This window comes from Tenrec ecaudatus, chromosome 1 (assembly GCF_050624435.1).
Source record: "Tenrec ecaudatus isolate mTenEca1 chromosome 1, mTenEca1.hap1, whole genome shotgun sequence".
NCBI classification, from domain to species: Eukaryota; Metazoa; Chordata; class Mammalia; order Afrosoricida; family Tenrecidae; genus Tenrec; species Tenrec ecaudatus.
The window spans coordinates 54,063,971-54,205,541 of NC_134530.1; the positions used below are offsets into that span (position 1 = coordinate 54,063,971).

The 141,571-nt window shown below is 54.6% G+C and overlaps 2 protein-coding genes and 1 pseudogene across 2 annotated transcripts; all 3 read right to left on the minus strand.

The window, feature by feature from the left end:
* Window positions 1-3,303: 3,303 nt before the first annotated feature.
* Window positions 3,304-4,159, minus strand: LOC142434124 (small ribosomal subunit protein uS5 pseudogene; annotated as a pseudogene).
* A 22,864-nt stretch (window positions 4,160-27,023) lies between these two features.
* MATN1 (matrilin 1) lies at window positions 27,024-36,873 on the minus strand. The gene is made up of 8 exons (XM_075538823.1): window positions 36,777-36,873; window positions 34,715-35,061; window positions 31,769-31,991; window positions 31,145-31,270; window positions 29,174-29,593; window positions 28,469-28,621; window positions 27,618-27,698; window positions 27,024-27,073 (listed from the first exon to the last, which is right to left on the minus strand). The coding sequence occupies exons 1-8, from the start codon at window positions 36,871-36,873 to the stop codon at window positions 27,024-27,026; spliced, it is 1,497 nt and encodes a 498-aa protein (XP_075394938.1).
* Window positions 36,874-47,968: 11,095 nt separating this feature from the next.
* On the minus strand, window positions 47,969-76,991 carry LAPTM5 (lysosomal protein transmembrane 5). The gene is made up of 8 exons (XM_075538834.1): window positions 76,877-76,991; window positions 58,164-58,257; window positions 57,370-57,446; window positions 55,901-56,029; window positions 54,136-54,258; window positions 51,943-52,038; window positions 50,599-50,691; window positions 47,969-49,300 (listed from the first exon to the last, which is right to left on the minus strand). The coding sequence occupies exons 1-8, from the start codon at window positions 76,961-76,963 to the stop codon at window positions 49,211-49,213; spliced, it is 789 nt and encodes a 262-aa protein (XP_075394949.1). The 5' UTR covers window positions 76,964-76,991; the 3' UTR covers window positions 47,969-49,210.
* Window positions 76,992-141,571: the final 64,580 nt, after the last annotated feature.

The following is a 141,571-nucleotide window of genomic DNA, read 5'->3' on the forward strand; positions in this document are numbered from 1 at the left end:
AAGAAATATCCTTCATAGTGTCTTGAACTAGATTCTGTTCAGACATGCTATAACACGTCAGTCCTGGTTTATGTTAGTGCAAAAATGTTGAATTCCACGCATGATTGTTTCAGAATATGCATTTTTGTAAGCTGTATGAAGACCCTGACACGACTGAGATAAGAAGAGAAAAAGAAAACAAAGAGAGAGCACGTAACTGGCATTAGCAGTGAGGAAGAGACCGTGTCATAGAAACTGCAGGGTGTAAATGGGCAAATTAATATGAGAATATCAGGAACAAGTCGATAGAAATAAATCTGAGAACAGACAAAACTGACACATTCTGATAAAAATAAAGCATAGCGAACTATTGTTTTTTTAAAAGGGCATTTCTAAAAACTGAGTAATCACATAATCATTCCAGAAGACAATTGCCCACAAAGAAGCCATTGGGCCCAGGTGGTTTTATAATGCATTTTCTCAAACATGCGAAGGAAAAGAAAACGTTCAGTTAATGAGGCTAGTAAAATCTTGACATCAAAGCACCACAGACTATAAAAGAATGGGAAATTAGAGAGCAAATTTCCACCAAGAGCATACATGCCAAAGCCTTTCATGCCATGTTACGAGATAAAATGCAGCAGGTGCATGAACAATCGACACAGAGCGGCCAAGTCGGGCTCAGCCGAGAAATGCAAGGTTAGTTTAATATTATAAAATTAGTGTGCATCATCAGATTAGTTGATTGAAAGAAAACTCCTAGGAATTCCTCAGAAGATGGAAGCAAGACAGAATGGATTCCAACTCAAAGTAAAGAAAACCAGAATCATTACACACAGACCAATAGGTGACATCATGATCAATGGAGAAAAGATCGAAGCTGTCTAAGATTTCATCTCCGTTTGCGTCCACAATCAATGCTCACGGAAGCAGCAGTCACGAGAGCAAATGATGCACTGCTTTGGGTAACCCTGCTGCACAAGACCTCTTTAAAATGTTAGAAAGCAAGGTTGGTACTTTGAGGACTTAAGGGCACCTGACCCAAGCCATGGTATCTCCCTCATATACACGTGAAAGTTGCCCGCTGAATAAGGAAAGCTGAAGAAAACTTGATGCATTTGAACTACGGCGTTTGGGAAGAATGTTGAAGGTACCATGGACGGCCCAAAGAACAAATGCTCTGTCCTGAAAGAAGGACAGCTAGAATCCTCGTAGAGGCAAAGATGATGAGACTTGTCTCATGTGCTTTGGACATGTTGCCAGGAGTGGTCAGTCCCTGGACAAAGACACGCTTGATGAAGTAGGAGGGCTGTGAAAAAGAGGAAGGTCAATGACATGCGCGGACACAGCGGCTGCAACAATGAGCTCAATCATAGGGACAACTGTGAGGCTGGGACAGGACCACGTGGTGTTTCATTCTGTCTTACATGGGGTCCCTGTGAGCTGGAGCCAACTGGACAGCACCTAACAGCGGGGTTAGCATGAAGAAACATTGCGATTTGCTTTTCTTTACATTGAGTATACTCCACGCTGAAGGCTGCAATCCATGATCTTCATCAGCAAGTGCCGCAAGTCCTCCTCACTGTCAGCAAGCAAGGTATGTCATTTGCATATGACAGGTTGTTTATAAGCCTCCCTCCAATCCTGATACTGAATTCATCTTCATATAAGCCAGTTTCTCTGATTGTGTGTTCAACATAAAGATTAAATGGTTCTGGTTGCATAGTGGTTACATATTGGGCTACTAACTACAAGGTCAGCAGTTTGAAACCCCCAGTCACTCCAGGAGAGAAAGTATATATTTTCTACTCCCATAAAGAAAGAGAAACCAACTCAGAAACCCACAAGGGCAGGTCTACTCTGTCCTGTAGGGCCACTATGAGCTAGCATCGACTTGATGGAAGTGAGTTTGGGAGTTTAAACAGATTTAGAAAGTATGGTGAGAAGATACAACCTTGACTCACACCTTTCCTGATTTTAAACCATGCAATATTCCCTTGTGCTGTTCACACAACTGTCTCTTGATCCATGTACAAGTTCCGTACGAGGACAATTCAGGATCCTGGAATTCTCATTCTTCTCAAGGGGATCTACAGTTTGTTGTGATCCACACAGTCAAACGCCTTTGCAGAGCCAAGGAAACACCATTCAGGTAGTCTCTGCCTTCAGCCAAGATCCATCTGACATCAGCAACGCTATCCCTGGTTCCATGTCCTCTTCTGAATCCAGCCGGAACCTCTGGCAGCCCCTTGTCAATGTATCCTTGTGGAATGAACTTCAGCAAAATTCCATTTGTCTTTGATAGCAATGATACTGTTGTATAAGTTGTGCATGGTGTTAGGTAGCCTTTCTTTGGAATGGGCACAAATATGATCTCTTTCAGTCAGCTGGCCGAGTAGCTCGCTTCCAAATTTCTTGGCAGATACAAGTGCTTCATCCGTTTCTTGAAACACTTCGATTGATATTTCATCAATTCCTGGAGGCCCGTTTTGGGCTAGTGCTCTGAATGCAACAGGGGCTTCGCCCTTCAGCACCGTTGGCTCTTGCTCGTCTGCTCGTATCCTGAAATGGTTGAATGTTACCTAGATCTTTCTGACACACTGACTCCTCCGCATGGTCCGTCTTCTTTTGATGCCGTGACTCTTTCAAGGTTGCAACTCGAGGCTGGCGTTTGTTCTTGAGGACATTCATTCCCAGATATGCTGAGCGTGTTCTTGCCTTGTGGTTTTCTAACTCTAGCTCTTTGCACATTTCATCACAGCACTTCACGCCACCTTCCCCTTGCTGCCCTTCACGTTTGTCTGTCCAGCTCCGTTCTTCTATCTGCCTTGGCTACTCTGTGACACCAGCGCCTAACAAGAACAACAACTCTACGATGAAGAGCAAGCCTCAGTCTCGTCTGCTCTTTCCCTTCTTCGTGTATAATGACCTTGATGTTATCCCACAGCCCATCAGGTCTTCTGTGATTCGTGTTTAACGTGTTAAATCTGCTCTGGAAATTCAAGTGGGATATACTCAAGGCTGTACTTTGGTGCTCACATCCTGTTTGAATTTTCTCCAACTTTAGCCTGAACTTACATAGGAGCAATTGATGGTCTGTTCCACGGTCAGCCCCTGGCCAGATATTAGCTGCTGATATTGAGCTTCTCTACCATCTCTTCCCACAGACTTTGACTATTTGTTTTCTGTGAAGTCTACCTGGAGAATTCCATGTGTGTAACAACCTTTTGTGTTGTTGGAACAAGGTGTTTATTTGGAATAAAGAAGTCTTTGGGGTGGGGGGGGCATGCTCAATTCACTTTATGACTTTTTGTATAAAATTGACTATGTGGTAGCCACCGCTGGAGCCTGGACCCTCTGCAGGGAGACCCTGGATGCTCAGTGAAGTCCTGGTAGGGAGACTTGGTGAACACTGTCTCTTACCAGAGGTCAGGGGTCAGATAGCTGTAGGTCTTGGAGATGGCATTAAAGGTGGGTTTGGCAAAGTTGCCCAAGGTGGCTGTGCAGCCCCTAACCGACGTGTAGCAGTCATCAATCCCTGCCCTCATCAACAGTTTCTTGGGCACAGGAGCTGAGACATGCCAGTGCCCCCGGGGGCAGGGATGAGTCGCACCAGCACAGACCCACAGCAGCCGGTCACCTTGCAGGGGACCGTGCAGGGCTTGCCGATCTTGTTGCCCCAGTAGCGGAGCCACACGGGGACAATGGACAGCTTGGCCAGGATGATGGCCCCTCGGATGGCGGTGGCGACTTCCTTGGAGCACTTGACACCCAGGCCAACGTGGCCGTTGTAGTTCCCGATGGCAACAAAGGCTTTGAACCTGGTCTGCTGGCCGGCTGGGTCTGCTTCTGCACAGGCATGATCTTCAGGACCTCGTCCTTGAGGGCCATCCCCAGGGGGAAGTCAATGATCTCAGACCTCTTGATGAGCAGGGAGAACAGAGAGATCTCCTCCAGGGATTTGATCCTCATGTCCTTGACCAGCCGGCCCAGCCTGGTGACAGGGAGCCACTCCTTGTCTTCAGCTTTGGCCCCGCGAACTCCGCGGCCTTGTCAACGGCCGCCGGCCACGGCCGCAACCAAGTCCTCGTCTTCGCAAGCCACTGCGGAAGCCTCCGCGGAAGCCGCCCCAGCTCCAGCTCGCGGGCCTAGGGTCCGCTGCACCGGCGTCATCCGCCATTGGGTGTTTTCTCAGAGAAGAAGCGCAATGAAGAACTCTTAGGGCTTTCGAAGTTCTGTCCTGTGACCTCCAGCTTCCTTTCTGTCACCAAGACCGTTTTTTTTTTTCAACTAGAGCTCCTTCCTCTTCGTTTCCAACTGTTTCATTCCAATTGTCAATAATTATCCAGGTATCCTGATTGCACATTTGATAATTTCAGACTGAAGACATTGGTAGAATTCTAAAACTTCAGCATCACTAGCTATAGGGATAGATGTATAAATTTGAGTAATAGCCATGTTGATTGGATGTCCTTGTGCTCAGACGTTAACCTATCACAGATAGCAATATACTCCAAAAAAGAGCTTCAAGTGTCCTTTTTGACAATGACTGTGATGTCATTCCTTTTGATGTGGCATTCCAGGCACACTAAACCATATGATTTATGCTGCAAAAATGACCAATACCAGTTCATTGCAGCTCACTAGCACCTACAATTTCTGTCTTTGTGTGTTCCATTTCATTTTTAATGACCTCCAGTTTTCCGAGATTCATAGTATACATTTTAAGTTCCAATTATTAATTGATGCTTGTTGCGGTCTCATCTCATTTTGAGTCATGTCCCATCAGCAAACAAAGGTTCCACGGGCTTTACTGCACACACTTTACCTGCATCTTATGGTCACCTCTACTTTGAGGAGGCAGCTCTTCCTCAGCTATATTTTGAGTGCCTTCTGAACTGAGGGGCCCCTCTTCTGGCACTGGCACTGACAATGTTCCCCTTCTATTCGTTAGGTGTCCAGGAACTGACAGTGTTCCCCTGTTATCCACGGGGGGGTTCGTTCAGTGGCTAATTCCGGAGAAGTCGAGCACCTATTCCTTCCTCAGAGTCTGCTGTTAGTCTGGAAGATCTGCTGACACCTGTTCCCTTTGAGTGTATCCCAGCTGCTGACATTTGAATTACCTGCGACAGGGTTTTCAGCAACACACAAGCCACCGCAGTACAACAAACTTACAGACACGTGGTGAAACACTCCTAGCAATGGGAGAACAAACTGGATCTTTCTTAGGAGGACAGAAAGCATCTACAAATGCCTCAGTAGGAGAATTCTCACCTTCTGTGCAAGAGACCTCAGTTATATTCCAGACCACCACATCTCACGTACAGTCCCCGTTCATCTATCATTAGAGACTTGAGTGCTTTATAATGCTGGGTAGGTTTCAGCAGGGCTTCCAGACTACGATGCACTAGGAATAAAGGCCTGGCTTGGCTCATGGGGTTTCTGTGGGTCCGAGGCCAATCAGTGGTAGCTGACAGCAATGGCAAGCATCATACCGATGGCTTTGCCTGTGTGGTCTGGAACAAGACCCGAGTCCCCGCTGGGCAGGTTAGAGCGACAAAGAAATGAAAGGTGTAAAGCTTCGAAAGGAAGAGGCAAACAGTCATTGTTTGCAGAGGATGCGATCAACTGTGTAGAAAATCAGAAAGAGACCAGAGAGAAAGAAATCGAATTCATAAGAAAATCCCGTACGTTTGATGGATACAAAATCAATACATATGCTGAACTACATTTCCGTGCACTCGTCAAATAAAAACGATTCCATTTACAGCAGGTGGGGCGGGGGGGGGGGGGTATCAAATACCTCGCAATAAACCTAATGAAAGTTTCAAACGCCCTCTCTGGAGAAAATTCATACACTCCACCTGTTTAATGCAGATGTCGACATGTTGTCATTCTCAGTGCATATGCCCTTTATTCCCCTTTCAGACACCTCAGGCGTTTGTATTTCCAACTGAGAGGGGGAAAAGAAAAGGAAAAAGCAGTCAGTCTGCCAGCATCGTTTCTGTTTATTGAGTCGCATTGACTGGGAGCTTTAAAATAAAGCTCCACGTGGCATGGTGCCCTTGAGTTCTCCCAAGACTATCTGTGACCTTCATGACCCTACTCACCACAGCCAAGGGACGGGCATTAAGACTACCAATTGCCTCCCAGCAAGTTGAGGCTACACGAAGCGACACACCTTGCCAAGGGTCGGTAACATTTGTAGGCGGGATCTGAACCCAGGTCTGCCTTGTTCCAAAGCCGTGCCGTTTCCACCATCCTCTGTAGCTCTTGAGCTAGGGTGCGTGCATAAATTAGTTCCACTTCAATTATATTAGCTGGAGGCTGGGCGGCAGTGGTGATTCTGAGATGACAGAATTCTCACCTACCACGACCTGGGTTTGATTCCTGGTCAGTGTAACCCCACACACAGCCACCACTCATCTGTCAGTGGAGGGCGAGGTGTTGCTGTGATCTGAACAGGCTTCAGCAGCATTTCCAGACGAAGAACAAGGAGGAGGAAAGGCCTGGTGATCTACTTCCAAACCTGTGGACACTCTATGAATCACTCAATCAGGCCTGTGACCAAGTAGGGCCAGGCAGCATTTCTCCTGTTTCGGGGTGGGGCACGTGTTGCGTCAGGGTGCATGAAAGCACAGCTGGCAATAATAAGGAGTGCCGATGCAGCGATGAGCAGGGTGCAACTCGCCCTCCTGGTGTCCAGAGTCCACTAAAGCAGACATGACTAAACGATTACCAAGTGGTGCATGGAGGTTCAGAGCAGGGGAGTAGGAAGGCTTCCTGGGAGAAGGGGCCTTGGATTCCAAACCAGAAGAGCATGAGTGATCCTGGTAGAGAATCGGGGAGCAGGTAAGGTGGAAAATGAAGATGCTGCAGGCTGTGGGAAGAGCACGTGCAGAGGCTTGGAGGAGCGAGTGGCCTGTGCACGCAGCGGAAGGGAGCTTGGTGCGGCCTAAGCCCAGCCCGGGATGCAATGAAGCATGATGGGCCATGGCCAACTCACACAACCGACCAACGCATCTGGGCTTCAACCTCCAGAATGGAAGGAAATAGATGCCTGTCCTTCACAGTCCGTTGTGAAGGGGGGCCCTAGAAAATGGAGATGTGAGTGGGTCAATCACAAAAAGACAAATATTGTACAACTTCATCTATATAAATGACAAGTCAGGGCAACCATACGCACAAGGGAGTTTAGTAGCGGATACCGGGGCGCAGGAGGGAGAGGGGAACAGGGACTCACAGCAGTGACTATATGGTGCAGTTGGTGGGTAAGGCTGCTCCACCACTCCCTGTCAGTGCTGCCAGTGAGTTTCACACCTATAAAAAGTTAGATGAGCAAAAGATGTGTCTCAGTTGAGGCTGCTTATTACAACCAAAAGCTCCTGGGATTTGGTTCCTTGGTTTGGAGGCTTACAGACATAGCAGTTAATTGGCCTAATAGCATGTTTAGTGCCTCCGTTCTATCTTCTAGTGCAAAGTCAGCTCTCTAAGGCACCACAGTTAGTCTCCATTCACCTGCGGCAACAAAGAAAGGAGATTCAACAATAGGAGGAAGATGTGGAATCTGTGGTCAATGTCCTCCCAGAGACCGGAAGAATTAGATGGTGCCCTGCTTCCATTTTGATCAAAGATCTCATCGAAAAATTGTGACCAAAAGGGAGAAAAGGTAGATAGAACATCAAATTCTCACAGAATCTAGACATCCTGAAGCCATAGAAGGTGGATGAACCCCTGAAACTGTTGCCCTGGGATTTTCATTGATATTTAAGCCAAAACTACCCCGGAAGTCTTCTTAAAACCAAACAATAATTTGGCTTCACTAGTAAGGAATGCCGGCCTTGAGCAGGGTGCTCCTTGAAGAACTCTCCCTATGGGATCAAATTGACAGCAGCAAAGGGAAAGACGAGATGGAAACCTTAGAGAGCAGTGAGTTTCTGTTCATGGAGAAGAAACAACTCAGAAAGGAGGGGAAAAGGTGAGACAACTGGAAGTACGTAGTCAGTGTCACTAACTGGTGCATGGAGAGATTGCTGGATGGATGCAGCTTTTTAGGTTTCGCTGTGTCTGTTCTCAACAACAACAAAATGAATTAACTTATATTAAAAACAAGTGAAATGAAAGGTTTTGCTTTTTCAGCCCTACACAGCACAGTTCTATTCTGACACGCATGGGGTTTCCATGAGTTGGTGTCAACTTGACAGCCGAGTTTATTTACTCCCATGGGGAGGAGAAGATGGAGTCTAGAGGGCCTGAGCCCTGGTCTCCCCACCTTTGTGCGCTGAGAAGGGGGAGGAGATGTGTGGCTCTGTGTCCTGCTGGTGTCCAGATTGCTGTTCAGCTCATCCAATGGCTCCTGGGACAGGTGGGGGGCATGAGGTCCGGAAAGAGGGATCCAGCACAGGCCAAACCTGCTGAATTGGGCTTTACCAGGAGCTCCCTGTGCCCTTGAACCTCAGTGCTTACAGTGCAGGGCGGGAGTGCAGAGGAGGCGAGGGGAGGAGGGGCTTCCTTAGAAGGGAGGAGTAAGCGCAGGGAGAGCAAAGGGAAGACGGCGTCTTCTAGGTGCACAGAGAGCACAGCACACAAGTCTGTCGTGGAATATTTTTAGATTTCGAAAAGCTCACCGAGTTTGTGTGTTTGTTTTAAGCTTGATTTTTTTAAGTCTTCTGTTTCTAAATCTGGCCTTCTTCAGGGTTCAGGTACGCCATGCCCCTTACCCTTACCCTCTTCTCCATTCTCATCTGCCGATGTGTAGGCCCTGGCTCCCTCTGGTCAGGTCCACACAGGAACCTGGCTGGGACAGGTGGGGCCAGGCCCTCCCTAAACTTTGTCCTCTGGCTCCCGGGGACTTGAAGAACTTGAGTAGAACAGGACAAAGGAGAGTGATCTAACCACTTCTGGACTGTGGCCTTGGGAAAGTGATGTCATCTCCACAGGCCTCAACGGTCTCATCTGTAAAATGGGACAGCAGCATCCCAGGGTTGTGGGGGGTTAGGGAGACTGAGGGAGGCAAAGCAGAGCACCTGTACCCATAGTGCCTCCCTACGAAGCAGCGGTTCTCAACCTGGGGGTCGCGACCCCTGTGGGGCTTAAACAACCCTTTCACAGGGGACACAATTCATCACAGTAGCACAGTGACAGTGATGATGTGGCAACGAAAATCAGTTTATGGTTGGGAGTCACCTGAGGACCCCTGCTGTAAAGAGTACAGGGACAGTTGTTTGTGATATTGGGGCTGTAAGTGAGAAAAAAAACATAACTGGAACCAACTTAACCCCAAAGGGGATGGCTAGATTGCTGTTTATGGAGCAGGAGGAGCTCCAGCTTCAAAGTTGGCTTGTTCCAGGGGTCCATGTGCTAGCACCGCATCTGTCTGCACCCCCAACCTCTCGGGCTGGCTGCACCCTCAGACTGAAGCCCTGCTCACAGCAACGAGATGACAACAGCACCAGCTCCAGGGATGGCATCCCTCCTGGTGGCTCTGCACCCGTCCCATCACCGGTTTCTGTCGAGCTGATTCTGACTCGTGGCACCTCCGTGTATGTGAGGGTTGAGCGGGGCTGTGGCCTTTCAAGGCTGGGTCACCAGGCCTTTCTTCTGAGGGCCCTCAGGGTGGGTTGGACCGGTCAGGCTTTGGTTAGGAGCCATGCACTTTACAATGAGCATTAGCTGTGACTGTTGGTCAGTTGGTGGCCAAGTCCTAGCACAGGGAAAGGGACAAAAGTTCCCTTAGGAGGAGAAGGGACTTTGAGCAACGGAGACCCCGCCTTTCCAGCCACACTCAGAGAGACACAGAAACACCTGCCACAGTATTCCCCCCTGATTCTGGGTTCCCACGTCCAAGTAACCCTTGCTCCAGCCCCTGCAGCCCGGAGCCAGCACCTACAGGGAGAACAAGGAGCCCTATGGAGGGGGTGGGGGAACACACTGACTCTCCCAGCCCTGGAGCTATTCCAGCCTGCAGTTAGCTCCGCAGTGCCTGGGTCTGGGAGCCTCGAGCCAACATCTGTACCCCAGCATCTGCTGAGCCGACATCTGGACCCTGGCCACGGAGAGCTCCGCGGCACGTTGTAGCCTTTTCCTTTTACCAGAGCAGCGTGTCTGTGCCACCGTGTGGGAAGAACCATGTGCCCAGGCGTCAGGGCCATCAGAAAGAACCCCCAGTGCTGCAGGTGCCACGATGGCCCGCCGTCCCCTCCGCGAAGTCACCCAGGCTCCCTGTGTGTTCTCAGCACCCTGCCCTCCCATTCCTTGCACAAGCACCGAGCAGAGAGGTTTTCTCTTTTTCCTTTTCTTATTTTTTCTCCCTCTTTCTTTATCATTTGCCCTCTCCTCCTCTGGCTGCTTGTCACCTCTAAGGACAAGGAGAGTCTCCCGCAGACTGGCCCCGACTTCTATCAAAGGGACTTCATTGCTTGATCTCAATGGCCCTCCGGTGGGAGTTGGCTAAGGAGACTCGGAAGAAGGAGCGCTGGCCACAGTCAGCATCCCCTGCTTTTTGGAAACAGGAATTGTTCCCGGGAGTGGGTTTCTTCCTCAGCTTTACTGCAGGAGATATCTGTGGTGTAGCCATCATTCCCAGGGAAGGAAGGAGCCTCGCTGAGGGGAGAGGAGAGCCTGCCCTCCCCCCAACCCACCCCCTCCCCCCCTCCCCCCCCTCCCCGTCAGGGCGATGAGATGCTCTGAGCCCCAGGGGGGGAGGAAGGCACTTCCCAAGTGGTTCCTGACTGCCTGAGTTTTCTGACCCTCCCTCCCCAGCCCCAGCATGCTGCCTCACAGAAGGTGTTCCTGCCTATCCCAGATGAGGATCCCTGTGTGACCCAGGCGGAGGACACTTCATGGGAGCAGCAGGAAATGAGGCCAAGGTTAACTCAGGACATCGAATGTCATGTCTAAGAGCTGGGTATTATCCTGCAGGGTATTGAAAGTCAAGGGAAGCTTAACAGTTGTTTGTCTGCATCTGGCATTGCAGGGGCTGGTGTGGGGTGGGGTGGCACAGTGTGGAGATCCTGGCAGCAGGTGTCATGACTGGGTTTGCCTTTAGGGCTGGGTTTTGGAGAGAGAGAGGAGGCAGGGGACCAGGTGAGAAGCTGTCACAGTTGACCTAGACCCGCTGGTATCAGGGCTGAAGAGAAGGAGGCCTAGCTTACCACGAGGCCGCAGGTGGCATGTTGGGAGGTGGTGTCTTGGCATGAAGAGGGGATGGGGAGAGAACTGACTCATTCATTAGTGGTCTTTGAGTGCCTGCTGTGAGCCGGGCATTTCGCACTGCCCCTCCTGGAGCTGCCCTGTCTGCATGGGTGGCCACTTGGGCATCTCCAGTGAGGAGCTGTCTCAGTTAGGTTGATGATGGAGCCAAGGTCACTCCCACGCAGTGGCAAGGTCCCCACCCAAGCCCGGCATGATCCGAGGGGGCGTCTGAAGCAGACTCAAAGACTTTGTCAACGTGGGTGGGTTTAGAGAAAGAGGAGAGATGTAATTCCCAGGCCTAGTGCTCCTTGTCCAAAGACACTCTCCTCACCGCCCCCACCCACCCCATTTTTGACCTCTGGATGGAGCACTGGGACTTGAAATCCAGTGGCCCAGACTGAGCCGCAGGCCTTCCCTCAATTCACCTAACCGCCATTGAGCCGATGCTGACCCACAGTGACCCTGTAAAACAGGGTAGAACTGCCCGTGTGTGTCTCTGAGACTGAAACTTTGCAGGAGTAGAAAGCCCTGTCTTTCTCCTACAGAGCGGCTGGTGGTTTCGAACTGCGGACCTTGCTGTTAGCAGCCTAACACGTAACCACCACCCCTCCAGGGTGCCTCCTCAGACCCATAGCAACCCTAAAGGCCAAGCAGACTTGCTGCATATGGTTTCAGAGGCTGTCAATCTGTACAGAAGCAGACTGCCTCCTTTTTCTTCCCCAGAGTCGCTGGTGGGTTTGAACTCCCAGCCTTGGGTTAGCAGCCCAATGCTTAACCAGCGGCACCACCACCAGCATGCCTTCCTTCCTAGCTGGTTGTCTTCAAATCCCCTCACTTCTCGGAGCTTCAGCCTCCTTCTTGTAAAACGCAGGTGGCCGTGGCCTCTTCAATAAGCTGGGATTTTATGAAACCTGGGGGTTCAGGGTGTGAGACCTTGATAAACATTTGTCACCTGATGGGCAAGTTAAGAGCTGGGTCTGAATTCTGGCCAGGACCTCAATGGGCTGTGCCATCTTCAGCGAGGTCTGCACTCTCACGCCTGGTCCTGTCTGTGAACCCCACAGAGGACACAGCCATGCGCTCCGTCGGATCCAAACTCTGCAAAGCAGGCTCCAGGAAGATGGAAAGCCCAGGGGTGGGGAGGCGGGGAGGTGGAGACATGCACAAAAGTGGCTGGAGGTGCTATCAGGAAGGAGCCAGGTGCCTCTGTAAATGCCATAGAGGCAGGCCCTGGCGGCTGCACCTCCAACTCCAGGCTAACAGGACCTGCTAATTAAGCATTAAACTTCAGGAAATGTGAGTCCTGGCAGAGGTTTTAATTAACACTCATCCGAAGGTAGAGGGAAGGTGGGTGTCTGTGCCCTGCGGGTGAGCAGGTGGGGTGGCCCACCCAGGAGGTGCTGGTCCCACCAGAGGAGAGTGAGAAGAAGGAAGAGTGAGGTGGGAGCAGGGCTCCTGTCAGAACACGTGCTAATTTGTGCTGCGTCCTCTCCTGGAGTCAGGCGCCTCCGCACGTGGCTGATTTCAGGCCCGCGGCAGCTGGTGGGACTGAGTGGGGCTTGCTATTGTCCCCTGGGACAGATGAGGAGGCTGAGGCTCAGAGGCTGAGTGACTGCCCTCAGATCCTGCCACTGAAGAAGGGATCAGGTGGTAGAAGCCAAGGGGACCCCCAACCCAGCCTGAGCGGGCACCAGAAGATCCCTGAGGTGATGCTGCCTGAGCTGGGGCCCCTGGGTGATCAGGGGTTAAGCTCATCTAGAGGAGGATGAGGAAGAGTGCAGAAGGAAGAGGAAGAAGTGGCCGCTGGTTCAAAGACCCAGAGGCCAGAGGGGTAGGCTGGTTCAGGAAACCCCACACCGAGCTGCTCTGTGTGGAGGACTAGCTTTGGGGCGGGGCGGGGGGGGGGGGCGGAGGCAAAGAGGGAGGAAGCTACGGCCTCCAGGAGGGATGGCCATATGAGCTAGGGGCAGGGATTCTGAAGCCAAATGCCTACTCTGCCACTCAGCCTCTGGGGGGCCCAGATCACTGGAAGCATTTTTTCCCCAACTGTAAATGGTATCTTCAATCCCCAGGGTTGATATTTCAGAAACACCACAAGGGGATGACTTTAATGAACAGAAATGCATTTTCTCTCCGTTTAGGAGGCTGGGCGTCTGGCTCCAGCAGTAGGCCTCCTTCCTCTCTGTGGGCGCTGCCTCTGCTCCACATGTCTCCCAGCTCCCTGGGCTATCTCCCTTTCCTCTGGTGTTGGCTTCATTGCTTAAACTGCTCTTTTATAGCTTATTTTTTTTTTTTACTTAAGACACACCTTCTCCATAGAGTGCCTCATTAGCATAACAAAGGATCCCATTCCCAAATGGGATTTTAACCACTGGTGTACCCCTGTCTACTGTCATCAAGTGGACTGACTCTCAGAGGGGCCCTAGATACTACAGAAGCAGGAGCACGGTCTCATCTTCCTCCCAAGGAGCGGCTGGTGAGCTTGAACCACCAATCTGTGGTCAGCAGTCCAACACTGTCCAACAGCACCCCGGGGCTCCTTATCCACAGGTATAAGGATTAGGATTTCTGCACATATTTTAGGGGGGGCACAGTTCAATCCATAACATTGGGGTGGTAGCTCCTCCCTCCCACAGCGACCTGATTGCTGATACAGGATACTCTGACCCACCAGACTCTCCGTGGCCAGGATGTGGCAGACTGTGTTAGTCTGGTTTGACTAGAGACACAAATTCATAGACGCTCATATGCAGTTCCCCCACGCCTCTTCCAGAGACACAGCGTGGGCTGGCAAAGGCTGACTCAACCCCCTCCCACCCCTACCTGGCTTCCAGAAACCACGCTAAAAGGATTACATGTGACTCTCCCCCCACTGAGCCACCTGTTTTGATTTCTGTCTTGTACTGTGGTGGCTTATGTGTTATGTGATGCTGGAAGCTGGTCAGGGCACTCCAAGAGAACACGTTTCTGTGGAGCTTCCAGAGGTTTTCAGCAGCTACTTCCCCTTGGAGGAAGTACAGTCAGAGTTCTCCTTAGAGACAAGGATGGTCAGACTTCAGCTCACATACTTTGGCCATGTTATCATGTTATGAGGAGAGACCGGCCCCGGGAGAAGGACTTGTTTGGTAAAGCAGAGGGGCAGCGATAAAGAGGAAGACCCTCGAGAGAGGGATTGACACCGTGGCTGCAGCAATGGGCTCAAGCGCAGGAACAACGGTGAGAATGGAGCAGAACCAGGCAGTGTTTCGTTCTGTTGTGCATACGGTCGCTACAGGTCGGACCCAATTCGATGGCGCCTAACAACAACAATAACAACTGTCTGGGGAGAAAGTGTTAGGTAGCTAGAGACAGGAACCAGGGTGTCCTCTGGGCAGGCACCAATTCAGGACCTTGAGCCAGGGAGATGGACATCTGGCTGGGCCCAAACTAGGCCAGGTGAGTTTAATTCAGCCAATGGAGGTCAACCAGTACTGTCGACCACACCTTCCAGCTGAAGGCCCTAAAGGCTGGAACTGGAAACCACTGCTTCTGCTCAAGGTATTTCCCATCCGAGAAGCCTAACAGATTGTGGTACCGTGAGTCAGATGGGAAATACCTCGGTTCTTGGCTTCACGTGAGAAAGAATGCATGCGGAAGTCTGGTTTGTGATTCAAGTGGGTTTTTTATAAAGGACAGAAGTTATTTCAGGTTTTGCAGTCACGGAACCCAGGCAACCTCATGGGACTGCACACCCACGCGTGGTGGCCTGAGGCCAGAGAGAGAGACCACAGCACAGCCAAGCAGAAAGTGGAGCAAGTCCTGACCTGGCCCAGCCCCTCCCGGTCAGCAGAGAAACTCTCAAGGGAATGGACTCCCTCACTTTGTGGATAAAGAGGCAGACCCTTCCCCCAGCTCAGGGCCTTGTGGGAGTTCAGGCCCCCCTCCCCAGTGGTGAACCGGCTACGGGGCCAAGAGCGACCACAGAGAAGTACGGAGGGACAGTGGGCTGCCCCCAGGTGGGCTGCTCAGAGCACCTTCTAGGGTTCGCCCTTTAATCAATAGGAGGGATTCTGGAGCTCCAGTGTAGACAGGACTGTAGCATAGAGGCACTAGCTCTACCCTGGCCTTCTCCTTCTGCCTAAGATGACCAGACGTCCAGCTTTTGGCGGGACGTACCGATTTTTAACAATTTTTCCCGCATCCCGCGGCGTTTTTAAAAAGTCCCGATTTTTGGAAAGAATGCATGTCAAGCTAGGGTATACGGTTGTACTTCCTCCAAGGGGAAGTAGCTGCCATGTGGCTATTTCGCCAGGATACGAGTTTTATCAATGGTGTCCTGCTGGTGTCCCTCTTTACCAAAGTTAAAATCTGGCCTTGGTGGCCCTCACAGGTGTTGGGGTGCTAACTGTAAGGTCGGTTTTCAGACCCGCCAGCTGTTCTTCGGAAGCAAGATGAGGCCGTCTGTTCCAGGGAGGATTTACAGTCTCAGAAATCCTACGAATATAAGGTCACTTCAAGTGAGAATCATCCTGAGCGCAGAGGCTGAGAGGTTAGAAACCCCGCGTGAAACCGCACAGCGGCGAGAGGTGGAGCTGGGGCTCCAGCCAGCCAATCTGATTGCAGGGCGTGGCCTCCTTGCCCTCTCCCTCCCTCTCCGCTTCTAGCTATTGGCTGCCTTTCCGCTCCGCCCTCTGAAGGCCGCGCCTTCCCTCCAGGTCCCGCCCACCCCCGGCTGCCATGCAGAACAGGCCTAATGAAACCCTGCTCCTATTGGGGCGGTTGGGGGCGCGTGGGGGGCGCTGTCCAACCAGCAAGTCAGCCCACCTCGCCGTCTGGCTGTCCGCCTGGTGAAGGTTTCCCGCGGTATTTTGCTTGCTCCGGCCTCTGCCCCGCTGGAGGGGTGCCACGGAGGCTGGACAGGTGGAGGCTGGCCACTCCAGGAGTGGCAGGGGGATTGTTGCCAGGCGCCATCGCTACACCATCCGTCTCCCCCGGCCCTCCAAAGCCACGGTTTGGACCAGGAGAGCTTTGTCACCCATTTGATACATTGAGCACTTGGAGGAGGAGGGCAGGGAGTGGGACCTCGAAGAGAGGGTGGGGGAGGGTGGCAGATGGAGGCTCCACTTCAGCAGCCAAGTCTGCCCAGTGGTGACCCACGTTGTCCAATCGTGGCCTCCCCATCCCTGGAAGTGTTTGAGTGACTCCACGCAGGCAGAGAGTGCTTCCTGCATGGCAGGGGGAGTTGGAGTAAGGGCCTTTCCTGTGCTCATCTCCTGATGCTGGGACTTCTTCAAACCTAGGAGTCTCTGAGGAAGCGGATGTGGCTCCAGCTGCTTTGTAGGGATCCTACACTCTCAGATCCTTCGGACCCAGGAGGCCCCGCAAGCATCTGTGACCGGATAATTCCGGGATTCGGAGGAAAGACAAGCTGCTCAGATCCTGCAAATCAGAGATTGTCCGAAAGCACCCTTGCGTCTCTGAGAGACGTCCCATGCCCATTCCCGGGCACCGCGAGTGGGTCTGAGAGACTGGAAAGCCCTCCAAGGGCCTGAGGGAGGCGAAGGATCCAGGACCCTGAGTACCTTACTATCCAGGGTTCCAGAAGAAGGAGACCCAGCTGCTTAGCTCCAGGGTCCTACCAGCACTAAAACTTGGGGCCTGGGAACACCCCAGTCCGTCCTCCCTTCGCCCATGTTCAGCTGGCTCACCCTAACCTCTTCTTTCAAAGTCCCAGGGCTTGTAGGATGAACATTCCCAAAGCCGGGCTCCCTGCCCCCAAGCACCTGCCACCATCCCCACCCTGCCTTGTGGGGGAAGCACGAGGCCAGTGGCATCTCTAGTCCCAGGAGGGACCCACAATGTTGGGGAGGTTCACTGCTCCACGATCCACCATCGAGTGGTGGAGGTAGGATAGGAAGGAGGCCCTTGATGAATGGGAGCTCAGGCAGAGCCTGCAAAGACACAGGCTCAGGCTCTCTGCCTTTGGTGCCTTCCTTCCTTGGGGACCTCCTAGTTTCTGACTGCTGGCTGCCTCAGGCGTCCACCCCACCACCCACCCTCCCACCCACCCGACGATCCCTGGCCGACTGACTCAGCGTGAGCCCACATCTGCTCTGTGTCTGGCACCGATGGGGGCACCATGTGGAATAATACACTGTCCCTGCCATATCAAGGGTCCTCTCAGTGCAATGAGAGCAGCTGCAGGCAGAGAAGACAGGTCTGAGAGAGCACCTGGGAGGGGGCCAGGCAGTACTGAATGGGGAAGGAACTGAGCTTGGTGGCCAGCCTCAGCAAAGGGGAAAGGGTGTCCCGGACAGGAGGCCCCAAACCAAAAAGCCAACTCACTGCCATCGAGTCGATTCCGACTCGTAAGCACCATAAAGGACAGGATAGAACTGCCCCTGTGGTTTCTGAGATTGTAAATCTTCACAGGAATGGCAAAGCCTCACCTTTCCACCACAGAGCAGCTGATGGTTTTGAACTGCTGACCTTGAGATTAGCAGCCCAACTTGTAACCACTATGGCTCCTAGGCCGGAGGCACAGCACGTGCAAAAGAGGTGTAGCAGAGCCTACCTTGTTTGAGAAGCAGGGATTGGATCAGCAGAGCTGGCCTTCGAGGACAGCATGCAGGTGGGTATGCCTGGGGAGAAAGCAGGGAGAGGGCAGGGAGGAGGCGTAGCCAGCTGAGAGGCAGGGTCAGACTGTGAGCCTTGAATTCTGAGGGCCAAAGAAGTCAGGGTTGGTCCCTCTGGTAAGTGGGAACCGCGGCAGGTTCTTGAGCAGGTGTGTGACGGAATAAAGTGTCATGTTTGGAAACAGCCCTGGCCGTGATGAGGGGGGTTGCTGAGGGAAGAGACAGATGTGTGAGCGAGCCAGCAGGGAGACTGACGCCCCTCCTAGCCCAGAGCTTCCTAACGGCAGGTCCCCGTATATTTCGCCATATGCAGGCCTCTCCCGTTTTGTAACCCACAAGCAGCACACCTGACCTTGGCATCCCTCTGTGACACAGCCGGCCACATTGGCTGTCATCACAGCACCCTGCCCTGCAGGCCGCAGTCCCGCACACCGCCCTCCAGGGCCACTCTGCCTACCGCCTCCGTTTGGCTGCCGCCTCCCTTTGGCCAGGCTTAGCCGCTGCGCAGCCCCCAGCCTGTGGCCTCTCTCCTTCTGGAAAACTCATCGTGGGGTGTGCCTCTTGGCCTCCAGGGCACTGCCCGTTGTCCACTGAGCCCTCTGGCCATTCCTCAGCCCCTGGATCTGTTCCACTTCCTGTCCCTGAGCATCAGCGGTGTTACCATAATCAAGCTCAGGGCCCTGGCCCACCTTCCTCACCTCAGATGACCCTGCCCACAGCCCTGAGCTGAGCAAGACAGAACAGTCCCCCTGAGATAGATGTAGAAATGAGGTGAAGTGACCTGCCCAAGATCCCTCAGCCACCCACAGACCCAGCCACATTGGGCACCCCAGCGCTGCCTCAGGGCTCCGGGCCTCTTCAGCATCTCCCTGTGCCAGGCTGTCCCTTGGTCCTTTTGTCCTGCCCACCCTCCACCTGAGCTACGCCCACACCATTGCTCCCTTTAAATTGACTTGAAAGGGGTTCCCCTTTTCCGGTTTGCCTCACTCTGAGCCCTAAGATCCATGAAATCGAAGGTTCAATGTGCTAATTGCTTATGGAGTGAGTATGTGTGTGTTCCTGATAGCCATTAAATTAACATATGGCTGGTGAAACAGTATAAATGCTTACCCGTGCGGCACCTGCTGTCACCGCTCCTCCCCAGGGATCCTTGGGGGTCAGGAGTGGTGGGAGGAGTTGGCATCTGGATGCTCGCTGAGGCCTGGCCCCCAGGTTCACTCCTCCTCCCCCCACCCCCTGGGCCTGGTCAGCAGAGTTACTCCTTGTGAGGAGACCTCCACTCCAGTCACTTCTAAGTCGAGACCCAACTGCCCTCAGGGCTTCAAGAGAAAACTGTAGGAAAAGAGTCAGAAGACTGAGGTGGCCCCAGTGACTCGTGCAGCGGGGTGATCCTGGGGGCGCTCATACCTCCAGAGCAGAACCCCTCTGCCTAGTGCAGCCATGGGAGAGAGGCATGTGGACCAAGAGCTTTTCCCAAGAGTGAAGGCTGGAGAGGAGAAAGAAATCTGACAGCCAGAAGGAGACCCCCTACCTGAATGGGGGCCACACACCTAAATGGCCCCACAGCTGTGCAGGAGGGCGCAGGTATGCAGAACTGCGGGCTCGGCTTCAGTTTGTGCCACAGAGGAGACATGGCCAAGCCAGGAAAGGACACCCCACTATTAGGGACTGCAGAGCCCCAAGGACAAAGGGACAGGAAAGACCACTTGGGGCCTGTGGGGCTCACAGGCCTGGGCTAGGGAGCCATGCACAGTCCTTTCTGGTCTCTGAACCTCGCTGCGCCCTGTCTGTGAAATGGGCACCAACCGTCCCACCTCCTGAGGCTGTAAAGGGGGCAGAGTAAGACCCACAGATGTTAGTGATCACGATTCCCCAAGGTTTACTGTGATCACTCGTGAAGGCCGGGGAGCAGGGGAGGCAGACGTGATCTGGGGTCTCTCATTCACTAGACGAATACGAGTCAAGACCCCTGGGAAGCAGAGGGAATCAGGGAGCAGTCACATTCCCAGCTGGGGACCCAGCATTGCCCTGTGGTGGCTGGAGCGTCAAGGTCAAAGCTTGGCTCTGCTCCCTCTGTGTGGCCCACTCCCCAGGAAGCCCCAGGCCTGCTGTTTGGAGTGAGGGGTGTTTAAGAAGCTAAAGAGGCAATCATATGGTGCCACAGCTCGAGCCCCCAATGAAATGAGTCTGAGACGGGTGCCAGGGCCTGCCTGCGTGCACCCAGGTCTGGGCACAGGTCAAACGGCTGCTCAGAATCCCCCAGGAGACTCCTCCGAATGGAGAGTCCAGCAGCCCCGTCCACCCTGTGACTCCATTTTAAAGCTTTTCCCCAGAGAGTCTTAGTGGCAGGGTATGTGCTGGGGAGACCCGGGCAGGAATTCGCCGTGTCCGGAGGGGATCTGTCAAAGAAACTTCAACATTCCCAGAGCTAAAAATCAGCCCTCCGTTGAGCCAGGCCAGGAGCCCACTGCATTGTGACCCTGCCACGTGGGGTCCCTTGCCCCTCAGCTCTCTCCAGTGTCCCGTCCGATCTCCCATCGCTGCTCTGGAGTGCAGGGTCATCCGCTTGTCCTCTCAGACAGGCCCTGGACCAGCTCCGCTGGAGGGTCTCAAATGCCCCGCTTCCCACCAGGCCACAGCTCCCATGGAGACAGAAGATTCCGCATGCCAGAGCAAGGGACCATGGGAACTGTAAGATAAGCCCCCCCCCCCCCCCCGCCAGGTGCCCCAACTCGGCCCTGTCCTGCCCCCAATAGTCAGGTCAGAGCACAGATGCCGTTGTCCCGCAGAGACCAGAGCTGCGTACCCCCAGGCCTCCGCAGGGCATCTCCGTGAGGAACAAGAGGACAGACTGCTCTGGTCTTCTCCCAGGGGGTCGCTGACAGCAGGATCTTCCCTTGCCAGACGGGGTCTCAAGAGGGAGTACGAGGGCCGGATTAGACAAGATGAGGTCCGGGTGCCAACGCACAGTGCCCAGTGCTGAGCCCCATCGCCCAGCGGCTGGGCCCAGCTAGACCCCATTCCTGGGCCGATGGTGCCATCCTGTGGCCACACTACTCCATAGCAGCCCTCCGTCTGTGCTGAGGAAGGAAGGATGCTCCAGCTTCTCTTAAGCCTCCGTGTCAGAGAGCAGAGCACAAATCAAGGTCCTTTGGGTGCTTGGAGTGGTTCCGCATTGGGCTGCTATCCATAGGTCCGCAGTCAGAAACCACCCGATGCCCCTCGGGAGAAAGGCCGGGCTTTCGACTCCCACAGAGTAAGGGTCTCAGAAACCCACAGGCGTAAGTTCTACATCGCCCCGTAGGGCCACGAGGCCGCATCCACTCACTGACACTGAGTTGGTGTGGGGTTGGAGCACGATACAAGGGAGAGGAGGAATCGGGGGAAATGTGGGGTCCAGCAGGCCTGCCTCCCGAATTCCAGCTCCCCTACACCAGGGGCGAACCCCCATCACATCCTAAGCCTCTGTTTACCTCTGTAATGGGGGTGGCCTCTGTGCTGAGCTTGTGCAATGCTTGCGAACTCCTTATCCTGGGAAGGCTGCTGTCATAGTCAGGACAGCCTGCCTACCACTGCACATAAGCTCAGAACCTGGCCTGAGGGAGCACGCCTGTGCCACGTCCACGGTGGGGACGCCTGGGGACAAAGGTCAGTGCACCCTAACACCGCCCCACCCTCACAGAGGATGTAATTTTCTTCTCTCCAGTTTGGCCTTTGTTGTTTCCCTCCTGTGCTGGCAGGCTCCTCAGGAGAGGGGTGGATCCCTCCCTGTGTCATTGTGATGTCTCAGGAAATCACTACTGGCCAAATGAAAGAGTGAGTGAGACATTGAGCGAGAGAGTGAGTGAGTGAGTGAGTGAGTGAGTGAGTGAGTGAGTGAGTGAGTGAGTGAGAGAGTGAGTGAGTGAGTGAGTTAGTGAGAGAGTGAGTGAGACATTGAGTGAGTGAGTGAGTGAGTGAGTGAGAGTGAGTGAGTGAGTGAGAGAGTGAGTGAGTGAGTGAGTGAGTTAGTGAGAGAGTGAGTGAGAGAGTGAGTGAGACATTGAGTGAGTGAGTGAGTGAGTGAGTGAGTGAGTGAGTGAGAGTGAGTGAGAGAGTGAGTGAGTTAGTGAGAGAGTGAGTGAGAGAGTGAGTGAGTGAGTGAGACATTGAGTGAGACATTGAGTGAGACATTGAGTGAGTGAGTGAGTGAGTGAGTGAGTGAGTGAGTGAGTGAGTGAGTGAGTGAGTGAGTGAGCGACTGACTGAGCGAGTGAGTGAGTACAGCTTTGGGGGCCACATCTCCCAGCCAACACCCGAGCATTGTCATTGGTACATTACACATCACCTCCATGTGTCTGTGCACCAACAGGTGGCTGTGGGCTTGCGGCAGTGGGGAGATGGCAAGGAGACAGACAGCCAGCGTGGGACCATTGCAGCCGAGACTGGAGAGGGACTGAAGTCCAGTGACGCCACCTGCAGCCTCTCCCCAGGTCAGATCGCACCCCAGCTGTGCATGGGAAGGGAGGAAATGTTGGTGTCCTGCTCCCACTACAAGACATGACCACCTCACTTTCTCTACTTAAAACCCTGCAATGGCTTCCCATCACCCCTGGATCAACCCCCCAAAACAAACAACGCCCTGACATTGAGTTGATTCTGACTTAGGGTGACCCCAGAGGACAGAGTCTAACTGCCCCTGTGAGATCTAAAGCTGTCGTTCTTTACAGAAGCAGAAAGCCTCACTTTTCTCCCGAGGAGCCACTGGTGGTGTTGAACTATTGTCCTTGCAGTGAGCAGACCAATGCTTAACCAACTATGCCACCAGGACTCCCTGTTTCAAGCCCAGACCACTGAGACTGACCAGCACAGCAGCCTGTGCCCAATCTGTTCTTGTGCTTCCTGCCTGGGTGTCCTGCAGTCCGGGCCCTCCAAGGACCATGCGCCTTCATGCCTCAGGGCCTTCACGTGTACTGTTCCCTCCACTTGGCATGCTCTTCCCTTCCACCCATCCCTAAACAGCTCGGGCCTTCCAGGCTCCCCTCCTTCCCCATTGCTTGACTCAAAACCCAAAGCAAACCTGCTGTCATGAAATCAGCTCTGGCTTTGGCAACCTAATTGCCTGAAGGTCGGTGGCTTAACGGCCCCCAGTAGCACCACGGAAGAAAAGCCTGGCAGTCTGCTTCCATGGAGATTGGTTGTTGTGGTTAGTTGCCTTCCAGTCAATTCTGATTCATGATGACCCCTGAAAGCCCTGCCGTCTCCTCCAGGGAACCCTGCAGGATTGGCCACAGCCCCCTCCAAGCCCTGGGTGCCCTCAGCATGCATGATCATCCCTCCTGGATATCGTGACAGGAGGTACTCTTGCCCCCGTTGACTCAGGAAGCTGCCATCAGCGCCTGACCTGAGGCCGGAGGACACTGGAGAACCCCCATGGATATATGACTCCAGATCCTAAGCCCCCCACACCACCTCTGCTCTGAGCATTTCCACAGCCTGCAGAGCCCGCCTGGTAGGCCTGACTTTTCTCAACTTTGCTTTACTTCATCGAAGAAGTACTGGTGGGGTTTGGTCCTCGAGCATGCACCATAGGCTCGGCCCATGGGGAACCCCCCCGCCACTTACACCAGGCCTCTGGACCCCCTCTCCATCCAACTGCTGGAACAAGGCTCATGGGAAGGTGGCGCAATCATCCACGGTCAACAGCAAGCAGCCACGTGGGGCTGGAATGCCAGCTGCAGGAAGACAGAGACTCACTCGCATCTGGTTTTCTCCATGCCTCGAAGAGGACCTGGCTGGGTGTGGACCAATCAGTGCTGGAATCGAGCTGACTGTGCCCCAAGCTTGTATGCTCACCTGCCCGGGCACACTCAGGTGACCCGGCTCGAAGCAGAGACAGGCTGCCATTGTCCAGGCCTCCTGGTGAAGCCGGTTCCAGTGAGCACAGCAGGTGGGCCCAGCCCCTGCAGAGGAGCTGGCGACTTACGGAGAGCCATGCGCACACTCGGGGGGTGCAGGTGGGGTGTCATGGAGGCAGGTGGTCCCAGCATCTCATGGGACGATGACCCCAGGCAGGTGCCAGGAAGGTCTCGGAGGAACTGAGACCAGGAAACCACCCACAGATGGTGGCAGTGATGCCAGCCCCACCCTGCACGCAGTGTCCGGGAGCCTGGGGGAACCTGGCTGAGTGCTTCCCATTCATCTTCCCATTGACCCCTGCAGCCTCCTGGGTGGTGGCACTAGGGTATCTTTTGTACAGACTTGGATGTAGCCAAGGAGCACTGGTGGCATAGTGGTTATGCATTGGGCTGTGATCCACAAGGTCAAAAGTTTGAGACCACCAGCTGTCCCATGGGAGAACAATGGGTTTTTCTACTTCCATAAAGAGTTATATCCTTAGAAACCCACAGGGCCAGTTCTACCCTGCCCTACAGGGATGCAAAGAGTTGGCATCGACTCCACAGTGGTGTTGGTCATAGACTTTTGGACTCAGAGGCAAAGGGCCTTGCCAACCCAGAGGAATGATGTGGGGCTGGAACCCAGACTGGTGTGGCTACTTCTCAGGGTTGAGAGATGAGAACTCAGACAAGCCTTTACCCCCAGTCAGATGGGCAGCACGAATGCCTCTCATGGAGGCAACAGGCAGGAAGAACGGAGCCCTCTGCGCGTGAGTGGTGCCTCCCCGGTCCTTGTGAGTAGTGTCTCCCCAAGCCCATCTGGTGGGTCAGCCACATCGCACATACCCCACCAGGGCCAGTGTCCAGACCCCCGCACTTCATGGGGTATGTGACATGTGTGCTTGGTCCCTGGGTGGGAGGAAAGGCAAAGGAGAGGATGGCTTGGCCTGAGCATCACCAGGAGCTGAAATGGAGATGCCCTCAATCTGCTGAGTTCTGCTGGGTGTCGTGTGTGTGTGTGTGTGTGTGTGTGTGTGTGTGTGTGTGTGTGAAGGCAGAGTACAGTTCGACCTGGTGACAGAGACCAGGAAATGTCAGCATGGGATGGATGAAAGATGACCACAAATTCTGTGTCACTCTCCCCACCACCCCATTGGGCTTTACCTCCCTGCGCATTGCATCCAGTCTATAAGGGCTCTAACCTGTGAGCTGCAGTGAGAATCATCCTGGAGCACTCCTTGGCCTCCACCTTCAGAAGCGTATGGAAGCCCATTGGAGAATGAAAGAAATTTTTGCCATGAAAAAAATCCAGCACTCATGCTAGAAAACATGGACAGGGAGAGACATGGCCAGTGAGAGGGGCCCCACCTTCCAGTTGGCTCCACCACCCCTGTCAGTCAGATGAGAAGCCATATTGGAACTGAGCTCCAGGTAACTGTGTCCCTGTCATTTTCACATGGAGCAGAAAGCCAGCCCACTGAACTCAGCCTGCAGAATCGTGTCAGTCACAGATCGCCTCTTTCAGCCAATGTTCTAGAGTTTTCGTTTGACAGGAGAGCCCCCAGCACCCCCAGGGAAGTGTTGCTTTGACTCTTTTCTGGGAGCGGAGACCTCCAACCTCCTGCCTTTTAGATGGAGACCTCTCAGCTCTAGCACCAAGCCAGGTAACTAAGACCCTCAAGTCGAACTTTCAGATGAGAGAGCCTGCTTGGCCCACCATGGGCCGGACATCCACTGGAGGCCAATCCACTGAAACCAGCAGGCAGATGATTTCAGGACACAGGCAGTAGGGGCTGAACGGCCACCCACAGGACCCGTGGCCAGGAGCCAGCACAGACAGCAGAAAAACCTGGCACAGAGAAAGTGCTCCATGGAACGGGGACATAGTGCTGGTTGGATCACCAGGGCAGAAGGGCAGGTGTGGAACAGCTAAGTTTCTCTTGCACGATGGCTGTGCTGCGGTGCTGTTTGCCGTGGACGTTGGTATTGTCATCCTGCCTCTTGGAACGACTTCTAAGCAGGATTCTGGGGGTGACTGAGCTTCTTGTAGACGTCTTTACGTGCTCTCAGATCCGGATCTAGTAGTGGCGCTGAACTGCTCCATTACACAAGAATGAGTCCCCACTCTGAGAGGCAGGGCACTAGGAGGCCAGAGGGGCACTCTCTAGAGGGGCCTAGGGGCCTCGGGGCGGGGCTGGCAGAGTCTGGGCAGGGTTGGGAGGGGGGACACTTGGGGTTAGGAGTATCTCCTTAGGGCTGCAGTTCCTGAGGTGGAGGGGCAGCTGTGTCAGCGGAGGGGGTCGAAGCTGCCACGGAAGCAACAGAGAGGACACCAACAAGGGTGCCCGAGGGAGGCAGAGCCCTTGGTAAAGTCTGAGCCCTCTCTCTTGATCTCTAACTGGGGTGAGAGTGATATAGGTGCCCGATTCAACCCTACCATGTCTGTCCCACACACCACCCTCTCCCCACTGCCTGGCATGAACTACCTTCGAACAGAGGAATGAATTCATGAGTGGATGAACAAATTAATGAACAAACCCATTTTATCTGGTACCATCGCCGCCCTTCTCCAATGCATCCCCCTATTTGATGACCTCAGTCCTGGGCTCGCAGCCTGTCTCTCCAACAGACACAGTGCCCAGCCAGTCCCGTCCTGCCTCATGCTCAGTCTGCCCGTCTGCAAAGTGGGGTGATACACACCTGCCCTGCCTGATGCCGCTCCTGGGGAAAGGCCATGCAAATGCATCTGTCCCTGGAGGCGCAGGACAACCGTAAGCTGTTTCGGGGTGTCGTGTCTGTCATCACGGTCCCCACCACTGTTGCCATCACCGGCACCCTTATCCGGCACCCTTCTGATTCCCAAATGACCACGCTGCCTCTAGCCCTATTCAGGGCTTAAGTTAAATCACATTTAATTGTTGTTTTTTTTCTAAATGGAATAGCAAAACCAGAAAGAAAGAAAGAAAAATTCACAGCACAAGAAAGGTTAAATGGGGGAGGGGAGGAGAATATATTAAGCTTTTGATTAAAAAATGCAAACGTAGTTCCTGTTACACTCACCCCCCCGGGGTTTTCACTCACTCACACACACACACATTCCTGCAGTGAGACATACCCCACCCCTTGGAGTGAGCACACACACACACACACACACACACACACACCATCCCCTCCCCCACCTTCCAGGGGTTTGTGGGATAGCAGAGGCCAGGAAGACCCACTCAGGGCCCTGCCCCTGCAGAACCGCCCTCACTAACATGGCACCGCTAGACTAAAGTGGGGGCCGTGGGAGATGCCCAGGGGGCTCACCGAGCCCCTGCAGGCTGGAGCACATGGAAAGGCCACAGCCAGGGCAGGAGTCTTAGACGATTCTGTTCTCCAGGAGAGCCAGCCGCTTGCTCACAGCTTCCAGTGGGCCCCAGTCAAGGAGAGCGCAGGTCGGCCAGAGCAGAGAGGGGAGGAGCGTGGTGCCTATACCGGGACCCCCCCCCCTTCTTATTTCCTCTAGATCGCCCCCTCCCAGAACGTTCTCTCAATGCCAAGGCCACCTTAGAGCTAGGGTTCTGCCCTATGTCAAAACGTATCCATCCAGTGCTCCTTCACAAGTACTGTGGGGGCTACTGCCCTGCGCTGTCTCTTACAAGTTTAGCCCTGCTGGGTCCTCAGCCTAGTCCTGACAGGGCTTCGCCACCCCACCCCCCACCTTGCACTGCCCCTCTGACAAGGCTGCACCAGTAACGTCACCCTGAGCCTGTGTCGTGTTCTCCGACCGTGTCCAGGACTCTGTGTGTCCAGACCCTAACCTCCGGCCTCGGTTTCTCTGATCGGGTCTTTGACAGGGTCAGCACCAAAGCTGGTGCCCGCCTATCTGGTCATGTCCTGGACAGTCACCACGGGGCATCCTCCCTCCCCGGCTCCTCCTGCCCACTCTCACAGGGCCCCGGGTAAAGGATATGCTTCCGGGTCAGAGCTTGCAGCAGCTCCTCCACCTTAGCCTGGAACTTCACCATGGACTCGCAGGCACACGGGTCCTCCTCTGGCACAGGGGAGAGGCAGGGAGAGAGAGAGAGATGGCGAGTGTTAGCCCTGGGGATAGTGGTCATGCCCACAGTCAGAACTAGGGACTGTGAGGAGCCAGAGAGACATCAAGGCCCTGAGACAAACCTCCTAGGAGTGAGGGGGAGACACACCTCAGACAACTTTGAACTTCCTCAAAGCCCTGATAATGAACGCCCAAAACATCTCCCACACACTGAGCGCCTACTGTGTGCAGGACACCGCTGGGAGCCTCTAGGTTAGCTGAATGATTCCTCCCAGACCTCTTTGGGTTTGAAATCATTGACCCCATTTTACAGATGAAGAAATGAGGCGTGAAACTGCTTGCTCATGGCCAAAGTCAAGGTAGTGTCCGAGCAAAGAAGCAAGCCCTGGAGTCCCCGGGTCTGGAACCCGTCGTGGTTACTATCAGGGGCCAGCAAGCCGCCAGGGAGGGCCAGGATGGGCAGCAGGGCTTGGACCCCAGCTCTCCCTGTGACTAACAATGGTTCTACCCCTCTGACCTTGGTTCCCCTCCCCCTGTAAAATGGGGGTAATAATATTACTACCAAATAGAGAGAACGCTTTCATATTTGGAGCCCACTGGCATAGCACTGGTAGTAGTAACCGTCATACCGCCACACCTGGTTCTACCGACTCTCATACCACCCTATCCCCTGCTTCCCCTGCTCACATCCAGTCCCAGGACGACCCTGTCCCCCAAAGAGCCCCACCTGCCCCTTCTACTACGCTGGCCCTCGCCTCACTCACCCACACAGATCTTCATTTGCAATTTCTTGCCAATCTGGTTGATGGTCTTGAAGTCAGCCGTGTAGAAGTAGTGCTCGGCCACGGGCTCCGAGGCGATCTCCCTCAGCTCGTCCTCCACCGCATTGCCCACGCCCACAGCAAACATCTTAAAGCCTGCCAGGAGAACCAAGAGCAGTAAGGCTGAGCCTTCCTGGGGAACAGCCAGACAGCCAACAGCTGACACCTCCTAGTGGCAACTGTAGGAATTGCAGCCACAGGACCTCGGACAAAGATATTGAGCATATCTCCATTTGAAGTTGTACTATATGCCAGGCCCTGAACTGGGGAGCGTTGTAATATCACCCAACGCCAATAAACATATCTGTTCAGTGGTTTTTAATTTAGTCATTAAATAGGTGGGAAAAAAACTAGGCTCAGGCTTGCCCTGAGTTTGGGTAGATAGCCTAACTAGCAGTTGGTGTGTTCTTGAATGGAACAACCATTTAACCAGAAAAGTTTCAAGCCAGGCCCCCAAAAGGATCCGCAAAGCAAACCGCTTTTCTGGGGCCTCAGTTTTGTCATCGGGACTAGCCCATCCCTACCCATTTAAATTCACCCAGGGTTTAACACCCAAATCAGAAGAAACGCCGGGGTAAACTACAATGTAGCTGTGTTCCGTGGGCCACCGGGCATCAGCAGGGCCTGGGGCAGGCGGGTGGCACCTACCAAGGTCCTTGGCCTTCTTAGCGGCATCATTAATGTAGTCCTGGCTCCGGCCATCGGTGAAGACAATGCCCACCTTCTGGGCCCCAGGCCTGGCCCCGCTGGACACCGTGAAGGAGTTGTCAACGAGGTACTTGAGGGCAGCCCCGGTCATGGTTCCCTTCTCCATGTAGGACATGTTCCGCACGGCCGCCTTGATGTCCTTCTTGGTGCGGAAGCGGCCCAGCGGGAACTCCTGGCGCACAGAGCTCGAGTACTGCACCAGCCCCACCTGCGCCAGCTTGTCCGACACGTCCAGCGTGTCCACGATCTGGTTGATAAACTTCTTCACCAGCTCAAAGTTCTCTGGCCTCACGCTCTTGGATCCATCGATGAGGAAGACCAGGTCGGTGGCTGAGCTGCTGCCGCTGCCACTACCACAAACTGGGGAGGGCAGAAAAGCAAAGGGATGAAGCTGACAGCTGGGACCATCCATCCAGACCCCTTACTGGACACCCTGCCCCTACTCCCTGCCAGGTCTCTGTGTTGGGTGAATCACAGGGACCCATTCCATTTTGTTCTCACACCTCCCTCCCTGTGTGGGGAATGAGCTCCTTTCTGTGGCCTTGTGCCTTGGTTATGGGGGGCAAACAGATGTTCCCCCTAAACTTAGAAGAGTTACCTTTGCCCAAACTGGCTGCCCAAGAGGGTGGGTTACATATCCTGGGTAAACAGGAAGCAACTTGGTTGGATACTTTGGAAACGGGTCTGGTCTGCAGCCCGGCCCGTGATTGGTGTTCATGGGTATGCACCTTGCAGGGACCAGTCAATACACTATGCAAACGAGGTGCGCTGCAGTGAGGATATTCAAATGAAGTGTCTGAGGCCTACCAAGAGGAGATTGGTTGGTGTGTGGCACTCAGCTGGGAGGAGCCATCCTTTGAAATTGACTAGGAGTTGATTGAAAATATTTAAGTGGCCAAACGCACAGGGGGTTTTTGGAGCCAGAAAGAAGAAAGGGGGGAAGCAGCCAGAAGAAGCAAAAGGAAAGAGGGAGAGGTGGCAAGTGACCTCCTGAAAGAGCTATGACATTGGTCGGGGGCAGTAACCCTGGGGCTGGCAACAGACTGGCAGGGGCCCAGCGGCAAAGCTGGTGTTGCTGACAGTGGGGCTGGAAGGGGCCTGCATAGACCAGGAACTGAGAGAGCAGGGCAGCACTGAAGAAGGGTGACTTTGCCTACAGACTTCTTGTTTCCAATCCCTAGTTTGCCCTGTCACTTCCTTCATAAACCACTTAGCGTTTAAGAATGGTCAAGGGGCCCTGGTGGCAAAGTTGGTTATGCAGTTGGCTGCTGACTACAAGGTCGGCAGTTCAATGCCACCAGCAACTGTATGGGAGACAGACGAGGCTGTCTCCTCCTTTAAAGATTGACAGTCTCAGCAACCCTTGGGTGCAGTTCTACTCTGTGGTGTAGAGTCGCTATGAGTCAGAATTGACTCGGTGGCAGTTGGCTGATTCTTAAGTGTGCTCTGTGAGTTTGGTGTGACTCTTGGAGCAGATTATCACGCCCAGAAGAGGGGGAAAGAGCGTCATGGGAGGGGCAGCTGGAGTCAGAATCCGGGAATGTTTGGAGAGTAGAGATAGGTCTGACCTCCACCTCAAGTGAGTCAGCTTTGGGTGGACCCAGGTCACTGTCCCCTCTTAAGTGGGACCTCATCTGATGCTGAGACTACTCCTGGACACTCCAGAAATCCAGGATCGCTGCTCTGAACCCTGGGCAACAGCTGGAACAGCTTTGAACTCCACAGTCTGGGTCCTGCCATCGCACTAAACCCACCACCATGGTGCTAGCGGGGGTGGAGTCAGAGGAGAAATGACAAGCTCTAGAATGACACTGTTTTCTGAGAGCAAAGGGCAGGGAGGCTCAGGGGCCACAGCCCTCTTGCCACACAGACCTGCCCTCCCTGAGCCCCGGCTGTGGCCAGCCCACTGACCGTTGCAGGTCTTGCCGTCACTGTTGAGGGTGAAGCCTTCTCGGCAGGCGCAGGTGTAGGAGCCCGGGGAGCTGAGGCACACCTGCTCGCAATCATGGTCCCCAGTGGCACACAGGTCCGACACCACTGCGTGGACAAGCAAGTCTCAGAATAACAAGCCCTCAGACATCCTACCCAGGGCACCCTGCACTGACCGTGGAGACCAGGCCTCGTGCACAGTCGGGGAAAATAAGGTCCCCACCTGGGTGGGCCCAGGCCCCAGCCATCCTAAGACCCCTGAGTTAGGTCATCAAGCTAATGATAAAAAGAAAACTTCCTGGGGGCTCCCAGCAGGGACACAGCCCACTTCCTGGGAGCCCACCTCCGGAATCACATCCCTCTCTGGCCCAGCCTCTGATGCTGTCTCTCCAAGTCCACGTCCGCCTGGTGGAGGAGACCAAAGCCCTGTGCTGCGCCCTAAACTGCCCAGTTCCCCGCCCCCGCCGTGACCCCGCCCCCTTTGCTGTTTATCACAATCCCTAAGGGGTCTGCCCGTCCCACCCTGGTCCAGGTCCTGGCCCCGCCCCAAATGCCTCGATCCCACCCACCCAGGTCAAACCCCGCCCCTCCCCGCCTCCAGCGCACGGCAAAAAGCCTCTTGGAACTTCTTGGACAGCTTCTCGATGACGTTGTAGCTCTCCACGTAGTCCACGTGCTCGTCCTGCGGCTCGCTGGCCATCTGGCGCAGCGTGGCCTTGTCCACGCGGCCCACGCCGATGGCAAACAGCTCGATGCCGCTGGCCTGGGCCCGCGCAGACACGTCCCGCACGCTGTCCTGCGGCCGCCCGTCGGTCACCACGATGACCACCTGCCACGAGCGGGACGCGCGTAAGGACGGAGCCCTCCCCGCAAGACAGGTGACAGAAGAGGAAACTGAGGCCCGGAGAAGCCAAGTGAGTGACCCCAGGGCACCCCACTAGTGCTTTGCAAGTGTGCGTTGCCCCAGAGAGGGGGACATGACTGACTGAGAATGTAAGATAGATTTATCCTGCTGCGACACATGGGGGGGTGTCGTCCTGTCTTACACCTGTCTCTGGGGGCTCTGGAAACAGGGTGTCTCCTCTCTCAGTGCAGAGCTGCGGTTGCCTAAGGGCGGGGTCCTGGCAGTCCCCTTAGATAGGCTACCTCTTGGGGCAGGTGTGTTTCCTTCCCGGTGCCCTAAGATTGGGGGTCCCGGAGATGCTGGGGCTGCTGGAAAGCAGGCAGGCGGGTGGAAGCCGCCTGGAGGGAGCAGGTGCTCTCAGGGGCTCCTGGAGGCTGCCCGCCCTGGCCTAGTCTTTACTCCCAGCCTGGAGTCAAAGGGACGTCCAAGACCGTGCAGTTCTGCGTGTGGCCACCAGAGGGAGGCCAGGGATTGAGACGGAGGCTGATGCAGCCAGCGTGGCCATCCCCTGCCTGCCCGTCCTGGGAAGGAGTCATCTCTCGGTTCAGAGCGTGGCGCGGCACTGCTCCCACGGAGATGAGCAAAGATCAGTAGCTGCCGCCTTGTGCTCCCTTCACCCCAGGGGCTCCCCCTCCACGGAGGAATGGACTCCCTGCCCCTCCCCACAGGGGACCTCTGCTTGTACTGAGAAGAGGGACCGACAGCGAGGAGGGCCTACCGCCGCCGGGCCCCTGCCAGAGCCTGCCCTGACTGGGGGTGTTCGTGGTACTGGTTCCAGCTTGGGATCTGGCACTTCTCCACTTCCGACTTTGGGGTCTACTCCTAGGCCTCCTCTCTTGCCCCAGGTGCCTGACCCACTGCCATTTGAGGCATGTCCAGGTTAGGCATGAGGCACTACAAGTTACCCATCACCTTCATGAGTCTCCCTTTCCTCGTCTGTAAAAGGGGGTGTGGTGGGGTGCAGGGTGGAACGATTCTTGGTCAAACATCTCGTCATATGGGCCGGCCGGGTACCAGCACAGCCTCTTCCCTCCATACCCCCCAGGCCAGAGCTGCTGCCACGGAAAGCCGAGCAGCCATGTGCAACACCAGGGTCCACTGCCCCCCTCCGCTCCCCCCACCTGCACACACCCCTGAGACTCCTCCATCTGGTAGTTCCTCCAGGCTGAACCTCTGGTCTCTGGTGCCCACCACCACCACCACCACCAAGCACTGGCCTAATCTGGGAGTGCTCGTTAACTAGAGGTGTGACGACTGTGTCCCATCATCACCTTCACCCCTCTCCTCATTAGACTAACCCCAATGCCACCATATCCTCTCACCAGCCTCCGCTAGAGCACTCGGAACTTATAAGTGGATTCCCCCAACATGAGACCCACAGGTGCCTGGCTCCGTCATTCTTCGAGGGGTGGCAGTCCTAGAGTCTGTGCGTGTTTCCACAGCTTTTGTGCTGGGTAAGTTGCTTAAGCCCTCCCTGCCTCCCTGTGGTCCTCTGCACGATGGGGCAAGCACCTCTGAAGAGGATATTCACCTGGCCCTCATACGTCAGGCTTCTGCCACATGACTAACGCTGTGGGGAACAGGGGGCATGCGAACTAGGCCTTCCCTGTGCAGGTAAATCTCAACTCCTCAGGCCGACACAGGCTTATGGGGATGAGCAGGGCGCTGTGAGAGGACCAAGGGGGAGCAGGGGTGTGGGCCCTGCACTGTGAAATAGTCAAACGTGAGTCTGAGGTCTTTGAAAACCTCCAGCATGCTGCCTGCAGCCCTTGCTGACTTGGAAACTTGGGGGCTGCCCTTGGCTTCCCTCTCCAGAGCCCCTGGCGCTCCAGGGACTCCTAAATACAAACTCAGCTTGTGCTGAAAACGCACAAAACCTGTTACTGCCGAGCCAAGTCCAGCTCACAGCGACCCCACGTGTTTTGGGGGGAAGCAGCAATATCCTGTCAGCCTGCTCCACAGCACGAAGAACCTTTAACACTGATCCACCAAAATAAGACCCACAGGCAAGCAGCAGTGTCATTTCTCAGAGCTTGGAGCAGTACAAATGCATAACCATCTTCACCCCCACGGGCTGGCTCTTAGTGAATGCTGACTCCAACACCTGACCCACAGAGCTACCCAGGCCCCTTTCACGGGGCTCCCCTGGGACTCTTTAGGAGCCTGACACTGTTCTGAGCATGTTAACGCATCTAGTCTCAACCCTGCCCTTTGAGGAAGTGTTCTTATTACTGCCACATGACGAACGAAGAAGCCACGGCACAGTGTGGTAAAGTCGCCTGCCCAAGGTGACTCGGCTAGTGTGGTGGAGCAGAGGGCTGAGCCCAGACTGGTGGCTGCGGGGGCCGTACCCTTAACGGCATCTCATGGTCTCCCTGCTGCCTTCCGGGAACTCCCGACAGGCTCGAGAGGGAAGTCAGCCGGCAGGGGCAACACCAAGTGCTCCCCAGACTGTGCACGCTCCTGGAGTTAGAAGGTAGAGGAAGCTCTGCAGATCTGAGTTCGAATCTCAGCTCAGCCACTTCTAACTGGTACCACTACCAAATGCCAAAAGACCACCTCACTTGGCTACTCCTTTCCCCAATGGGATGGTGGCCATGGGCACAGTTGCCCCAAGCCAGGAGCCCTGTCGGGCCAGGAGCACATACCTTGCTGATGTGGGGGGACCGGGATCGCCCTCCCTGGGAATCGCTGAGGACTTTGGTGATGGCGAACTGGATGGCCAGGCCGGTCATGGTGCCGGTGGACAGTGGCTGGATGCGGCGCACGGCCTGCAGGAGCGCGGCCTTCGAGCTGTGGGCATGCAGCGGGAACTCCTGCTTCACCGAGCTGGCGTAGTTGACCACACCTACCCGGGTGGCATTGGGTCCCACATCCAGAGACTCAATCACCTGAGACAGTAACACCTTCACCTTCTCAAACTCCACGGGCCGCACGCTGCGAGAGCTGTCGACCACAAACACCAGGTCCGTGGGCCGAGTCCTGCACAGATGCCCTGAGGGGACAGCAGGGGGACAGAAAGAGCGGTGGGCAGAGGTCAGGAGGTGGGTCTGAAGATGGGGGAGGGCTTGATGATGGAGACCTGCTAATCTCTACTCAGTGGTCTTGGGCCAGATCTCTCACCTCTCAAAGCCTCCATTTCTTCGTCTGTGCAATGAATCAGAGAGGCACTTCTTACAGGGTACCCACTGGGCACCAAGCCCACAGTGGGTCTTCAGGGGGCAGCAAGGGAGACAATGGTCTGTCCAGCAGTTTCTCTGCCAGCCACTACCACAGGTAACATACTCATCTTTGTCACCAGGTGGCCCATGGGAGACAGAGCAGGCCTGCTTCCCCGGGGCAGCAGGCTGTCAGGGCCATTTGCTACAGGACCACAAGGTGGGCTCCAACTGCCCACCCAGGCTGCTATTGACAAGGGACAGCTGTTTCTTTCTCCTAGCTGGGCAGCAGGGCACTGCGGGTGGGCCCTCCAGGAGCAGACACAGCCCTGAGGGTAAAGCCGTGCTTGCCAACATGACCTCTTTCATCTGAGCATCAAAGCCAAGGGCCAGATTGGAATTGGCCTGGCTCAGCCCAGCAGAGCTGATGGCTAGTTTCCAAGGGCAAAGGGAAGGAGCAGGAATCCCTGGTAGCCACTTTGGCAGCCTGGCTGGCTGAGCCCCAGGCCTCATCCACAGGGGGAGATGTCCCCCAGACACCCTAGGAGACTAGGCCACCTGCTGAGAAGACCATAGATCTGGTGCAAGGCAGGCCTGGGTTCAAATCCTGTCTTGGGCCTGCTGAGCACACCTGGGTAGGTATTATACTGAGCCTCAGTTTTCCTGCCTGTCCAGTGGAAGATTAATACTTACCACTAACCTGGGCCTGTAGGCAGGCAGGTTTAGGACCAAGGCCCCACACTGAATCTGAATTAGGCAAGTGGGTCTCAAGGTTAGGTGCAGTGCGGACCGGAAGACAGAAAGGTGGGCTGGGCTAGCCCCAAGCCCCCATGCTCTGGACTAGACCCCAGGCATCAGGGTTCCTCAAAAAACTTTAGGAACCACCTAGCAGCCAGGTCCTGGTCCCCACTAGTTAAGGCTACAGATGGTTAAACGGAGGTGCAGGGATGGGAGGAATTGGCCCTGTATGGACTCTGGGAATGCCCTGGGTGCATGTAGATGGTTTCCCCTCTGTTCTGAGCATCCCCATCTGCACAAGTACTGGGAAGTCTGGAGTCAGTGCCCCAGGCTGCACCTCCAGAGGTGGTGTGGCCCCCAGGGAGCCCAGTCCTGGGAGGTGCCGACCGGCTGGAGATGAGGCTAGCTCTTGGCCCCCAGATCAAACAGCCAAGAGCACTGCCCTGGGCCCGGGCAGCTCCCTATGCCAACAGCCTCGGATGCAGCTTGTGCGCCTGGTGGCTTCAGGGACCACCGTCCCCCAGTAAATATGGTCCCTGGGAAGGTAGGGAGCCCCAGAGAAGGCTTGGGGGCTCCAGAAAGAGGCACACCCACGTCCCCCAATCGATACACTAAGGGGCACCTCTGCCCTGCTCTCGTCACTGTCCCATCTCTGTTCCTGTGACAATCTGCTGTCCCCGCCCGTCACCCTCCCACCCTCCCTTCCCACCACCCCCAGGTCCCCCTTGGTTTCCGCCATGTCAGTGCGCAGCCCTGCAGGCTGCTGACCAGGCACGGCTTCCCCAGGGCTCCCATCTCACTCGAGCCCCCTCACCTCTGGGCTGCGGGGTCAGGCTGAGGGTGCCTGGGGCCTGGAGCAGCAGCAGCAGCAGACCACCGAGCACAAGGCTGGCACCAGAGATGGTCCCCATGGTTCTGGCTGTTCAGGCAGCAGTGGGCACAGTGGTGGGGGTGTGCAGGGGGCCGGCTCTTATCAACCTCGCTGTCTGCCCAACCTCCCAGCCAGGCAGCCCCCACCCCCCTCCCCAGGTGACATGGGGGCAGCCAGCCCTGCCCACCCCCTCCAGGGGCGGGACTGGGCTGAATGGAGGTGTGTGTGCCGGAGAGGGCGGGGCCACCTGGCCAGGGCTCCAGAGGCCCCTCAGACCACAAGGGCTCCTTTGCCTTCTGAAGCAACCAGAGCTGCTGCTGGAATTCAGGGAATCTCAGGTGGGGTGGGGGCTCCCCAAGCCCAAGATTTACCAAAAGTAACCCAAAAAAACCCAATGGCCGTCGAGTGGATCCCACTTTAGCTCCAACTCGGGCCACTCAGGTGTGCCTGGATAGAAGTGTGCTCGCTCCTTGGAGTTTCTGCTCGGAGCACTTGTGTTGATTGGAGGTTGGGGATTTTACTTTTCGCTGTGGTGTGGACAACAGCGCACTGGGAAAATCCATTTCCCACCCCACGATTCATATGTGCTTTTGTGCTGTCTGAAAGCACTGTCTGATTCATTGTGGTCCCCAGTGTCGCTGCACACTCTGTCTTCACACTTCCCAGTCACCCTTCAGACCTCCCCCTTCCCTCCTCCTCCTCCTCCATGTACCCCTGGGCAAATGCTGCCCTGGCAGGCTCCTGCTCTAAGGCGTGCATTGAATGCATACCTACCTCCTACCCCCGCCAGCACCTGATAGGACAGGGTGGAATGGCCCCTGTGGGGTTCTGAAACACCCAACTCTACAGAGGTAGAAAGCCTCATCTTTCTCATGCTGAGCAGCTGATGGTTTCAAACTGCTGACCTTGTTAGCAGCCCCACGTGTAACCACTGGGCCAGCAGGGTTTGGCTGAAAGTTGAGCCACAGGTGAAGTTGGTTCAGACCTGAAGAGTTCAGGTGCACCCCTCTCCCAGCCTCCCCCTGATAGGTCCCTCCTCCTGCGTCCATGCATTGCCTGTCTCGACCAAGAGCAGAAGAGTGTCTGATCGAGGCCTCTCTGCACCCTGGGCCCTGGCCAGGGTCTGTCTGGAGGAAGTTTGCAAATAAGTGGGCATGGCCAGCGAGGACTGTTGCACCCACGTCTAGTTGGGACAGAGCAGAAAGGGCATGGGCTTGGCTGCCTGAGAGACCCAGGTTCAAATCCACTTCTGCTGCTGATCGGCTGTGTGACCAGAAGCTGGTGCCTTAGCTTCGCTGAGCCTCAGCCTGTCATTATGCAGTGGGAAGATGAGGTGATGTCAACTAGACAGGCCTAGGTCGGGGTAGGAGTGGAGCTCAATTATGTTGCAGTCCGATAACACCTCGTGAGTGGCATAAGCCTTGTTGTAGGAGAGAGCCTGAGAGGGGTCGAATCCTTCGGCCAGAGCTACATCTTACATCTAGCGCCTCGATCTCCTGTTGAGTGGCCTGCGGGTCCCAGGAGCCATCAGCTCACTACTGACAGTGGATTCATTCAGCCTCCGCATCGGCCAGCCTGTGCCCCCTGCTATCTCTACTTTGTCATCTTGCTTCCTGTTCACCAGCTTCCACGATGCAGGAGCAGCCTGACTTGAGTCAGACTGGACTTCCCTATTCCTGCCACCGCATGAGCCATTTCCTGATATGAGTCTCTTATTACGTGTAAAGACCAGCAGGTGTCCTTGGTTTTGCGTCTCTGGAGAACGAAACCTAACACAGAAGGGAAGCTCCAGGCTGGCCTGGGGTGATGTGAGAAGACGGTTGTACAGTCAAAGGACAGAATGGGGCCCCTTGAGATCTCTGCATTTCAGTCACTGTAAAGCAGGCCCCAACAAAAGCAAATGCATTGACATATGTTGAAGGACTCGTGGGCCCAGCGGACACAGCCAGCAGCTCCCACAACCCTTGCCGTAGTGGCAAATGACAGCCACCCCCCTTGCCCAGGCTCAGCCCCTCGATGCTTTCCAATCCCCTTTGTTCTCTCAGGGAGTCTGTCAGGCCAGCAGATCCCAGACTCCTGCCCATTTGTCAGATAAGGAAACTGAGGCCCAGAGAGCCAGCTGAAGGTTGAGGCCACACACGTGAAACCGCAGCCGCATCACCCTCTGTGCCCCTCACTGTGGGAGAAAGATGGGAAACCATGGCCCCAGCTTGCTCCCCTTTGGTTGGCGTTTGTCCGTGATCCCACCCCTTGCCTGTTTCCAGACCCTGTCATTCTGACGACTGGTCCTCTAATTCTCTCTCAGAGATGCTGTGTGGGTACAAAGCCTAGTTCGTCACTTCTCAGAATGGTCTTATGCGTGTGCTCTCTCGGCCTCTCCCTCTCCCGGCAGGCAGAGTGCCAGCATCTCAAGGCAGGGGACTCCCTTGCCACCACCCCCCAGCCCCCAACACCACCACTGAATCCCAGCACCCAGCATGGGGCCTGGCTCAGGATATCAAATGAGTTGATGAAGAAATTAAGGGAATGAAAGAGCCGTTGTGCACTGGCTCTAATGCCTCGTAAAAGCGATACAGGGCAGCCTGGGGCCGGCACGGGGACCGTGGCCGTGTGGAGGTGTCCGAGGAAGCGCAGCCCCTCCCGACAGCAGGGCTGTGTCTGCAGCTGGGTACACAACATGCTCTTGGCGGGGGGTGGGGTGGGGTGGGGGGGGTGGCAGCCAGGCCCCTGAAGCAGCTCTTTCAGGCCCAGCATTGAATGGCAGTTCTATGGCCTCCTCGGGGCACACAGGCGCCTTCTCTGGGTTGGCTTCTCCGCAGAAATATGCAGCAGGTATGTCCCAGGACGCTCCATGTCCCAGGACGCTCCACGACGGGCTGCAGCGCTCCCTCGCTGGAGCTGGGGGAGGTCTGGACGTTCAGCGCATACGTTGAGGAAAGAAAAGCAATATTTGTGTTTCTTAAATGTGAAGCACTTTGCCCCGGGATCCAAAATCAGGAACTGCGCGTCCAGTATTGACTGGCTGACTGGCCCCAGAGGGAAAACGCTAGCGTGTCCCCCTTCAGAGCTGCTAGCAAGTCCAGGGAGGCGCCGGCTACTCCCTCCCTGTTTTCGTGGGAACGCAAAGCCACCAGGGTTTCGTGGAAGATAAAGGGGAAGGCCCTGGGCACGGTCAGTGCGACCCCCTGGCTAGGGCTCAGGACTCCCACTCCAGGGCTCCCCAGCTCCCACCTTGACCTCACGCTCCTACAGCTAGAGGTTCACGTGGCACAGGACACCTCCATCAGTGGGGGTCCTGCTACGTGCGCGTCCATGCTTACTGCTCCATAGCCTGGGCTCCTGCTACGTGCGCGTCCACGCTTACTGCTCCATCTCCAGGGCTCCTGCTACTTGCGCGTCCACGCTTACTGCTCCATAGCCTGGGCTCCTGCTACTTGCGCGTCCACGCTTACTGCTCCATAGCCTGGGCTCCTGCTACGTGCGCGTCCACGCTCACTGCTCCATAGCCTGGACTCCTGCTACGTGCGCGTCCACGCTTACTGCTCCATCTCAAGGGCTCCTGCTACGTGCGCGTCCACGTTTGCTGTCATTCAACTCCTCCAGCGTTTCCGTTCTCTCTAAAGGAACTCGCCGCCTCAACAATGCCCTGCGCTGCGGTGTCGTTGGCAGCCAGCAGCCGTGGAGCGGTGACCCTGTGGGCAGCAGCAGCAAAGAACGTCACCGCGTCCTGTGCTTGAGTCCGTTCTTGCAGCCACCTTGCCAGGCGCCAAGGGTCTCCCCGCCCCGGCGGCCCTCTCCTCCACCGAGCGTGAGGTTCGGCCCGCCCGCGGCTCTGGACAGCAAGCCCACTTGTCCCTGCTTTCTTGTGCCCCGCGCGGTTTTCGTGGGAACTTTGGGAAGTCGGTCTTGTCCGGAAGCGGCACAGAAACCGGTGGGCCATGGGTGAGCCTGCTGGCGCTTGAAATACTAATGGCAGAGCCCCCAGCACCAAGCAACCCGAAGCCGCGACAGTGCGGCACAGCGACAGACGCGTGGTGCATGGTAAAACGTACCCAACCTCAAATGTGCCGCCTTAACCAATTTTCAGGGTGCCATCCAGCGGCCTTAGTGTGGCGTCCACCATGTGGTATAACGGTCACCACTCGCTGCTTCCGAAGAGAAACTCAGAGCCCAGTAAGCAATGACTCCCCAGCCCCCTGTCCCTCTCGGCCCCGGTGGCCAACCACCTACTTCTCAAAACCCGTCTGCTTCTCAAAAGGCTGAACTGACGGACTACACGTCTGGCTGCTGACCGCAAGCTCAGCAGTTGGAAACCACCCGCGGCTCCGCAAGAGAAAGATGAGGCTTTCTACTCCTGAAAGGGGTTGCAGACTTGGAACCCCACTGGGCCAGTTCGCCTCCGTCTATAGGGTGGCCATGGGTCTGAATCGACTTGGTGACAGTGGAATTGTTGTTTGTGGTTTTTAATCTACTCTTGTCCCTATGCAGCTGCTTAGTCCAGATAGTTCTATCAGTGGGGACACGCGGTATTTGCTGTCTTGTGCATGCTTTCAAGGCTCACCCACGCCGTAGCCCACCCCAGAGCTGCTCTATTCCTCTCTCTGGTTGAGTGGCTCACGCTCAGTCCGCACCGCATCCCACTTGTCCAGCGCCCCCTGGTGGACGGGCGTCTCCACCTTTGCGGCTACCATGAGCAGCGCTGCTTGTGTTTCGCTTTGTCTTAAGGTCTCCTCCTCCTAAGCAGGACTAGCCATGACATCACTGGTTCCTTGGGCGGTTTGTACGTGTATTCCAATCCGCACATAAATACATTCGAAACTAATTCACTCGAACTTCCCCATCCGCACAGCACCAAAATCATCTTGCGTTTGGGCCAGCGACTCTGAGGAGTCCTGCCAAGAGAGACATTTTGGTACTAGACGGAGATGGTCGGGTCCCTGTTCTGTCACGGCCAGCAGTGATGGCTTCGGGCAAATCTCTTCACCTCTGTGAAAGCCCGGATCCTCAGGCCTGGGGACAAGGAGATGGGAGGTGTCTGGGAGTAGGCCTGCTGTGTCCATGGGGGTGAGGTCCACGGTATTTGTCGACACAGGGCAGGCCCAGGTGCACTAACGAATAATAATTACTACTAATAATAATTTTCTCAGTCTCAAGGGCTGGACACTAGGGTTTGTGTCTGCCCCTACCTGGTCCTTCCCCAAAGCTCCCTCCATCTTTCTAGCCTACCATCTCCAGGCCCTTAGGGTCCAGCCACATGGACAAGACAGAGAGACCCAGTGTGGGGAAGCGCGTCAGATAAGGAGTACAGGTGTGCAGGAGTGAGCCTCCACTTCCACCTCCCCAGGTGAAAGCAGCTTCCTCTAGATCAAAGTATAAGGTTTGCTGGGCGACCTGTCTTCTGTCACCCTTCCCCACCCACCGCCAGTGTTCTCTCCTGCTCACGGACGCAGGTGTGCACACAACACGTGCCCACTTCGATCACATCCAGCTTCTCACCTCTGAGCTCTGCAGATGCTGTTCCCACCTCCAGGGAGCCCTTCCCTTTATCTGACCCGCACACCCAGGCGCTCTTTCAGAGCCAGGTCAGTGGTCATCAGGGGGAGGGAAAAGGGGGCAGGGGAACCAGTCATCACGAACAGAAGTTTCTGTCATAAGGTATTCAGGGCTACTTCCTTCAAAGTGGACAGCCAACCCCTCTGTGTCGTCTGCTCTTAGTCTGGAAGCTCTGCGGAAACCCGTTCACCTTGTGTGACCCAGGTGGGGTTTTCAAGGTCAGCGGCAGGGCTGCCAGCATCCCCGCCAGACGTAGGCCACCCCAGTACAGTGCGCCACAGCCTGCCCAAAGAACGCGCAGGTCAGCCCTGGAAAACGTCCGGCCAGGGGGCTCCTTAGAAGGAAGCACGGCGAGACTCGGTCTCCCGTGCTTTGGACGTGTTGTCAGGAGAGACCAGTCCCTGGCGAAGGACATCATGCTTGGGAAGCGGAGGGGCAGCAGAGAAGGGGAGGACCCCAGGAGATGGACTGACGCAGCGGCTACAACAACGGGCTCAGGAGTAGGAACAATTGTGAGGATGCGCAGGACGGGGCAGTGTCTCGTGCTGTCGCACACAGGGTCGCTGTGAACGGGGACCAACTAGACAGCCCCTCACAACAGCGACGTTGCGGTGGATGATGATAGGACGTTCGCATTGGTTAAGGGTCACCGTTGAACACAAATCCTGTAACTGACGGCACTGAGTTAGTTAGACACATGGAAAGGGCTGAAGTGGCCAATGCAGGGCTACATGTATTTTTACAAATGGATGTGAAACAGTGAGAAACTAATGCAAGAAGTGAAGAAAGAGAATTCGCTGATTCCCAAGGTGGACTCCCAGGGGGCGGGCCTGAGAAGAAGAAGCAACTCAGAAGCCGGCCTCCCTCCTCGCAGCTCACATCTCCCTTGAATGGAAGCCGGCACCGCGCTGACTCTCAGCCCATGAGGCGAGTCTCCAAGGGAGAGACCCAAGCCCCCTGCCCACTGGCACATGATCAGAGCGGAGGGCTGTGTATAACGGAACAGAACATTGCCGGTCCTGAACCGTCATCATGGTCTCGGGGTACGTTTGAGCCATTCTGGGGTCCACCCTTCCAGCGAGGGTTCCTGCAAGCTCAGTTACCCTCTGCATCACCGAGCGCAATGCCCTCTTCCAGTGACTGGTCTCTCGCTCCTGACGACGCATCTAAAGAGATGCTGTCAAACGTAAGCCCCAGTATCTCCATCCTCACGTGCCAGCAGCAGGCAGGTTGTATTTCTCAAAGAAGATGTTGAAGAAGATGTTGAATCATCCATAGTCTATTCAATATTTTCACCAACCTCTGATCGTTCTCCCCCAGATGGCATGCCTGGGTCTGGAACGAGGGAGGCGGAGAGGGAAGGGCACAGGGCGGACAGGGAAGCTGCTTCAGGGTCAGTGAGGGAAGGGCTGGGCGCTGAGCAGACAGCTGGGGTGCTCGCTCCCCGTGTGACTGTGGGCACCTGAGAAGGGTTCCAGGGTGGAGATGCCAACCAGGGAAGGTGAGCCGTGTCCCCCCACCTTGCTTCACCGATTCCCGAGGTGAACTCCCAGGGGGCCGGCCTGAGACGTCACATAGCTGCTCTCCTACCAGTAACGTTGTCCTTCTCTTTGTCCCCAAAGCCCTCAGGTGGGACGGCAACTCTGCTGGCAGCTACAGCGTGGCAGCACTGTCCCCGAGGTCAAGGCTGGCCAGGTCTGTGCTGTCACGTGAAAATCCTCAGATTCACCAGACTCCAGTCTCAGCCCGGTGATTTCCATCCTCCTGCTCCAGTGTCCTCCTAGCCTCCAACTTCCTGCTTCCCCTTATGACCTTCTTCTCCCCACCTCCAAAATCCTCCCCACTTCCAATGTCCTTCCCCAAAAAACATGGAGCAGAAAAAGCTATAAGACACGGGCCCTGGATGAACAATCTGAAAGAGAAAACAATGGGACCCAAAGTTCCAGGGGGACATGGGAGAGGGGGAGGTGGGGGGAAAGGTAGTGGTGTTAACAAACCAGGGACAAGGGAACAACAAGTGATCCAAATCAGTGGTGAGGAGAGTGTGGGAGGCCTGGTAGGGCGTGATCAAGGGTACTGAAACCCAAATGAAGACTGAGCATGATAGTGGGACAAGAGGAAAGTCAATGGAAATAGAGGAAAGAGCTAGGAGGCAAAGGGCATTTATAGAGGTCTAAATAAAGGCATGTAATATGCAAATATATTTATATATGAGCATGGGGAAATAGATCTATATGCATTTATTTATAGATTTAGTATTAAGGTTGCAGAAGGACATTGGGCCTCCACTCAAGTACTCCCTCAAAGCAAGAACACATTCTTCTATTAAATTGGTATTCTATGATCACCTTCCTGACACAACCTCTGAAGACAAAGTGAGTGAATAAGTAAATGTGGTGAAGAAAGCTGATGGTGCCCAGCTATCAAAAGATATAGCATCTGGGGTCTTAAAGGCTTGAAGGTAAACAAGCAGCCATCTAGCTCAGAAGCAACAAAGCCCACATGGAAGAAGCACACCAGCCTGTATGATCACGAGGTGTTGAAGGGATCAGGTATCAGGCATCATCAGAACAAAAAAAATCTTACCATAGCGAATGGGGTGGTGGTGTGGAGTAGAGACCCAAAGCCCATTTGTAGAACATTGGAGATCCCCTTAGAGAAGGGTCTCAGGGAGGAGACGAGCCAGTCAGGGTGTGATGTAGCAACGATGAAACATACAACTTTCCTCTAGTTCCTAAATGCTTCCTCCTCCCCCATTATCATGATCCCAATTCTACCTTACAAATCTGGCTAGACCAGAGGATGTACACTGGTACAGATAGGAACTGGAAACACAGGGAATCCAGGGCAGATGACCCCTTCAGGACCAGGGCTGTGAGTGGCGGTACTAGCAGGGTGGAGGGAAGGTGAGTTGGAAAGGGGAACCGATGACAAGGATCTACGTGTGACCTCCTCCCTGGGGTATGGACAACAGAAGAGTCGGTGAGGGGAGACAGGGCAATATATGACAAAATAATAATTTATAAATTATCAAGGGTTCATGACGGAGGGGGGAACAGGGAGGGAGGGGTAAAAATGAAGAGCTGATGCCATGGGTTTAGGTGGAGAGCAAATGTTTTGAGAATGATGAAGACAATGAATGTATAAATGTGCTTTGCACAATTGATGTATGTATGTATTGTGATAAGAGCTGTATGAACCCCTAATAAAACATTTTTTTTAAAAAGGCAAGGGTCCTGTCTGCCCACCGCAGTCACTGGACAGCTGCAAGATGGCTTCCAGGTGGCCTGTGCTGATTCGGATGGCGGGGTCTCTCTGCAGCTCCCTGCATCAGTTCTCCCTGCGTGTCCACTGCTGTCGGACGCTCTTGTGTCCAATCAGGGCGGCTTCCTCCTGGACTCTCAGGAGATGCTGGCATGGGAGTGCTGGCCCCAAGACCCCGGCTAGTGCCCACAGCAGACCCATCAGAGGCTCTGGTGCCACCAGGAGCCTCACCAAGCTTGGCCCTGGCTTCCCTCCCCCAGGAACGGCTCTCCTTGACCCTTAGGCTTATTTCAGTGCAAATGGGAGGCGTCCCAGGATGCCAGGAAGCTCTGGTCTCCCTGAATGACAGACACTGAGACCCAGTCACAGGGGGGGCTTTGAGCTAATGGTGATGTCCACACCCCGTCCAGGATTCCTCACATGTAGCCCTCGGCGGTCCATCCGGCAGGCTGGAAGCCAGAGGCTGGGGCAGGGCAAAGGGGCAGCGAGCGTCCTTCATCTGAGGGCTGTGCCATGCCTCTGCCACCCAGTGTGGCTGTCACAGAAGCACCGCAGTGGGCAGCTTCCATCGACAGAAACCTGTTTTCTCACCATTTTGGAGGCTAGACATGGGCTGGTGGTCTCAGGGGATCTTTCATGCACCCTCAGTCCCAGCCAGAGGGGCGGAACTAGCAACGTCTGAGACTGCTGAGCTCCAAGGCCCATGGCTCTGTGGCCAATTCCAGAGGCCTGGGTGCCTAAAAGATTCCTGGTGCCCCAAGACCTCGCCCAACATCCCCCTCTCCCAGAATCGGGACACATGGAGTGAAGCAAGCCTTCGAGAGGTCCTAAGAGCAAGTGTAGGGAGAGGAGACAAGCAGAGGTTGACACCGGGCCTCTTGGAGTCAGTCCCTGCCCTGGGGAATGGCCACACGTGCCTGCTGGCCGGCTGACCCCTGCGGCCACCACAGTGAAGTCTCTGTTCACCCCAGGGATGTTCCCAGTGCTGTCACAGGCCCCGGCTCATCAACCCAGTCTGATTCTGCCCACCCTTCCTTTCCAAAGACAGCGGTTCGGCCAGCACCCCCTGCCCGGCCCTCCGCAGCCCCCTTTTCCTTGCGGCCAGTTCCTTTCCGGCACCCAGCTCAGACAGGCCCCTCAGCGGGTCCCAAGCACACAGCCCCAGTCAAAGGACCCCTGTCTCAGGCTCAAACGGGGCATTGACAGGGACCGAGGGGGCTGCCCAGCCCATCTCAGCCGCTTGGCTTGGCCGGTCCAGGCGCTGGACTTCCCCAAACCCAACTATTTCCTGCTCCTGGGCAGCCCCCTCCCAGCCCGCCTGACCACAGGACACAATCCCCCTATACATGTCAGCCCGCCCCTCGGCTCCAGGCCGGCTTGGGGGCATCACAGCTGTGTGTTCAGGGGTTCCTTGGTCCCCCACCTCCCGTGGCCTCTGCTCCAGACCCACTGCTCTGAACAGGCTCCTCTGGGAGCAGACGACAAGACCCTTGGTTTGATCCCTGACTGCAGTGTGACCTCAAGAAAGTCTCTTGAGGGACCTCGATTCCCCTGTGTGTCAGTGGAGGGGGTGGGAGATTCCTGTCCGTTTCTGTTAAATGCAGGTTTAGTCAATGGCTTGGGGATGTTCCGAAGAGCCAACAAAGGAAAAAAGTCTGCTGTCCCCAAGAAAATGCCAGAAGGATGACATTTCTTGGGACCCTTCCCTTCCCCACCAGGCTTCTTAGGCGTCCCTGCCTCTGGTCGCTTCCTGCCTAAGACACCAAGCTGCTCCACCATGCCCTTGCCCTGAGCCCTCCCAAGGCTCCCCCCACCACGGGGTAGAGTCCAGGCTCCCGGCAGGACATTCAAGGCTCTGAGAGATCTCTGTGGTGCTGCGACAGAGCTCAGCTCACGCCACCCTAGCTGCGTGAGTCTAAAGAGGAATTTATAGATTGGTGTTGGACATATGGGTTAATATCAGACTTATAGACTTGATCTGGACTGGACTGTTTTCTTAATATATGCTTACTCTATGGTGTAAACTTTTCTCTTACACACGTGTGAGCCCCTCTGTTTCTCTAGTCATCTGCGACTAACACAGGCGCTCACGCCTGATTTGGGAGACACCAGGCTGACGCTGTGGCACATGACCGAAGATCAGCAGGCATGATGCCCACTGCCTGAGCCTGGTGTATCTGTGTGTGCTTGGGGGACCGAGGCGGAAGGCCCACAACCATCTTTCACGAATCACACCAGCAAGAGAGAAGCTTGTTGCTGCTTTATTGAAACATCTCCCCTGTCCCACACAAAGCAAGTACCCAGGGCGTGTTGGCAGGAATCCCGCTGCATGACCCTCTCCCTATGCACCCCTCCAAGGACCCCTAAGGGCCTGACTCCATTGCCCTGTCTCCACCCCTGGGGTCAGCTCCGGCAGGCCCATCAGGAAGCAGGCAGAAGGAGGGATACAGGAGCTCAGCCCTTCTTAATCCCACTGCCAAGCACAAGCCCCATGGCTGGGTCGGAGCCCACAAAAGGTTGGCCCATCTTGACTGAGCTGAACTATGGGTTTCATCCAACAAACAGATTTGACTGATTTCTGGGCTTAATTTCCACTCGAACCACAAGTGCTATTGGTCAGACGCGACACGCCTGTGCCCAGGTGGGTGGCAGTCAGAGGCCTGGCCAGTGGAGTTGTTCATGATGCAGTGGACCCGCTTTCCTGAGCCCACTGCCCACAGAGTGACTCCACAGGCCACCGTTTGGTTGTTACTGGTGACAACCCCTTAGCCAAATAGTTGGTGTCTGAAATGACAGTTTTATGAGGAGACAACTCATTTCCTGGCAGCAAGCCACTGCATGATGGATCCACAGCCGTCGGGCTGAATTTTCATTTGAAATTGGCCATTATTCAGTGACTCCTAAGTGCTGAATTAGGCAGAATGGGGCCAGTTGTTGGACTAGATTGCATGGTTTGGGGGTTCATTCGATATTTTTTTAACAGCATTTTATCTGTTAGACTGTTTTAAACAGACAGATGGCTGGGTGAGTCGATGACCATCGAAGCAAGCTATTTGAAGAAATTGACTATACCTGTATCCATGTATGTGTTGACACTCGCATACACGTTCTATACATAAAAAATATAGACTAGAGGGACAAGTTACAATTAGGCACTTAAATCACCCAGTTTGAACGGACAGCTAACTGCAAAACTACGCAATGGCTCTTTGCCCGAATTCTTTTCCTGAGCTGTCAAGGCGGGCTTCGGCTTGGACTGGTCAACATACAGGATTTAGAATGCCCCATTGAGGGAGCACACGTCAGGGCTGCTAGTGGGAACAGGCCTGTGCTGTTGGACTGAGATTTTTGGCGCCCCAGAGAGTCATTCAGCCAATAGGGTCGACCCAATTGTGAGCAGCTCACAGCCCCCCAGGAGGAGCAGGCCGGCGAGGGGACACAAGCAGATTGTCCTGCAGTCGGCCGGGTGGTCCACCCAGCCTCGGGGGCCACCAAAGCAAAGAAGCAGATTACGAGGCAGCTCCACCCCTCCCAGCACCGGAGCTGGGGCCTGTCAAGGATCACACCTCCGAGTAGGGGGGCGGTGCTGGGCCCCCCTCTGGAGCTTTGAACGGCAGAGACACAGCTTCCTCATAGGATGGCAGGACCACCTGAGAGAGACAGAGAGACAAGGACTCAGTATGGGCAAGAAAGATCCATGTCCCACCCCGGGGCCAGGGAGCTGAAGCGCCGCTTCCGACAGGTACTGATATCCAGCAGGTACTCGGGACTTGCCACGGACTTCGCTATTGCACCTTTGAGTCAAATGCAGTCTGTGCCTCCGTGGGGCTAGGCTTGCTGGTGCCTATGCCTCCTGAAGTGTCCCAGTTTTGATCGCACGTTCTGTCCCTTGGGAAAACACAGGGATTCCAGAGAACGGGTCCTCTCCCTCAATGCTTGAGGGTGGACGTGTGACCTGGCCCTGGCCCAGCTCTGTGGCTCTCGGCATTGCTTTGAAGATGGGCACGTGAGCCAGTGACGCAAAGGAATCCAACCGCACATGCTCCTGGAACTTCGGTTTCCTACTGGGCTCCACAGACGGTGGGATGTCGGCCCAGTGGCTTTGGCAGTCACTTTGCGGCCATGAGAGAAGGGCCGCTTGACTGTGGCGCCCACACGGAGAAACTGGAGCCCAGAGGTGGAGAGAACCCGGTCAGGTTCTGGAGTCTGAACTTGACTAGGTCCAAGGCCAGACCTATGGTGGATTTTAAACTCCATTAGTGCTTCTGCCAAGGTCACTCAGTCTTGACTAATCCAGTCTCCATGTTGCAGATTAAGGAAGTAAGGCGTCAGGTCTGAAACCCAAGTGCACCTTTGTCCCTTCCCTTATCCAACCCAATCTTCGACTCCAGCCTCGGTGCCACGTAAGTCTCCCTTCCCTTTCCCAGCTGACCTGTACTGACTGGTGGACTCTCTGAAACTGATTTGGCCTACCTCCCGCTTTTCAGGAAAACGGAAACCAAAAGTGTCCGTAGCATACCCACTTGATCCAGGATAAAGTGTAGGTATCTGCTTCGGCAGCCCCCTGGATCATTCCCACTCCTGCCCACTTTGGGAAGCACTGATGGATCCTGGGCATGGCCAGGCACTCTGTCCTCAGAGCCCCTGCGCTGCACGCCCAGGGTGACTGGGTCTCTGCACACTGGCCCCTGCGTGCTCTACACTGGGGGCGGCGGCCTCCTTCTCCCTGCAGCCCCAGGCTGCACCTAGGCTGACCAGGAATCAGAGGCCGTCAGTACCCAATGAACGGATACCTCTGGAGCCTCTGGGAGCTCCTCGGGGTCTCCAGGTTCCTTCTAGACCAGCCCTCCTTTTACATGTGCAGAAACGGAGGCCCACGGGGTGGGGAGGGACTCGGCCCAGGTCCCTCAGGAAACAACTGACAGACGTGGGCCCTGGGCAGGCTCACCTTCGGGAGCATCTTGGAGCTGTTCCTCTCCTCGGCCAAGTTTGTGAGCTTCATGAGCCTGTAGCACCTCCACACACACTTGAACATGTAGACCTAGAGAAAAGACCTGGGTCAGGCTGTGATTTGCCGACCCTCCTTCCCGGCCCCCAGAGCAGGCCCAGGGTGGGGGTGGGGGTGGGGGTGGGGGTGGGAAGCAGGGTACAGTTCACCCCACTTGCTGCTGTTCAGGTTTCCTATAGTGTTTGGGGTGGGGGCTGTCCTGCCATCTCATCTGGGCCTGACAGGGCCTCCCTGGTCATGGTCATAGTCAAAGTCCTCCGTTCCTTTGCCATTGAGTCTGTTCCAACTCATGGCCACCCCACGGGCTGCCTAGGAACTGTGCTCCCAAGGCCTCCCAGGGCTTCTGGGTCTTATGGAAGCAGAATTCCAGGCCTTTCTTTCAGGACACCTTCGGAGGGCCAGCCTGGAAGGAAGGTCACCCACATGCCAGCGGTGATATCCCTGAGGGGCTGTGACGGGTTCCTGTCTGCCTGCTGCTCCTCTGTGTCTTCTAGCGGCACCACAACAGCCGGCCCATGTTACTTTCCTCACCAGGAGAGAGCTCATTTTAAAGCACTTCCTTCTGTTGACTTCAGGGTCCCTGAGTTTACAGTGCTGGGGTGACATCTGGGTCCCACAGAATCCCCCTACTCCCCAGGAAAGGACTTCACACACACCCAGATCGCCCTCACAAGGAGTGCCTGTGACTCCTCATGTCAGCAATGTTTCCCTGCACCTCCACCCAGCAGGCTGAGAACACCAGCCCCCACTGACCACCCCAGAGGGCCAGAACACCCACCCCACCCTCCTCATCACCAAACCTCTGTGAGCACAACCTCAGCTCCCATCTACACTTGGGGGCCTGAAACACATTAAACGTATGGCATGGGCAAAGCAAGATCATTGTGCCCATTTTACAGATGAGACATGAGGCCCAGGGAGAACCAGCAACACAGCTCCTGAGGCTGAGCTGGGATTCAAACCCAGGTCTGCCCGATTCAAATTTCAGACAGAGCAGATTGTCCTGTGCCTGGGTGAGACTTCTTGGATCATTCATTAAGTCCCCTACACCTGAGCGTGGGATGCCTTTGCAGATGCACGCTCTAGATGGGATGTCTCAGGGGGTGCTCAATAGGTGTGGGGGGCTGGAGACGGCAGGGGTGGGGGTGGGGTTAAAGCAGGAGGGGAGCAGCAGAGGACATACCTCCCTGCTCTGTAACAGTCCAGAGGGGGTGCCTATGGGCCCTGCATGGCCTCAGCTACCCCTCTGGGAGCCGAGCCCCAGGACAGGCTGGGCCCACTCACCTTTAGGACGAGGACCGTGATGAAGGCGATGGAGAAGATGATCATCATTTTGACAAACTGGCTATGAGTCAAGCCCTCCTGGCTGGGGAGATAATTCTGCAACAGATTCGGGGCTGTGTCAGTTCCTCCAGTCACAAGGACCAGCACATCCGCTTCTAGCCCAACCCCTCCCCGCAGCTCCGTGGGGCATAGTTCATGCTTTGATCAATAGTCGCAGCAGCCTTTGGAAGCAGGTTGCTAGCACTAGCCCCCCTTGACCAATAAGAAAAACAGGTGAAGCAGATAACAATTCTCCATCCAGGTGCCCTTGACCAGGCTGGTGTGTGTCGGCGGCCAGTGGATCCCACCTAGGCCCTTGGTTAATCTCAAAAGTCAAACTCTGCTGCTGCTGGGTCAATTCTGACTCACAGGGACCCCACAGGGCAGAGTGGAGCTGCCCGTGTGTGCTGCCAAGGCCATGAGGCTCCTTAGATTCGAGGGTGGCAAGGCTTCCTCTCCTGTACTCTGAACATGTCATCAGGTGAGCTCAGTCCCCCGGGGAGGGCATCATGCTTGGTAGACGGACGATGAACCAGAGGAGCCCCTGGAGGAGATGGACCGTGGACACTGTGGCTGCAGCAGGGGCTCAAACAGGACGGTTGTGAGGATGCTGCAGGACCGGGCAGTGTGTTGTTCCATTGTGCAGAGGGTCCCTGTGGGCCAGGGTCAACTCCATGGCCCCTAAGAACGACCAAGCTCTACAGAAGCCCAAAGCCTCATCTTTCTCGCTCAGAGCAGCTGGTGGATTCAAACTGATGGACCTTCTTTCCCTTGGCAGCTCAGCCTGTGATCCACTGCACTGCCAGGGTGCCTGCCTCAATGGACGTTGTTGTGGTGTGGTGCCGTCCAGCCGCTCCAACCCATCGTGACCCCGTGCACAGCAGGATGAAACAGTCCCCGGTCGTGCACTGTCCTCACCATTGTTCCTAGGCCTGAGCCCGTGGCTTCAGCCAGTGTCCACTCATCTCCTTGAGGGCCTTCCTATCTTTTGCTGCTCTTCTATGTTACCAAACACGATGTCCTTCTCTAGGCCCTGGTCTCTCCTGACAACATGTCCAAATTATGTGACACAATGCCTCTAAGGGACACTCTGGCCGTACTTTGTCCAACACAGATCGGTTTGTCCTTTCAGCAGTCTGTGGTGCTTTCCATGTCCTTCTCCAGTGCCACAACCCCAATGCATCCATTCTTCTTCGGCCTTCCTATCCACTGTCCAACTGTCACATGCATACGAGGCAATCGAAAATGCCATGGCCCGGGTCAGGCGCACCACAGTCAATTAATAGAAGCCCCCTAAGCCAGCCTCCTCCATTCTCCCCTGCACAACACGCAGCCAGTGACTGACTGAGAGGTGGTCTTGTACCCACCCCCTTGCTCTCTGCCGGGACAATCTCTGTGGCATTTCTAAAATGGGTCTATACCTTCTCTGACATTCTGAACGACGGCACTTCCTCTCTGTCCCCTGGTGGACTCAGCGACTCACCTCTGCTGACTAGCAGGGGCAGGAGGGACTGTGAGATTAACCTCTGAGATTCGTCCTAAGTCACATTGCAGTGTTCTCCCTGCTGCCCCTGGCCCTGGGATCCCTCATCCAGGGAAGCAGCCACTGTGTCTTGAGGCCTCTCGAGGAGCCTGCTGATGGGCCACCTGGAGACCCGGAAACCTTAGGAGCTGGTCCTTCACCTACTCAAGTCTCCGGGGGTCTGCAGCCCCGAGGGCAGCTAGAGCGAGCCTCAGGGAAAGCCCTGGCCAAAGCAACCCAGCTAAGCCGCCCCCAAGTCCCTGATCCTCAGCCGCCAGTGAGGCCATGCAGGTGGGCTGGCTCACACCGCTAGGTGTGGAGTGATTTGTGGCACTAAGCTAAAAGACCCCCGTGATTTCTGCGGTGCAATTCGCCCACAGGGCCCCAGCCGGGACCCATCCAGACAGCTGCTCCTAGGGATGCCGCACCTGGCCCCGGCTTCCTCTTTCCTCTGAACGGGACCCTCCCAGTTTCTTCCTGGAAGCTCTCCTTCAGGAAATCACACAAACAAGAATGCTCCTCCCGGGCTGAGCTTGCAGGGAAGAGGCCTAAAGCGCTGGGGCACAGAGCGGTGCAGTCCCTTGCCTCCAGCCACGCAGCAGTGAGCCAGAGCAGAGCTTGGCCGGACTCACCATGTGGTTCATGGACTTGAAGTTGAGATAGGTGGGCACTTCCATGTAGGAGCTGCAGAGGGTCATGATGCTCAGGCAGAAGTCCAACAGCTGCAGGGTCATCAGCGGGACCTTGGAAGGGCCCTTGGGAGGACAGAGAGGAAGAGGAAGAAGAAAGGCCAACAATTAGCCCACCATAGGGCTAGTGAGGAGTCCTGATGGCATAGTGGTTACCTGTTTGGCTGTGATCCAAAATGTCTGAAGGTCAAGACAGACAGACTTTCTACTCCTGTCCAGTTTGTCTCTGAAACTCACAGGGTAGTTTTACTCTGTCTTATAAGGGCACCACAAGTCAGCATCGACCAGGGGCAGTGAGTTTGGTGTTTTGGTTGGAGGGGGCACATAGTAGGTCTTCAGCTAGAGGGCGAGTTAGCCCCTCACCAGGTCAGCCTCAACTGCGCAAGAGAAACTGAGGTCCAGCGAGAAGATGTTCACACCAGGCGCTGACTACCCATGAGCAAGGTGAATATGTCAGCCAGCTCACCTTGCTGACTCTGAGCTCGGTCCCCGTCAGGGGCTGCATGTTTGAAAGGAGGCTTTGCCTCTGTAGGAAGGTGCTGGGGGGGTTGGGGGGTGGGTGCCGGGAGAGACACAGACACCAGGAGCATCTGCCTAGAAGCAGAATCTTTGGTGTGATGCTCACTCACTGCCATCAAGTCAGTGCTGACTCATAGCAACCCGCTGTGGGTTTCCGGGACCGTCACTGCTTACAGGAATAGAAAGTCCAGTCTTTCTCCCTCAGTGCTTCTGGTGGTTTTGAACTGCTGACCATGCAGATCGCAGGCCAACAAGTAACCACGACCCCACCAGGGCTCAATTTGGTGTGAAGGGAAACGGACATTGCTCACTGCTGATGAGTGAGTAAGCTCAGTAGGCCCCCACCGCCCCCCGCTGAGCGGGTCCTCTCACACTGGTTCACCCCAAGCCTGGTGCAGACCTGGGACTGGAACAAGGGTCTCCCTAAAAGGGGCTCTCAGTCCCACCAAGGACAATCGTCCGGCCAGAGCCGTGGACTGGTAGTTCGTAACTCCCTGTGGATGCTCACCACTGCCTTCACACCCTTCCTTCAACTCGCTTACTGACCAGCCAGCCAGCAGCCTCGGCCTCTCCTGAGGGTCAGTCTGCTCTCAGCAGCCATGTGCGAGGCCCTGACTGCGTGCTGTGGCTGCTGTCACTCAGTGCCAGTCAATCTAACTCATCGCAACACCATGGGACACGGTGGGCCGCCAGGCCTGTCTCCCATCGGGGGCTCCAACCACCAAGGTTTCCGTTAGCAGCTGGCACTTCACACCGTAACCTTCAGGGTGAAGTTCTGAACTACTAAGCGACTGTTGGACCCCATCAGCCTCTCCACGGGGATGGGGGAAAAAGGTGGAGCCTGCTCCCATGATCACAGCCTCGGCCAGCAGCCCCATGGGACACACTCTCCCACAGGGTCGCTGTGCAGCAGGACAGCTGGACAGCGGCAATACTGACCATGGGCTAGACCCTCCCAGTCCCTCTTCCTCCTGCCATGCTGGTGGCGAGGAGACGTCGAGAAGAGGTGATCGCAGGTGTGTTGCACAGGTGCAGAAACGGGGGCTGATGGGGAGAGGCTCGGGGACTTGCTGGAGGTCACAAGCTGCACTGGGGCTAAGGGGCTCCCAGCCTGGATGACGATGACCCGGACCCCTCCCGCCCCACCCCACCCCCCGCCCCGGCCTCCCCGGCCGGGCTGGGTACTCACGGGCCGGCTCCTGGAGGAGAACCTGAGGTAGGCAGGCAGCTCAATGTAGGAGCCCAGCAGGGTGAGCAGACACAGGAGGAAGTCCATGACTTGCAGGGACAGGAAGGGCAACAGGTACTTCTCCCGGTTCTGAAAAGCAGGCCCCGAGGCTGGCAGGTGTCCCTTGCACGCTGCTTAGAGGGTCTCCCACCCCTGACCCTTGCCCGATGCTCTCCCCTTCACCAAGGCACCTGATGGCCCTGCTCAGCCCAGGACCCACCTCAACTCCCCGCATAGTGACCTGGGTCACGCCCTGTCACGCCAGCCCTCTACCCCTGCATGTGAGAAGCGTGAGTGTGGCAGGAGGCAGGCATGTAGGGGAACCAGCTTCAGCCATAGGGACACGTGCTTTGCGGCTCAAGGAGCAAGGTCTGACTCAGCACGTCCACCAGATCCCCGTGGGGAGGGCTTGGTATCCGTGTCCGAGCAGATAAGGGACCAGAGAGGGCATCCTATGGGGGCAAGCAGGAGGAGAGGGAGGGCCAGGGCAGAGCGGGAGAGAACCTTTCCCCAGGTGGCTGCACACACACAGCTCCCTGGGTGCCCAGGGTGATCAGAGGCTGAAGACAAGTACCCAATCACGACTTGGGCTGAAGACACATGCCCCATCATCACCGGGGACAAGGTCGCCCTCATGAAGGTGGTTTTCGGTTGTCCCCTGTGACTTGTCTAAATAAGTCCAAGTCCCTCTGGAGCAGTTGGCACAACCAAACTAGCTCTCGTACCCTCGGGGTCCTGATCCTGATGCCCGATCCAATGCTCTGGCTGGAACATCTCACACAAGTGTCCGGGAGATGCCCCGCACAGTGTGAGATCCTGAGCTTCCAAGGAACAGTGCGTGAGAGTGGGGGTAAGCCCCCACCCCCCTGTCTTGCTCAGTGGCTTCCTGCCTCTCAGGGTTCCTCTTTTGTGGGATGCTGATTCACAGCCTCTGTGCTCCCCCAGCAGCTTCGCCTGGGGGCCAGGAGCACTGGGTGTCCCTGCCTCGATGAGGGTCAGCCTGCTCAGGTCTGGCCATGAGCTCCCGACAACTTTCCAGAGCATGGGTGTCACTCTGGGTGCAGACAAGCTCACTGGCTGGAGTTGCCCAGACATATCTACTGGGGCCGCTGCTCCGACACCCTCTCCCCCATGCCAACTTCCAGATTGCCCTCCCCTTGCTCGTAGCTCAATGGGCCCTCCTCTTTGCTCTATCAAAATGCCTCACTACTCTCACAATCTCAAAAGACACAGCCGCTGTCTAGTTCTTCCTAAAGTGTCCATGGGCAGGCCCTCCACTCTCCATGGAGAGCCAAGGCCCAAGGTGCGCCCGAAGAGTTGGTCTTCTCCAGGTAAGTGCCAGGGTGTCAGTGTGCAGGGGGACTTCCCAAAGGCCCACCTCCCAACCTCCCGATAGCCAGAGATGCCCACCCCTCTGGTATCGGCCTCACCTTAACCACCCCGATCAGTAGGCTCAGGCTGATAACAAAAAGCATGGTGATGAGCAGGAAGCTGGAGATCAGGTCAGCTGGAAGACAAGAGGAGGCGGTGAGTGGCCCAGGAGGTCCCCGGGCACCCCCTGGGCTCCAAGGACCACACTCTGTGAACCACTGGTGCAGGGGTACAATAGTGAATGAGAGCCCAGGTCCCACCCTCAGGGAGCTAAAGGGGTACAAGGATAGCAAGAAGCATGTTAGGACCTGGTGAAGTGTTATACTGAAAAGAGCAGAGTGATTAGCAGGGGGCTTCAGGGGACAGGGGAGGGCTCCCTGGAGGAGGTGGCTGGTTAGCTGAGTGACATGGAGTTGTCTTTGGAGGAGGAAGACGAGCTTGATGTGGTCAGTGAGGCCAGAGCATGGTGTGGGGAGTGTTGACTGCTCAAGTGAGGGGCAGTCATTGGCGGGTCTGAGACCGGAGTGTCCCACTGTCACCCAGAAGACCTGGTTGGGATGCAAAGTGCCATCCCACCTGCATTCATGCCTTGAGACTTAGGAGGAATCTGAGCCATCTTTGGGGTGGCATACCAAATGTTCAAAGAAGGGGAAAGATTTCTGTGATGTCCTCCAACCAAGAAGGGGCAGAGTCTCAAATGCAGTCGGTCTGCCCCAAGTCATGTCCCTGTGCCCTCCCTCCCAGCCCTCCAGCCAACCCCCTCCCCGCCGCCCACCCCCACCCTCTACCCCCAGACCCAGACCAGTCAGGTCTCTGTGCCCTCTCTCCCAGCCCTCCGCCCCCTGGGACCTACCGATTCGGAGGTAGCCTGTCTTTGAGAACTTGCAGGCAGCCTTGCCGTGAGCCACCTCCACGGAGTGTTCGATGAACAGCAAGACGCTCATGATCTGAGGGAGGAAGGGACGGAGCACTGGTCAGCAGGCTCTAGAGCTCCACCACCTCCCACTGGATGGAGGGCTCGTGGGTGAGAGGGACTGACAGGTGTGTGTGGCCTTAAACAATGGCAGTTCAAGCTCATAGTCCTGTGCCTTCCTCTTCCTAGCTGTGTGACCTGGAGTAAGTGACTTGACCCCTCTGAGCCACAGGTTCCCCCATCTATAAATCCCATTGCCTTGGGGTCGATTCCAATGCATAAGGCTCCAGGAGAGAGCAGAACTGCCCCTCTGGGGTTCTCAGGCTGTGATCCTTGAGGAAGCAGACTGCCTCCTCTTGCTCCCACTGAGCCGCAGCTGGTGGTTTCCAACTGCTGACATTTCCAGAGAGCAACTGAGTGCTTAACCCCTGCACCACTAGGGCTCTGCTTCCCCATCTGAGAAGGCTCTTGGGGACTAGACGAGACTATCCCAGAGCCCTCTTAGAACTTCCTGGGTCTCGGGAGTGGAACCGATAGCTACTGAAGGTCAAGCCTGGGGCAGTGGTGGGACAGAGAGGGCCTGAGGACTCTTGCCTATGACAGGGACTCTCCTTTTAATAACAACAGGGTATGGGCATCGTGGGGTGTAGGTCGCGGGTCTGAGCATCACAGTGCTTCATGTTCCTGAAATCATCACATATGGTACTGAAATGCCAGTTTCCAGAGCACAGTGTCCTCCGACTGCCTACCAGCCCTCCCCATGGCCCCTCAGCCTCTTGTGCACAGTGAGAGGGTGATCATGCCAGCTTCACCGCGTGGCAGAAGATCCGGACATTCAACTCCTTTAAAGTATCTGGCTGATCGTAAATGTTCAACATCGACTAGTTATTGTTACTACTATCATGTCCCCGCCATCACTAGTCTGCCAGTGTGTCATCCTGTGGTGGCTCATGTGTCGCTGTCATGCTGGAGGCTCTGGGACTGACATCTCCAGTGTTAGCAGGGACATGCAAAGGGAGCAGGTGTCAGCAGGGCTTCCAGACTAAGAAGAGACAGCAAAGAGGTGATTGGCTGTCCACTTTGGAGGAAGTAGCCGCTGTAAACCTTATGGGTAGCACTGAAATGTTGTCAGATGCTGAAGGCCTACTGCATAGGAGCAGAGCATTGTCAAAGAAAGAGCCCCACAGGTCGTAACGCACTCAAAATATAGCTAAGGAGGAGCTGCCTTCTCAAAATAGTCAACCACAAGGACGTGAGTGGAGAAAGTCCATGGGACTGAAGCCTCCGGACGGACCTTCAGTTGCTGCTGGGCAGGACTCAAAAGGAGAAGAATCAGCTGCAAACATCTACTAATTGGAACTTGGAGTGTATGATGTATGAATCTAGGAAAGTTGGAAGTCACAACAAATGAAATGGAACGCGTAGAGATCAATATCGTATGTGTCTGTAGCTGAAATAGAGTGGTGTTCGCCATTTTGAATCAGATAATCACATGGATATTATGCTAGAATAACACAATCAAGAGCAATGGCATTGCATTCATGTCAGAAAGGACATGTCAAGATCTAGCTTGAGGTACGATGCTGTCTGCGCCAGGGTTCTGTCTATCTGAATACAAGGAAATCCAATCAATACAGCTATTATTCAAACGTATGCACGTACAACCACAAAAGCTAGTGATGAAGAAATTGAAGAATTGAGGATGAAGGAGTGCCTGACCCCAGCCATGGCATTTTCGGTTGCCTCACAGGCAGCAAAAGCTGGGCATTGAATACGGAAGACTAGAGACGAATTGATGCCTTTGAACAATGGTGCTCAAGGAGAAGGTGGAAAGGACCACGGAGTCCTGAAAGAGAAAGCAAATCTGTCTGAGAATAATCCTTAGAGGCAAGGATGGTAAGGCTTGTCTCCCGTACTGAGACCCCGTTCCTGGAGAAGGACATCACGCTGGGTAAAGTAGAAAGGCCATGAAAAAGAGGGGGGCCCTTGACAAGAAGGACTGACAAGTGGCTGTAAGAATGGGCTCAAGCACACTTGGGAGGATGGCCCCGGACCAAGCAACGTTTCCCACTGGTGTACGTCGGGCTGCCGTGAGTCAGAGTAACTTGACGGCACCTGTCAACAACCGCATACCCCACCGGGCTTCAGGCTTCAGGCAAGGAGAGCTACTCTCTGTCTTGTTCACGCTTCTAGCTGCTGTTTGTTGAATGAATGAATGAATGAATGAATGACATCCCCTCAGAGGACCCTGGCTAAGAATGAAGAGAAACAACTCCTAGGCCTGAGTCAGGAGTCAACCTAGTTATATTTGAAAGCCAGCCATAAAACCCTAATTTGAAAGTGGCCTCGCATGTCCCATTGCCTGTCCCCTTTACCATCCAACACAGGGATTCCCATCAGTAACCCCATAAAAGACAAGCAATATCTTTGGAAATACTTCCAGTCCTGGGGAACTTATGTCCTGTGTACCCACGTTCTCCTTTTAGCATGACCTCTGTCCTTCCCCCACTACGCGTGCGCACACGCACACACACACACACACACACACACACACACACCCCACAACACAGACCGGTCATCATCTGCCCGCATTGAAACATCAGGGCTCCTCCCCTCCCTTGCAGTGATTGCCCTGCCTCTATTAACATGGCCCACGTCTACACTGACTTTCATGGTTCCTCAGGGGAACCAGACACCTGCCATCTGTTTCCTCCTTGTTGCCTGTGTGGTTTTGAGCTCAGCTAAAAACCCCAGCTAGTCTCCCTGTCCCCGTTACCTTCTGCTCAAGGCACAGCACAGTATAGAAGAGCCAAGCTCCGGGCTGAGAATGACCTGGTTCTGGACCCAAGTAGACCTCCTCTATCACTACGGGGCCTTGAGCAAGTCACTTCACCCCTGAGCCTCAGTTTTCTCCTCTGGAATATGGCTATCCCTGGAGGCAGTGTGGGAGAAGTCTCAGGGTGTTTGTGAAGCCCTGAGCTCCGGGCGGGCGGTGGGGGTGGGTGATAGGCAGACGGAACCTGCGTGGAGTGGTTGAGCTGAACCAAAAGCAGGGCACCGGGCCAGACCACAGCCCCTGCAGCTGGTACATCATGAACCCGCCAGGCTCTGTTCCACAGGAAGGAGAGAGCAGCCCAGGGCAGAGGCAGCGTGATACCCACAGGAAGCGGGCCCCCCGAGAGACCAGCTGCTCCCTCCGCATTATGGGTGCGAGTCTCAGCACCTCCTGCCCTGGTCTCCCCTTCCATGAGAGAGAAGAGAGGACAGCTGAGACCAGAGACAAGCAGGGTGTTCTCCATCTGTGGGCAGGGGGATCAAAGCCCAGAGGCGGCACAGCCAGGTGAGAAAAGGTGCCCAAGCATCCAGCAGGTGTGTGGTGAGAAGATAGTTAGAGATCTGGACTGACGTTCAAAGTCAGATGACCCAACCTCTGTCCCATGTGCTGGTTTTATCGTCTCAGAGAGGTTAGATGGGTCACTAAGACACATAGCACGTTGGGTACAGAGTGGGGCATGGAGTACAGGTCTCCCAGGGCTACCTCCCACCTTCAAACCACCCCAGAGTTCCCGGTCCCCCCAACTCCAGAGGCCTCAACCGTGTGGATGATGCACTTAGGTCAGCCAAGCCTTTTGCACACACCCGTCTGTGTATTTTGATTTCCAAATGAAATGCCTGGTCTATTGCCTTGGCTTATCATGAACATCATCAAACATTCATGTGTCCGGTGGTGGGCGGGGAGGGAAATCGCAGAGGTTAATAAAGAATATAATTCACAACAATTTAGAAATTCTAGTGGTGTCTTAAGCAGCCCAGGTGACTCAATGCTTAAAGCATTCGACTTCTCATCCCAGTTGGTGGTTAGAACCACCAATTGCTCCTCGGGAGGACATATGTGGCCAGAAGGATTGAAAATGAAACTGCCATTAGTCTGATTCCAACTTACAGAGACAACTTCTGAGACCGAGTAAAACTGCCCCTGTGGGTTTCCGAGGCTCTAACTCTTGATCGGAGCAGACAGCGTCATCTTTCACCCTTGAAGAAGCTGGTGGGTTTGAACTGCTGACCTCGAGGCTAGCACCCTGACTCATAACCTACTTCACCGCTCTGTCCTATCCGCAGGGACAGACGGCCCGGTAAGCAAGTTCAGCACGGGCTAACTTGTGCTTGCTTACCACTCTGCATTGAGCACTTTGCATGTTTTCCACCACATCGTTATCCACTAGATTAGTGAGTACCACAGGGAAGTCCGTGCTGACCCTGCTGTCTGGGGCTGCACATTGGAAAAGAGGTGTTCCCTTTGAAGGAAGGTGCTGTGGGCCTGGGAGAGAGACAGGTGCAGCCAGACAGTAAACCTGTGACATTGTTCACGGCAGAGGAGTAAGGAAGCGTAGTGAGCCCCTGCTGGCTTTGCTTACTGTGACTCTGGTCCTGCCTCCAGGGCCACTCTACGTGGGAAGACATCCACTGTCGGCCTGCTGCCATCCTGCCTGCAGTCCCACCACTAGCGCCCCAACTGCCCTTCTTCACCCCCTCCTGAGAGTCAGATGACCCCAGGAAGGGCAGGGATGAGGCAGTGTGTAGGCTGCCTCCATGCCCAGGACTGACCCTCACCTTCTAGGTGACACCCCCCCCCCACATCTGTCAAAGAGGGCACCATCTTCATACGCCACCACCATCATGGTGGAGGAGAGCAGGCCTCTGGGAGCTAGAGAGGCTTGGCCCAGGGTCCCAGCTGGTCATGTGTAAAGCCAGGATTCAAGCCCAGGCCAGTGGGCCCCATTGCCCTCACCCTGCAAGGCCTGCCCTGCATCGCCCAGTCAGCATCTCCGTGGCTCTGAAGGGGTGCCCACCTCCTCTCTGCTCAGCTGCAGAGATCCACGGGCGCACTAGAAGCAGCAGCGGTGCCAACGTCACACAAAGACCACACTCACCCTTCCCTCATGACGACTTCTCGACAACCTGCTGGGGAAGAGGTGGGAATGAGGCTGCTCCCATCTGTCAGGCTTGGAGCAAGGCGACCTCTGAGTCTGCTGCAGACCCTCTGCCTGCCTCCCGACTCCCGGCTGGACCCAGGATAAAAGGAGGCTCAACTCCCAGGGCTAAGTGGCTTCCTGGATGGAATGGAGAGGGACTGATAAGTGTTGAGCACCTTTGGGTGCTCAGCCCTGTACACACAGGCCTGTGCTGCAAGGCCCCACAAGAGTAACCACAGGGTCTCATTCTCCAGATGAGCAAATCAAGACTCAAAGGGAACTCATGTGCCCTGTATCACAGTCACTAAGTGGTCTGGCTGGGATTTGAACTCGGATGCCTGTAGCCCAGGATTACACTGGTTGCCATGAGGCCAGCTTCTGATCACACCACCCCCTTGACCATCCTACCCCCACAGCCCAGCCCAGGCCTGGACACTCTGAGAGAGCAACAAGGACCCAGAAGTCCCTTCCCCTGCCCACTGCTATGTGATGCAGACCAGCGTCCGGCCCCCACTGCCCTCTTTCCCCTGTCGTCAGTGAGGAGATTACCCCGTGTGCTCTGCTCAACCACAGAGGAACGGGGAGGTCAGCGGTCAGGCCTGCAAACTGCAGCATGCCAAACTAGGGCCTCCCAGTCTTCTGCCCTCCTGCCCAGCCCTGCCCGTGAGGAGCTTCTCGGTCAAGGCTGTTTGCAGTTCCAGAAGCATGTGCTGGAACCAGCCCAGAAACTTCCAGACTCTATATTTCCCAGGATCCTCCCCTCCTCTCCTTCCCCGCGTCCACACGGACACAGCACCGGGCTCTCCCTGAGTTCCCAGAACCTGCCTGGGCCAGCAACAGGGTTCTCTCTTCGGACAAGGACCAGTCAGAAGCCATGCCCTCCCCGACCTTACCTCCACTGTGGGAACTTCCCTAATTGTCTATTGCTGAGACCTCTGGTGAAGAGCTCAGGGGCCAGAGTCAGGAGGCCCTGGACTCAAGCTCGGTGGCCTTGAGTGAGCTGCTAACCATCCCATGCCTCAGTCTCCTCCTCTGAGAAACGGGACTCATCGCCAGCATGGTCACGCAGATGGAATGGGGCCAGGCTCCCAGCGATGCCCGGGGATGAGCCATGCGGAACGTGAGCCCTCCTCTGTGTGAGTGCTCTCTCCTCCTGGCACTGTGGAGCACCCACCCCCTCCTGACCTCTGGCCTGCCCAGGGACTCAACCCTTAGTTCCCTGTCCAGGGAGCTGCATGGGCCCCAGGAGCTGAGCCTCTGTCCTTCCTCCTGGGCCAGGAGCTGGTGTCTTCTAACCTTCAGTGCCATCTGACCTCTGCTACCACAGGGGAGAGTCAGGCAGAGGGTGTAAGTCTGTGTGAGGCCACCTCAGCCTGGGTCCCTGGCCAGGTTCCTGCTCTCTCTGTGCCTCGGGACTCTCGCCCGGTAAATGAGGACAAAAATATGACCCTCCCTGTACCCTCATATAGGCTTGCTGGGAAGATGAGACAGAGAGCTTGGGGTTCCCCGGGGAGGACTGGTCACTGCTGTTGAGAAGTTTCACAAACTAGCAAACCCTCCCTGAGCATGGCCCAAAGCGATAATGCGGTTTTCCAGTGGAAAAGATGGAGAAAAGCCGTCTCGGAAGAGGAAATATCACGTGCAAAGGCCCTGAGGCCTGGGGGTGCATGCTATGCAAGATCCCTCCAGAGAAGCACAGAGAGGGGGAACTGGGACACTCCTGTTCTCGTGCCCCAAAACCACTGGGAGGGAGAGGGGGAGTGAGGCCAAGGGAGACAGTCACCGGCCTGAGGTCACATCACAAGGCTGTTACAGAACCAGGGGTCAGGGCCACCTCCGTCCTGGCTCTGCTCAGCTCGCCCCACTGCCACCCACACTCGCTGTTCCCCTTTCTTATCCCTTCCCTCTGCTTTCCCCTAGTTTCACCTGGTTTCAGTTCCCAATCCCATCCCTTCTTCGTGCCTGAGCTCCGTGACCAGGGAGTGGCCAGGGCGGCAGGAAAATGAAGACTTCCTTTCTGGCAGCAAGGAGCAGCCAAGAGCTTGGCTGGAAGGCAGGAGGTGGGGCAATGTTGAACTTGGCCATGGGGACAGTGGTGCTGATGATCAGGCAGCGTGCCGAGGAGGAGACACGGCAGCCTTGTGGGGATGACCGGGGCGCCCATGCGGGGTGAACAGGCTGGGCAGGGGTGGGCATGGAGGTGGCTCTGAGGGGGAGGTGATGGTGGTGAATGCTGGGAAGTGATAAGTTCAGGCCGTTACAGCGACAGCCACATGTGAAGATAATGGTGATGACTTGATAGTGACCATGACAGTGGTAGCATGGCCCTATGAAGAAGACCTCGGAGTGGTGGTGGTGGTGGTGACACCAGGTCCCTCAGCCCTGGGGTTCCCTGCTCAGTCCCCCAGTCCAGGATGGCGAGCTCACTCTCTCTGCCCGTCTTGGCCCCACCTCTCGCCAACAGAGCTGTCGACCCCAAGTTCTCCAGAGCATGAACCCGAGAGAGGAAAAGGGAGACTGCCCGGGAAGCCCCTGCTCTGTGAAGCCGGTGCTGGGCACTTACTCATCTGTGAACTTCACCAAGCCCTCATCACAGATCTGCGAGGTCGGGCCAGCCTCAGCTTGGTAGGAATCTCTACGCATAACCAGCGGAGGCTGCAGAAGGAGTCAAGTTCAGACTTGTCCCCAACTCTTCCCCACAAGGTCACCCATGGCGCAAAGTGTGCACTAAGTGCCACACCCCTTTCTGCCACGAGGCCCTACCACCACCAACCTCCCACCCCCGCTTCTTCCCATCCCCCACCTAGAACAGCATCCCACTGACCCTGCTTCTCCCACTTGGAGGCGGGGAGTCTCCCACACTAAGTTCATGTTTATTAGCACCCCCTCCCTCAAGCCCAGACCCCAGACCTCACCTGCCCACCCTGCTTTCTCCCAGAGTTGTCTGTCAGGGAAAGGGGAAGGCGAAGGAGGAAGGGGGAAGCAGGAGATGGGAGAGGATAACCCGATGTGTCAGTATTATGAGGCACCTCCCTGCACCCCAAGTCCCGTCCATACTTCCTGCCACAGCTTATCACACACACACACACACACACACACACACACACACACACACACCACAAGCCTGGGCAGCATCAAGAGGGCAGGGCGTCTGCTCCCTCACGTCACCTCTGAGAATGCCCCTTCCTCCTTTCCCAAGGAAGGGCTTGCTCACTTAGAAGCAGCAGCCGCTGGATGTATAGCTTGAGTTTCTTGTTCCCAAGAGGTCTTGGCTATATGTCTTGCCTCTGACAGGTCCTTCTGAAGTGCCATGTCTCCTTCGAAGGACCAGCTGTGTCTTCTCTCTTTAACCTCCAGGTTGCGTATGTGCATCAGCCGGGAACAGGCCTCCCACAGATACAGCCACAGCCTTTCTCTGGAACTCCAGGCCCGCTTGCCAGTCTCTCTCTTTCTCCCTCTCCCTCGCTCTCTCTAACTGGCTGCGCTTGTTCATCATCAGAGTCTGTTTTATTGTGTTTTGTTCCAGCAGCAGCTAGGACTAGTACCACCAGAGCACCCCATCCCCTCTCAGGGCTGCTCTCTCAAGGCTCCTGCCCATGAGTGAGTCCTCCCCACCCCACTCGCCTCCTCTGGAGCTGGGATCCGCACCACCCCACCCCCCCACCCCCCGCCCCAGCCACTGCATGGTCCTGGGCAGGGCACATGACTGCTCTGCGCCTCTGCTGTTTCCCTCCTAGATGGCTGTGAGGGGAAGGAGGAGACACATGATCATCCGTAAGGCTGGTGACTCAGAAAGACAGGCTGGCCAGCTAAAGGTGCCCGTGTGCAGCAGTGAGACGCTGAGCCCCACCGTCTCCCGCTGTCCCTCGGAGCAGACGTGTGCACACCAGGACCCCTGCGCAGCCACACCCAGCACCAGTGACGGAGCCCGAGCCGCTCACAGACACCCGTGCTGCATAGCTCCATGGCTCTGGCATTCTCGAACAGCCTCGTCTTTCTCTCACAGAGTACCTGGTGGATTTGAACCCTGGACCTTGTGCTTAGCCTAACCCATCTCACCACCGGGGCTCCTCAGTAGACAACAAGCAGACAGTGCGGTGTATGGTCACTCTCCTACGCACAGGGAAGCCAGAACACCCGTGTAACTCGCTGTACTGTGATACTCAACGTGTTGTGGTCATCTGGGACCGAATGCAGACGACAGTTTACAAAGTCAAATGGAGTAAATACCGGCTGACCCCCACGAGGGACCGGGGTCTGAACAGCCTCCAAACCAGAAGGCAGGACCCTCAGAGACCCAGCAGGCTGGTGTGAGGAATGGTCCTGTGATGGGACTCAGACTCAGGGCCCAAAGTAGGCTCCCAGGAGTAGCTGGGCATTAAATGCTTTGTTCTCGGGGTGAGTGGCAAGGTGTCCCAGGAAGAGGGAATGGCATAGGTAAAGGCAAGAATGGGCGAGACCAGAGAAAATGGTCTGCAGCCTATTTGGTGGGTAGCAACTGGGGTCTTCCAAGCGCATGCTAGTCTCTCCCCCTTCAGAAGCAAGCGTGAAGAACCTGGAAATAGCATGGACACCGCCGGTCCAGTTGACAAATGGCCCCTGAAATGGACCACAGTGCAGCCCTGAGCCCAGAAGAGCTAGATGGTGGCTGGCTGCCACTGCCAACTGCTCTGAAAGGGGTCCTAGAGAGAGTGGTTTCATGAGAGCGGGCTTACTGGTCAGATAAAGACTGGTGGGACCCTCATGTCTCACTTTCTAATCACTTGCTTAGCAGCTCGAACCCAGCAAGGAGAGGGAGAGGACTTGTCCAGATTCGGTCCTCCCCAAGGCCTACAGGGACCCCCACGCCACCTCTAGCTGGTACCTCCCAGGTTGTGTCCATCTGTGTCACCAGCCACCCTGGCTCAGTGCAACACGCCTACCAAGGCAAGTCTCAATAATAGAGAGCCCACCTACCTCCCATCCCCAGATGCCCCTGTCCTCTGATGGGCCCACCTGGGTAGGGAACAAGGCCCACCTGGGGTCAGGCCTATGCTAGCTCTCCCCACACTGGTAACTGGCCACCACACCAGCCTCCAACCCTGATGCAGCAGGAAGAAGCCACCTTTGTCCCCAGAAGACCGTGGGCCATCTGCAGCCCCTCCACGGTCCAGTGGGGCCAGCTGCCAGCTCAGGTACCGTGTGGGTCTCCTGTGTATATAAGCTGCAAGGTAGGGTACACACGCCAAAGTTGAGGAACACCGCTCAGTTGTGATCAGTCTCTCAGCCGTGGAGGTGGGGAGGTGCTGGGGAGGGACGCTGACTCGTGCCCTACCCCCACTGGCCTGGCCTTCCCACCAAGAGGGGCACAAGCTGCAGGGCAGGGAGCAAGTCGGCCCTGTCTTCCATGGAGTCATTCGCATGATGCTGACAGTTCCCAACAGACTCGCAACCGGGGCTTTCCCCACTCGGCTGTTGGGACCTATTTTAAAGTCCCAAACAGATGGGCTTTCAAATGGTGTCATCTCCTGGGAAGCCCTGGCCTGCCAGCCCCCCATTCTGCCAGGCCACAGGGGTGCATTCACTCAGAGCAGTCACCACCGGCTCCTCGTAACAGGCCAGGAGGCTGAGACCCTGACAGCAAAGGCATTTGCTTAAGGCCCCACGGCCGGTAAGGGATGGGGCTAGTGTGTGTGTGGTTTTGTTGTATCCTAACTCACAGCCCCCATTGCTGAGCATGGAGGAGCCCTGGGGAGCCTGAGATTCTAAGGCAGTGGTTCTCAACCTTTTTGTACAGTTCCTCATGTGGTGGTGACCCCCCGCCCAACCATAACAATATTTTTGTGGCTACTTTATCACTGTAATGCAGCTACTGTGATGAATCAGGCAGCCCCTGTGAAAGGGTAGTTCGAACCCCAAAGAGGCTAAGACCCACAGGTCGGAACCGCTGTTCTAAGGGGAAGCCCCTGGTGGGTGGGGCGGGAAGCTCAATTGTTCACTCCCAGGCTCTCACCTTGGACTTGGCCTCATGTGCTCTGGGCAGAGGTGGCCTGGAGCAAGGGCCTGTCCCATGATTCTGGGTGACCAGGAGTCACCGGGGGTCCTCCCGGGACATCGGCTTCCTCTTCCGGAACATGTAAAAATGGGGCGAAGCACCTCAGTCCAACCTCACCTCTCCTGATCTCTCTCTCCAACCTCTTCCCACACCTCTAACCCATCTACCACAAAAAGAAAGCCAGACCAAACCACTGCCTTTGAATGGATTCTGACGCACAGCAGCCTTATAAGACAGACTGGAGCTGCCCCACAGGGCCCCAAGACTGTAAGTCTCTACCAAAGCCACATCTTTCTCCCAAGCAACTGGCTGGGACAAGCCATCCACCTTCTGTCAGCAGCCGAGAGCATAACCCCTGCTCCACTAGGACTCAGCACCCCTCACCCAGCGGCACTGGACCCCAGCTCTCAGGGTTTATTTCCACGGCTCTCCTGGTCCTTTCGCCCTCCGAGTCATGCATGCCCTTCCCTTGGCCCAGCATGCCCTAAGCCTCCTGAAGCCCGGCTCGCCCTCAGGAGTCAGCCTTCTCTGAAAGAGTCTCTCCCGAGGGAGTCTTCCCCTCCCAGGCTGGGCTAAGGCCCCTCCACCAGGTCAAAGTCCTCAGCCCACAGCTCATCCTGGGTCAACTGGTTCCCTAGTCTGGACCAATCGGGCCTGTGTCCTGGCCCGGGATGGGACATATAAAGCCATGTCTGAGACCTGAGTCCCATTCCGTCCAGGGCAATAGAGACCCCTTTAAATAATTAAAGGTTGTTTTACAGGGAGTGGAATATACATGAGCAACAAAATAAAGAGGCATTGGATTATCAGCCAAAATACCAAATCGAGAGCTATGACGTCCATTGCTGATGGGCTAAGTAGTCAAACAGGGATAAAGCTGCAAATGTCCCAGGCAGAAGAATTCTAAATCGGCTGTGCAGACCCACCAGTCTCGAGGAAGTGGGGCACACGCCCCCTGCCTCGGCGTGGGCTGTGCAGAGTGGCTCCACCAGAGTGCAGGTGGGGGGGGGGAGGGGCACAGGAATACCTCGGCAGCATGGAAGTCAGGCAGGTGATCTGGGTCCGCCTCCACGTGCTGAGTCACCCTGACGGGATGAGCCCTGGATAGGACGTGTTGACAGCGTGCCCGCCTCCCCCAACCCCAGAATAATGAAATTAAAACAAACCCCCCAGCAGCGAGTCTGTTCTAACTCCGCGTGACCTGCATAGGGCTTCCAAAGCTCCAACCCTTGACCAGAGACACTGGTGCTTTTCCCCAGAGACTTGCCTGGTCCTGTTTGCAGCCCAACCCTTACCTGACCAGGGCAAACCTCCAGAAGCCCAGGGTGGTCGTCAGATGAACAGCAGAGGACTCCCAACTGAGGGACCCTCTACAGAAGGACTGCCCAGGACACGTCTCAAACCTAAACTCACTGCCATCAAGTCAGTACTGACTCAGGAACCCTACACATAAGGCCAGGTCGAACTGCTCCTGTGCGATTCAGAGACGGTAACTATTTACGGGAGTAGAAAGCCCAACTTTCTCCCACCAAGTGACTGGTGGTTTCGAACTACTGACTTTTAGTTAACAGCCCAAGGTATAACCACTATGCCACCAGAGCTCCTCAGGACTAGCCCAAGCCAGAAGAGACAAGGAACATTTCAGTAGATCTAGCTGTTCTAGAAGTAAAGGTTCATTTAAAACAAGAAGCGCACGTTCATTGTGCCAAGTAAATGGAAAGTAGAAGACAGGAGGTGAGCTGTCCCGGTGCTGGAACGCACAGCCGGCCACCGTGGTCTCGGCCCCCTTTCCTCCCATCCTATGTGGACTTGTGCCCTCTCCAGAAGGGGCCGAACTTGTAGCAGGGATGGGGTTTTGATCCCAAGGTGAATTTCTGAGGATGGGATTCCAAGTACCTCAGAGCTATATGGAGACCTAAAGGTCTCCTGGCGGTCCCCACCACCTACCACTGACCTAGCGGCCTTGTTTGGGGTTGACAGGCAAGCCAGGGCCAGAAAAGTTCATTTAAGACAGTCTTCTGGCTTCCCAGCATGCCCCAGAGAACCCTACGCACAGCCGCAGAAGGCTGCTGAGGAAGGCCCTCAGCCAGGCTCGAGGCCCCAGCGGGCCCCTGGGCACGTAAGAGTCCTTCCAGACTCATGAAGCGTGGCATTCTCTCAGGCCACCCAGGCACCGACTTGGTCCTCCCCAGGGGGGCCAGGTCCACGAATAGCTCAGAGTGTGCAGGGTGGCCGCCCATGGCTGGCTCCAGATGACACACCACTCTGGGTGATCGGTACATCTGGGCACAGCTTCTTTTTCCACCCAGATGTTCAGGGTCCTGTCAGCACACCTGCCACCCGATGCCTGCGCCCCAGAAAAGCCCTAGCCCTTCCGGGAAGGAGCAGAAGCCTTTCAGCAAGGGGGCAGGATGAGGATCCCCTGCTGGGCTCAGTGGCAGCCCAGAGAGGCCTGCCTGGGCCAGTGGCACAGCTTCCAGGCTTCTCCTCTGTGCTCAAGCCTTCTGCTCCAGCACATCCCATGGCTTCCCATGGTTCGTATTGTAGGTACATTATAGGCAGAGGAGGAGCCTGGTTGACATAGTGGGTGAAGTGTGAGGCTGCTAACCACAAGGTCAGTTCAAAGCCACCAGTCGCTCCGTGAGAGAGAGGTGAGGCTTTCTATTCCGGTAAAGAGTTACTACGGTCTTGGAAACCCAAAAGGGCAGTTATGCTCCGTCCGGTAGGATCTCTATGAGTCAGAATCAACTCGATGGCAATGAGATACGGACAGGGCAGATTGCCAATAAGCAAGACAAACACGCTCTTCTTTGTGCTTCCTCCCGAACGCGTAGTGCAGAATTTCACATGGGATGTGATGGAAAATGTGCGCTTATTCATACACGTTAGTAAGGAAGCACAAGTAAGCCCGTGCTTACCTTACTTACTGGGGGCCAGTCCCCATCAGGGAACTTGACATTGGCAAAGAGCCTTTGATTCTGTGGGAAGGCTGGGGGGGGGGGGGGGACAGAGGCAGGTACCAATCAGACCTTGACGCGAAAGGTCAGGTGTAGTGAAAAAAACATGCAATTGGTGACTGCAGAGTAGTAAGGTTGTGTTTGCCTTGCTGTGGGGGCATCGGTTGCATTATATATTATTATAGCACCAATTGCAGGTCCAGCCTAGCCCATCAGTTGAAACGATTTGCTCTGCCCCCCTCAGGGACACTCGGCCTTGTGACTGCAGAATAACCAGCACCAGATGCTGCCTCGCCCTGCAGGCTGCCCGCAGACTCGTTGTTTGGAAGAAGATTGTCCGGCCTTTCTCTGGAGGGACCTCGGGGGCTTGGGTAAATCTGCTGCACAAGATTAAAAAGCAAAGGATGTTCCTTTGAACACTAAGATGCTCCCGACCCAACCCCTAGTACTTTCAATCACCTCCTATGCAAGTGAACATTGGACACTGAGTAAGGAAGGCCAAAAGAGAACCGATGTGTTTGAATTGCGGTGCTGGAGAAGAGTATTGAAAGTGCCGTGGACTGCTAAAAGGACAAACTGATCTGTCTTGGAAGAAGTACAGCCAGAGTGCTCCTTAGAGGCAAGGACGGCCAGGCTTTGTCTGACACACTTTGGATGTGTTGTCAGGAGGGGCCAGTACCTGGAGAAAGACATCCTGCTTGGAAAAGCAGAGGAGGCTAGAAAGAAGAAGACCCTTTAGGAGATGGACGGACACCGGGCTGCCACAGTAGCCTCTGGCACAGGAACCATGGTCAGGATAGCGGGGGTCAGGGCTGGGTTCCTTCTGCTGTGCATGGGGTCACTCTGGGTGAGAACCGCCTCAAGGACACCTAAGCACACAGCAACAGCTGAACAGACTTGAACTTGAAACCTTCTGTTAGCAGCTGAACACAGGCACAGCTCCTGTCACCCAGGGACTCCTGGGAACACTGCGAGTTGTCACAACTCAAGATTGGAGGGCATGACTGTCCTCCAGTGGATGCTGCTAACCCCCCGACAAGGCACAGGACAAGCCGTGTGGTGGTGACTGCTGTCAGGTGCCATACATCCAGTCTCGTGGGACAGCACAGAACGGGTTTTCTAGGCTGCTATCCTTACCAAAGTAAGTCACCCGGCCAGCCTTTCCTCTGCAGTTTGAACTACAGAGCGTTCAGAAGGCAGCCTGGAGCCCAAATGCACCAGTCACCCAGGTCAGGGCCCTCGGAGTCCTCCTCTGTCTGCCAGGTGGTCCTCTGCCACGCCCTGGCAACAGCCCCGCCCCTTTGTGCACACCACTCCTTCCCCTGTGTCCTGCCCCACCCGTGCACCCCACAGTCTAGCTCCCCTTGCCACTGGCACCACCTCCAGGAAGCCTACCCTGATGTGGCACGGGGCAGGTCGGTGGGGCAGCCTGCGCGGAGTCAGCTTGGCCTGCGCACAATGGGCTTTTTCCTCATCTGACTCTGTCGCCAGCATAGACACACCAGAAGAAGAGCCACCACCCAGGCCCACAGTCCTTCGTGGGCACAGAGGGCCAACTGGGTACACGTCTGAACACTGTGCTCGGGTCCATGACCTACGCGGTGTTGGAGGCACAGGGGGTGGAGACCTCTTTGACAGTCCATACCCCACCCCACCCCACCCCACACACACCCATTTTCTAACTGGGGAAATTGAAGCTCAGAAAGAGACTGGGCCTGGAGGCCTTCAGTGTATAACTTCCCACAGGACGACTCCCACCCCACACTGTCCTTCAGGGCCCTGCCCTGTCCCTTAGGAGCCTCCCTCCCCGTGCCGTCCACAGGGAACATTGCACCATCTCCGAGCATGGAGAGACTCCAAAGCCGTGGTTCGGGATGGCTCCATGTCCGTCAGTCCCTCAGGGCCAGTCTGGCCTTGGGAGTGGTAAGGACGTTGTCTGAGTGGAAGGCCTGCAGCGATGGTGAGGGTCTTGTAGCCCCTCCTAAAGCCAGGACAGACCCTCCCACGCCACCAGCCTGACTCAGCTGTGCAGAGGGACAGTGTGGGGTCCTCGTGTGCCCCGGGGAAGACACCCCAGGGACTCTGATGGGCTGTGACTACTCGTGTCCCTCTCATGTCACAGCATGTCTAATGGAAAGCATAGCACCAACCGGAGTCTCGGGCCCCGCTCCCTTTATCAAATGCTACACACACGGCACAAACACGCGTGACACACACCGCACGGCAGAAACACACACAGCACGCAGGCATGAACAGCAAAAGCACACGAAACACAATACCACACACACCATAGACACAGTATCTCACCAGTTAACATATCACACAAGCCCCACAGACAGACAGCACACACACATCCAACATACCTGGCACACACCCAACAAGTATACATCGCGTGACATGTACTGCCCACATTCACACACACCACACACGTATGTCATGCACACGCCCATGTGTATGCACACTCACACACCCTGTGAAGGACCTGGCAGGCAGGGCCCACGCTGGCTCTTCTCTCTCCCGGCTCCTCCTACCCCGGGGCGTCCGGGCTGAGTGTCCGCCAGCAGGGCCAGGGCCACCGGTATCAGAGGTGGCAGAGACTCTGCCACCACCAGGAGCTGGGCTGCCTCACCCTCGCTCCTGTTTCCAGGTCCGCAGAGGGGAGGCTACCTGCCAACCCAGCCAGGGTGAGGACAGGCCCACTGGGTGGGGGGCCCTTGGAGTTAGGGCTGCCATTGGTCCCTGGACTCCCTGTGCACCACAATTCTAATGTCCCTCAGGGACCCGGAGTCCCAAAGCTCCTGAGTTATTCCGTCCTCAGGCAACAAATACAGAGCCCGACCACGTGCTGACGGAGCCCTGGCAGCACAAGGGTTGCACGTTGGGCTACTGACTGCGAGGTCAGCAGTTCCAAACCACTTGCTGCTCTGCTGGAACAAGATGAGGCTCTCTACCCCCATAAAGAGCGAGTCTCAGAAACCACAGGGGGCAGCTCTACCCTGTCCACAGGGTCACTCTGAGTCACAATGACCACCATGGCTCTGAGTGAATGAGAGATTGTGCCCCTGCCCTGGGGGCTCCTGGCAGGAATGGGAGCTTTATAGCCCAGACTGAGGACTCTGTACCAAGAACTGCACGCTTAACTTCTTCAATGCTCCGAGGTAGTGACCGCTGTCCCTAGGCCACAGGAGATTGAATTGAGCAGAGCCCAGAGGCAGGCCGGGGCCTGAGAGCCGCAACTGCCAGGCAGACACTCGGTCTTGTCAGACACTGCCCCGGGGTCCTCGCGGCAACCTGACGGCGTTGGAATTGTGCTTGTTCTCGGGCCTGCTTTTTAAAGGCAGAAGCTGGTGCTCAGAGCGGTTAAGCAAGTTGCCCAAGGCTGCACAGCTAGGAAGTGGGGAGGCACATTTGCATGCAGGAGTCTGGGTGCTGCGGCTGTGCACTGAACCGCTGAGTGGTGTTGGCCCTCGGGAGGCAGGGTGCTCGCCCAGCCTGCGACAGGAAGCAGATGCGGGCAGAGCGCCGCAGTTGGCAGCAGCTGATAATGGCATGCCGGGTTGGGCTGGTTTTGAGGAAGTACTCCCAGGCTAGTGGGAGAACTCTAACCACAGGCCTTGAGTCACCCTAGGAGGGAGGTGTCAGGGTCTGGGGGAGCTGGGAGTTAGCGGGTGGGGTGGGTGGTAGGTGGTGGGTGGGAGGCGCTCTGGATGAGACAGAACTGAGACTCTAACCATCAGCCACCCCAAAAGAGGGGAGCCTGCAGGCCAGACTGACACAGAACAAGGAGGGTTCGCAGGAAACAACACCTTCACGCCACCAGCCTCAGAAGAGGAACTGCTGGGGAGGGGATGGGGGTATGTCCTTTGTGTCACTCCGCGAGCTGGAGACAGACATGTAATGACCACAAGGCCTCGGTTTTTCTCAGCAGGGACAAGGTCGAGGCTGGACTCAGCTGTAAACTGAGAGGGCTCGGCCTGCGTCTCCCAGATGGAAGCTCAAAGCCACTTGTGCCGAACGCTTGTTTGGTGCTGTCCCTTCCATACACAGGATACGCGTAGACACACACACACACACACACACACACACACACACACACCCTTCTCCCCAGCACTGTACGTGTGCGTGCATGTGATGCCAGTAGTCACAGCCCCTCAAGAGTCCCCTGTGTTAGAAATGCTTGTGACATGAGAGGGACGCCCTGTGCCAGTGAACTGACCCACAACCTGTCACAAGCCCAGGCCTACCTTTCCCCCAGACTCCTGGCTGCCCAAAGTGCTGTCACACCTATTCCCAGATTACCTGGGGGCTGCACCCCTGCCCCGTTTTACAGACGCAGAGACTGCGCTCCAGCCTGGATGGTGAGCGGAGGGCCCTGCAGAGACCCTCCCCCAGTCCACAGAGGGGCAACAAAAGCCCAGAGCAGGGAGGGGTGGGCCCAGGATCCCACCATGAAGCCGGGAATGGTGGCCCTCACATTTGAGGGGGCCCAGTAAGTCATATCATGCGATACCCACCCTCACACACTCACAGAGGCGGAGACACCCGCACTCAAACACTGGCACACAGTCACACACAGACGTAGTGTCACACACAATCAGGACACTTACAGTTCCTTACATACACTCACACATACTGTACATGCTCAGTCACACACACACACACTTCTCCCTGAGCCCGCCGGACACTCACCACGTGGTAGATGGCCAAGGCGGTGGTGGCCACGCGGACATTGAAGCAGCAGCAGGTCTGGCGGGTGGTGGCTGTGCGGAGGGCCATGGCTGCTCTGTCGCCTGCTCAGAGGCTCTGTGGGGGAAAGAGCCGGGCGCCTGGAGCAGGACAGAAAGGGGAAGCTGCGAGCTGCTGCCCTCTCACTGTCCCTTAGATAGGCAGGGGCAAGGTCGTCACCGTCACCATGGGGCGGGACCGCAGTGGAGGAGGGGCCACAGCCTGGCACCAAGAAGAGCCCCGGGCCTCCAGGACCCCCACCCCACCCCCAGAGGGCAGACCCTCCCACCACCAGGCCGGGCCCACATATCCTGCTCACCCAGCACACACCACCAACCTTGGGGACAGGGCTGTGACCAAACCCACTTCCAGGTGAAGAAACAGAAGCAAGGCCCTTCCCCAGAACCAGTCAGCCGCTCTGTGGTGGCGGGATTCAAACCCAGGTCCAGCCGGCTAGTGTTTCCCACATGTCAAGGCTCATGCATAGCACACTCCTGGATTCACTCCTTGGGTCCTGGCGTGCGTGCGTGTGTGTGTGTGTGTGTGTGTGTGTGTGTAACAGCTACTTTCCTGATTTCTTCCCGCACCTCCGCAGAGCAGACAGTGCCACAGACATAACGGGGTACGATGGAAGTTTCCCCTGGGTGTGAGGGAAGGGGCAGGGAGTCGTCATTGGACGGGCATTTGTAGAGTCTGCTGGGCACTGATTACAAACAAGTTCAGGTGGGAATGGATGGGGCGAGGGTGAGGAAGCTTCATGAATGCACATGCGGCTGTGGTGGTCAGGGACCGGCCCATAGCGACTCTGGGGACAGCAGAAGGAAGGACTGTCTGCTGGGGCACCATCCTCACAAGAGCTGGCCACACTTTTTAGTGGACCCCATTTTATAGATGAAGACGCTGCTGCACAGGAGGCGACGGCTTGCCCCGGGGCCTGTAGCTGCCTGTGGAGGAACGTGCACTTGAATCCAGGCTGGGGGGCTCCAGAACCCACCTCGTGGAGCACTGGTCTTCCCACTCGACCCCCACCCTCAGGGAAAAGCACAGACTCCCTGAGCTTGGAAGAGGGGCACAGGGCTCCCCTCCCATCACTGCCCAACCCCTGGATGGTGTGCCAGCCCTTGCCCTGCCTGAGGAATAAATCCTCACAACAAGCATCAACCCCCCTGTGGGAGTTACACAATCTCCTGTCAACTTGCGGATATTAAGAGTGAAGGGGTGGAGTCTAGTCAATCAGGTCACCCTGTTAATCCCTCGTTGTGGGCATGGCCTTCTCATGAGGATTCTGGAAACCTCTCTGCTCTGCCTTGGTCTTCCTGTTGACAAGCCACGTGGAGGCTTGCTGAGCCCAGTGAGGAGTCTCTCTCTCTGCTCACCTTCCCGTTGAGCAGCCACCCTCAGAGAGCTGGAGGAGCCACGTGGAGACCCATGCCAGCACTGAGATGCTCCCACCACCACTGGATCCACAAGAGTTTCCACCCACCGGCCTGTGGTCTTTCTGCATTCAGCATCACTGCATGTGCGGTGTGAGTCTGAATTTATGGATTAGTCTTGGACATAGGGGCTAATATCAAACTTGTGGACTTGATCTGGACTGGGCTGGGATGTTTTCTCAATATAAAATTACTCTTTGATATCAAGTTCCCTCTTACACATGCATGAGTGTCTCTGGATTTGTATCTCTAGACAACCCGGTCTAACACACCCCCATGTGAGCCTCAAGACCCCCTGACACTCACATGCCATCAAAAGTGCTACCCTGCCACCGGGGAAGTTGGCATTAGTCGGCCATGAATGGAGCTAGGCCTCCCTGTATTAATGCTCTCAGCTGCAGACAAGCAGGCTAGAGGCTCAAGCCCACCCGAGGGGCCTTTGAAGAAAGGCTGGGCCCTCTACTTCCCACGGTACTGCTTGTTTCACATGAAGCAAGCTCCACGGGGCTTTCTGGTCTTTTCTTAGATGATAGATTAGCCGTGTTGTAATAAAGGAAGAGAGCATGAAGCAACTACGAGATTCCTGTAAGAAGCATTGCGTGCCCACAAACTGAGCTCACTGTGACTTCTGGTGAGAACAGAGGAGGGCCTGCCCCAAAGGCCCGCCCCATCAAGAGATGCTGGCATTAACATTGCACCCTGCCCCAAGCAATCATGGCTGCCCAGGAGGGGTTTGAAAAGACCTTCAAGCTCCTCCTCCTTGGTAGGAATTATTCTGTGGGGCCCCCAAAGCTTGGCTGGTATGCATAGTTAAACCCTCTTTTCACTCACCACTGAGACGAAGGGCGCCCTGTCCACCTGGCCCTTGGGCTAGCAGCTGGAAGATGCCAGGATTGGGTTCAGGCCAGGTGGCTGTGGGCATCACACTCGAACTTCTGCATCACACCCTCATCCTAGGACAGCAGGTGGCAGCAAGGCCGACCGAGAGAGAGCAGCGAGGCCTGAGCATGAGGCAGGCATGTGGTGCTCCAGAGAGACCACGCAGAAGAGGGGACATGCATGCAGGGACCTCAGTGCACCAGCCCAGAAGCAGGACTACCTGGCAGGCAGGTGGACCAGAAAGCACAGAGGCTCTGAGGAGGGAGTGTGCTTGGCACCGTCCCGGGACAGCAGGGCCAGATCTGTGGGACATGAGCCAAGCAGGGGTCAGTGGGAAGAGATCTAGAAATGCCAATAAGTGATGCGATGATTGGGCAAAAGCAAAGCTGCCTGTGAAGCCACCTCCCAAAGAGAGGGACACGCCCCACTGATGTGTGCGTGAGCTCGTTTTTGGATGCTCTGTGTGGATGAGAGTTTCCCATTTTAGGCAACCATTTTCTTTCCATGCACATTGTAAAACGAAACATGGCGAGCCCAGAAATTCTGCGATTGTCCCGTTTATGGGAGCAACACAAAGTCTCCTCCTAAAGCAGATGCACTGAAATAAGAAGGCGGTAAAGAGATGCGCAGGAAACCATCCAGAAAGCTGAGGCGGCAGCCGTGGGGACGTGTGTAAATGTGCCAATGGGTGGGTCTTGCATGCCGGCAGCTGCCCGCTGCCGCTGTGTGATTGATCTTGGACAAGTGGTTTGGGATCTCTGATCCGTTGTTCACAGGCCCAGAAGAGCAGTCGTTCTGCGGTGAGGCTGACGCTCTGTCAGCTTCCTCCCCTCCCCCCACCTCCTCAGCGTTATCTCATGCTGCCACGGCAGAAGCCCCACAGGTGGGTGTCACGGGCCCGACTTCCTAATCCAGCGCACCAGCTGTAGAGAAGGCTTTCACTCGTTCACTTCTTGGAGGAGGCCTTGGTCTCATTCCAGCTCCTGTCCCTTGGCTCCTTGGCCATCGTCCCGTGGCCTGGCATCTACCGTCCCCACTGTGCTTGTCTGCACTTCCTCACGCCTGAGCCTAACCCCTTATGTCCTCGCTAACATCGCACAGGAAGCCCCATTCCCCAGTGGGGTTTACCCACCGGGATAAGGGTTAGCACCACCACCACCACCCGCAGCTCCCTTGCCTCGACTGCCTTCACACTACTGGGGAGAGGCAGGGCCAGAGCTGGCATGTGAACCCAGATCTCTCCGGTGCTGAGGACTGGCCTATATCTCTAGAGCAGTGGTTCGCAACCTCCCTAATGCCGCGACTCTTTCATACATGTTGTGCTGACCCCGTGTGCAGGTGTATCTGCACGTGGGCAGACCCCAGTGGAGACGGATAGAGTGAGAACCCCCAGAGTGAGAACCTGATGCTCTAGAGAGACCAGGGACCAAGTGACCTCTCCAGGACACCATTTCCCTCCCAACAGGACCCAGGGTTCCCCTGGAGTCACTCATTCCTCTGTGGGCCTCAGGTCCTGTTGAGATGGAGCCCCATCAGCTTTATTACCACCCCCTACCAAGTCTCCTGAGAAGCCTCTGAATATTATCTCCAATGGTCCCTTGAATGAGACCCCCTAGGCTGGGCAGAATAAGACGTAGCCTCAGAGCCGGGCAGAAAGCTAACTGCGCAGATAAGGTGAAGTCAAGAATGTGGAGATGGTGAGATGGTCCTGGCGTCCCTGTTACCGGGTGGGCCCAACGCAATCACCGGAAACGGTGAAAGGGGAAGAACTGGGCAGGAGGATGCTGTCCTTTAGGGTCATTAGGAGTTGGAGCGGATTCTATACCCCGCCACAACAAGGAAGCCCGAGGAGAAGCGCCCATCCCATTGTCTGAGAGGAGGAAATCAGAAAACCCAGCCCATGGCAACACCGCACGCCCTACTCCCAGCCTGCCGTCCCTGTTCTTGCTGTGATGGTTGGTAGGTGCTATGGGGTTGGGTCCAAGCCATAGCTACACTGTGCACCCCGGAAGGAAGGGCAGCCCTGCCCTGTTCTGCACCAGGCCCGCAGCCCTTGCTGTGGTGGAGCCCACGATTGCAGCCACTGGGCGAATCCATCTCTCTCAGAGTCTTCCTCAATTCCCCTGACCCTCCAGGTGACGAAGCATAACGCCATGCCCCGGGAGTGAACCCATCCTGACACCATGTCCAAAGCAGATCTCATGAAGCCCTGCCGTCCGCACTTCCAAGGGACGTCCGGGCTGTATTTCTTCCAGCACAGATGTGCTGATTCTTCTAGCACTCCGAGGTACATTGTGCATTCTTCCCCAGTGCCATAACCGAAGTCCACTGATTCTTCTCTGGCCTCTCTTTTTTTTTAATAAATCATTTTATTGGGGCTCATACAACTCTTATCACAATCCATACATACATCAATTGAGTAAAGCACCCTTATACATTCATTGCCCTTGTCATTCTCAAATTTCGCCTTCCACTTGGGTTCCTGGAATCAGCTCATTTTCCTTTTATCCCCTCCCCCCCTCCTCACTCCTCCCTCCCCATGAACCCTTAATCGTTTGTAAATTATTATTTTATCTTATCTTATACTGCCCGGCATCTCCCCTCACCCACCTTCCCGTTGCCCATCCCCCGGAGAGGAGGTTACACGTTGATCCCTGAGATCGGTTCTCCCTTTCTACACCCCCTTCCCTCCCAGTGTCACCACTCTCACTGTTGGTCCTGAGGGGTTCATCCGTCCTAGATTCCCTGTGTTTCCAGATCCCTACTGCACCGCTGTACGTCCTCTGGTCTAACCAGGTCCGCAAGGCAGAATTGGGATCATGATAATTGTGGGGAGGAAGCGTTCAAGAACTAGAGGAAGGTTTTGAGTTTCATTGTTGATACACTGAACCCTGAGTGACTCATCTCCTCCCCACTACCCATCTGCAAGGGATGTCCAGCTGTTTACAGATGGGCATTGGGTCCCCATCACGCTCTGGCCTCCCTTTCATGGCCCTGTTTCATGAGACGATTGAAAACGTCATGGTTTGGGTCAGGGGCACGTTAATCTTCATGACATCGTTGTTTTTTAACGCTTTAAGGAGGTTATGTACAGGTTTGTCCAAAGCAATACATTGTTTGGCTGCTTCATTGTCACTTCCACGGGCACTGATTGTGAACCCAACTCAAATGAAATCCTTGACAACTTTGATTTTTTTTCTTCATTTACCTTGATGTTGTTTATTGGGACAGTTTTGAGAAAATTTTTTTCTTTACATTACATTAAGATGTAACTCACACCCAAGACTGCAGATCAAAACTTGCTAGTGCGTCTTCCTCCAGTCCTGATGCCATGGGTCTTCAAGGAGCCAGCTTCTCAGAAGATTTGCTCAGCATCCAGACTGAATAAGAAAGATGAAAGGGCGCAACCATGACACCCACCTTTCCTCATTGAAGCCCCACACCGCGGTCCCTTGTTCTGCTCACACTACTGTCTGTTAGTCTAGGGTCAGGTTGTGCGTGAGCGTATTACGTGTCTGGAATCCTCATTCTTCTCTAGGTTATCCATAGTTTGCTAGATCCACATAGCTGGATGCCTTTGCAGAGACGCTACAGCACAAGACACTACAGCACTACAGTGCAGAGACACTACAGCACAAGACACTACAGCACTACAGTGCAGAGACACTACAGCACAAGACACTACAGCACTACAGTGCAGAGACACTACAGCACAAGACACTACAGCACTACAGTACAGAGACACTACAGCACAAGACACTACAGCACTACAGTGCAGAGACACTACAGCACAAGACACTACAGCACTACAGTACAGAGACACTACAGCACAAGACACTACAGCACTACAGTGCAGAGACACTACAGCACAAGACACTACAGCACTACAGTACAGAGACACTACAGCACAAGACACTACAGCACTACAGTGCAGAGACACTACAGCACAAGACACTACAGCACTACAGTGCAGAGACACTACAGCACAAGACACTACAGCACTACAGTGCAGAGACACTATAGCACAAGACACTACAGCACTATAGTGCAGAGACACTACAGCACAAGACACTACAGCACTACAGTGCAGAGACACTACAGCACAAGACACTACAGCACTACAGTGCAGAGACACTACAGCACAAGACACTACAGCACTACAGTGCAGAGACACTACAGCACAAGACACTACAGCACTACAGTGCAGAGACGCTACAGCACAAGACACTACAGCACTACAGTGCAGAGACACTACAGCACAAGACACTACAGCACTACAGTACAGAGACACTACAGCACAAGACACTACAGCACTACAGTGCAGAGACACTACAGCACAAGTAAACATCTTTCCGGTATTCTCTGCTTTCAGCCAAGACCATCTCATGGCAGCAACGAGATCCCTTATTCCACAGCCTCTTCTGAATCTGGCTTGAATTTCTGGTAGCTCCCTGTTAATGTACTGCGGCGACCGTTTTTTAATTATCTTCAGAAAATTTTACTTGCGTGTGATATTAATGGTTCTGTTGGATAAATCTCATGAGTCCCTGCTGAGTCGGCTTTCTTTGGAATGGGCACAAATACGATCTCTTCCAGTCAGTTGACCAGATAACTGTTTTGCAAATGTCTTGGCATAGACGAGTGAGTTCTTCCAGGGCTTCGTCTTCTTGTCAAAACAATTCAATTGATTTTCCATCAAGTCCTAGAGCCTTATTTTTCACAAATGCCTCCAGTGCAACTTGGACATGGTCCTTCAATATCACCGGTCAATGGTGACCGATTCTTTTGGGCATGGGGCATCTGTGGCTTCCTTCCATCTTTTGATGCTTCCTGGATCGTTCGCTATTTTGCCCATGAACCCCTTCAATATTGCAACTCGAGGCTTGAATTTTTCTTCAGTTCTTTCAGCTGGATATAGGCTGAGGGTGGTCTTCGTTTTTGGCTTTTTAACTCCGGATCTTGGTACATTTTGTTAGACTCCTTCGCTTTGTCTCTCGTGCTGTGCTTTGAAATTGTCTGCTCCACCCTCTTACTGTGTCTGCCTCCATTCCCTCTCACCACGCTCTGCTTGAAAGTGAGAGTCAGAATATCTCCTGACGTCACTGTAGTCTTCTCTTTCTCCCCTGTCATTTTTATGACCTTTTCTTTTTCCATGTTTGGTGTTCTTGATGTCATCCCACAACTCAGCAGGTCATTAGTGTTCAATGCATCAAACCTGTTCTTAAGATGTTCTCAAAGTTCAGGTGGGATACTCTCGAGATTGGATTTTGGCTCTTATAGACTTGTGTTTACTTCATTCGGCATCAATCTAACCTTATACATGAACAATTGATGGTCTGTTCTGTAGTCAGCCACTGGACTTAATTTGGTTGATGATATTGAGCTTCTCCGTTGTCTCTTCCCACCAAACTCAAAATCCTAAACTCCCTGCTATTGAGTCCAATCCCCTGTGGGTTTCAGAAATTGTATCTCTTTATGAAAACAGAAAGCCTCTTCTTTCTCCTTTGAAGCGGCTGGCAGTTTCAAACTGTGGCCTCACAGTTAGGAGCCCCCTGTGCCACAGAGGCAGCCAATCTGATTCCTGAGTACCCCATCTGGAGAGCTCTACACAGATACTCACCGTGTATGTTGACAAATGGATTGACACAGTGGTGCCTCGATGGGCGTAGGCATGGGAACAGTGGTAAGTAGGGCGCAGGCCCAGGCAGTGTTGCCTTCTGTTGGGTGTAGGGTCGCTCTGGGTTGGAACTGACTCGAAGGCACTTAACGGCGACAACAGTATTTTTGTTGTTGGGAAAAAAGCATTTGCAATGAAGAAGTCATCGTCGGTCATGAAAATTCTGTCATGTGATATCCAGTATTGTTTTATGACTCAGTCCATATTTTCCAACCACTGGTCCTTTTTCATCCCAACTTTCACATTAAATTAACCGCCAGTGATTCTCAAGGAATCTTGGCTGCCTGGTTAGTCAATTTCAGACTAAAGAAGTTGATGGATTTCTGTAATGTCTTCATCGCTGGCTTGAGTAATTTGAATAATAGCCCTGTTGACTAGCCTTCTTTGTAGGTGAATAGCTATTTCCCTATCACCGATAGCATGTTCCTTCCAAGTAGATCCTGAAAGGGCTTTTGATGATTATTTCGATGTCACGCCTCTTCAATCTGTCATTGCAGTCAGCGTGGATCAGAGATGGTCGGGTGCAGGATGGCCAACCCCAGGCTGGCTCAGCTCACTAGTGCCGAGACTACCTAGCTTTGTGCATTCCGTCTCCTTTCTCGTGACTTCCTGTTTTCCCAGATTCATACTGGATCCAGGCCGCATCCCAACTGTGAGTGGACGGTTGCAGCTGTTTCTTCTCCTTTGACTCATTTTGAGTCACACCGCATCAGCAAATGAAGATCCCCAAAGCTTTGCTGCCTCCACATCATTAATGTCACTGAAGAAGGCGTTCCTCCCCAGATGCACTGGGGCACTCTCCAACCTGGAGAGCTCTTCTCCTGGCGGCAAATCAGATAACGTTCTACTACTGTCCTTTACGCTTCCACGGCTCATGTTTTCAGAAGTGGTCCACCTGTTCCTTCTTCCCCGTGTGTCTTTCTCTGGAAGCTCCATTGCAAGTTTCCCACCACAAGTGACCCTGCTGGGACGTGAAACAGCAGTGACACAGCTTCCAATATCCCTGCCACACTCAAACCACCACCAGGCCTGTGCCCTTTCCCAAAGCATATGATAAATTGGAGCCTCGTCAAACAACCTTTATACATATTGGGGTTTTGTTTGGGTTTGTTTGTTTATTTGCTTCTTTTGTCAACTGGCAAAACCCTTGAGAAGGTCAGGCCCTCTGAACCCCTCAGGGAAAGGAAGAGGAAGTTCCCCCCCCCCTTCACCGCCTCAGCAGAACCCCTAAAAAACTGCTTCTAAAAGTGTGCTTGTTCTGTGATGCTCACCTTCCAGACACAATCGCTGAAGACAAAATGAGTACATAAGCAAATGTGGTGAAGAAAGCTGATGGTGTCCGGCTATCAAAAGATATATAGCCTCTAGTGTCTTAAAGGCCTGAAGACAAACAAGCAGCCATCTAGCTGAGAAGCAATAAAGACCACATGGAAGAAGCACTTCAGCCTGTGTGATCATGAGGTGTCGATGGGATCAGGTATCAGGAATCAAAGACCCAGAACAAAACAGCAGGTCAATGTGAATGAGGGTGACATAGTTAAAGTTTATTGTGCCAACCTGACTGATAAACACATGTGGGGTTAATTGAAGGGTGGAGGGATAAATGGCTTGGTGAGCCTGGCCTTTCTAGTTCTTGAGTCTCTTGCTTTCTGATGGTCAGACCAGGGTGCAGCTGCCTTAGCCAGTTCCTTGCTTCAGCTTGCAAGGCTCACTTCCTGAAAGATATCCCTGAGGAGAAACCACATGGACCTATCCGATGCAGCCCTAGGTGCTGGAGCAGCCATGTGGAGACCCCTGCCAACGCTGAGATGCTTACACATTCACTGATTCGGCTTTCCTCCGGCAGTCGGCATCATTGTGTGTATTGTGTGAGATGGAGGAGGATTTTGTGGATTGGTGTTGGACATATGGGCTAATGTTGGACTTGTGGGCTTGGGCAGCACTGGGTTGGGATGTTTTCTTGATGTGCACTTACCCTTCATAGAAAACTCTCTCATATACATGTCTGTGGATTTGTTTCTCTAATGGACTCAGACTAACACTGAGGGGTAGTGCAGAGTGGAGACCCAAAGTCCATCTGTAAACAATTAGACATCCCCTCACAGAAAGGACACAAGGAAGAGACGAGCCAGTCAGGGTGCAGTATAGCACCGATGAAACTCACAACTTTCCTCTAGTTCTTTGATACTCTCCACCCCCCATCATGATCCCAATTCTACTTTACAAATCCAGCTAGACCAGAGTATGTACACAGGTACAGATAAGAGCTGGAAACACAGGGAATCCAGGACAGATAGACCCCTCAGGACCAATAATGAGAATAGCGATACCAGGATGGTAAGGGGAAGGTGGGGAGAAAAAGGGGAACCGATCACATTGATCTACATAGAACCCCCTCCCAGGGGACAGACAACAGAAAAGTAGGTGAAGGGAGACATTGGTCAGTGTAAGATGTGAAAAAATAATAATTTACAAAGTATCAAAGGTTCATGAAAGAGGGAGGGTGAGGAAGGAGTGGGTAAAATGAGTAACTGATACCAGGGGCTCAAATAAAAGAAAATGCTTTTGAGAATGATGATGGCAACAAATGTATAAATGGGTTTGACACAATGGATGCTTGCATGGATTGTGAAAAGCACTGTACACCCCCGCCCAATAACGTGATTTAAATAAATAAATAAAATTGTGCTTGTAGATGCTATTTCTGATGAAGGAGCCTTTTTAAAATTATTTTTTAAAATTATTTTTGGGGGGGCTTGTACAATTCTTATCACAATCCACACATCCATCCATTGTGTCAAGAACATATGTACATTTGTTGCCATCATCATTCTCAAAACATTTGCCTTCTCCTTGAGCCCTTAATATCAGCTGCTCATTTTCCCCTTCCATCCCCACTCCCCCTACCTCATAAAGCCTTCATAATTCATAAATAGTTGTTATTTTGTCATATGTTACACTGTCTGATGTCTCCCCCTGCCCCCTTCCCTGCTGTCCATCCCCCAGGGAGGAGGCTATACGTAGATTCTTGTAGTTGGTTCCCCCTTTCTACCCCACATTCCCTCCACCCTCCAGACATCACCACTCTCACCACTGGTCCTGAAGGGGTCTTCTGTCCTGGATTCCCTGCGTTTCCAGTTGCTATCTGTACCAATGTACAGCCTCTGGTCTAGCCAGATTTGTAAGGTAGAATTGAGATCATGATAGTGGGAGGGAAGCATTTAATAACTAGAGGAACGTTATATGTTTCATCATTGCTACCCTGCACCCTGACTGATTCATCTCCTCCCCACAACCCTTCAGTAAGGGGGGTGTATGGTTGGCTACCAATGGGCCTTGAGTCTCCACTCTGCACTCACCCACATTTACAATGATATGATTTTTTGTTCTGATGATGCCTGGTACCTGATCCCTTTGACAGCTCGTGGTCATACAGGTTGGTGTGCTTCTTCCATGTGGGCTTTGTTGCTTCTGAACTAGATGGCCATTTGTCTATCTTTGAGCCTTTAAGACCCCAAATGCTGTACCTTTTGATAGCCGAACACTATCAGCTTTCTTCACCACATTTGTTTATGCACACGTTTGTCTTCATTGATCATATCAGGAAGGTGGGCACCCACTGATATGATTTTTAGTTCTTTGATGTCTGATAACTGGTCCCTTCTGCACCTTGTGGTCAGACAGGCTGGTGTGCTTCTGATGAAGGAGTCTTAGAAGACTCCTTGACTTCAGGAATGACTCTTACACCTTGGAAAGACATCTTTTATCTTGAAAAACGACTATATTCTGGTTGGTTGCCTTCCTTAATAATTGTCCTCTCTGGTGTATTAAAATTTAAGCAGTCATTTCTGGTTCCTCAAAGGCAGAATGGCTTGTGAGGCTTTCTTTTGTTGAGACTTGGAAGTTCCCTCTTCGCCCACATGCCTAGAGGTAAAAATAAAAGCCATGACTCTGCTGGGTTTCTTACTTAAAGCAGGAGTTTCAGAATTGTGTCATTTCAATGAACGCAGGTAACGGGTTCAGGAGAGCCTGGCTCTTAGTGAGAACTCGACGGTGGGAACTATTTTGAATCATGAGTGCTGCTATTATTATTTCTGCCGTTGGGCCCTTTCCCAGCTGGTATTTCAGGTGAGCCTCCCCCAAGCCCCAGCCCAAGAAGAAGGCAACTGAGAGGTGTGGACATGCGCCTAGCAGACCAGAGAAGGCAGCAGCCCACCACAGATCACACAGCCGGCCAGCAGCAGCTCCAGACACAGGTCCTTGCCCCACCGTGGCTGCTTTGGGGCTGCTTGGCAGCTGACAGTCACTCCAGGGCTTTCTTTCCCAGCCCCAAGGCTCCTGGATGCCCTCTCTGGCCCACTTCTGACCCACCCACACCCAGCTGAAAGTCCACTTCCTGTCAGACTACTGGCCCACAATTCCCTCCTGGCCCCTCTCACCACCTCACTCCTGCCTCTGGAGCAGGGACCGCAAGGCTAAGGCCAGCAGCCCCCACAATGAGGAAGCAGATGGCACTTCCACCTGCCTCACAGGACATATGTGGGCAAGGTGGGAAGCTGCCAATGCCACCACAGCTGCAGAGACAGGGCCTGGCTCTCTGGGAGCCATGGGTGGGCCCCATCCTGGCACAGTGGTACAGGCTGCAGCCTGTGAAAGGCAGATGGGCCTTAACCTCACACGGTCAGCCTGACAAAGCTAGGCCATGGCCACTGCAGTCCGTCAGCAGACCACGGGACCTGACTGAGGCTGACTCCAGCCCAGGCCTTCAAGGGGGATGCCCATGGCAGGAGGCCTCGGTACCTGGTGCACAATCCTACCGCAGACTGCTCTGTGGATGCTGGCTGGTATCTGTTCCCAGAAGGCTCTGCAGGAGGCTCCAGGCTGAGGGACCGACCATGGAAAGGGACCCAGGGCCCAGGTGCTCTCCTGTGATGAGCTGAGTGCCGGGCCCAGACCTGGAACACCCAGCTTCAACCTTCACCCCTGCTCAGCCCACTCTGAGGCTGCAGCGTGACAATAGCCATGGAGACACAAAGGCAATCTCTGCCAAGCCTCCAACTCAACTGCCCCTCCTCACCCCTGCCAGGCACCCCACCCTGGGAAAGACCTTCCTCAATCCCTGCCCCCTCGGCACCGGTGGCTGAAGTCACACACCTGCCCTGAAGGCCACCGTGAGGATGACCTCACTGGGGCATTTCCCGCAGCTAGGGGATTTTGAGCCCATGGAACTCAAAGACGCAAACAACCAAACAACGGAAATGATAGCGCCTGCCACGAGCCCAGTACAAGGCCGGAACCCTGGGAGAGGTTCAAATAAAAGGTGGAAAACGAAGTTCGATACACTATGTTTTGAATGAGCTTTGGGGAAAGCCACACATGTCCTGGTTTAAAAGGGGCATGTGTTTTCTGTCCTTTGTCTTAATCCCTTTCTTCTGGCCGGACATGAGACGTGACAGCCTAGGGGACAGCAGTTATTCTGGGAGCCTGAGGATGAACCCACCAGCTTCAGGAAAATGTAGGGGAAACAGAGATGCCAGGTCCCCCATGGCCTCGTGGAGCTTCGGGACCAGCCGTCGGGCCCCCTTCTGTTGGACGTCTTGTACTATGAGAAGCAGCAACCCTGCCCACGTCTCTTGATTTAATTCGTCCACGCAGCACAAGACTTGTTTTAGGGCCCAACAGTGACCAAGGGAGATAAGAGCCCCGCTCTCCTGGTACAGGCATTCGGATTGGGAGATGGAAAGCAGTGGAACTCGTGTTGTTAGGTTGTTAGGTGCCATCTAATTGGTTCTGACCCGTCGGGAGTGCATGCGCCACAGAACAAAGCAGAGCCCGGTCCTGGGCCTCCTCCCGGCAGCTCCTATGCCTGAGCCCGTGGCTGCAGCCGCAGACCGTGCCCATCTCATGGAAGGCCTTCCTCTCTTTCGCTGCCCTTCTACGTCACCAAGCGTGATGTCGTTGTCAGGGACTGGTCTGTCCTGACAACACGTCCAGAGTATTTAAGCCAAAGTCTCGCCAGACTGGCCTCTAAGGAGCACTCTGGCCTTACTTCTTCCAAGACAGATTAGTCTGGCCTTTCAGCAGTCCTTGGCGCTTTCCAATATTCTTCTCCAGCACCACAATCCAAATGAAGCAGCTCGTCCTCGGTCTGCCCTGGTCTCTGCAGCAGATTCGCCCAATGCAAACTCATCTCTTCATCGCTTGACTGCTGCTCCCAAGAACATGGGTTGTGGAGCCAAGTAAGATGAAATCCTTGACAACTTCCATCTTTTTTTTTATTATTGAAATGGGATGATTTTAGCCGGCGAGAATTCACCCTGCTCTTCGGCCTGCCCTCGCTCGACTCTGGTATCAGCTGGAGCGCAGATTTGCTGTGGGGTTTCAGGATGCTCATCGGCCCCTCTAGCCTCTGCTCCCCTACCTGTCACATCGGAGCGGTCCTCGTCAGTGCTCTCTGAGGTCCACCCCCTCAGGCAGGCAGGCCCCGAGGCCAGGGAGATCCCTTCAGAGGGGCCCCTCGGGCTGGCCGGGCTCTTGCTGCCCTCAGCCCCCCCCCCCCCCACCCAGTGCTGGGTAAACAGCTGGAGATCCCATTCAGTCAGCTTAGCGGCCTGACTGCAGGCTTTCAGGGTCACCAATAAATCTTGAGCAGCCGCTAAAAGATCTGTCCCTGGCCAGCTGCAGGCTGAAGAGCTTGATTGTGACCATGGCCTCCCCTGGCCAGCTCTGGGCCTGGCCCTGAGCAGCACAGGAGGCTGGGCCACGATGGGGCCGGGCTGTCCTCCACCGTTCTCTGCAGTCATTTTTATGTTGCCCTGGGGCCTCTTTTCCTACTGTGTGTGTCTCAGTTACCACTGACCCCCAACCCAGGTTAGCCACTGAGCCTCAGCCCCCTACATGCCTCTCTCTCTCTCTCTCTCTCTCTCTCTCTCTCACACACACACACACACACACACACACACACCACACACACACACACACCTGCTCTCACTACATCTCTAAGCCCTTCTCCCCGAGTGTCCTCCTGCAGGAGGACAGTGTAGAACTCCCACTCTGGCAGGTAACCACATCATTCATGTATCGAGTGTGCCAGGGACTCCCTGGGGCCTGAGGACGGAGCAATGGGCCAGACAAGGTGCCTGCAAGATGCCCAGCCTCACTTATAAAAGTTTTATGGCCACTTTACCCCCAAAGGCAAATAAATGAAGACCCCAGACATGTCACTCAACGGACAAATGAATAAGCACACTGTGGTGTGTGCGCACAATGAAACACTACACAGCCGTGAAGAACAGCAAGGCGTCTGCAAACTGTATGGTTAGGTGGGTAGACCTGGAGGGCATAAAGCTAAGTGAAGTAAGTCAAGCAGGTAAGGACAAATAGTGCACGGTTCCACTCTGCTAAGAAAACAGGGGTAAGCATAGAGACACTGGGGGTTCCTGCTGGGGCAGGGAAAGTCCCCTTTAGATGGCTCCGACCTAAGAGTGGTTATTTGGATGACAGGAAACGTGGCACCAAGTGTGGACGTGGTGAGCACAGCACAAAGGAGGTAATTGAGCACATGTGGGCCGGCCTATCCATTGACGTTCACAGGGAGGTACGATGAAGCAGCGCGAATGGATACAATTATCTACAATCCAAACCAAACCCTCTTTGCATTGAGTCAAGTCCAACTCTCAGCAGCCCCACAGGGCAGAACACAACTGCTCTACTAGGTTTCTGAGTCCTAAACCGTCAAGGAATCAGACTGCCTCATCTTTCTCCCATGGAGTGGCTGGTGGGTTCAAACCACTAACCTTCTGGTGAGCAGCCCAGGGCTTATCCTGCTGTGACATCAGGGTTCCTTACAAGTGTCTGTTTTTAAGAACATCGAACCCACTGCTATGGAGTCAGTTCTCTCCAGGATTTCTGAGACTGTGAATCGCCATGGGGGCAGATAGCCGATCTATCTCCCACAGACTGACTGGTGTATTTGAACTGCCAACCTTATGGCTAGCAGCCAAATGCCTCTCCCACAGTTGTACCAGGGCTGCTACAAGTGTCTATTCAAACCCACTGCCATCAAGTCAATTCTGACTCACTGCCACTCAAGAGAGTGTTTCCTAGGCTTCATAAATATGTATGGAAGCAGGCAGCCTCCTCTCTCTCCCAACAACCATGAGCTCATCTGCCCTGAGACCAGAAGAACTAGATGGTACCAGTTACAACCACTGACCATTGTGGCCACAGTCACTAGATGATCCCAGATGGAATGGGTGAAAATGTGGAACTGACTCAGCTTTAAAAAAAAAAAAAAGCCAGACATATCGGTTGGAAGAGTGCAGAACAGAGGCCTCCCTGAGACTATCCCCCTGAGAGACTCTTTAGACCTAGAACCTAGTCCCCCACCCCAAGATTGCATTTTAGCAAAATAGCAGAGTGATCCACAAATACAGGCGACAGCTCCTAAGATCAGCGCCCCACTTAAAAATCATCAGTAGGAGACCCAAGGGTCAACAGCTACTCAAAAGCAAAGACGCGAAGACAAGAGGGTAGGGACACTAGAGTGCTGGGAGTGGAATAAACAGAACACGCTGAAAAGTGCATTGAGATAAAGGTCACTAGTGTCACTGACCAATCTGTGTGGGTATTGTCAAAAGGGTCCCTCGCTTTGTGTAAACCTCCACCAAACACACACAGACATAATAAATATTCCTGGTCAAGGTGAGGATCAGCACCCTCCAACCACATGCCTGTTCTGCCAGGCGCCAGACTCCAGCAAAAGCCCGGTGCGGGGAGGCGGGGGCCAGTGGTGGCCACCGTGCCAGCAATAGACTCACAGGCCAGGTCGCGATGCTGTTGCTTAGTAAAAGCATGCCCCTAGTCATCTACAAAGAACTAGTCTCTCATTAGGGAAGCATCCGGTGCGGGGGAAGGCCACAGAACCTGGGCAGAGACAAAACTGGCAGGCCGTGTGACCCCAAGATGGTCCCTCTGTGGCTCCTGTTTGTGGGCTCTTCGCTACACACAGGGGTGATGGTAACTCAGGCCTCTTGTCGAGTGACCAGGGAGACTGAGATCATGGTGATGGAGTCGCACTGGGCCTGTGACCCCTGAGGCCTAGGCCTTCCCCACCCCATTGCCGTGCCTCTTGTCAAATACATTCTTCCTAAAGGCTGGTTCTGAACCAGCCCTGCCTGGCTCAGGAACCTCCAATGGCTCCCTGTGGTCTGAAGGATCGGTTCTTTCCATCCTGAAAGGATTCTTTGAGTCCCGAAATAAGACCACAAGCTAGAGGCTGTCACAGTCTGCAGCTCTCACGTGATTGGGACAGAGTCCAAGCTCAGTGTCTCCATCAGGTCCCACAGAGCAGGGCCGCCGTGAGAGTATCCCACCAGGCCCACTCGACATCACCCCACCTCAGGATTTCTTAGCCAGACAGGCTTGGGGTGCAGACCCAACAATGTCACCCTCCTCGCCTCCGCCCCTTTTCCCCAACCCTTCTCACCTTGGGGGAGAGAGGGGGCGTTTGTGGTTGGAGACGCACACCACATTTTCCAGCAAAGCTATCGGAAGGTGCCATTTTCCACCCCACCCCTCAGCCCTCAGCGGCTCTGCTGAGCCATGTGACAGGGGGTGGAGCTGGGCCAGGGAGGTCCCCAAGACTCCCAAGGGTGGTGAAGATCCCCTGAGACATGAAAGGGCCGCATTTCGGAGCACCTACTTGAGGCTAGCCTTTCACAGGTACTCTCTCGTGTTAAAGCAGGGAAGGAGGCTCTCTTCTCACCTCCCCTAGCCCACACAGGGTCACATGTGTGAGTCAGCTTGCTGGGAGTTCTAGAGAACTGGGGCATCCTAGCTACTTCCCAACACACCATATGGCCCCGCCCCCTCAGATCCATACTGGGTGTGGGGTCCTTGACATTTACCACCCCCGTATGCCCCACCCCACCCTCCTAGTCCTTTTGTTCTGTCATGTTATTGTAGTAAAATATGCATAGCAAAACATTTGCAATTTCAACTATTTTCGCATGTACTGCATAGTCTTACACTAGGACCCACTGCTTCGGTGAGATCCTCGCTCTGTGTGGGATCACTTAGGGACCGGCCGTGTGCACTCAGACGTACTCAATGCAGTGACTTTAATGACACTGGTCGTGTTGTACAGTGATCACCCCTGCCCTACTGCATGTTTTCCACCACCCTTCACCGAACCCAGCTCCTTTTAAGCAATGGCTTGCCATGTCCCTCTTCCTCGTGCCCTGCTGACCTTCAATGACCTTTTGCTTCTATGCATTGGCCAGCCCTAAGATGCTGTAAGTAAGCGGGATCATTCAAGAGTTGCCATTTCTGTCCGATCCATTTCACCCAGAATAATGGTGTCCAAGTTCCACCGTTTTGTAGCAGGCACCAGAACTTCGTGTCTCTTCATTGTGCCCGACACGACTGCATTTTGTTTATCCATTCATCTGTTGGTGGGGACTTGGCTTGTTTCCACCTTTGGGCTATTGTGCATGGCGCTGCTAAAAGAATTTATGTACACGTTTGTTGAAACACCGGTTTCTAATTCTCTGCGAGGGTGCAGTTCCCTGGGAGTAATACTGCGGGTCACTGGGAAATTCCGTATGTTTGGGGGAACCTGCCAACAATAGATGAGGGGTCCTGCTTCTCCTCATCCTTGCCCACACTTGCTACTTTCTGCCCTTCTGGTAGTGGGCATGCTCGTGGGTGTGAAGTTGTGCTTCCCAATAGTGTCGGCTTTTCCTCGGGTACGAATGACATCACTGAGCACCACGTGGGCTGGCAGTCTAGGGGTGCTAATATTTTAAAGACATGTCTATCCCTATCCGCTGCACAGTTTTAACTGGTTTGCTTCCCTTTCGGTTGCAGGACTCGTAATATATTCTGAAGATTAAGCCAAATATCTGATTACGGGATTTTCCCCCCTTCTGCAGGTTGTCCCTTCGCTTTCCTGAGAAAGTGTGTGAGCGAGCAGATGCGCTGAGTGCTCACGAAGTCCTGACTACTTTTGTCATTGCTGCTGCTGCTGTTTTCAGGGTGAGAAACTAGTTTCTCAGGCTTTGCCCCCTAAGTTTCCTTCTAAGAGTTCAACGATTTTCCTTCTAACCTTTTCATCCATTTGACTTCATTTTCATACACATATACGATTGGACGTTGACTCCAATCTCCTTCTTTTACGAATAGATAGCCAGCTGTCCCAGCACCATTTGTCAAAGAGAGAATTTGTCCCCCCTTGCATGGGCTTGGCACTCTGTTCAAAAACCCATTGCCTTTAGATACATGGGTTTATTTCTTGACTTTTAATTCGATTCCGTTGATAGATATAAATAGAGATTGGTATACGGATAGATCTATAGATACCAATGCCCGGACCAGTCAGTACCAGACGGGCTGTTTGCTGTGGCTTGTATTATTGCAGCCGTCCTGCCCATTTCAAAATTAGGAAGTGCACGTACTCCTACTTGGCTTTCCTTTTTCAGGATTGTTTATTCAGTTGTTGTTAGTTGCCAGCAAGTCCGTTCTGGCTCATAGCAACCCTATATGTACACACACAACAGAGCAAAACACTGAGCCGCTGGGCACCAGCCTCCAACCAGTGCTGTGTTTGAGCCCACTCTTGCACCACCACCCCGCGTCACCCACCTCTTTATGCTGCCCTCTGCTCTACCGAGCAGGAAGCTCTAGTGGTGTCGTGGATACAATGAGTTGCTACCCACAAGGTCAGTTGTTCGAATCCATCAGTCAGTTCCTTCTCAGGAGAAAGATAAGACTATCTGCTTTTAAGGTTTAAAGTCTTGAAAAAACCCCAAAAGTAGTTATACTCTGCCCTTATGAGGTCACTCTGAGTCAGAATTGAGTCCATTGGCAGGAAGTAAACGGCCGTAAGACTTTACCCAAGATAATGTCCTTCTGTGAACTGGAGCCTTGACATTCTCGCATCTAAGAAACATTCTGACAGTACTAAGAACGGTCCTAGCGGATTTGTTTGTATTCTTGGTAGACTAGAGTATAATAAGCTTACCTCATCAACACCGTAATGCAAATGCATCGATAGTTCGCTGGTCTCCCTTATTCGCTGTTCAACTTTCCCGTGCCTGGGAGGCCATGGGCAAGGCCAGGCTGAGTCAGAAGTGCACCTTACTGCTCACAGGGACATTTGGCTTTTTAGCTCTTTACAAAGTTCTCGGGCAGATTTTCCCAATGCACGATGTCCTCTTGATTTCTCGACTGCTGCGTCCACGGGTATGGATTGTGGATGCAAATAAAATGAAATCCTTGACAAATTCCACGTTTTCTCCATTTGTCATGATGTTTCTCATTGGTCTAGTTGTGAGGATTTTTTTAATGTTGAGGTGTATACAGACTGAAGGCTATAGTTGGTGTGTGTTTGCTTTTATCGTCATCTGTAAGTGCTTTGTGTCACCGCCAGATCGCACCTTAGTCACTTGTATCCTCCAATCCCAGTGCCTCGTTCTTCTCCGCGTCATCAGCTTCTCAGATTATTGGCTCAGTGCACAGATTGAATAAAAATAGTAAAAGGATACGACCTGGCCAACATTTTTCCTGATTTTAAGCCTCACAGTAGCCCCTTGGTCAACTCAAATGACCGGCTCTTAACCCATGTACAGGTTCCGCGTGAGCGCAACGCAGTGCTCTGAAACCTGTTCTTGACAATGTTATTCACAATTGATCCTATTCCATCCAGTCATCTCTAGTCAGCGAAACACAGTAAATATCTTTCTAGGATTCTCTCTGTTCGGCCAAGCTCCATCTGGCACCAGTAGTGATACCCCTCCTTCCACTTCCTCTTCTAAGTCCGGCTCTGATTCCAAGGAGTTCCCTGTTACTGTACTGTGATGGCCACTTTTTAGTTATCTTTAGAAAAAAAAAACGTATTTGTGTGTATGATTACTCAGGATCCTTGCAATTCCATTTGAATTTGAGTGCTGATATTTTTCTCTTCAGCCACACACACACACACACACACTCACACACACACAAAACCTACTGGAATCCTTACAGATTTTGTAGGAATTCAGAAAGAAGTCTAGGAATGAATGAAGTGCGATATGCAGATAGAGATGTTGGATTCAGAGACCATTTGGGTTGTCCTGGGAAAGTTTTGCCATCTGAACACGAGGTCTTTCCCTCGAAGGCATGGACGCCACTCCACTTGTTTGGATCGTCCTGCCTTTTTCTCAGCCGTGCATCATCATTTTGCGTGACGGGTCTTTCACGTCCTTGATGAAAGTTGTTCCTGGTGTTTTATTCTTTTCCATGCGGTTGTGCCGGCGGCTGTTTCCTTCTCGTACTGAACAGTCCTGGGGTAGAATAAATACACAGCTGGTTTGTGCATGCTGAGCTAGATCCTGACGCTTTACTGAATTTGTTTATTCGCGCTAGTGACTGTCTTGGAGACTCTTAGGGTGTTCTATAGATACAACCATGTTCTCTGTGAATAGAGGTTGTTTATTTTATTCTTCTTAGTGTGGATACGTGTTAGTTCCTTTCCGTGCTTAATTGCTCCAGCTTTAACTTCCAGTAGCCTGTTGAATAACAGTACAGGTATCCCTCAGAAATAGGTAATCTGGCTCGGCTCCAGATCACCCTAGTAAATTAAACATCATGCAATAAAGCAAGCCACGTCGTTTTGTGCGTGTGCCCAGTGCATATGAGTTATGTTTATATTGCATTGTTTGACGGAGCGCGAGCCCTAACACTGTGGGACAAGGGGACACTGAGGCAAGAAGTAGACACATGCGGTTGGGGAAATGGCACAGAGAGAAGCGCTCCAGGTGGGACTGCTGTCGAAGCCCAGCAGCTCCAGCCCAACCAAACCAGAGCTGCCCTTGGCGAGAGCACACGGTCTTAGCCTGCTCCTGCTCCTAGAGGGAGATGCTTCCGTCTTTCGCCCATGAGTCTGAAGCCCGCTGTGAGTTTCTCATAATCTGCCCTTATCATATTAAGGAACTCCCCTTCTATTCTTAGGGTGTGTGTGCTTTCATCACGAAGGGGCCCTGGATTTGAAAAACGCCTTTTCTGCATCAGTGGAGATGATTATGCACTTCTGTCTTGTTCTCCTTCCTCTTTTCAGTGTGGTGTATTGTCTCCGGTGTTGGGCCCCCTTTGCATTCCTAAGAAAAACCCCACTTAGTCATAGTATCGAGTCCTTTTTAATATCCTGTTAAGTTCAACCTTCTAGTATTTTATTGACAACTTTTTCCACCTATCATCATGAGAAACATTGGTCTGTCGTTTTCTTTCCTTGTGGTATTTTTATGGGTATTTTTCCATCTTCTTCTTTATTATCGTTTTATGAGGGGCTCATACAACCCTTATCACAACCCATACATACATCTATTGTGTGAAGCACATTTGTACATTCATTGCCCTCATCATTCTCAAAACATGTGCTCTCTGCTTAAGCCCCTGACATCAGCTCCTCATTTTTTCCCTCCCTCTCTGCTCCCCCTCCCTCATGAGCCCTTGATAATTTATAAATTATTATTTTGTCATATCTTGCCCTGTCCAACGTCTCCCTTCACCCGCTTTTCTGTTGTCCGTCCCCCAGGTCACATGTAGATCCTTGTAATCGGTTCCCCCTTTCCAACCCACCCTCACTCCACCCTCCCAGTATGGCCACTCACACCACTGGTCCTGAAGGGATCATGAGCCCTGGATTCCCTGTGTTTCCAGTTCCTATCTCTACCAGTGTACATCCTCTGGTCCAGCTAGACGTGCAAGGTAGATTTGGGATCATGATAGTGGGTGGGGGCGGGGGGAGGAAGCATTTAGGAACTAGAAGAAAGTTGTATTTTTCATCGTTGCTACATCGCACTCTGTCTGGCTCATCTCCTCCCCGAGACCCCTCTGCAAGGGGATGTCCAGTGGCCTACAAATGGGCTTTGGGTCTCCACTCCACATTCCCCCGCTCATTCACTATGGTAAGATAATTTGTTCTGATGATGCCTGATACCTGATTCCTTCAACACCTTGTGATTGCACAGGCTGATGGGCTTTGTTGCTTCTGTGCTAGATGGTTGCGTGTTTACTTTCAAGCTTTTAAGACCCCAGGTGCTATATCTTTTGATAGCCGGACACCATCAGCTTTCTTCACCACATTTGCTCATTCACCCGCTTTGTCTTCAGTGGTGTGTCAGGAAAGTGAGCATCATAGAATGCCAATTTAATAGAAGAAAGTGTTCTTGCATTAAGGAAGTACTTGAGTGGAGGGCCCAATGTCCTTCTGCTACCTTAATACTAAACCTATGAATATATGCACATAGATCTATTTCCCCATCCTCATATATAAATATATTTGCATATATACATGTCTTCATGTAGACCTCTATAAATGCCCTTTGTCTCCCAGCTCTTTCCTCTATTTCCCTTGACTTTCCTCCTGTCCCACCATCATGCTGTCTCCACCAAGGTTTCAGCAATTCCCCTTTGTTACATTACCCTTGATCATGCCCTACCAGGCCTCCCACACCCTTCTTGTTGTTCCCTTGTCCCTGGGTTTGTTAACACCACTTCCTTTCCCCTCACCTCCGTCTCTCCCATGACCCCCGGAACTGTCGGTTCCATTGTTTTCTCCTCCCGATTGTTCATCCAGCCTATCCTATTTAGACAGACCTGCGAAGATAATAACAGGCAAAAAAACAAGACAGAGCAAAACCAAGCAACAATATACAACAAAACCACAACAAAAAACCAATGACAGAAAAACAAAACACAAGAAAGAAAGAAAAGCTTGTAGTTAGTTCAAGGATCGTTTGTTGGCCTTTAGGAGTGTTTTCCAGTCTGTTGGGGCAACACGCCCTGGCCCCAAAGTCCACCTTCAGCATTCCCTGGGGACCTTGCCGCTCCATCCCCTTGCTGTTCTGTTGCACCCCCTTAGTGTTTTGCCTCGGTGTGGCAGGATCAGATCGAATGCAATTCCTACACTGTGTCTCTGGTGCTGTCCTCTGCAAGGCTATGGGTCAGTGAGGGACGTCGTGTCTCAGAGTGGGGCTGGCCATGTGGTCCTCTCTGTGGACTGGCTGCTCTAATTGGGGTCATCGTCCTCAAGGCCTGGTCTTGTGGTATTTTTCTCTGGCTTTGGTATCCAGTTAGTGTTGGCATCACAGAGTTAGAAAGGGTGTCCTCCGTTTTTATTTTTGGACACATGTAAGAAAGTTTGGTGCCAATTCTTCTGGAAATACTTGGTAGACTTCCCCGGGGAAAGCTTCTGGTGTAGGGCATGCCTTTCCTGGGCGGTTTTTAATGACCGATTCCATCTCCTCACTTTGCGACACATCGGTTGGGGTTTTCTATCTCTTCCTGAGTCCATTCAAGTAGCTGATGTGTTTCTAGGAGTGTTTCCATCTCACTGAGGTTATCTAAGTTGTTGCTGAAGAGCTGTTCGCCGTACTTGTTTACAGTCCTTTTTATTTCCGTAGGGTCAGTGGTAATGTCTCCATTTTCATGTCTGATTTCAGTTCTCCACATCGTCTCTCTATTCCCTTGGTCAGTCTAGCTAAAGGTTTTGCATGTTATTAATCTTTTTTGTATATTATTAATCTTTTCAAAGAACTAACTACCTTCTAATGATTATTTTTCTATTCCTTTGTTTTTAATTTTTCGGATCCCATATTCATCATGTTCTTTTTCTACCTCGATTTATTGACGTGTGATTTGCATATCACACAATTCAGTAGTTCAGTCCCATCAAAAGGAGCTGTACATAATGACCACGATCGATTTTAGACTATTTTCTTCACTCTTGTATCCTTATTAGCTCCCAAACTCCATTTCATTTATCTCCACTTTGGCCTTTGTGGTTCCCTTCTTCCTGGCAGTTTTGGGCCAAATTTCCTCTTCTTTTTCTCCTTCCTTGAGTTTTAAAGTTAGGCTATTGAAGTGAACACTCTTGGTAAGATCTGGAAGGTTTCCTACTATTCGAAAGTTTACATTTTCTGGGTTTACATTCATTTGGTGACTGCCACTCTCCAGCTGATTTTCAGAACTCTCACAGCATTAAATCAACTTATTTCGAGGAAAACAAAAATAAATAAATCAACTCCTTTCTATCTGTTTTCCTTGGTGATTATTTGGGGGACACAAGAGTATGGAACTATTTATACCTTCATCTTCTAGAAAGTCTTGCCATTTGGGTTTAAAAACTAATTTTTTAATAGATAGCAATTGTAAATAAATTGTACACAAATATACATTAAAAAGTAGGTATTCATTCTTCCCCCATGCAACAACTGCTCAGTTACCTTTCCCTGAGGCAAACACTCCTGTCTAGGTGTCTAATGTTTCCTTCCAGATATTCTATGTACATGCAAGTGCGTTCATATATGTGCTTTATTTCCTCTTTATCAAAAATGGCAGCATACTCGATACACATCATGTACCATGTGTTCTTGACTTAACCATGTGTTTGGGAGATTACTCCACCTAAGGACATAGTGTCCCCATTGTTTACTACAGCTGCGCATATTCCTTGGCGGGGTCAATATTAAATGTACTGTAGCCAATGAAGATGAGAGCCTCCAGTAGTACCACTGTCTATGCATCCTCTCCGCGTGTTCGAGGACATGTGCAAGCTACATGTCTGGAAATTGGATTACAGGATGGGTTAAATGATGTAGGCACTCCAGTTCTGATCAATATTGACCAATTCATACTCCTACCAGTAATATAAAAGAGAGCTTGCTTCCCACCTCCTCACCAACAGTGAGTCAACAAATGTTTTGAACTTTGACAATATGATGGGCAAAACATGCTTCTGAAATACAGCTCAATTCTCCCTCTGAGTGAGGTCAAGAATCCCGCAGGTTCGGGAGCCATTTGTATTTCTTGTCAAGAAAGACCGATGTCTAGCTCTTTGCCCATTATGTCCCTTGGTTCTTGGTCTATGACTGATTAATATGGAGATAATTATTCTACATTAAGGAAATTAAGATTTTGTCTATAATATATATTCTAAGTATCTTGCTCAGTTGGTCCTTGCTTGATTTTAATTTCTTTCCCAATTTTAAGGTGTGCTTGAGTGCATTAATATCGACGGTATTGCCGTCTGTGAAATTGTCTGATTCTAGAGACACTCTCCTTTCCAGCCCTAGTGTTCTTGTGCTGGTGTTGAGCTATCATTCCCTCTTCTGTGTGACTTGTGTGCTCTGGTTGGAAACATGTTTGGGGACCTGATTACACTCTTCTAGTCCAGAGTGGAGGCTCTAGCAGGCAGGTGCTGGAGTGAGCGCATATATAATTTCTCATCTGCCGTGACACCGGTCACCCTGGGTTACTGAAAGGGAGAGGACAGAGTCTGTGCTGTGAAGTTCATTCTGCTTTTATTTGCTTTGTTCCAAGCGCCTTCGCTCATTGATCGTCTGTGATGGTGTCACTTGGAGGGATGATAACTGGGCGAAGTAGAGAGGTCACTGAGGGAGGACTGGCAGCAGCTCTAGACCCAGCTTTGTTTCTCTGTGACCACCTTGCCCAAGTCCCTTCCCCTCCCTGAGCTTCCGCATGAGAAGGTTGTGCCAGATGTTTGCTGAGGTCCTTTGCTGTCTTTCCATCCACCACCGCCCACCCACTTCCCAGCGCCACCCCACCCCCATGACCAAGCTATTTATTTCTTGAGCCTGGAAGACAGACAGAGCTAAGGCCACCAGGGAAGGCTGCTAGGAAGAGGAGGCCTCCGGCCAGGCCCTAATGTGCTGAGACTTGAGTCTCTGATCCTGCCTGGAAGCTGAGGATAAAAGGAAGAATGGATGTGTCTCCTAAGAGCTTACCTGGTGCCCTCCTCACAGCGCCCCAGCAAGACTGCATTAGCTTCCTCTTCCCACCTTACTGATGAGAAAGCCAAGGCTGTGCACTGTTGAGTGATTTGTCCTATAGCTGGGGCGTGGCTGAGCTGAGACGCAAACCCAGGCCTGGGATAAGCAGAAACCATTTTTCAGCTCCCTCGAGAACTGGAAAGGACTGCCCGGATGTGGGCAGTGGTCAACAGTCAGTGATTTCCTCGTGGTAGGAGGGAGAGATGGAGGAAGCAGCCGAGGCTTGAGATAGGAGGCTGACACAGAGGGCCCCGCAGATAAGGCAGGAGGTGGGCAGGAGGCATAGGCTCCCAGCAGTCAAGTAAACCCAGATGAACTCTGGGCCGGCTCAGCACAAAGGCTGGAATCAGGAGCACTTTCCCGCAGGCCCAGCTGGGCCTACCGCGCTGCCCGCACAACTGCGTGGACTTTACCCAGGCAGGTGTGTCCATCCCTACTGGGGTCAGGTGGGGACCTGTCGTGGGAACATGACAAGGAGAGCAAGCAGGGGGCCACGCCAGCCACACATGAACACAATCGTCAGGGCCTGCAAACTTCCCCTGCTTCTGGGGCCAGCGCAGCGTGGTGACCCTCCTGTTGCTGCTCTTCATGTGCCTGCAGGTGGGGTACAAGGTCGTGGAGTCTCCACAGCCTCCCTCGATCTCCCACTTCACGCTGCGCACCTTCTCTGCCTGACCACGGCAGACTATTCAGCGTGGAGGATCTGAACCAGTGGGCAGGGCCACCAAAAGTCTGAGTGGGTGGCTTGCTTTGGGATAACAGAGAAGGAATTCAGAGTCGGCCATCACAGCCCTGTGACAACCCCTGTGGAGCTGCGCAGCGCCAGGACACAAACCCAAGACTCTCAACTCCAAGTTCAATGCTCGATCCCTGCCTTATGCTGCCTCCCAGAATCCATGTGGAATGGGGGACAGGGACACTGCAGGACAAGAACATGGAGCACTGATGCATGCTTCTCTGCTGGCCGGCCCAGCACCCACACTGTGTCCCCCTCCAGGCCTCAGTTTCCCCATATCCCCAAAGGGAGGCTGGGCCAAGATGTTGAGTGCCCTGTGGGTTCCTGAACACCCCCTCCTTTTCCTTCTCCCTCCCTCTAGCTGCAGGGACAAACTACACGTTCCTCGGGCCTGCTCCCCACAAGCTAATATTGACCCACGGCTGCTTCCTTTGGCGGCACTCAGGGGCTCTGTTTGCCCTGGCAGGAGGGACCCGGGCCTGTCTGCATCCTTCTGCACTTCAGCCGGGCTCACCAAGGTGGAAGAGACCAGGTGGGGGTGAGCGTCCCACAGGCCGAGAGGCAAGAGGCCCAGAACAGGGTTTCATGACACGCCTCCCTCCACCTCCTCCGTTTTTAACGTTACTAGTTTATTTTTAAAAATAAGAACTGCTCAAACACAGTCATAAAATCTTCGGGTCTTTTTTTAACGTTGGTGTTTCACAAATGAGCCCTTTTAGCATAACCCCCAGTGTACACCACACGCACAAGGCAGTGAGTGTGTATCCAACCGCATTTGGAAAGCACATTCCGAGCGGAAGAGTAGGCCCTTTTTGGAGATGAGCCTGTAATTAATCTCTCTCTCTCTCTCTCTCTCTCTCTCTCTCTCTCTCTCTCTCTCTCTCTCTCTCTCTCTCATCAAAGAGTAAGGAGTACAAAGAATGATAGGGCCTTATCAAAATGACACCTTGGTGGATCAAAGGTTCCTCCAATCCCCTTTCCCCTCTGAGCATCAACATGAACAACGATCTCCCCAGATCACTGCTGGGGTTGTAGTCCGGTGCCATCGAGTTGGCTTCAGCTCCTAGTGAGCCTGTGTCCCAGTCCTGCACCTTAGGTGCAGGCCCATTGTTGCAGCCACTACGTCCATCCATCTCATTGGGGCCTTCTCCTTTGCTGACCCTCTGCTTTATCAAGCGAGACCTCCCTTCCCAGGGACTGGTCCCTCCTCCTAGAATGCCCCCAGTGCAGGAGACCGTCTCCCATCCTGCTGTCGAAGGAGCTTTCGGCTGAACTTCTTCCAAGACAGAGCTGTTTGTCCCTCTGGTGGGTGGTCACGGCATACTTGATATTCTTCACCAGCGCAATAGCTGCAGTGCACCGATGCCTCTCGTCCCTGCCTTATGCATGGTCCGTCTCTCGCCATGGATCTGAGGCCCTTGGAAGTGCCAGCGCTGGGGTCAGGCACAGACAATAACCCATCAGATAACATCAAGCCCATTGCCTCACGTGGATTCCAACTCTTACGGCCTCTGTCGGATGGAGTAGAACTGGTCCACAGGACTGTGATTGTTGGGGAAACAGACTGTCCCATCTGTCCTCCCAGAGTGGCTGCTGGGGTCAAACCGCCCACCATCTGGTTAGCAGCCCGAGGTGTGACATCGAATAAAAGAAGACATAAATCCACACAGACATAAATAATTGAAATGAAATGAAAGTTTAATAAGGATCGAGCTGTTTACAGAGACTTAGAGGACCACCCACAGAGGCTCTCTTAACTTTGAAGGGGGAAAGAGCAATTCTACGGTCACTCAGCCGCAGGCCCCCTGGCCCCCATGGAGTGATCCAAGCCATGGAGCAAACCAAAATCAAATGGCACCTGAAAGGATGCCTGGGGAAGAAGCCAGCCTCACTTCCATGCCCTTGCTGATCCTCCCCGTGGAGTGGCCGGCTCCGAGCCGGCTCCGTGAGCACAGGGTCTGCGGGAGCTCCGTGTGGCAGCTCCTGCGTCGGTCCATCTCGTGGGGGGTTTCCCTTGTTCCGGCTGACCCCCTTTGCTCGAAGGTTCTATTTCCTCTAAAACGGTGCGATAAGACATCTGTGACAGTGCTGCCAACAGGGCAAAGCCGAGCCCGACCAAGAGGAAGGAAACCCCCACATGAGGAACAGTCTACACCAACACTGGCCTCGCCTTCCACACAGTCAAGGTCATGACCATGCAGAACACCGACGAGGAACGGCTCCAGACCGAAGAAGACTGAAGAGGCTTGACCATGCGATGCCCAGAAGGACTATTTCTGGGACGACGGGCTGACCTGGGACACACTCTCAGGACTCGAGAGTTGGCTGTGTTGTTGCCAATGTCCTGTTTCCATGGTTGCACTGTGCTTGTGCAGAACGTCCCCGTGGGTAGGAAATAAACACAAAGGTGTTCACGGGTGGATGTCAGCAACTCGCTCTCCAAAGGTTCGGGGAAAGACATGGTTTCTTGTACTAGACCTGCAACTGCCTATGTGCCTGAGAATGCGAAGTAAAAGGAGAGAGCTAGAAGGTGTAGACAGCTCCAGTGTCCATCAAGAGATGAATTAATAAATAATGTTGGGCGATAATGCGCAACTCACTCCCAACGAGTCCATTCTGACTCTTAGTGACCCTGCAGGACAAGTAGAACTATCCCTGTGGGTTTTTCAAGACTGTACCTCTTTATAGGAGTACAGAAAGCCTCCTCTTTCTCCCTCTGAGCAGCTGCGTGGTTTTGAACTGCTCACCTTGTGGTCAGCAGCAGCAATGTGCTTCGCAGCACCAGGCATACAGCCCCAAAGGGACATGTTTGGATGCACACTGCACCCTGCTGAACCTGGAAAACATGACGCCAAGAAAATAAGTCAGGCCCAAGAGGCCAGACCCTGTGTGGTCCCACTGGTCTCGAATAGGTGGAAGAGACCAAAGTTGAGTCCTGATTGCCAGGGCCTGGAGGGAGGGTGGATGGAGGTTGATGGGTAAAGGGGCGCCCAGTCGGTCGGGAGTGATGAGAAGCCCTGGAAGTGGATGGTGGTGACGGCTGCACACCACGGGAGTGTAACTACAGTAACTACAATCTCCGAACGACACATTTTAAAAAGGTCAAAGCCAAGCTCACTGCCGTCAAGCGATTCTGCATCTCAGCGACCCGACAGGTCAAGGAAGAACTGCCCCCCTTGTAGGTTTCTGACGCTGCAACTTTTAAAGGGAATGTAGTGACTCCTCTTTTTCCCTCAGAGCATCTGGTGGTTTTGAAGTGCTGATCTCGCAATTAGCAAGCAGTCCAATGCATGACCATTCGACCACCAGGGCTCCCAAACTCAGTGCCACTGAGTCAACTCTGACTCAGAGAGAGCCAGAGGATGGAGTAGAACTACCAGGTGGGTTTCTGATACTGTAACTAATTGCTAGAGTAGAAAGCCTCATCTTTCTCCCAAGGAGCAGCAGGTGGTTTCAAACTGCTGACCTTGTCGTTACCAGCCATGTGAATTGGGTGAGGGGCCATTCTGTTTCTGAATGGCTGGACTGCTTGGTGCAGTCCCTCAGCCTCTCTGCTGTGGCGGTCCTGATTAGCCTGTAGAACAATACGATTCTGAAAGATTCATCAGTGCTTCTTTCTCCCAGTATTTCCTGCTTCCCCTCTCTTGCCCCCAGAGTCCTCTGTCCCTGAGTCTGCACATCTGCCCACTGCATGTGCTGCTGTCGTAGAAAGAACAGCCACATCCACGGACTGGGAGCTCCCATGTCCACACTCTGCTGCCACAGCCCAGAACCAGTACACCACCCACCAGAGACAGGGGGACTCTGGTGGGGGGATGGGAGGAAGGCTCCAGAGATAGCTGTGAGGCTGGGGGCCCCGGGGCCTGGCTGGAGGACTCTGGAGAGTCAGGAAGGAGGAGACCTGAGCCTCACCGAGGATGGAGACTAGGGTGGGACAAGAGTGGCGTTCTCATCACCACGGGAGCCAAGGACACAGCCAAATCCAGCCCCCTGCTTTGGATGCATGAGCTGCCTAGCAAGTGGGCATGAAGGAGCCCTCACGCGACCCCTCCCCCTCACGGTGGCACAGCAGGGCATCACCATGGCCCCAGCAGCCGTCTGCTCTGAAGCGACCAGGTGTCCAGGAATGAGGAAGAACTCAGCCGGACCAAGACATAGCAGAGGGAGGAAACCCAGCACCTAAGAGCACCCTGCACGCCCAGAGCAGGGGCGCACCCAAGGGTGTTCCCATGGCTTCATGGGGGGAAGGCTTAAAGGATGAGGTCAACAGGGGGGAACCCAAAGAACACTGTTCTCCGTGCACCCCAAGCGTGCACATGGAGCTCGCCGCCCACTGTGCATGCAACTGGCCCGGGAATTGAGCCAGTGGGCGCTGCAGCCGGCTGCAGCCAACTGCTGGGAGCCAGTGGTTGGCCTGTCTTCCTGTGTGCAGTGGCCTCAGGGGCCTGTGTGGCAGGGTTTGTACCATGAAATGAGCAAACACTACCAACCAGAGTGGTAGGATGCTGGGTTTATTCCCAGGGAGCCTGTGGACCAGCACGCCATGGAACGGCACCCAGCCCGCAGGGTTGGGTGGGCACCACAGGAAGTGCTGTCGTAAACCGTACTGAAGGCTGAAATCCAGCAAGTGCTCCACCTCCTCCTCGCTTTCAGCAAGCCAGGTCGGGTCACCTGCCCAGCGCAGGCTGTTAGTGAGCGCCCTCCGATCCTCAGGCAGCATCGTGCTCTCTACCGGCCCGCTTCTCTGAGGATCTGCACAGCGTGCAGGGTGAATAAGCATGGGGAGAGGACGTCACCCTGACGCACGCCGTTCCTGATTTTAAACCATGCAGGATTCTCGTATTTTGTTTGCACATTTGTCTCTTTTTTTAACATTTTATTAGGGGCTCATACAACTCTTATCACAATCAACACATATACATACATCAATTGTATAAAGCACATCCGTACATTCTTAGCCCTAATCACTCTCAAAGCATTTGCTTTCCACTTAAGCCCTCTGCATCAGGTCCTCTTTTTTTTCCTTCCCTCCCCGCTCCCCGCTCCCTCATGAGCCCTTGATAGTTTATAGATTGTTATGATTGTTATTTTATCATATCTTGCCCTATCCGGAGTCTCCCTTCCCACCCTTCTCTGCCGTCCATCTCCCAGAGAGGAAGTCACATGTGGATCCTTGTAATCAGTTCCCCCTTTCCAACTCACTCACCCTCCACTCTCCCAGCATCGCCCCTCACACCCCTGGTCCTGAAGGTATCATCCACCCTGGATTCCCTGTGCCTCCAGCCCTCATATGTACCAGTGTACAGCCTCTGCCCTATCCAGCCCTGCAAGGCAGAATTCGGATCATGGTAGTTGCGGGGAGGAAGCATCCAGGATCTGGGGGAAAGCTGTGTTCTTCATCGGTACTACATCGCACCCTGACTGACCCGCACATTTGTCTTTAGATACTCACAACTGGACTGATAGGTGACATCACAGTCAATAAAGGAAAGGTTGAAGTTGTCAAAGATTTTGTCTTGCTGATGGAAGCAGCCATCCATCAAGATACCAAAAGACACCTGCACTGGGGGAAATCGGCGGCACAAGACCTCCTGAGAGGACTGAAGAGCAAGGAGGTTACTGCGAGGACTAAGAGGTGCCTGACCCAAGCCAGGGTATTGTCCATCGCCTCACCTGCGTGGGAACGTTGGACACTGAATAAGGAAGAGTGAAGAGGAATCGATGCATTTGCATCGCGGGGCTGGAGAAGAATGTTCAAAGGACCACGGACTGCCAAGAGAACACACAGATCTGTCTGGGAAGAAGTGCGGCCAGAATGCTGGATGCCGGGACTTTGCCTCGGGTACTTTGGACATGTGTTGTCAGGGAAACTGAGGAAGATTATCAGCAAGATGGATTAACATCATGGAGGCGACAAGGGGCTCACGGGTAAGAACAATGATGAGGATGCCTCGGGACCAGGTAATATTTCCGCCCTGAGGTGCCTTGGGTCCTTATGGGTTGGAATGGGCTCAATGGGGCCTAACAATGAAATGATGTAGAGGGCTTGGCCTGGCATGTGGCAACTCAAGAGCTCACTGCCATCAAGTCCATGCTGACTCATAGCGACACTGCAGGTCAGGGTAGACCGGCCCTGTCAGTTTCCAAGACCGCAACTCTTTACAGGCATAGAAAGCCCCATCTTTCTCCAGAGGAGCAGCTGGTGCTTTAGAACAGCCAACCTTGAGGATCACAGCCCAATGCATAACCATTATGCAGGGTGGACAACGTTCAATAGATGGCGGTGGGTACTGCCGCCCAAGTAGAGATGGGAGAGCTGCCCTGTCTGGGCCTCATCCCTCCCTCCTCTCATTGCAGGGAGTGGGGCCTCAAACCTGTCCTGCGTGAGGAGCCACATGGCCTCCCCCTGTCCCCGAGGCTGCCACTTGAAGACCAAGAAGGACCAAGGTCAGCCCTAGGAGGGTGCAAGGCCATCTGTGGCTGCCGGCCCTGGTGAACCAGAACACAGTGTCTGGGGAAGGACCCCAGAGGGAGCCAGAGATGGGACTCCTGGCTGAGGGAACAAGGGACCAGGATCCTGGACTTTTGGACACACAGCCACAGCCAACTGACGCTCTGTCCCTCAGAAGTCTGGGGCCACATGCCCTCCCCCTCAGAAAGGCTTTCCTCCCATCTCTGGCTGTATCACCCATAAGGCAGGGCCCCACAGAAGGTGCTCAGGGACTGTTTGTGTTTATTTTATTTGTATCTGGCTCAGAATGCCCCGGCCTGACTGAGAGACCACAGCACCAGACATGTCAGGACATTTTATGACCCTGAGCCCCAGCGTTAGGGTGTCCAGGGCATATGCCCATCTCTAGCTGCTGACCAGCCTCGGAGCCCAACGGGCCATAAACCCGGTGGGTGGGGATCTCCAGGCCTGCGGGTCCAGTCAGCTTGTTTGGACAAGGGCAGAGAGCACTGGTGAGGGCATCCTGAAATAGCACGTGTGACTGGGCTGGGAGCCAAGCCCTCCGTGGAAATTTTAAATTAATTCTTCGTGGCCACCAGGCCCAGGTTTCTGGATGGGACACTCCCAGAATCACCTGATCAAGGACCTCTGGCAGACAAGACATTCCAGAAGCCCTCCCCTGGTGTCGAGGCTGCCTGACATGACCAAATGTCCAGGTGTGCCCAGAGAAGGAACTTTTCCAGGAGGCCAAGTGGAGATGGGGAAACTGAGGCCAGAGGAACAGAGCTGAGGGGACCCAGTCCTGCAGGAGCTGGGTACTGGGCTGAGTCTTTGCCACAGCTTTTGAGACTCAGAGAACACTGTCATCGTCCCCACTGTGCACCAGGGGCAATGGAGGCCCCAAGTCCTCTCCATGAGCTAGGACAAAGGCAGGTGCAGCCTGTGTGTCAGGCCACGTGCAGGTCCTGTGCTTGGGTTTCCATGTCCCCATTCACCCCAACACCCCACGAGAGGAGGGACTGGAGCACACCCTGTCTCACAGGTGTGGAGACTGCGGCCAGAGGTCAGGTCACCTGAGCAAGTCTACACCGCTACTAAGTGGCCACGCAAGGAGCCCAGCCCCAGCCGCCTGACACCAGAGTCACAGGCTGCCACTGCCAGGTGGCCTCAAGCCTGACCCTGAGCCACCCCAAGAAGGGAGGCATCTTCAGGGAACCCATGACGCCTGCCTCGTCACCCTACCCAACGTGGGCCATGGTGCTGCCCTTCCAGGTGGGCAGCAGACAGGCCCCTGTTCCCTGTTTCTTAACCTTTCCTGGGTCCCCAGTGACAAGGACAAGCCCAGGCAGCTCAGGCCCTGCAGTACAGGGGCAGCAGGGGAACACAGGTCCCTTCATCCTGCTGCCCAGCCAGCAGAGCCTTCTCTGTCCTCGCCACCCCCCACCGGGACCCACTGGGACTTGGGGTTTTCATGCATCTAATTAGCATAAATTAGCAGCTGCCAGCAGGAGGGAGGCATGTGCCATTCCTGAGGCCCTAGTCTTGTTTTTGGAACCAAGACGGCGCTCTGCTGAGGGCTGGCCTTGTTCGCCTGCTGCTGTGTGGCAAGGTGGGTTTTGTGTACCCAGCAGAGGCCCACCCCTGGCCGGCGAGCCCACGACCCACAGCCCCCAGCCCCAGCTCCAAAGATAACATAGAGCGACAGAGCTCAGGAGGGGCACACGGCCCAGACACCCATACCCTCCTGAAAGACCTCTGCAGAATGGCGGGAAGCAGGAGACCGCTGGGCCCGTCTCCTGCAGAGCTGGCCAGGCTGGGCTGTGCCCAGAGATCTTTCCAACAGGCAGAACCACCCCAGCTCGCTGGCCTTGCAGGGAACCAGGGGAGGCGCTTCTAGCCCAGCAGGCCTACTGTGTGTTGCACTCGGGTTTGGCGTCTTTGGTGAGCTCCTGGGGCCTTAAACCCCAGGGATTGCTTCTCTCCGCCTCCTGAGGACACTGCAGCCTTCCTCCAGCTAGACTAAGAATAGGCGCTCTGAACCTGCCTGCCTGGGTTCAAATCCCGGCCTCCCCACTCACCCGCTGCGGACCTCTCTGCCTTATCCCGCTCCGCTGCAAACTCAGACCAGAACAGGACCTTCCTCAGAGGTTGGGTGTGGAAGTCAAGGGGTAGTGCAGTTAAGGCAGTGGTTCTCAACCTTCCTCATGCCGCGACCCTTTCACACAGGTCACACAGGTGGGGGTGGTGACCCCCACCCCCAACCATAACATTATTTTTGTTGCTACTTCATCACTGTCATTTTGCTACTGCTATGAATCTGGCGACACCTCTGAAAGGGGCGTTTGACTCCCCCAAAGGGGTCGCAACCCACAGGTTGAGAACCACTGAGTTAAGGTCTCGGAACCTTGCAATGGGTCAATGGGCGGCGTTGATATCACTGGTGGCTGGCACCCATCTCCAAGTGGTTCTGGTCAGACTGCTAATCACAGACCCCATCTCCCGCATGGACATGTGACCTAAACGTGGCCAGAGTGTCTCATCTCCTTGGCACAGTGACTGGCCTGGGAACAGGCCAGCCTGGCCCATCTGGCTCTTTCTCGGAGATGCTTCTCCTGGTAGCACACTCTGTGTTTCCCAGAAGTGGATGCACTGGAAAGGTGTATGCCCAAGGCTGCCTGTGGCCCTGCCCTGCTGTCTCTACCTGCCACATCAAAGAAGCCTCTCTACCAGCAGAAAGTAGGGCCACCACCCAGAGACAAGCAGGGCCAAGGGATTGAGAGAAGGCTGAGAAACCTCAAGGAATACAGAGACTGACATCATTCCCACCCCAAGGCCACTGGGTCTCTGGGCTTCCACAGTCAGGAGTTCTCCTTCCGGGGCTAAGGTCCTCAATGCTGTTGGTGGCGGTGCCAACGAGCGGGCTACAACTCACAGTGACGAGTACAACAGAGAACAGGGCATGGGGCCTGGCCCGGCATGGTCCCCATGGTCTTAAATGTGCTTGAGTCTATAGTGGAGGCCACTCTGCCAATCCACCCCACTGAGGGTTTGCCTCATTTTCTCACCCTCGACTTCACCCGCCAAGATGGTCCTCTCTGCAACTGGTTTTCTCGCTGTGTCCATTGCCAGCGAGACCAAGTCTCACCGTCTTCACTTCTAAGGAGCATTCTGGCCATATTGCTTCTAAGAAAATCCTGAACAAACCAAAGTCTGTTATCTCTAATTGTCCAAATGAGACAGCTGAGGTTCAGAGGGATGGGGTGACGGGCCCGAGCTCTTGATTTTAAAGCTTCAGGGGGCTCTACAAGGTGGGAGAGGGGTGAGGGATGGTGCCAGAGTCTGAGGCAAGCAGCCTGAGCAGGGGTCCAGAGGCAGGAGGGAGAGAGGGAGAGCAGGCAATGCCACCCCCCGCATCCCTCCTGAGCCTGCACGCTCAGGGGGCTGCCTGGGAGAGGAGAGCTCCTGGGTTAGAAGGCAGGCTCTGCTGTTTTCTGGATTCTTGAGCAGTTTCCCCATCTCTAAAGCAGCAATAGTATTCTTAGCGACACTATGTTGGCACAAAATAAAATTTTCACATCTCTTACATATATTTTCCCCCAGTTGCTGTCAACGATGAATCACAGTGTCCCAGAGGATATCAGCGTAGAACTACGCTCCACAGGGTTTCCCAGGCTTGATTTTTCCACAAAGGGACCGTCAGACCTTTCTTCCTGGGACCTTTGTGGGTCACCTTGAACCAACCCCCTTTGGGTGGGCAGGCAAGCCTGCTAACATTGAGTGGTCACCCAAGGACTCCAGCTCATATTCAGCACTTTCTCATCCCCCTAAATAGAGTGTCCTTTAGCCCTGGAGCATCGTGGGTTAAGCATTTGGCTACTAACTGCAAGATCAGCAGTTCAAAACCACCAGCTGCTCCACGGGAGAAAGATAGAGGCTTACTACTCCTGTAAAGAGTGACAGTCTTGGAAACTCACAGAGGCAGTTCTACCCTGTCCTATAGGGTCGCAACTAGTCGCCATCGACGCAATGGCGGTGAGTTTGGTGTTTATTTTGTCTTTGGAAGCCAGCAGAGCGTGACTCAGATGTTAAGGGATTTTGTATAGCATGCTCTCAGCATCTTCGGGCCAGGAACGGTCTGCAGGTTCATTCATAGATCACTTGGACTTTGCTCAAGTTAACCCTATCCTTGCCCCAGGGATCTTTGCAGTCAGAACCTGGGAGCCCACAGGGAGGAGATGAGGATGGGGTACGTGGTGCGACCCAGAGGGGAGAAGCCCACGGCAGGAGGTGAACCTGGGAGTCCTGCTTACTTCCAGGGACTTCGGGCACTGCCCCTCTATTCCACCCATACGCTGGATTCTGGTCAATGGCTCCCTCTTCTGGCCACTCAGGGAAGTCCACCCGAGGCACTGAAGATAGAGGCTTGGCGCTCAGCCTCTGTGAGGCTCCATTTCTGGGTCTGCTGCATGCTGGCAGTAGCTGTGCCCAACCTTGGATAATTCATCTCACCAATAAAATAATACAAGTGCCAGGCCGGCCCCCTTGCTCACAAACCCGACTGTGCGTCACAGTAGCCCAAAGGGCTTGTGAAGCCCAGAGAGGCAGGCCACAGGTGAGCTTCTGCCTCCGCAGGTCCCATGCGGGGGCTGAGAACCTGCCAGTCTAACAGGTGCCCGGCAACACTGGTGCTTCCAGTCTGGGGACCAGGTTTTGAGAAAATTAGCCTCAAAACTTACTCACTGTCGTGGAGTCCATTCTGACAGTCCGTGTCCCTGTAAGGCAGAGCAGAACTGCCCCCCGTGGATTTTGGGGACAGTAACTCATTACAGGAGTAAGAAAGCCTCGTCTTTCTCCCGAGGAGTGGCTGGTGGTTTCAAACTGCTGACTTTATGGTTAGCCACCCAACACACTAGTGAGCCATGACGCCACCAGGGCTCCCTACCACAGGCCCAGAGCTTGGAAGGTGTTTAGTACGTGCTGGTTTTAAAAACATCAAGAACACCTGAGCTGAGACTTCAAAGAAGGGGAAGGCGAGCTGAGGGAACTGAGGACGAGTGAGAGCCCAGCTTGACCTGAGATCAAGGGCAGACTGAGAAGCCAGGAGACATGCAGAGACTGTCAGGGTGACTGACTGACAGAAAGGACTCCCTATCATTCCCACCCCAAGGCCGGCCGGATGCCTGGGCTTCCTACAGGACACCCCCTTCCCTTGGTAAAATCCTAAAATGTATTCACTTTATACACTTACCACAGTCCCCGAGGTGCCCGGAGAAAGGTCAGTGGTCAGCGGTGACCTGGCCCCAGAGACTCAGTCTCCTCAAGTACAACATGTGGGTGATGTCACTCACCCCTCAGAGACAGGGACAACTCTTTTCCAGCCAGGGGTTTCAAAAGAATAAACCCCAACCCCAGTTCAGGATTTGGTAGCTTGTTTAACTCGGAGGACCTAAAACCTTCCCAGAGATACAGAAACCCCATTTCTACCCAGCTCCCAGCCCCTTTTTGGGGGGGTGGGGAGCAACTTCCCATGGGAAAGCCCCTGCCAGTTCCCAGTTCAGCCAGAGAACTTTGCGCTTGAACCTGGATGGAGCAGTGCGCCCAGGAAGCCACCAGGGGGCGGGCCTCACCACAGGTCTGGATGGAAAGCCACTGCAGGTGGGACTCAGAGCTGTCTGTATTGGAAGAGGCTTGTAACCTTATCACACAGGTGAGGCTCAGAGAGCAGATGGTCCTAGCCAATGGCCACAGTGCAGTGGTAGGTGATACACACACACACACACACACACTCTGTCCAAGCTCAGACATAAGTCAGGGGCCAATGCCAAGCCATCCCTTCATGAGTAGGCTGTCCTCCCGGGATGCCGAGGTGCAGGGAAACTGAGGTCCAGAGAGAGGGTGAGGTGGAGCTTGCCTGCTCCATCTGAGGCTTGGAACCAGTAGCTTCTGTGCCTGGTTGTAAGCTGTGGGTCAGCCCATGATGCCCACAAAGGGCAGACCACCTGACTGGTCCCTGAGCCTTCTCTGAGGCATCCCAGGCCGCTGGGACCTGGGCAGCACGTGCCTGAGGCCCCACAGGTGTGTGCAGGGGCTCCTTCCCTCGGCCAGCTCCTGAGCCATCACCCTCCCCCAAACAGCGCCTCCTCCTGTGGAACAAGGACCTTGGAAGGACCCTCCTCTTCCTCCTGAGAAGCTGTGTCCAGGAAATCCCTCCCACGGGCTCAGTCGGGATGCCCTCGAGGAGGGAAGCAAGTGACGCGGATACAGACAGACACTCACAATGAGGAAGTGGCTCCTGCAGGAGTGCAGGTGCAGAAGCCCCACGTCTGTGCGTCAGGCCACAGGAGGGAGGCCTGTGCTGGCTGCAGGTCAGGTGGCAGGCTGGAGGCTTCTGCAGGCTTCTGTCCCAAGAACCATAGGCCAAGCCACAAGAGTGCACAATCGAGAAATAGCCAAGGAAATGTGGGAATGGCTGATGATGTCATTGAAGTGCATGCTCCATTTAATTCTCAGAGCAGCCTCACAATGTGCCCTCGCTGCCATCAAGTCCGTCTGACTGCAGCGACCCTGATAGAACGGGGTAGAACTCCCCCTGCAGATCTCTGCGATTGGAACTCTTTACAGGAGTAGAAAGCCTCACCTTTCTCCCAGCGATCGGCTGGTGGTTTCAAACTGCTGACCTTGAGGTTAATAGCTCAGTGTGTAACCACCAGGGCTCTCGGTTACAGCATAGAAGGTAAGACAAAAAGCATTGCTCGGAGAGTCCCTGTCCACACAAGTTTACTCCACATGGCACCTTTCCCTGCCTGATGCAAAGCCATGGGTTTCAGGGTGCCCAGAGAGTGCTGGTGAGGTGTGAGACCCTGGAGCAGCACCGGACTTCTGGTGGCAGGGCCTGAACAGGTGAGGAGCAGAGCCTCAGGGTGGGGAGCACACCTGTTCTTGGCTCCAGTGGTCACCATAGAGATGCTAGGAGGAAAATTGACTGTCCCTAAGATCAAGCAACCCTCCTGAGGTCAGGCAAGCACTATCGTGGAGCTGAGATCTAAACCCAGGTCTCTGGGCTCCATCACTCTGCGAGGATGGCTCCCTCCCCTCCCAGGAACTTTAAAGAAAAGACTCCCTCGAGCACCCTATCGGGAAGTTGGGCCCACAGTGGGGAGGGACAGAGAACAGAGGTGGTCGGGCCAGGGGTAGGGGCACAGGGGTGGCGTGGGGTATCTGAAAATCTCAGGCCCAACCCTGACCATGCAGCCTGGGAGGCTATGCCTGCCCTGGCTCATCTGCCAGGTGGGGTGGTGATCACCTCATATCCACAGGACTGTGGGGGTTCCCTGGGTTGTGGAGGGTCTGTCACTGGCAGGGTGAATGCTGGTCCTGTCACAGCTCATGATTCAGCCCCCCCCCTTTGTTGGAGCCCCCAGAGTGGGCAAGGCAGGCCTAAGGCAGGGGTGGCTCCAAAGGATGCCCCTTCCTGCCAGCAACACCACCACCAAAAGGGCTGTGGGTCCCAGAGCCCCCCATGGCTTCCCAGGCAGAGAAACCCTGGCCACTCAATGAGACCCTTTGTCTGTTGGGAGTCAGGGGCCAGTTCCGGCCCCGCTGGGCTCACATCAAATGGCAGGGCTGGCCTAAAACAAAGAGTCCTCACAGGACCCCAAGGCCAGCTCTGTCCAGGACAAGACTGCTGGCCCCACCTCTCAAAGCTGGTCGGGTGGTTGAGTGAGTACACAAGGTGCCAGGGAGGAGCATCAGGGCCAGCAGCCATGGCCATGGGCAGGGTTGGACTGATGCAACGGGCCCCAGGATGGAGGGGCGGCAGGAGGGGCTCGATGAGGCTCCCAGAGATGCCTGAAGAGCCCCTCAGGGAGCCAGGGTGCATTTAAAACACACTGCCAAGCCAAAAAGCAGCCTCCTGGCAGACCCAGCAGCCCTGCCTGCTCCTCCTACACCCCCTCCCCAACCCTCTGGGACACTCTGACCCAGCTGTGTCCTCTGACTAGTTTATCTCTGGGGTGACTCCTTCCCTTGGTCCCTCCTCTCATTCATACTGACCCCTGACCCTTCTCTGTCATTATCTCCTCGTCTCCAAAGGACACTCACCGTTTTGGATTTAGAATGTACCCTAATCCCTTAGAACCTGGTCTCAGGTAATTGCACCTGCAGTCGCTCTGTTTCCAAAGGAGGATGCAGCTGCGGGTGACCTTGAGTTTGGAGAAACTATTCTACACACTACAGTCAGTCCCTCCCATCTCCGCCAGGACCCTCTGACCTCTCAGGGCCCTGCTCCTGCTCCTGCTCCTGCCCCTGCCCCTGCCCCTGCCCCTGCCCCTGCCCCTGCCCTTGCTCCTGCTCCTGTCCCTGCCCCTGCCCCTGCCCCTGCCCCTGCCCCTGCCCCGGCCCTATCCCTGGCCCTATCCTTGGCTCTAGCCCTGCCCCTGCCCCTCTCCTCGGAACCCTTGCCTTGACTGTTCCCTCTGCCTGGCGCTCACTGTTCACAGATCTGCAGGACTCACCCCTCACCTCCTTCAAGTCCTCATCATCCCAGGGCCCTGCACTGACCCCCCTCTGTGCTGTGAGTGCTTGGGTTGGGCTGGGTTGGGTTGAGAGGTAAGCCATCCCTCATAGAATATGGAAAGCTGTCTCTCCTTACTCTCTCCGATCCACAGATTCTAGTGGCCTTTTGTAGCCACTTCAGCCATGTTCTTTCGCAAACTTCCCGTGTCACACGCTACCACGTACATTACAGATGGCATACAACCATGAAAGTTGGCGTTCCGAATGAAAATCTTACCTCTTCACCGAGGATTGAAATTGCTGGGACAAGGTGAAGCCCTAAGAAGGTGCCTTGTGATACAAATTGTGCTGCAGGACATGTCCGGTGGTGGCTGCTGCCTCGTTTCAGTGAGTCCCTGGGTGTGCAGTGTTGAAATGCCGCCAACCAGGAAGCTTATGGTTCAAGTCCACTGGCTGCTCCTCTGGGGAAAGGCCTGGCCACCTGCCCCTGCGAAACTCCCAGCCTGGACACCCACAGGGCAGCGCTACTCCATCCGCGTGGCCGCCGTCTATTAAAACAGCAAAACTAAAACCATCCCCCTCCCCTGCCAATTTGTTTGTTCCCATAGCATTTACCGCTAACTGGCGGCCTTCTACCTGCTGCAGGAGGCCAGGGGCTGCCCCTGTCTGGTTCAGCACCTAGAATCATGCCTGGGGCCTAGGAGAGGCCCACTCACTGAGCCCAGCTGAGCTTAGTGATGAAGGAGTCTGAGAAGGCAGCCGGGAAGTAGCCATTAGAGACCTTCCCAGCAGGACCAGCCTGTGCCAGGCTGAGGCACCATGGACACCGTGCAGGAGAGGGGCTGTGAGAGTAAAGCAGGACAGAGTGGGGGGCTGGGAAGCTAGGCAAGAAGCCCAGTCTGAAGAGCATTTCTTCACTCGTTCATTCAGTATTGACTCATCCCTAGGCGGATCCCAGCTGTCAGCTTGTCCTGCTGTGGTGGCTAGTTTCACAGGCACTACCCGACTAAAACAGACTCGGAAGAAAGGCCTGGCAATCTACTTGCTGACATTAGCATGGGAAGCTCGATGGCTCATGGCAGCATGGTGTTTGGGTACTACTGGGAGCTGTCCTATGGGTTGGAAGGCATTCATGACACCGTGGCCACAATAATGTAGCCAACAGAGCCAGGCTTGTAAGGACTGGGCCGAGGGGACAGGGTTTCCTTTTGTTGTGACTTGAAGCAGATAACAACAACACCGGGAAGCCTGGCCTTCAGCCGGTCTAAGGGAAAGGGCTAAGTCCTACAGGCACTTGGGAGCCACAGGCAGGGACAGCACATCGAGTCACTTGTCACAATATGCTCTGTCACCCCACAAGAGGGTCGCAGTCTCCGATGCAGCGCAGCCCCCCCCCCACAGGGGTCTGGAGAGAGCATGGCTATGGGGTCACGGAGTCCCCACATGCTGCAGTCGGCCTCGGCCCCCAGCATCACCCTGATGGCAGGTAGATTGGGGCTGAGAGCAGAGGATACCAGGGAAACACTGACTTGTGCTTTATTGACTGCCAAAGTATTCGACTGTGTAGCTCCTCCCAAAGAACAGAGAAGCTGGAGAAAAATGGGCATTCCAGACCCTTCACCGGGCTCATGTGGAACCTGCAGGCGGGTCAACAGGCAGCTGGGCGAACAGAACAAGGGAGTCCTGCATGGTTTCCATCAGGGACGGTGTGTGCCTGGGTTGGACCCTGTCATCACACGCATCCAATGAGCAAGTTATCGGAGAAGATGGACTCTAGGAGGAAGAATGTGACGTCAGGACTGTTGACAACCTGCGAGCCACAGACGACGCCATGCTGCTGCTGAAAGGGAGGAAGAGCTGAAGCACTTCACTCGCTGATGAAGAGCAGGGGGTGCAGCCTGCAGGGTGGATTGTAGCTCGGCGTAAGGAAGACCGGACTCCTCACACCTGGCCCAATAGGTGACACCGTGATCAATGGGGAACAGATTGACGTGGTCTAGATTTTGTCTTGCTTGGCCCCACAATCAACGGTCACGGAAGCAGCGGTTACGAGAGCCAAAGACGCCCCACATTAGGTAAAGCCACCACAGAGGGTCTCTGTGCAGTGTTGGAAAAGAAGACTGCTACTTTGAGACGGGGCGCACCTGCCCCAAACCGTGGTGTTTCCCGTGGCCTCGCGTGCGTGCGAAAGTTGGACCCTGGATGAGGAAGACAGAAGAAAGGAGGCATGCGCGTCGCCGTGCTGGAGAAGCATGTGCAAAGCACCCTGGACTGGCTTAAGGACAAGCCCATCTGTCCTGGAAGAAGTACGGCCAGGGTGCTCTTGAGAGGCAAGGGGGCGAGACGTCGGCTCAGACTTTGGGCATGTCGTCAGGAGACACCAGTCCCTGGAGAAAAGCAGCACGCTTGATAAAGCAGAGGGGCAGCCAAAAAAAAGGCCTTGAAGGAGATGGACTGACCCAATGGCTACAACAGCGGACTCAAACAGAACGATCCGAGGTCGGCGCAGGACAGGGAGGTGCACGGGTCACTATGGGTTGGAGTCAAGTGGCCGGCCCCCAACAGAGTGACAGCCTTGGAAACCCGCAGTCCTACCCTGCCCTCGCAGTCACTCTGAGTCAGGACTGTTGGACGGCAGTGAGTTTGGGCTGTACGGAGGTGTGGGGCAGGGTCAGCCCACATGACGCTCCAGGATTAGAAGGGGGCGGTGGCACCCCAAGGGAAAATCAGAGTGCTGATACCAGAAGAATAAGAAACAAAAGAAGATGCCCACACTTGAATTCAATGGCACAACCTGGAGCAGACCGAGGACATGGACCAGAACTGGGGCCGCCCCTCCCCAAGCCCAGCACCATCCACAGGTTGCTTCAGGAAGGCGGCCTAGACAGCAGGGTGGAGGGCGATTGGGCCACAGTGGGGGGTTGGGCAGCCGGAGGCCAGGGCCCAAAAGGAAGTCACCTAGTCAGGAGGTAATGAGCCCCTTGACAGAAGCTCATCAATCTCCCAACTGCCCGACTAGGTCCCCACTCGGGCATTTTGCTGAGGGAAACATCTGTGGCTCTGTGGAAATGAATCGTCCACCAACAACATGACAAATGTGTTTTTAAGTGGTGTTTAGAATTCACTTCATTTTAAATCAAAGAAAACGACATAGATCTTCCCCGACTTGTTTAGCCCCTAGAGGCCCAGGTTCGACTTGGCGGCTGCCTGCAACCGGGTGGACAGCTGAGCGTTCCCCACCGCGCGCTGCTCGGAGCCGGGCCGCAGCTGATGGATGCGCACCGGAGTCCGAGACGCCCAGCAAGATGAGAACTCACACCTACTGTCAGGGGAGGGTCAGCACCATTTTTCTGGACAGTCACTCCGCAGGGTATTTGACTGGCCTTAGAGAGCTGGCACCCACCAGAAGGTACGCGCGCGCGGAGAGGGGAGAGAGAGAGAGCAGCGTGCCAAAGACGTGCCTGGCACCATTGCTCGTCCCAGAGAAGACCATGCTTGTCCAGCGGGAGGAGAGGGTTAGGCACACGAAGGTGGGACCACTCGATGAACCCGTCTGTCCCTTCAAACATGTCAAAGCCTTCGAAAGCCTCTGGCTGGCCCCGGAGGTCTGTGCTTAGCAGGGAACCAGAGGTCAACCCCTCCCAGTGCCAGCAGTCTGCAGTGCGTGGGCCCCCCTGTGTCACAAATCCACGGTCAAAATCGACAGCAGCAGCACGCTGGAGGGTGAAAGATGCTGCGCACGGAGATGGTGGTCTTCAGAGAACGAAGCTGGAGGAAGCAGACCCGTAAGGAAGCTCAGGCCAAAGGAGCCTACTTTAAGCACCCAAGATGGGCAGAACTGAGCACCAGGGGGCCAGCCAGGTCCTGAGCAGCATCCCATACAGTCACCCCTCCCCATCACCAGCTCCATCTCAGCGACTTTCTCTGACTTCAGTTCTCTCTGCGCAGACCAGAGGGGTGGCTCGTCCGGCTGGTCATTCCACCCCCTGTCCTGGAGGAGCTGAGAGGGGAAGGGGTGAGGGGAGGCGCAGGGTGAGGAAGGCGGTTAAGGAGGGAGGGGGGAAGAAAAGACAACCTAAGTGGCTCAGCTTGGGTCAGGTGACTCCCCTAGGCCAATCAGCTTTCCTGGACTATAGTTCACGCCCAAGTACATAAGCCTCTAAGGAGCACCATCTACGACCCCCACACTGGCGGCCATGGAGTTGATTCGGACTCACAGTGAGTCCATAGAACAGATGAGCACTGCGCCTTTGGGTTTCCCAGGCTGTAAATCTTTACGGGAGTGGATCGCCTCATCTTTCTCCCTTGAAGTAGCCGGTGGGTTTGAACCACCCGCCTTACGGTTAGCAGCCCAAGGCATAACCACTAGGCAACCAGGGCTCCTCCATGCTCAGTCGCTGCATAACAAATACTCTAACCCTGAGTGGTGGTAGAAAACAGCACCGGCTTCCGCACCCCGATTCTGAGGGTCAGCAAATGAGCAACAGCATAGCTCGGTGCGTCTGACCCGGGTGCCTCACGGCGCTGCAGGAAAGATGTCCACCAGGGCTTCAGCCTTCGCAGGCTGGACCGAGCCTGCGGATCCCTTTCCACGCCCATCCACGTGGCCACGTGGCTTCTTGGCTGTGGGCTGGAGGTTTCCATTCCTTGCCCTGGAGACAGAAGCGTAGGCCGCCCTCAGAGCACATTCTCAGAGAGGGACAAGATGACCAAGACTAACGCTTGCAACCTAATCTCAGATAGGACGCCTGGCCCCTTCTGTGTTTGATTGGCACCCCAACCAGTTCCGGTGTGGGAGGGGACTCCAGGCGGGCGGCAGGGCCAAGAGCATGTTAACCATGCCATGGCTGGGTTCAGAAGACACTTCGGGCAGACCAGGGCAGAAACCTGATGGGATCAGGGAAGATGGTTGGATGCCACAGCCACAGCTTATCAGAAGAGAAAGCAGAGGATATCCTGGAAAGCAGGGGATGCAAAGACATCTTGATCCTGGACGTCTCTTGGCAGTTGGTCCTGGATCTCCTGCAGCCCGGTCACCTCCTCAGTGGCTCTGACCCGGAGGAGGCTGAGCACAACGGCTACACTTGAGGGCCCAGCACCCCATCAGTGGGACCCCATACTTGTGAAGCATCTGCCCCTGGTCTACCAGCAAACACTGAGCTCCTACCGTGACACAAGGACCCAGAGCTGGGAGACCAGGGTGGGCGGAGCCTAGTTGGGCTGGGGCCCTGAGTGACAGATTGAAGTCGGAAGTCCTAGGGAGTTTAGGAACAGACAATGACACTTGGGATTCATGAGCACGGAGGGTTCCCGCACACCGTTATGAAGGGAGCAGAACTCATCCAGGCTCTGGAATCTCTGCAGAAGAAGGAGCTGGGTTGGAGCCGGTGATTCATGCAGACGCTGCATGAGGCTTTCCTCACCACCACCCCCACTGCTGTTGCTGCTGGGAGGTGCGGTCACGTCCGGTCTGACCCTTAACAGCCTTATGCACCGCACAGTGAAGCACTGCCTTGCACCGTCCCCACAATGGTTCCCGAGCTTGAGCCCATTGTTGTCGCCACTGTTTGATGGCCTTCCTCTTGTTCACCGCCCCTCTCCTTTCACAAGCATGATGTCCTTCTCCGAGGACAGACTGGTATCTCCGGATAACGTGTCCAAAGGAGGTAAGAGGAAGTCTCTCCGTCCCTGTGTCGAAGAGGCACTCTGGTCATGCTTCTGTCAAGACAGATTGTTTTGTCCTTTTAGCACCCGTGGGGCTTCCAACATTCCTCTGTAGCACCGCATGAGATGCATTGATTCTTCTTCATTCCGTGTCCGGCGGTCACATATCTACGAGACGATGGGGAATACCATGGCTTGGGTCAGAAGCATCTTAGTCCTCGAAGAAACATCCTTGCTCCTCAAGACTCTAAAGGGAGTCTTGAGCAGCAGCTTTGCCTAATGCTACTCAGCTTGTGATCTCTTGACTGCTGCTTCCATGAGCACTGATTGTGGATCCAAGCAAAGCAAATCCTTGATAAGTTCAATTTTTTTCTTCGTTTATCATGATAATACCTATTAGCCCAGCTGAGAGGATTTAGGTTTTCTTTACATTGAGTTGCAATCCATACTGCAGGCTGCAGCCCTTGATCTTCCTTCGCAAGCGCGTCACGTCCTCCTCAATTTGGCAAGCGAAGCTGCCTCATCTGCATATCCCAGGTTGTTAACAGGCCTTCCTCCAACCCCGATGCCACACTCTTCCTCACAGAACGCTGCTGTTCCCGTGGTTTGCTCAGCACACAGGCTGAACAAGTATGGCCAGAGGAGACTGCCCGGACCCAGCACTTCTTTCCTGATTTCAGCCCATGAAGAGTTTCCTTGTTCTGCCTCGGTCCAAATCAGGAAGGATGTGGCATCAGGATGTGGGCAAATTTTAGGGCACTATGAGTCAATCCCATAAAGATGAACTTTGTATGACACCATGATGATAAAAGACAAAATAAGAATGGTTTTCCCACCAAAGGGTAAGACTTCAAAGGCTGAGGGATGAAGTAAGGAAGTAAGGTGGGAGGGAGGGAGGGAGGGAGAGAAGGAAGCAGGAAGCCCAGCAAGTGTGGACAGGGATACAGAGCAGCCAAAGGCCCTGCCTTGCCTATGGGGACGTGTAATGGCATAACCACCTTGGCACACAGTGGGATGGTTTCTCAAGAAATTAGACGGATGCCACTCACGTGATCCAGCCGTTCCCCTGCCACAGGTCTGCGGAAGAGAACCGGCAGTGTGTGCCCACCGAGACGCGTTCCTGAAACGCTCTTGGAAGCTCGGTCAGTAAGGGCAGGAAACGAGACCCAGCCCACAGGTCCTCCAGAAGGGGAATGGGAAAATAACTGGTGGTGCAGACTAGCAAACAATCCAACGTCACTGCCAGCACTGAGGGGACCCCGCTCAGAGCAACCCCACACAGGGCGGGGCGGGGGGGGGGGTGGGGGAAGGAACCCCGGAGAACGGGGATGAATCCCGGACTGATCACGTTGAATGAAAGAAGCGCGGAGCGATGGTCCACAGCGCGGATGTTGTCAATAGACCAGAGGGACCAACGACAAGCCAGCCTGTGCCTGAGGGTGAGAATGGAGGGAGAGGGCGAGGCTGAGCGGAAAGCGGGGCTTCTGTGGGCGGTGGAAATGCGGCCATCTTCATTGTGGTGGAGGAGCCCTGGTGGCCTGATAGGGTATGCTTTGGACTGCTCACCGCAAGGTCAGCAGTTCAACTCCACCAGCCTCCCCATGGGGGAAAGATGAAGATTTTGGCTCCCCTCAAGAGTTCTCCTGGGAAACCCACAGAGGCAGCTCCACCGTATCCTACCGGGTCACTGGGAGTCAGCCCCGACCCGATAGCAGCACGTTTGATTGGGTGGTGCTTTCCTGGGTGTGTGGTTGCTATGGGATCCATTCCGACTCACACCTGTCAAAACCCCCACATCGCACATTTGAAATATGTACGGCATCTTTCTTTTTAAACCACGTGCCATCCCTTAATTGAATAACTGGCAAACGGCAGCTGAGCTGAAGCCCCCTGGGCTGGCGTGGAACTCTGTAATTAGCGCATGCGTGGCCTGAAGGAGGCTCGCTGAGCAGTTCTTCGTCGACGCTCTGGTTAATGGACAGCCCTGGAAACTCTCTCCCAGCCCTTTCCAAAGTTCATTCCCCCGAGCTCACGGCAGGCCCAGGACTCCAGCCTGGGCGTCCTATCTCAGGCCTGCTCTCCTTTTCCACAGGGCAAGAGGAAGTGGAAACCATCCTTGGGGGACACTTCATGGTTCTCCAAGCTGCTTGACATCCCTAATCGTATTTCCTGGACTAATCCCATTTAGCACAGTCGAGTGTATCCTGGATAACACGGGGCTGCGAGGACATCGATCAGCCTGCTTGCTGGGGGGCAGGCGTCTGTTCTGAGAGCCTGGGCTGAGGCCAGGCCAAGTGTTAAGTACCCTGACCATTCCTCCTGCATTAAGCATTTGGGGCTTTAGAGTCCACAGGCCTGGACTGGAACCCAGCCACGACTGTCCTGCTGGGACACCATGCCGGACACATGTAAGCACTCTGAGCCTCAGGTTCTTGATCTCTCCAAAGCATAGCAGTAGCAGCCACATAGCACTGCTGGAAAGAGCTCAGCACAGAACAAGATCTCGGCAAAGCCTGACACCTCCCCCACAGCAGCTGTTTGTCCTCACAACACTCCTTACTGTCCCCATTTCACAGATGGAGAAACTGAGGCTCAGAGAGGCAAAGTAGTTGGTCCAATACTACACAGAAAATGAGTGGTAGAGCCAAAGCTGGTGCCCCAGTTGGCTCTCTGGCTGTGGGGTAAGCTCTCGCTCGATGGCTCCCCAGGGCCTCTTGCTTGGGCAGCGGCAGGTGCCCCAGTGAGCATCGGTGGGGGGATGGGAGCAACAGGGAGGGCACAAAGCCTGTGGGGTCACTGGAGTCGGAGGAAAACAAGGCCCAGCCAGGCCAGCGTAGCTCCAGGCAGGTCACGAGTCCCCTCTGGCCCTGGGCTCTGCTACTATCACACCCACACAGAGAACAAAGACGGGGGAAAAGGGTGGACCTCATCCCCAGGAGAAACCAGCCTGCTCTGTCCATCAACATTCAACCACCAAAGTCTTAGGGTTCTGAACTCAAAATGGCCCTAGGGTAGCTCAGTGTGACCTGGGCCAGGTCCCCACCAAATGGAGAACCCCACACCCACTCCTGCAATAAGAGGGTGGGAGAAGTGGCTTGCACAGGCCTGCCTGCTGGCACGGCTTTATTTCTAAGCTGCTGCCAATGCCTGGGATGCAGGTGATGCCTACATGGGATGGGACCTTTGAGGGTATAGGGGGATTGTCCCTAGGAATGCCCTCCAGAGTCAGGTCCTGACCCCCAGGGAGGGGTCATTGTGGATCCAGCCCAGGGAGGAAAAGAAGAATGGCTTTGGAGGCAGAGGACCCAGAGTCAAGTCCACTCCACTACTCCCAGCTCTCAGAGCCTGGACAGCTCGCTGCCTGTCCCCAGCCTCCAGTCTCATCATCCACAAAATGAAGACAATCACATCCACTTTTTTTATAGGGTTCTGTAGCACTTACAGAGCCCTGGTGGCACAGGGGGTTAACTGTTTGACCCCGAACCTAAAGGTCAGCCCTTCAAACCCACTAGCTGCTCTGTGAGAGAAAGAGGAGGCCGTCCGTTCCCATCGAGATTCAGCCTCAAAAGCCCCAGAAGCAGTTCTGCTCTTTCTATAGGGCACTGTGGGGCCAAGTAAACACAGGACAGAGGGCTCCCTTGTCGTTGCTTATTTTTCTAATGGCACTTTCAAAAGGCCCCTTGTGGCACAGTGGGGTTAAGTATGGGGCTACTAACGGCAAGGTTGGCAGTTCAAACCCACCAGCTGTTCTCTGAGGAAAAGACAAGCAAGCTGCGTCCACAGATTCACAGCCGTAGAAGCACAGCGGAGCAATTCTCCTCTGTCCTGCAGGGTCCGTGCATGTCGGAAGGGACCCAAGGCCCATGGACTGTGACCACCCAACCAAGCCCCCTGCCATCCTGTCGATTCGACTCAGCACCCCTAGAGGACAGGGCATAGCTGCCCCTGGGAGTTGGGGGGGGGCTGTAACTGTTTGCAGGACCTGAAAGCAGCCGGTGGTGTAATTACTGACCCCCTTCACCATCAGAGGTGGCATTTATGCAGTCTCCCTAAGAGCCTGAGTCCCCAGATTTCAGAAAGGCCACCTGTAAGTTCTCCTACACATCAGACCATGGTCCTGTGTCCAGCTCTTCCTATTCATGAGCCCAGTGAGCATCTGGAACAGGATCGAGATCACACTCAACGGGAGCAAAACAATGACGGGACGTCCTTGCTGCTAAGTCCATTCTGACTCACAGCGACCCCTGGAGGACAGAGTAGAAACTGCTCCTGTGGGCATCTGAGGCTGTAAATCTTTACAGTAGCAACAAGCCTCATCCTCCTCCCTCCATGCGGCTGGTGGTTTAGAACTGCTGACCCCATGGTTATGCCACCAGGGCTCCTGGTTGTTCGGCACTGTCGGATAAATTCTAACTCATAGCAACCCATTCCACAGAACAAAACACGACCTGACTCTACACTGTCCTCAGAACGGGTGCTCTGTCTGAGCCCAAGACTGCAGCCCCTGTACCCACCCATCTCCGGAGGGGCTTCTTTGTTTTTGTTGGCCTTCTACGTGACCAAGCACGGCGTCCTTTCCACCATCGAGAGGGCCAGGGACTGGTCGCTCCTGGTAACTTGTCCAAAGTTCATGAGATGGAGCCTTGGCCGTCTCACTGCTAAGGAGCATTCTGGCTGCACCTCTTTCAAGACTGGTTTGTTGTGGGTTTCGGACAGCCCAGGGTCCTTCCAAGATCCTTTGTCAACACCATAAGTCAAACGCATTCATGCTTTCAGCCTTCCTTATAAAATAGGCTATATATATATACTCTCACGTGCACATAAGATGATTGAAAATACCACAGCTGGGGCCAGGCGCACCTTAGTCCCCTGAGTGACATCCTTTAAAGAGGCTCTTTTGCAGCAGATTTGCCCAGTGCAATGTGTCCTTCGAGTTCTTGGCGGATGATGAGCTAGAAGCTAGAAACGTAGTCCATTTGAAAGGTGTCAGCCGGAAGGCGCCGAATCCAGGTGACAATTACACTGCTCTATACACATGTTAAAATTCCTAATGATTTTAAGATAACAAGAGAAAAACCCATTTCTTTAAACCCTCAATTTCCCCCAAATGCCCAGGCACCCAGGCGGGCACTTAAGTGAGCCCGTGTGTACACCTGGCAGTCCCTTCCTGGCAATAGTGTCACAGAAACACACCCACTACAAACACTGCAGCCCACGAGGCAGAGCCAGGCACGGGGGCCTTCAAATGGAAACTCAGACACCTGCAGGCACCCACGACCCACCAGACTACCATGCCTCCCCCAAGCACCTGCACACGCAGGCTCAGAGGTCCCTGGGATTTCAGCCCCAGTTTGCAGCCCCCAAGGGAGATATACTTGGCTAACCAGCTCCTGCCAGTATCCCCCAAAGGTGGGAGTACTTCCTCCTGCCGGTAGTCGGGCTGTTGGCAGAGGCTGTGGCCTCGGTGCTGCTGCTACAGCGGGTTTCTCATCACACCAAAGATTTCTACACAGCCCCTGCCCAGGGCTGGGGCTCTGGTGGCAAAGTGGTCATTGTGTTGGGCTGCTAACTGCAAGGTCAGTGGTTCAAAATCAGCAGCCTCTCCACGGGAGAAAGAGCTTTCTATTCCCATAGAGAGTTACAGCCTTGGAAACTCACGGGGGCTAACCTATCCCATAGGGTCACTATGAGTTGGCATCTACTCAGTGGCAATGACTTTGAGTGTGGGTTTTCCTGCCCCGGGGAATTAGGGAGTGAGAGCCCAAAGTCCCAGGAAGAGCAGGGATCAGCCTCCTCTAGGCCAGACGGGGAGGTCCAGAGAGCTTGTGGGTCCCCAGCAGGCCCGGAGAGAGAACAGGTGGGCAGGAAGCTTGACGAAGGGTGCCAGGGTACCTGGTGGTTACACAAGTGGGCGTCGGGGGAGAAGACTCCTGCTGGGCCCCCAGCTCTGCTGTGTGACCCTGGACAAGTCACTCAGCCACTCTGTGCTTCAGCGTGCTCTCACACAGAGAAAAGAACACTGCCTCCATTGTAGGGATACGTGGGAGTCCATGGGTGGCACAAATGGTTGGGTGTTCAACTGGCAGCCGAAAGGTTGGTCGTTCGACCTGATGTTGAGGCACCTCAGAAAACAGGCCTGGCCCTCTGCTTGTGAAAGGTCACCATCTGGAGAATGCATGGAGCCGGCTGCCCACACGGAGGGGGCAAGGGTCACAACCGGCTTCAGTGTCTCTGGTGACAACAGCCCTGGGGTAATTGGAGGCGGGGTGTCCCTGGACATGGGAAGTACCAGGAGTGTGAGTCACGTTTGGCAAAGGCCCAGGCAGGAAGGGGCCTCTGGATACCAGGCATCCCATGGACGGCCCAGCGACAGGCCACAAGCCCAAATGCAGCCACAAACGGGCCTTGTTTGGCTCACACAGGGGCTTTCTCTCGCTCGCTTTTAATTGTTGCCAACATTTGAACATCAGATTTCACATTTCAAAAAACCTCAAATTTCATGCTTCTCTGGAAAAGTTCAAAGATTTGGCTACACTGTGCCTACATTCTGCCTGGTAACCACCAGCCAGAGCTGAGCAGCCGTGGACGGCCCCTCCCGATTCCAGCTGTCTCCTGCTGCATCCAAGCTAAGCACCCACAGACACACATGCACCCCCAGCCTGGTCCCGAGCCTCCGCAATGCACAGGGGGAAATGGGCTTTAAAGAGGACAGAGGGCCACCCAATGTCACACAGCAAGTCAGTGGCAGAGCTGGGACAAGGGCTCAGGCCACCCAATTCCTGGTCCTTCTCACATGCCAGGGAACGAAATTGGCCAATGTCCAAAGCTCTGGCACCAGAGAACCCCGTGGGACACAATGTCATCACTGGGCATGCAACTTACTTTGCTGGGCCTCTGTTTTTCCATCCATAAAGTGGGGATGTGGCCAGCCCCTCCTCTGTCTCAGGGCAGTTGGGTGGGCAAGGAACTAAGGCAGGGCTCTTCAGAGCAGTCCCTAATCCACAACCAAGACCACTGCCATCAAGTGGATGCTGACTCGTGGTGGCCCCTGCCTATAGGGCATGGCAGAACTGGCCCGAGAGTTTCTGAGACTGAAATTCTTTACAGGAGTAGAAAACCCCATCTTCCTCCCCTGGAGTGGCGGGTGGTTTTGAACTGCTGACCTTTCAGATCACAGCCCAAGTCATAAGCACTCCAACCCCAGGCTCCTAGAGCAGTGACTGGCACTCAGTAATCACTTCGTAAACATCAGCAATCACTGTCCTTCTCAGGAACTCCCAGCAAGCCCGGGATCACAATGCCTTCTCGTGATGTCACGGAAACAGAGTGAAGTCACTCTTCGGCCCATCTGACAGATGCGGCAACTGAGGCCCAGAGGAGGGAAGTGACGTTCATGCGGTCAATGAGGAATGGAGTCCGGATTTTCGAATCAAACCGGGATTGTTTGGCCCCCAAACACTAGCTCTCCCAGTGTACCAGAGATGCCTGCACTGCCCACATGCAATTACGGAGAGCGATGAAGCCGGAGGGGAAGGCAGGGCCAGATGACTGAGGGACCGAACACCCTCTTTAAATAAATTGTGGGAGGGGGGAGTGGTCACATGTTGGGCTGCTCACTGCAAGGTCAGCAGTTTGAAACCACCTGCTGCTCCCATGGAAGAAAGATGAGGCTTTCTACTCCAGCAAAGTTATAGTCTTGGACGCTCACAGGGCAGTTCTACCCCGACTGACCCTGTCGCTATGGGTCAGAATTGAGTCGATGGCAGTGCTATGTGCCAGGCCCTGTGGCTGTGGGCGGGCACTCTGCATGCACCCCCGCATTCCATCTACCCCCCCCATCTCGGGCACCTGGGAGCTGCCACTCATTCCCCCTGCATGTCAGGTGGGGACACTGGCTCAGGGAGAGGAAGGGGCTTGCCGAGGCCACCCATTCTGGGGGAGGGTGGGTGCAGGCCTAGACTTCATACCTCAACTCTAAACCGGGAATCATCAGGCTCTCGAATTCCACCGGCCTGGGGACAGACTGCAGATTCGCTGGTCTTGGTGTGATCAGCGCAGAGACCAAGGGGCACCCCCGGCCTGGCGGACGGGGCTCCTGCAGTCCTGATCAGGGACACACACACACACACACACACACACACACACACACACACAGAAGCCCAGCAGCTAAGAGGAGGGAGTCAGGGGTGACAAGAGCTAAGTCAGGAGGAGGAAACTGGTGTCCTCAGAAGGGGGCCCTCCCTGGGACTATCCAGCTGTAGACAATTCCCAGCCCTGGCTCCCCGCCTCCTTGTGGGTCCAGCCATCACCCAGGCCCAAAGCCGGACAGCATCTCAGCTCTCCGCAGGTTTCTGCTCCTCACCTGTGCTCTGACAGCCCGCTTCCACCGCCCTCTGTCTCTGGCCCTGGCTCTAAAGGTCAGGCTCTTCCCTGCTTCCAGGTCCCTTGCTCCACCTCGACAAGCCCTCCCCCGCCCCTGCAAGGGAGATCTTGGAATTTGAGCTAACGGTTTACGGTTTAAAGGGAGAGACGGTCATTAGTAGGATGATGTCACCAGCGCAGGACACCTGCACACACATGCACACACACACACACACACACACACACACACACGCCCCTGCCCGAGTAACCCTCAGCTCCTGTTTCATGGCTATCAGGTTACCTCTGCTCTGCGGCTGCTCCAAGACAAAACAGGAAAGCCCCCTCCCCTTGAGCCTGCCAGATGCGGGGAGCGGCCAGGATCACGAGACCCCCTCTTCTCTCTGCCTCCTCCCCCATTCCACCCCACAAACTGGAGCTCAGCTGCGAGGGCCCTCCCCGCGGAGGGACTCCCCTCCCCCCTTGCCAGGCACAGGCAGAGTTCAGCTTTGGGGGTGGGAGGTGGGGTAGGGGCTGAATCCCTGCGCTAGGCAAACGCCAGGCCCACAAAGGGCGTCGTGCCTCCACCTGTGAGTCAGGGGCGGTGGTCTCTGAACATCCTCCGGGTTCAGACATTCCATGTTTTATGGGCATTTTGGTTTCCAAAGGCGATTGGGTGGACGGATAAACCGCCTAAGGTGCAGTGATCTCGAAGGCCAGCAGGGGGTGCGCGCGCCGTTTGCGAGCAGCGGCTCCCAGCTATGGAGGAATTTAGAAAGGACCCTGAGCCTGGGCCTTGGCAGCACCCTGTCCTTCCTGGGGTCCGTAGAACTCCGCCTGCTTGCGTGGTCAGGCCTCCAAGAATCCCCGACTGCCCGTCAGGACCCCCTCCCCTGGCTAGTGAACTGAGGGAGGCGCCTCACCCTGGAGAAGCCTTTCTGCCCCCCCCCCCCCCCTGGCTGGACTCCTCTGGGCAGCCACCTCTCAGAGCTGCTGTACCTGCCAGACTCTGCCCAGGGGCGAAAGCATGGGAGCTGGAGGGACAGATAGGTAAGTGGAAGAAAGCAAGCTACAGGTGACTCAGAAACAGATCAAAACAGATACCCTGGGGAGGAAAGGTGGGAGGGACACTGAACCAGGCACCGGGATCATGTGGAATCTGCACCAAACTCCTCTGGGGAAAGAGCTATCTCCCCATTTTACAGATCTGGAACTAGAGGCATACAAAGGGCCAAAGGCTCACCCAGAAAATAAGTGGGAGAATCAGGGTGCTGGCTCTTCATACTGTCATCTCCCGAACCCCAGCTCTGTGCTCATCCCCACTGGTGACCCCAAGAGGCAAATGGATTCAGACAGGCCCTGAGCAAACTGGCAGCGCTGGTCCCAGCTTTCCTCAAATGCTGACCTAACCCAAACCGCAGCCCGGAGCTTGCTTCTGACCCTGGTGTGAAAAGCCAAGCGCTCCTTCAAGGAAACCCGGCAGCCCAAACCCTAAATGAGGCAGATCACCGCCCTGTGACAGCTGAGGGAGGTCAAGCAGTGGGCCAAGGCATCACTCAGCGAATGAGTAGGGAAGGTAGGATTCAAACCCAGGACTCTCTGTCTCCAGAGCCCAAGTTCTTAACCAGAACTTAAATTCACGTTCACCCGTTCTCCAGCAGCTGCTCTCAGTGGGCTCTCCTGCTCCACTCTCACCCCTGCTCTGCCCCTCCTCCCCACAACCAGAGCCAAGGCCACTGTCCCCAGTCCTGGCTTCAGTGTCCTGTGACTCCCGTCCCAGGAGGGGGCACTGTAGTGAAACACAGGGGTCCCCAGACCTAGCCTTGCCTGGAGCCTGACTCACCCAGACCCTGGCTCTGCCATTGGCTCTCTCTGGCCTTGGAGGCATCCTTCCATAGCCCTTGACTTCTGTGTCTATGTGTGTGAGGTGAGATGGGGGCAGCAGGGTCCCAGACAGAATGTAAGCTCTGGGCATATACAGGGCTCACTTCCATGTCCATTCCCTCCCCTCGAACTTCCCAGGGCAGATCTGGAGACTCAGCCAGCATGTGGCCATTCATTCATTCAGCTGCTCCGGGCTGGACTCGGTGGTGGGAAGAAGGAAACAGCAGAAGGCTGGGGAGAAAGCGAGACCTACAAAGGGGCCTGGCTGTGCCACTCCCCTGCTGTGTGACCCTGGTCGGGTCACGACAGGTGTCTGTGCTTCCATGCGCCACCTGTAAAGAGGGCAGCTGTGCCCCCTGCCTCCACCGTGGTAAGAAGTGCCAGGTGATGCGGGTGTTGCCGCAGTAAGAGCTTGGTGATGGCAGAAGGGACAGCTAACCAAATCGTGGTCACATAACAAGATCACTGCTGATGCCAAGGCTGAACAAAGTGATGGGGACCCAGGGGATGGGGGGTGGGCAAAGCAGCTCTCTGTGCCTGGAGAAATCCAGAAAAGCTGGTGGGAGACAAGCCACTAGAACCTTCCCCTGGGGCAAAGGGAACCCAGGCAGGATGCTGAGCAGCAGAGAGGTAAGATTCTCCAGATAGAGGACTTCCACGGAGGCCGTTCTGGAAGGAGGGTGCAGGAGCAGGGCAGGAGACAGACACTGCAAGGGGCCTGCACCTGAGGGTATGGAGGGTGGCAGAATTCAGATGCTGGTCTTCTAGGACCCCTTTCAGGAAGGAGGGGCTGAGGCAAGCCAAGGTGGGGGGTGACCGTGACCTCCTTCAGCCAGGACCAGAGCTGAGGCCAGGGTGGGAACGGGGGTTGCCCATACCCTGAGTCACTCGGTTGATTGAATTTCTGAGAAATTGCTCCCCTCCCCCACACCCAGCAGCCAAGGCTGCATCAGGAAAGCCCCCTCCTGGGCAGCCAGTCAGAGAGGAGAACCCAGCCACTGGTGACCCTGCAGCAGACAGGAGCAGGCAGGGTTTGGAGGCTCGAGCAGTGGAGCCAGTTAACCAGCTTCAAATCCCATGTTGGGCCTTAATGGCTGTGTGACATTGGGCCACTTCCTTAGCCTCTCTCCTGAGCCTCAGAGTGCATCGGTGCTTCTCCGCCTTTGGTTAAGATCAATCATAGGGAGCTCACTATCGGCTCTTCTGTGGCTATTCATAAAATTGCCAAGTGCTGGGCCCACCTCAGGCCCTCAGTGAGGCTTGGGTGCTACTGTCAGGGTTGAGGGTGGAGTTACCTAACACCCACCCACACTAACTCCTCCTCAGCCTCCAAAGACTGCCCACGATAAAATCCACGCTCCCTGCCTGGCATCCAGGCTCTGTTCCCTCTGGGCCCCAGGCCCAGCTAGCCGCTCCTATTCCTGCCACCTGCACTCCTGCTGCCCTGTGTGGGGAGGAGATGGGGGTGCTCTCCTCCACCTCCTTGTCTCTCTGATGAACACCCCTCCTTTCTACACCGGGCCTCCGCTGGCTCACCTCCCTCCCCTTCAGATGTTCTTCCTGCCCACTTGCCCACTTCATTTGCCCCCCACCCCACCCCCGCTCCAGCTCCCAGGACCCCAATACACGGGCCATGCATGGTTTACATGACTGCTCTCTCACCAGACCCTGGACACTGAAGACTATGTCTGAAATCTGGGGCCCAGCACACTGTGGGCACCGCTCATCCTGGCCAAGTGAGCAGGTAGGCACCTCAAGAGAGGCAACCAGTAAGACTCACCTAGCAGTGCCGCTGAAGAAAGCCCTGGCGAACTGCCTCCAGCTCTAAAACCCATACAGTGAGATTCCGCTGCTCAATGCACACCTGGGGTGGCCAGGTGTCAGAATCGGCTCCATGACGTCTGGTGTGATTTTCTGGTTTAACTCACAGGTTGGAATATGGGGTCCCTGTGGAGCCTCAGCATGGCCCTGTGACATCACAACAACAGCCATCACTGCCATCGAGTCGATGCCGACTCACAGAGACCCTACAGGACAGGGCAGAATTGCCCTGTGAGTTTCTGAGGCTTTACAGGAGTAGAAAGCCTCATCTTTCTCCCAAGGAGCATGGTGGTTTTGAACTGATGTCCTTGCAGTCAGCAGCCCAAAGCATAAACACTATACCACCAGGGCCCCATCACATGGAATAGGCAGTACTGTAATGCCTGTCTTACAAGGAGACACTCGAGGCTCAGTGAGGAGTAGCTGCCCAAGCCACCCTGACAAGAGAAGGCAGTACTGTAATGCCTGTCTTACAGGGAGACACTCGAGGCTCAGTGAGGAGTAGCTGCCCAAGCCACCCTGACAAGAGGGGGCTCATAACCCCACCCATCCTCCTCAGGCAGCCTTGGGCTCTTGTACATCCATCTGAAAAGAAACCTGTGTGATATTCATGAGCCCCATTTGCTTGGAGGAGCCACACAGAACAGAGAAATGGGCTCCTGGCCTGGGCTGGGCTGGCCCTGTATCCTGGCTCTGCACCCTGAGCAGGTTCTGAGCAAGCCTTCTTGCCTGAGTGCTCGCAGATGTGAAGAGAGACCAGGGGCTGCCCCTTCCCAGGGTTCTTGTCAGGCCCCCGGAGAAGATGACCCAGCGCTATGTGATTGCTGGTTTGCGTAACCCTCCTCTGAGATGGACATTCCCTGCATTTTGCAGATGAGGACACTGAGACTGTGAAAGCTAAAATGACTTGCCCCGGGGCACACAGGTAGCACGAGGCAGAGCCGAGCTCAAACCGCTGCTTTCAGCGCCAAGCCTAGTAAACAAACAAGCAAACAGCCAAAACTCATGGGCACCAAGTGGCTCTCGACTCAGTAGCTACCTGATAGGAGAGAGCAGCGCTGCCCCAAAGCCTCGCCAAAGCTATCGTCTCCCCAGAGGCAGACTGCTACGTCTTCAGTGCGTTCAGACCGAGCGCTTAACCCCCAGCGCTTCGTCTAGACCCAGTGTCGTTGTCGACGCTGTTGTCAGATGCTGTCGAGTTCGGTTCAGATTCACGCCGTGCAAAAACCAGACACAACACTGCCCGAGCCACCCCCGTCCTCACAATCGCTGTCACGTGGGAGCTCACAGTTGCAACCACGGCGCCACCCATCTGGTTGAGGACCTTTCACACTGACCTCTATGGAGCAGATGTCCCCCTCCTGGGACTGGTCCCTCCTGGTCACATGGCATGAAGCCTCGCTGGCGTCCGTCCTCCCTGTGCTTACCATCAGTGACGCATCTGCAGCCCTTGTGTCAAGCCCTCTGCTGCCAACCGAAGCGTTGGTGACTTGAGTCCAGCCAGAGCTGCCCCAGAAAAAGGGCCCAGTGGCCATCGACTGCCAGGGAAAGCAACTCACCATTGACACTGCCGGTTACAGCTGTTATCAGGCGCACTGCGTCGCCGTGACCCACAGTGGCTGGCGGGCAACTGATTTGGTTTTTCTCATTAGGCATAAGCATGATGGCCACACCAATGTATTTAAGACCACGGTAAACCCGAATGGCTACTCTGCTGGTAGCAATTATTTACAGGGGGAGAACCCCAGGCAAGAGGTGCTTAAGGGACACCCTCCCCCCAAGGTCACACACCAAGTTAGAGGCTGGGCCAGGTTGAGATGGGCACACTAACTCCAGACCCAGAGTCTCAACCATCATTGAGAGTGAGCTCACCGAACGAGTGAGTAATCAAGAGACCAGGTTGGAAGGTCTGCCTGGGAGGCTGGAGTGCTGGGAAACCTGAGCCCAGCTCTAGCCCCAAGGCCCATAACTAGGCAGGGTGGAGGGTGCCCACCAGTCCCTGGTGGATATTAAGCTGTGCTTATAGGTCCCAAGGGCTCCCCAGGGAGTCCCCCAGAAGCAAACTCACCCATTTCATTAGTGGTTTGGCCGCCAGCCCACATCTCAGCCTGTCAGTGCCTGAGTATGGGTCCTCGGGCTGCCACCCACCCTGTCAGGGTCCTTCCCAGTCTCCCTGCCAGGAGCCTCCCTGCCAACGTGGGGCTCCAGCAGCGCTCCTCCAGTCCAAATACCACCTTCCCTGGGCGCATCTTCATATCTGCCACCAGCAGTGAGGAGCCGGGCACTGGGCCAGGCCCTGCAGACTCAGCCCTCCCTGGGCCCAAGCGCCCCTTCGGCCGGGGGAGGCAGCTCAGTAAACAGACAATTACCTTGGCTCAAAGTAGCACTTTGGTAATAAGATTAATGAAAATAATAGCTAGTGTTTCTTCCTGCTGCCGATGGCGTCAGCCCGGGAGCTCAGGAGCTCCTCCCAGGACCCCCTCAGGGAGTGCTCCACTAGCTCTCATTGACAGGCAAGGAAACTGAGGCCCAGGGCCAAACCAAAAGACTCACTGCCAACAAGTCATCTGTGTAAGCCTGTATGGAGGCAGCAAGCCTCATCTTTCTCCTGTCCGGCTGGTGGGTTTGAACTGCTGACCTTGTGATTTTCAGTCCACAGTAACCTCTCCACCACTAGGTCTCCTGGAGGCCCAGGCCAACCATACATAAATGCTGTGCCCCTGGCAGTGAGCTTTTTCGTTCCAGAGCCCACCATGATGGAGGATGGCTGGTCATTGATTGAGGTGGGCCGTGTAGAGCCCCCATCTTCCAACGTGTGAGGCCCAGCTCAGTGCCCAAGCGCAGTCACCACCTGTATGTGCCCAGAGACTTGCCATGACCTAAGCAGCTGTCAGGGGGTTTCTGGAACCAGAGGACTAAGAAGAAAGGCAGGAGTCCTGAGGCACAGCTAATTCCTTGTTAGGCTGCTAACCACCAGGTCAGCGGTTCAAAACCACCAGATGGCTCCAAGGGAAAAGATGAGGTTTTCTACTCCCATCCAGAGTTCCAGTCTCAGAAACCCATAGGGGTGGCGGTTCTACCCTGTCCTACAGGGGTCGCTGTGAGTGGGCACTGACCAATGGCAGTGAGTCAGGAGAAAGTATGTCCAGTCCAGAAGGCTGCACACCCGCAGGGCTTTTGGTCAATCTCTGCGCGCTGATTCCAAAGGGGCACCAGGTGGCAGCCCCGCTTCCGATGGCTGCACAGAGGACTGTGTTCTCGCCAGGGAGCGCTTTCCCAAATCTCCCCCACGTCCCTAGTGACAAACGGCGTCCCATCATTGTACTGGCTTCTCTGACTCGTGACCAGTGAGGGCTGCCCTGAGGAGAGATGGGTTGGGCTGATGGGCACGCAGAGTAGACATGTCCATCTGAGGTGGAAGGGTGGAGGGAAACGACGCAGTGCAGGAGGGCAGGTGCCAGGAGGGCAGGCGGCCAGGAGGGCAGACAGTAGGTCCCGAAGCTTGGGGAAGAGACTTGTGCCTGGTCGTCCCCTCACAGGCTGACTCCTCCCCAGTCTCCAGTCCTCAGCTCAGATGTCAGCTCCTCAGATAGCAACTTCCTGACCCCCACAAAACGGGCTGCCTCCCCACCTCTCCCTGACTTATTCTTCCCAACACTCAGCAATACCGGAAGTCCTTAGCCTCGGGCGGTTTCCTGTGTGTTATCCACCTTACAGCTGTGAGCCCAGAGTACAGGGAGCACACACACGCACACACACACGCACTCACCAGCTTCTCCCTTGCTTCTGGTGCTTAGAACAATGGCCACAATTAATTAAGTAATTAAATGTTTCCACTTGTGGGTCATCTTATCCATGCTGCTCAAGCAGAAAGGGCATTTTTCTTGTCTTCTCAAACTTCGCCAAACACCATCTCCATACGTGTGTGTGTGTGTGTGTGTGTGTGAGACAGAGAGAGAGAGAGAGAGAGAGAGAGAGAGAGAGAGAGAGAGAGAGAGAGAGAGAGAGAGAGGCAGGCAGACAGACAGACAGACTTCCTGAAGTTTGAGGCAACGGGACATCTCTACCCCGCACCCCCCACATTGCTCAGCCTCTCTTTCCCCTCAGAACTCTCTGCTTCGGTGTCCGAGCTCCCTTCCCCTGGGGCTGCCCCAGAATTCCCGCCCCGCCACTTTCCGCCACAGCACAGATTGGCACATTGGCCTGACCGCCGGGCTTCCCTTTGCACCCCTGGCCTGGCACAGCAGTTCAGGAGAGCTGGCAGGGGTTCTGCCATGGCCACTCTGCCCCTTTGCCCTCCCTCGCCAGGCTCCGTGCCACACAGGACCTCAGTCAGCATAGAGTTGGCTCCCTGTGGGTCACTGTCCAACTGGGCTCTGTAGCGTTTTCAGGGGGCAAGTTGTTCTCAGAAA

Excerpts from the sequence above, each read along its gene's own strand:
- LAPTM5 (XM_075538834.1), bottom strand. The coding sequence starts at position 76,963 with ATGGCCCTCCGCACAGCCACCACCCGCCAGACCTGCTGCTGCTTCAAT. Across the intron at positions 58,258-76,876 it reads CCTTGGCCATCTACCACGTG|ATCATGAGCGTCTTGCTGTT; the intron begins GTGAGTGTCCGG and ends TTCCTCCCTCAG. Across the intron at positions 54,259-55,900 it reads TCTCCTCCAGGAGCCGGCCC|GGCCCTTCCAAGGTCCCGCT; the intron begins GTGAGTACCCAG and ends TGTCCTCCCAAG.
- MATN1 (XM_075538823.1), bottom strand. The coding sequence starts at position 36,873 with ATGGGGACCATCTCTGGTGCCAGCCTTGTGCTCGGTGGTCTGCTGCTG. Across the intron at positions 35,062-36,776 it reads CCTGACCCCGCAGCCCAGAG|GGCATCTGTGCAGGACTCGG; the intron begins GTGAGGGGGCTC and ends CTGTCCCCTCAG. Across the intron at positions 31,992-34,714 it reads GGTCCCCCCACATCAGCAAG|GTGGTCATCGTGGTGACCGA; the intron begins GTATGTGCTCCT and ends CGCTCGTGGCAG.